General features: G+C 31.8%; 14 protein-coding genes across 30 annotated transcripts in view; 7 read left to right on the top strand and 7 right to left on the bottom strand.

Moving 5' to 3' along the window:
- The first annotated feature begins 15,812 nt into the window (after window positions 1-15,812).
- Window positions 15,813-16,913, top strand: LOC103500941 (RING-H2 finger protein ATL70-like). Its single transcript, XM_008464403.3, has one exon. It carries the CDS (start codon window positions 15,935-15,937, stop codon window positions 16,451-16,453), a length of 519 nt encoding a protein of 172 aa, XP_008462625.1. The 5' UTR covers window positions 15,813-15,934; the 3' UTR covers window positions 16,454-16,913.
- Window positions 16,914-18,859: 1,946 nt separating this feature from the next.
- On the top strand, window positions 18,860-21,652 carry LOC103500942 (uncharacterized). 3 transcript variants are annotated; one of them, XM_008464407.3, is made up of 3 exons: window positions 18,873-19,222; window positions 20,510-20,838; window positions 21,224-21,652. In XM_008464407.3, the coding sequence occupies exons 2-3, from the start codon at window positions 20,595-20,597 to the stop codon at window positions 21,442-21,444; spliced, it is 465 nt and encodes a 154-aa protein (XP_008462629.1). In that variant the 5' UTR covers window positions 18,873-19,222; window positions 20,510-20,594; the 3' UTR covers window positions 21,445-21,652. The 3 variants fall into 3 exon arrangements, with proteins under 3 accessions (XP_008462627.1, XP_008462629.1, XP_008462628.1); XM_008464406.3 differs by having other exon boundaries at window positions 20,506-20,838; XM_008464405.3 differs by having other exon boundaries at window positions 18,860-20,838.
- A 1,439-nt stretch (window positions 21,653-23,091) lies between these two features.
- On the bottom strand, window positions 23,092-26,000 carry LOC103500943 (uncharacterized). Of its 5 annotated transcripts, none has more exons than XM_051089076.1 (8): window positions 25,870-26,000; window positions 25,581-25,730; window positions 25,432-25,492; window positions 25,274-25,312; window positions 24,282-24,394; window positions 23,863-24,088; window positions 23,729-23,775; window positions 23,092-23,648 (listed from the first exon to the last, which is right to left on the bottom strand). In XM_051089076.1, exons 2-8 carry the CDS (start codon window positions 25,686-25,688, stop codon window positions 23,490-23,492), a joined length of 753 nt encoding a protein of 250 aa, XP_050945033.1. In that variant the 5' UTR covers window positions 25,689-25,730; window positions 25,870-26,000; the 3' UTR covers window positions 23,092-23,489. The 5 variants fall into 5 exon arrangements, with proteins under 5 accessions (XP_050945033.1, XP_008462630.1, XP_008462631.1 ...); XM_008464408.3 differs by having other exon boundaries at window positions 25,831-25,978; XM_008464409.3 differs by having other exon boundaries at window positions 25,858-25,952.
- A 3,627-nt stretch (window positions 26,001-29,627) lies between these two features.
- Window positions 29,628-32,498, top strand: LOC103500944 (uncharacterized). The gene is made up of 2 exons (XM_008464411.3): window positions 29,628-29,910; window positions 30,740-32,498. The coding sequence occupies exon 2, from the start codon at window positions 30,876-30,878 to the stop codon at window positions 31,647-31,649; it is 774 nt and encodes a 257-aa protein (XP_008462633.1). The 5' UTR covers window positions 29,628-29,910; window positions 30,740-30,875; the 3' UTR covers window positions 31,650-32,498.
- Window positions 32,499-33,206: 708 nt separating this feature from the next.
- LOC103500945 (uncharacterized) lies at window positions 33,207-36,762 on the bottom strand. Its single transcript, XM_008464412.3, has 4 exons — window positions 36,309-36,762; window positions 34,353-34,511; window positions 33,829-33,910; window positions 33,207-33,697 (listed from the first exon to the last, which is right to left on the bottom strand). Exons 1-4 carry the CDS (start codon window positions 36,648-36,650, stop codon window positions 33,552-33,554), a joined length of 729 nt encoding a protein of 242 aa, XP_008462634.1. The 5' UTR covers window positions 36,651-36,762; the 3' UTR covers window positions 33,207-33,551.
- A 3,456-nt stretch (window positions 36,763-40,218) lies between these two features.
- On the bottom strand, window positions 40,219-46,184 carry LOC103500946 (probable carboxylesterase 15). Its single transcript, XM_008464414.3, has 2 exons — window positions 45,495-46,184; window positions 40,219-40,780 (listed from the first exon to the last, which is right to left on the bottom strand). Exons 1-2 carry the CDS (start codon window positions 46,157-46,159, stop codon window positions 40,474-40,476), a joined length of 972 nt encoding a protein of 323 aa, XP_008462636.1. The 5' UTR covers window positions 46,160-46,184; the 3' UTR covers window positions 40,219-40,473.
- A 4,562-nt stretch (window positions 46,185-50,746) lies between these two features.
- LOC103500947 (DNA polymerase delta catalytic subunit) lies at window positions 50,747-71,768 on the bottom strand. Its single transcript, XM_008464415.3, has 30 exons — window positions 71,383-71,768; window positions 71,167-71,277; window positions 70,234-70,340; window positions 69,989-70,148; window positions 69,340-69,535; window positions 69,085-69,220; window positions 68,763-68,900; window positions 67,945-68,022; window positions 67,683-67,774; window positions 67,319-67,385; window positions 66,150-66,221; window positions 65,147-65,233; window positions 63,953-64,072; window positions 63,770-63,868; window positions 63,026-63,133; window positions 62,818-62,913; window positions 62,612-62,677; window positions 62,428-62,484; window positions 62,152-62,239; window positions 61,981-62,060; window positions 60,592-60,705; window positions 60,146-60,260; window positions 59,887-60,059; window positions 59,683-59,754; window positions 58,603-58,677; window positions 58,443-58,532; window positions 58,194-58,354; window positions 51,330-51,403; window positions 51,152-51,239; window positions 50,747-50,991 (listed from the first exon to the last, which is right to left on the bottom strand). The coding sequence occupies exons 1-30, from the start codon at window positions 71,633-71,635 to the stop codon at window positions 50,904-50,906; spliced, it is 3,261 nt and encodes a 1,086-aa protein (XP_008462637.1). The 5' UTR covers window positions 71,636-71,768; the 3' UTR covers window positions 50,747-50,903.
- A 3,372-nt stretch (window positions 71,769-75,140) lies between these two features.
- On the top strand, window positions 75,141-82,496 carry LOC103500948 (uncharacterized). The gene is made up of 13 exons (XM_008464416.3): window positions 75,141-75,445; window positions 75,647-75,798; window positions 76,269-76,360; window positions 76,744-76,857; window positions 77,207-77,537; window positions 77,915-78,094; window positions 79,028-79,108; window positions 79,356-79,574; window positions 79,732-79,874; window positions 80,656-80,822; window positions 80,994-81,211; window positions 81,319-81,411; window positions 81,854-82,496. Exons 1-13 carry the CDS (start codon window positions 75,250-75,252, stop codon window positions 82,058-82,060), a joined length of 2,193 nt encoding a protein of 730 aa, XP_008462638.1. The 5' UTR covers window positions 75,141-75,249; the 3' UTR covers window positions 82,061-82,496.
- A 1,473-nt stretch (window positions 82,497-83,969) lies between these two features.
- LOC103500949 (protein CHROMATIN REMODELING 24) lies at window positions 83,970-95,687 on the top strand. The gene is made up of 22 exons (XM_008464417.3): window positions 83,970-84,441; window positions 84,530-84,661; window positions 84,771-85,759; window positions 85,846-85,976; window positions 86,072-86,126; window positions 86,766-86,894; window positions 87,485-87,592; window positions 87,748-87,803; window positions 88,862-88,952; window positions 89,595-89,732; window positions 89,816-89,893; window positions 90,463-90,672; window positions 90,753-90,824; window positions 91,751-91,831; window positions 91,908-92,026; window positions 92,767-92,878; window positions 93,208-93,276; window positions 93,353-93,447; window positions 94,160-94,294; window positions 94,419-94,487; window positions 94,559-94,691; window positions 95,422-95,687. The coding sequence occupies exons 1-22, from the start codon at window positions 84,330-84,332 to the stop codon at window positions 95,569-95,571; spliced, it is 3,264 nt and encodes a 1,087-aa protein (XP_008462639.2). The 5' UTR covers window positions 83,970-84,329; the 3' UTR covers window positions 95,572-95,687.
- An 803-nt stretch (window positions 95,688-96,490) lies between these two features.
- Window positions 96,491-99,384, bottom strand: LOC103500950 (uncharacterized). 2 transcript variants are annotated; one of them, XM_051089074.1, is made up of 2 exons: window positions 99,080-99,384; window positions 96,491-98,003 (listed from the first exon to the last, which is right to left on the bottom strand). In XM_051089074.1, exons 1-2 carry the CDS (start codon window positions 99,082-99,084, stop codon window positions 96,611-96,613), a joined length of 1,398 nt encoding a protein of 465 aa, XP_050945031.1. In that variant the 5' UTR covers window positions 99,085-99,384; the 3' UTR covers window positions 96,491-96,610. The 2 variants fall into 2 exon arrangements, with proteins under 2 accessions (XP_050945031.1, XP_008462640.1); XM_008464418.3 differs by having other exon boundaries at window positions 99,187-99,384.
- Window positions 99,385-100,569: 1,185 nt separating this feature from the next.
- Window positions 100,570-108,294, top strand: LOC103500952 (uncharacterized). 4 transcript variants are annotated; one of them, XM_008464419.3, is made up of 16 exons: window positions 100,582-100,790; window positions 100,967-101,057; window positions 102,419-102,593; window positions 102,702-102,807; window positions 102,955-103,037; window positions 103,391-103,417; window positions 103,525-103,694; window positions 103,792-103,908; window positions 104,976-105,056; window positions 105,364-105,452; window positions 105,680-105,736; window positions 106,058-106,129; window positions 106,300-106,545; window positions 107,150-107,265; window positions 107,527-107,640; window positions 107,931-108,294. In XM_008464419.3, the coding sequence occupies exons 1-16, from the start codon at window positions 100,740-100,742 to the stop codon at window positions 108,076-108,078; spliced, it is 1,743 nt and encodes a 580-aa protein (XP_008462641.1). In that variant the 5' UTR covers window positions 100,582-100,739; the 3' UTR covers window positions 108,079-108,294. The 4 variants fall into 4 exon arrangements, with proteins under 4 accessions (XP_050945030.1, XP_008462641.1, XP_050945028.1 ...); XM_051089071.1 differs by having other exon boundaries at window positions 100,583-100,790; window positions 105,391-105,452; XM_051089073.1 differs by lacking the exon at window positions 107,931-108,294 and having other exon boundaries at window positions 100,570-100,790; window positions 107,157-107,265.
- Window positions 108,295-116,538: 8,244 nt separating this feature from the next.
- On the top strand, window positions 116,539-119,268 carry LOC103500953 (gibberellin 20 oxidase 2-like). Its single transcript, XM_008464422.2, has 3 exons — window positions 116,539-117,132; window positions 117,998-118,319; window positions 118,915-119,268. The coding sequence occupies exons 1-3, from the start codon at window positions 116,621-116,623 to the stop codon at window positions 119,194-119,196; spliced, it is 1,116 nt and encodes a 371-aa protein (XP_008462644.1). The 5' UTR covers window positions 116,539-116,620; the 3' UTR covers window positions 119,197-119,268.
- A 1,301-nt stretch (window positions 119,269-120,569) lies between these two features.
- On the bottom strand, window positions 120,570-126,901 carry LOC103500954 (E3 ubiquitin-protein ligase RGLG3). Of its 7 annotated transcripts, none has more exons than XM_051089067.1 (13): window positions 126,659-126,898; window positions 126,038-126,114; window positions 124,338-124,422; window positions 124,114-124,254; window positions 123,907-124,020; window positions 122,863-122,960; window positions 122,687-122,766; window positions 122,506-122,611; window positions 122,014-122,141; window positions 121,524-121,656; window positions 121,236-121,292; window positions 120,965-121,082; window positions 120,570-120,881 (listed from the first exon to the last, which is right to left on the bottom strand). In XM_051089067.1, the coding sequence occupies exons 2-12, from the start codon at window positions 126,104-126,106 to the stop codon at window positions 120,999-121,001; spliced, it is 1,095 nt and encodes a 364-aa protein (XP_050945024.1). In that variant the 5' UTR covers window positions 126,107-126,114; window positions 126,659-126,898; the 3' UTR covers window positions 120,570-120,881; window positions 120,965-120,998. The 7 variants fall into 7 exon arrangements, with proteins under 7 accessions (XP_050945024.1, XP_008462646.2, XP_008462645.2 ...); XM_008464424.3 differs by having other exon boundaries at window positions 120,570-120,863; window positions 126,659-126,897; XM_008464423.3 differs by having other exon boundaries at window positions 120,570-121,082.
- Window positions 126,902-132,893: 5,992 nt separating this feature from the next.
- The window catches only part of LOC103500955 (probable methyltransferase PMT26), a 5,677-nt gene continuing 2,715 nt past the window's right edge, over window positions 132,894-135,855 (bottom strand). Inside the window, exons 4-9 of the mRNA XM_008464427.2 lie at window positions 135,195-135,465; window positions 134,896-135,006; window positions 134,597-134,771; window positions 134,041-134,313; window positions 133,537-133,731; window positions 132,894-133,445 (exon numbers count right to left, since the gene is read on the bottom strand). Of these exons, the coding sequence (XP_008462649.2) occupies window positions 133,217-133,445; window positions 133,537-133,731; window positions 134,041-134,313; window positions 134,597-134,771; window positions 134,896-135,006; window positions 135,195-135,465 (1,254 nt within the window). The 3' untranslated portion in view covers window positions 132,894-133,216. The remainder of the gene's footprint in view (window positions 133,446-133,536; window positions 133,732-134,040; window positions 134,314-134,596; window positions 134,772-134,895; window positions 135,007-135,194; window positions 135,466-135,855) is intronic.

Below are 135,855 nucleotides of genomic sequence, written 5' to 3'. Positions count from 1 at the left end.
AAAAAAAAAAAAGAAAGAAAGAAAATAAAAACAGAGAATACCAAAGGGAAAATTGTCCACATAAAAGAGGGAAAAAAAAAAAAGAAAAAGAAAAAGAAGAAGAAGAAACTCAAAATTTACTTAAATGCAAGCAAGCTAAAAAGATAATATAGTAATAAATAAAAAGGGCATAAAATAAGATAAAGGCTCAGCCAAAAAAGAAAAGAAAAACTATCAAGCATAAGATAAAAGGAAAGACAATATCTGCAACCATTTACCACACCAATATGCAGCATACAAAGTAGGGCATAATCAGAAAAATAGAGGGCAAATCATTATAGCAAAAAACAGAATTCAGTCAATTTTTCTTGTGTCGCCACGTGCTCGAGACGATGCGAGCAGCGGACGTCCTTAAAATAGGTTAAAGGGATTGGTTTTAAAATAAAATAAAAAAGAAGTCATATCACCAATCCTTTTATCGATTTGGATACCGAATATTCTTTAATTTCTTTTAAAACTAATGTCTTATTTTACTTCTCATTACTCTAATATTCGAAGCAATGATCTCATAAAATAAGTGGAGAATATTCCATTAATGAATAGCCTTCTAATAAAGATGTTTTTTAAAAACATTAATTAAAATCATTTTTTTATTGAGATCAAATCTTGGACTTTTAAAGATGTGATCCCTTACCTCAAGAATTCTAAGAAATCGGACTACCAAATTTCCTAGATTCTGTTGGAGTATTTTGTTTAAGGAAAAAGGTACAAATTATTTTAAAAAAAGATTGATTAAGAAATCTTATGAAACCATAGATTAAATTTGGAATGTGAAAAAATATTAAAAAAATTAATAACTTTAAAGAATTTATTTTAAATGATTTTAAAACAAATGTTTTGCCAAAGATTTTTAAAATTTAAATAGAATTTTAAATTAGAAGAATTTTAAAACATTAAAAATTTTAATTAAAGAAGATTTATGAATTTTAAATAGCAAATGTCGGGTAAAATTTTTTGAAAAAACAAAGAAGAAAAAATGTCTAAGAAAAAGTTTTGGAAATAGTTAGTATTTATATGGGGACATTTTGAAATCCAGAAGAAAAAAAACTGGAGTGAAGATTTTTGAAGACACAAAGAAGAAAAAATGTTTTGAAAATTATTTTGGAAAAACAAAATGGAATTAAAAAAAGTTTTGAGAAAACGTTTCGCAAAAAACATTAAAGGAACAATATAATTTTTAAGTAAAAGGAATTTGAAGAAACCTTTCATAATTATTTCAGAAAATATTTTGGAAAAACAAATTTTGAGTGAAGTGTTTTAGAAAACATTTTTAAAAAACAAAGAAGAAAAATATCTGAGAAATATTTTTAGGAAACAAAAATCAAATAAAAAGAGTTCGAAAAAATACAATTTAGAAACATTTCAAATATAGCATAGAATTAGAACCATTTAAAAAATATAGCAAAATCTATCTAATTCTCTCTATAGGCCATTTTAAGTTTTTTTGCTATATTTTGTAAATAGTATCAAATCTTTGCATCTATAAAGTATTTCTCATAAAAGAATTTAAAGTCGACGGTTTAAATTTATTTACAACTTTAAAATGATTTGAGAAAACATTTTTCAAAAAACAAAGAAAAAATATCTAAAAGATATTTTTAAATAAAAAAAATTAAAGTGAAAAGAGTTTGATAAAGTTTTAAAAATGTATTTTCATTCATAAAATAGTTTGAAAAGAATTTATGAAGAAAAAATGTTCCAGAAATTATTTGGAAAAGCAAAATGGAAGCGAAAAGAGATTTTAGAAAATGTTCTGCAAAAACATTGAAGGAAAAATATAATTTAAGTAAAAAGAATTTGAAGAAAAGTTTTAATAAAAAGTAAAAGAAGAACCGAAGAAAGAGAAAAAAGACGGTAGAAAGGAAAAGATAAAAAAAGAAGAAAGAAGATTGAAAGAATTACAAACCTAAAATATTTAATAAAAATTGTCGGCTTTCATGGCCTTTTTGATTTTGGTAGATGAACTGTAATATATTTTAATGTTAATATTTATGAAAATTAATATTTTTTACTGCATTTTGTAAATATTTTTTTTGTCACATTTGAGTAAAAAAATTTAAAATTTTTAAAAATATTTGAGAAAATGATCTGGAAAATTTTACATGTATATTTTTAGAAAGAAATATACATGTCAGTGAGAAAATTAAAAAAGAGAAAAAAACAGAAGAAACTAGTTTTGAGAAAATATAATTTTTGAAAATTGAAGTGCAAAAGAGTTTGGAAAAAAAGTTTTAAAAAAGTTCAAAAATATTTTGGAAAGACAGAAGAAAAGAATTTTTGGAAAATGTTTGAGAAAATATTTTGACAAAAAAAATTGACGTAGAAAGAGTTTTTGAGAGAACGTTTGGGAAAAGAATTTAAAAATTAAAATGAAAATAGAACACACAAAAGAAAGCATATTGAAAGGCATATAAATTGAACCAAATAATATGCAGAATGGAAGTGAAGAGAGCTCGAGCAATGTTTGGTCAAAATTTTTGAAAAAAACAGAGAAGAAAAATGTTTAAATAAAAGTTTTGGAAATAGTTAATTTTTATATAGGGACATTTTCAAATATAACAAAATATTCAAACCATTTAAAAAGTATAACAAAAAAAACTTAAATGGGTCATAGAGAATTTGATAGATTTTGTTATACTTCATAAATAGTTTCAATTTTTTGTTATATTTGAAAATGTCCATTTTGAAAAATGTTTTTGAAAAACAAAATAAAAAATGTTTGATAAAAAAATTGAAGTGAACAGATTAAAAAATGTTTTTAAAATTGTTCTTTTGGAGAAACAAAAAAGACAAATGTTTAAGAAAACATTTCGCAAACAGTTTTTGAAAAAAAATAAAATAAAAGAATTTGAGAAAACGTTTTTTTTTTTTAAAGGAGAGTGGAGATAATGTTTGTAATTTTGAAAAGGCACACTAGAAAAAAGGAGAAACAACGATATTGTTCAAAGTTTGAGAAAATGTTTTGTAAAAAATATTTAGAAAAACTAAGAAGAAAATGTGTTTATAAAAAGTTGAAGAAAGAACTAGAAAAAATGTTTTGTAAAAAGGTTTTGAAGAAAAAAAAACATGTTTTCAAATGTATCAAAAAATTGAAACCATTCACAAAATATAGCAAAAAAAACTTAAATGGGCTATAGAGAATTTGATAGATTTTGCTATATTTTATAAATAGTTTCAAATTTTTTTGCTATATTTAAAAATAATCTTATTGAAAAATGTTTTTGGATAAAAAAAAAAGAAATTGAAGTGAAAACAGTTTTGAGAAAATGTTTGTAAGAATATTTCTATTTGGAGAAACATAGAAGAAAAAACAAAATTTAAGTGAGAAGAGCTTGAGAAAAAGTTTTTGAAAAAAAGGATTAAAAAAATTTGAGAAACTTTTTTGGCAAAATGAAGTTCAAGTTATAAGAGTTAGAGGAAGAATTAGAAAAAGAAAAAGAAAAAGAAAAAAACAGAGAGAATAAAATATTTTGAAAAAACAATTTTGAAGTGCAAAGAGTTCTTTATAAAAAAGAAAAGGAAAGAGAAAAAGTGAAGCAAGTTTTGATGAAATATTTTTAAAAAGGAAAAGAAAACTTTGGAGAAAAAGGAAAAGAAGAGAGAAAAATTATAAGAACACTCTACAAAATAAATGATATATAGAAGGAAAAAAGACAATAATATACCCTGAAATCAGACAATAAAATACAAAAAAATTAAAAGTAGAAAGGCGCTATGTGCATTAAAATTTCAAAGCACATAGCACCCTGCCCTAAACCTCAGGCCCTAAGAGGTTTGTATTCTTAGCTAAGCTCAGCCAAGAGAAACTATCAAGCATATATAAGATAAAAGGAACACAAAATCTAGCATCCATTTACCACACCATTAGAGGGTATAATCACAAAATCTAGCATACAAAGTAGGGTATATAATCAGAATAATAGAAGGAAAAACATTATAGCAAAAAACAGAATTCAATCAATTTTTTTTCCTTGCATGATCTCACATTTCCAATATACCAAATCATAGAGAGTGAAGAAGAGAATTTTCAACAATCTTCAATTAGAAAAAAAATTTACCAAATAAGATAAAGCAACTAAACGGAAGAAAGAAAATGCAAGTACGTAGGAAGAAATTTATATTGACCCAATAAAGAAAGTTAAAGAGATGGTGGAAAGAGTTAGGATGCCATCATAGAGAAAATGCAACTAGATAAAAAGAAACATAAATTCCACAATGTTCAAAGAAAAAGAATATGACAAACTGAGTAGAAAAAACAAGAAAGAAAGAAAAGAAAAGAAAAGAAAAACAGCTTGAGAAAACGTTTTTAAAAATCTTCTTTTGGGGAAAAGAAAAACAGAGAATATCAAAAGCAAAAAGAGCTTGAGAAAACGTTTCTAAAAAATCTTCTTTTGGGGAAACAAAGATGAAAAAAATATTTAAAGAAAACATTTTGGAAATTGATTTTGAGAAAATGTTTTAAAAAGTGTTTGAGAAAATTGTTAGTAAAAAAAAATTAAACAAACAAAAAGAAGAAAATTATCTGGAATGTAATATTTTGAAGAATAAAATGTAGTGAAAAGAGTAAAAGGTTTGAAAGATGTTCGAAAACATTTGGGAGAAACAAAATTGGAGTGAAAAGATTTTTTAAGAAACAAAGAAGAAAAAATGTTTTGGAAAAACAAAAATGGAAGTGAGTTTTTTTGAGAAAACGTTTTGCAAAAACATTGAAGGAAAAATATAATTTAAGTAAAAGGAATTTGAAGAAACGTTTTAAAATTATTTCAGAAAATATTTTGGAAAAAATTTTGAGTGAAGAGTTTTAGAAAACATTTTTGAAAAAACAAAGAAGAAAAATATCTGAGAAATACTTTTAAAAAAGAAAAATACAATTTAGAGATAGCATAGAATTAGAACCATTTAAAAAATATAGCAAAATCCATCCAATTCTCTATAGCCCATTTTAAGTTTTTTTTGCTATATTTTGTAAATAGTATCAAATCTTTGATATCCATAAGTTATTTTTAAAGTAAAAAGAATTTAAAGTCAACTATTCAAAATTATTTAAGAAAATATTTTTGAAAAACCAAAGAAGAAATATCTAAAAAATAATTTAAATAACAAAAATTGAAGTCAAAAGAGTTTGATAAAGTTTTGAAAATGTATTTTCATAAAATAGTTTGAAAATAATTTTTGAAGAAACAAAGAAGAAAATATGTTTCAGAAGTTATTTGAAAAAACAAAATGCAAGTAAAAAGAGATTTTAGAAAACGTTCTGCAAAAACATTGAAGGAAAAATATAATTTAAGTAAAAAGAATTTGAAGAAACGTTTAAAAATATTTGAGAAAATATTTTGGAAAAAACAAATTTCGAGTGAAAAGTTTTGTGAAAACATTTTTGAAAAAAAAAGTTATCTAAAAATTATTTTTAAAAAACAAAAATCTAAGTGAAAAGAGTTTTGAAATTTGTTTGAGAAAATATCGTGAAAATGTACAACTTAGTTTTGAAATGTTGCATAGAATTGACACCATTTAAAAAGTATAGCAAAATCTATCAAATTCTCTATAACCCATTTAAAGTTTTTTTTGCTATACCTTGTAAATAGTTTCAAAACTTTGCTATTTTTGTAAAAAGAATTTGAAGTGAACATTTTAAAATTATTTGGGAAAATAGTTCGGACAAAAAGAATTCGGAGTGAGAAAACATTTTTGAAATAACAAAGAAGAAAAATATCTGAAAAATGGAAGTGAAACGAGTTTGAGAAATCGTTCTTAAAAAACAAGGAAAATATTTGAGAGATTATTTTGGACACATTTTTTAACCATAGCAAATTTTCTTCAATTTAAGTTCTTAAAAAACAAGGAAAATATTTAAGTTCTTTTCAGGACTTTTTTAGAGAATATAGTAAAACATTTACACGGTATAGAACATATTCGAAAATATGAAAAGCTCACAGGCCTACCATGATTCCATACCAAAAATGTTTAAGTCAACATGTGTTCAATTGACCACTTGCGAGCATAATATATTTTCAAGCGCTAAATATATTTCATCGTTTAGATTTGGCTAGATAATCGTTTCAAGATTCTTGGGTACACGATTAGATTTGGCCAATTTTTTTCATGGTTTTTTGGTATGATCGTTTAGATTTCAGCTAAACGATCTTTTTTCAAGATTTTTTGATATACGATCATTTAGATCAGGTTCCATTGTTTTTTAAAGATTTTTTTTGGATTTGATAGCTAGCTCAAATCCAAACGATCTTATTTCAAGATTTTTTGTTACACGATCGTTTAGATTTGACTCATTTTTTTTTAAAAAAAAATTGGTACACAATCGTTTCGATTTGATATTTCAAATTTAAACGATCTTTTTTCAAAAAATTTTGATACACGATCGTTTAAATTTGCGTACCCGATTGTTGGGAACACGATTATTTATATTTGATTGCTCAAATCTAAACAATTTTTTTTTCGAGGTTTTCTTGTACTGTTTTAGATAGTTGTCCATGCCTTTAAGTATGCGGTCGTTTAGATTTGACCAAATTTTTTCTAAGATTTTTTTGGTACAGATTGTTTAGATTGGCTTTCATAGCCAAATCTAAAGTTTTTTTTCAAGAATTTTTGGCGATCGTTTAGATTTAGGGTTTAAGGTTTTATTAAAAAAAAAATTGGTACACGATTGTTTAGGCCTAAACGATCGTGTAACCCTAAACCCTAAATCGTTTAGATATCATATACCCAATATCTCAAGCATTGTTTTACTTGAACCCAATAACACTTTGAAAAATAATAATAGGATAAAAAGTTCAAAGCACATGGAATCACTAAGGCAGGCATGTACTCTTAGCTAGGCTCAGCCAAACAAAAACTATCAAGCATAAGATAAAAGGTATAGCAAAATATTGTTTCAAAATTTGTTTGAGAAAATATTGTGGAAAAGTACAACTTAGTTTTCAAATATTGCATAGAATTGACACCATTTAAAAAGTATAGCAAAATCTACCAAATTCTCTATAACCCATTTTAAGTTTTTTTTGCTATACTTTGTAAATAGGTTCAAAACTTTGCTATTTTCTAAAAAGAATTTGGAAAGTAGTTTGGAAAAAACGAATTTGGAGTGAAGAGTTTGAGAAAACATTTTTGAAATAACACAGAAAAATTGAAGTGAAATGAGATTGAGAAATCGTTCTTAAAAAACAGGGAAAAAACAGGAAAATATTATAGAGATTATTTTGGAATAACAATATGTTTTTTAAAATGTTTTGGAAAAACAAAATGGAAGTGAGTTAAGAAAACGTTTTGCAAGAACATTGAAGGAAAAATATAATTTAAGTAAAAGGAATTTGAAGAAACGTTTTTAAATTATTTCAAGAAAATATTTTGAAAAAACAAACTTTGAATGAAGTGTTTTAAAAAACATTTTTGAAAAAACAAAGAAGAAAAATATCTGAGAAATATTTTTAGAAAACAAAAATGGAATGAAAATAGTTTGTAAAAACGTTTTGATTTTTTTTTTTTTTTGAAAAAACAGTGAAGGAAAATTTTTTGAGAAAATATTATGGAAAAATCCAGGTTGGAGAGATATTGTCAAAATATAATATACAGAATTGAAGCTATTTAACAAAAAAATATAGCAAAATCTATCGAATTCTCTCTATAGCCCATTTTCAGTTTTTTTTGCTATATTTTGTAAATAGTTTCAAATCTTTGCCATCTTTTTAAAAAAAATTGAAGTTAACATTTTAAAATTTTATTTGAGAAAGTAGTTTGGAAAAAAAATTGGAGTTAAAAAGAGTTTTGAAAACATTTTTGAAATAACAAAGAAAAAAATATCCGAAAAATAAATGGAAGGAAATGAGTTTGAGAAATCGTTATTGAAAAACAAGGAAGGAAAATATTTGAGAGATTATTTTGGAATAACAATATGTCCAGATATTTTTTAACCATAGCAAATTTTCTTCCATTTACAAAAATCTATCCAAATTTTTGTAGCCCATTTTCAGTTTTTTTCAGGATTTTCTAGAAAATATAGTAAAACATTTATATGGTATAGAATAAATTCGAAAACATGAAAAGCTCATAGACCCACCATGGTTCTATACCAAAAATACCACTTGCGTGCATAATATATTTTCGAGTGCTAAATATATTTTATCGTTTAAATTTGGCTAGATAATCGTGTACCAATCGTTTCAAGATTCTTGGGTACACGATCAGATTTAACTAATTTTTTTCATTGTTTTTTTGGTATGATCGTTTAGATTTGAGCTAAACGATCTTTTTTCAAGATTTTTTGCTACATGATCGTTTAGATTTGATAATTCAAATTTAAACGATCTTTTATCAAAAAAAATTTGGTACAAGATTGTTGGGAACACGATTATTTAGATTTGGTTATCCAAATCTAAACAAATATTTTTCAAGGTTTTCTTGTATTGGTTTAGGCCCCTGTTTTCTGGGGGTTTTTGCATGAAAAAGGCTTTGGTCCATGCTTTTAAGTATCAATTTTTTTGTAGGGATTGTTTAGATTGGCTTTGATAGCCAAATCTAAAGATTTTTTTTCAAGAATTTTTGGCGATGGTTTAGATTTAGGGTTTAAGGTTTTTTTTTTTAAATTTTTTTAGTACACGATCGTTTTGATCTATCAAAACGATGTGTGACCCTAAACCCTAAATCGTTTAGATTTGGGTCAAATTTAAATGATCATGACTCTTAATCTATCGTATATTTTACGATCTTGAATCAAATATCACTTTGGAAAATAATAATAAGATAAAAAGTTCAAAGCACATGGAATCACTAAGGCAGGCATGTACTCTTAGCTAGGCTCAGCCAAACAAAAACTATCAAGCATAAGATAAAAGGATGACAAAATCTAGCCATCCATTTACCACACAATATCTTCCCTATCAAAATAAAGTAAGAAAAACAGAGGGCAGAACGTTATAGCAAAAAACAGAAATCAATCAATTTTTCTTGCATGATCTCACATTTTCAATATATACCAAATAATAGAGAGTAAAGAGAATTCGAATTCTCAACAATCTGAATTAGAAAAATGTTTAACCAAATAAGATAAAACAACTAAAAGAAAGAAAATGCAAGTACGACGTAGGAAGAAAAATAGTGACCAATAAAGAAAGTTAAAGAGATGGTGGAAAGAATTTGGATGTCATGCAACTAGATAAAAAGAAACATAAATTCCACAATGTTCAAAGAAAAAGAACATCACAAACTGAGTAGAAAAAAGAAGAAAGAAAAGAAAGACAGAGAATATGAAAAGCAAGAGTTTGAAAAAACATTTTTAAAGATCTTTTTTTGGAGAAACAAAGATGAAAAAATGTTTAAAGAAAACATTTTGGAAATAGTTTATGAGACGTATTGAAAGACTTTGAGAAAATGCTTTGTAAAAAAAAACTAAAAAACTAAGAAGAAAAAGTGTTTAAGAATTTGTTTTGTTTTTAGAGCATAAAAATTTGATAAAAGTTCTGAAAAAAGTTTTTAAAAAAGATAATAAAAAAAAATTAGAGAAAACAATTTTGAAATATTTTGTAAAAAACAATTGGTGTGAAAAGATTTTGAGTAAAAGTTCATACAGAATTTTTTAAAGAACAAAGAAAAAATGTTTGAGAAAACGCTTAGGAAATAGTTTGTGGAAAAAAAAATGTCGAGAAAGTATTTTGGAAAAAGTTATTTTAAATTGGAAAGAGCTTGAGAAAGAACGTAAAAAGATATTTTGGAAAAACAAAGAATAAAAAAGGTTTTAAAAAAAGTTCTACAAATAGTTAGTTTTGGGGAAAAAAATGTTTGAGAAAACATTTTGGAAACAGTTTTGAAGAAAACAAAAGAATGTTTGAGAAAATAGTTTGGGAAAAAAATGAAGTTCTGAAAAAATTTTAGAGAAAAAAGAAGAAAAAATGTTTAAGAAAACGTTTTGAAAATATTTTGAAAGTTTAAATTGAACTTAAAAGAGTTTGAGAAAACGCTTTGTAAAGAAATTTTGGAAAAATAAACAAGAAATTAAAAATGTTTGAAGAAAAGTTTTGGAAGTCCTTTGACAAAACAGACCATAAAAATTTTGAGAAAACGTTATGAAAAAAAAAAGTGTTAGAAAATATTCTGAAAAAACAAAATGGAAGTGAAAAGAGCTCAAGCAAATGTTTGGTAAAATTTTTTGAAAAAAGAACGAAGAAAAAATGTCTAAGAAAAAGTTTTCAAAATAGTTAGTTTTCATACGGGACATTTCCAAATATCGCAAAAAAATTGAAACTATTTACGAAATATAGCAAAAAAAAACTTAAATGGGCTATAGAGAATTTGATAGATTTTGTTATATTTCGTAAATTGTTTCAATATTTTTACTATATTTGAAAATGTCCCTTTTTAGAATTTTTTTTAAAAAAAAATAAAAAAAGTTTGATAAAATATATTGAAAAGAATTGAAGTGAAAACAGTCTGAAAAAACGTTTTTAAAATTTTTCTTTTTGGAGAATCAAAAGAGACAAATGTTTAAGAAAACATCTGGGAAACAGTTTTTGAAAAAAAGAAAAAAAAAGAAAACGTTTTGTTGAAAGGACAGTGGAGATAATGTTTGTAATTTTGAAAAAGGAGAGAGAAGAAAATACTTTGAAAAAACAAGTTTGAAGTGAGAAGTGTTTTCGGAAAAAGAAAAGAAAATAGAAAACCAGTGAAGAAAGTTTTGACGAAGTATTTTTAAAAAATAGATTTTTGAATGAAAAGAAAACTTCGAAGCAAATGTAAAAGAACAGAGAAAAATTGTAAGAACACTGTCCAAAATAAATGATAAAGGAAAAAAAAGCAATATAGAAATCACACAACCAAAATACCAGACAATGTTAGGTTACGAATTTTTTTAAAGAACACAAAAGAAAAGTTTGAGAAATTAGTTTTGGAAAAAAAAGGTAAACGTTTTGAAACAAAAACTGGGATAAAATATTTCAGAAAAATAATTGCAGTGTAAAGAGTTTTGAGAAGATGTTTTTAGATATCTTTTTTTTTTTGGAGAAACAACATGAAAAAATGTTCAAAGTTTGAGAAAATGTTTTGTAAAAAAAATTTAGAAAAATTAAGAAGAAAAGGTAACTTGAAATGAGAAGAGCTAGAAAAAAATGTTTTTGTAAAAATATGTTGAAAAAAAAAGAGCAGAAACATTTTCAAATATATAAAAAAAATTGAAACCATTTCCAAAATATAGCAAAAAAAAACTTAAATGGGTCTAGAGAATTCGATAGATTTTCTTATATTTTATAAATAGTTTCAAATTTTTGATATATTTAAAAATGTCCTCTTTTGAGAAATGGTTTTAAAAGACAAAATAAAAAAAAATTGAAGCGAAAACAGTTTGAAAAAAAGTTTTAAAATTTTTCTTTTTGGAGAAAAAAAAAAAGACAAATGTTTAAGAAAACATTTGGGAAACAGTTTTTGAAAAAAAGAAAAAAAAGAACAAAAGAATTTGAGAAAACATTTTTTTGACAGGAGAGTGGAGATAATGTCTGTAATTTAGAAAAGGCACACAATAAAAAAATGTTTTTACGAAAATGTTTACGAAAAATAGATTATAAAATTCTGAGACAACATTTTGGAAAAGAGAAATAAAAATTTAAGAAAACGTTTTTGAAAACATTCTATAAACACAAAATTGTATGTGAAACGAAATTGAGAAAACCTTTTGTAGAGAAATTTTTTAAATAACAAAGAAGAAAAAAGCTTTGAGAACGTTTTGAAAATAGTTTTTGAGAAAATATATTGGAAAGGATTTTTGGAAAAACAAAGAAAAAAATTGTTTGAAAAAATATGTCGGTGAAAAACAATTAATTGGAGTGAAAAGATTTGTTCATGAAATGGTTCGTAAAAGTTTTTTTAAAAAACAAAAAAGAAAAAATGTTTGAGAAATATTTGGAAAAACAAAACTGAAATGAAAGGAGTTCTGAGAAAACGTTTTGAAAAGAATTTGCAGTATACGTTTTAAAATTTTTTGAGAAAAAAATTTGGAAAAAGCAAATTTGGTATAAGCCACACAGAAAATTGACTAATCAAAGAATAATTAAATAAAAGTGTGATTAGTTGAAAATAAATCACAGAAGAGATGAACATGGAGAGGATGAGAGGATATATATGTAATTAATTAAAGAGGGGAGAAGAGTATTAACCTAACCTGAGATGATGAATTCGAGAGAAAGAAAAACTGATCACCTTGTTAATCATAGAAAGAAATAGGGATGGAGATGGAGACGATGAGAGGATGTATGTTAATTATTTAAACAGAGGAGAAGAGTATGAAACGTAATTAACCTGTGATGATGAATTCAAGAGAGAAAAAATAATGAATACCCTAAATAATCACAGAAAGAGATGGAGATGGAGACGATGAGAGGATGCATGTAATTAATTAAACAGAGGAGAAGAGTATTCACCTAATTAACCTGTGATGATAAATTCGAGAGAAAGAAAACATAACGAAAACCCTAATCACCCCTCATGAGGGTTATTTATAAGACCAACCATCCAAATATTACCGTTGCTTATTTCGAATTTCAAATTTCAAATCAAAGAGAGAAGGGAATGACAATTTTGTTTTATTTAATTTTATGTTATATAAATATATTTGGAATAAAAATATATAAATATAAACAAGACACGTGTATATTAACACGTGTTTAATAATAAATCAGACTTAATCAGAAAAGCAATTATAGTAGTTCTAGGGCACAACCAAATCAGACTTGATCAAAATACAATTAGTTCACAGATCGAATTCAAATCAAACAGAGACAACAACAAGTACATTAATCATCGCATTGATGAGATCTACTATACTAAGCTATTTGAAATTCAAAATTTTATTAGCAAGGGAAAATAAAATATTAATAAGAAGAAGAAGAAAGGAAAATCAGTTGAAGAGAGAACTGAAACTGACCTTCCGATAAGTGGTTCCGTCGTGATCTTCAACGTAACAGTCCAACCAGCTTCAGCACGTACAAATGGCTTTAGGAACCACATTATTGTCACAGTGTTTAGCAAATTGAAGTTACCCTGAGCTCTAAGCCAAAAGCGTAAATCAAATCTTACTCAAGAAACTAGGAAGATTATGGGTGTTTTGAGTGCCAAAAGAACATCAGGAATGGGAAGACGAGGAAAAGGAGTCGGTTATGATTTGGCGGCCTGCGTGATTGAAATCTGAGGGCCTCACGTCAGGATCGGACGATGATTATGACTACACGTCACGCCACCACTAGTACGCGTGATCAGTAATTTTTAAGTTTTTAACCCAATTTTATATCTAAAGTTATAATTTTTAAGTAATGTCATAATTTAATAATTGAGTCTATGATAATATCACTATTCATAGTTCTTACCCTAAAAAGGAATTTTATTTACGAATGTTTTATCAAATTGTAGCACCTGTCCTGTATCCTAATTATTAACCATATAGTTAAATTATACTTTTCTTCAAAACAGGTTTCCTAACTTATATACAAATAATAGATCGAACTGGAGTTATATTAATAATTAAAATTTTAAATTAATAATTCTATTGATTTAAATTAAAATTTTCTTAAATCAATCAAATTTGAATTTTTATTAGAACTACCCTCTCGAAAAGGTGTTATAATTAAGTCAATTTTAATTGGATTAAATAATCTCTACACGGCTAAGATTTTGCATTGATGGTTTATAAATTTGTGTTAGTAAGATTGAGAATTTTTTTTAATGTTATATGTCGATAGAAATATTAAAATTTTGATTTTGTGAAAAAGTACTGAGGTCAATGAAAATATTTCAGAAAATTTTATAAAAATTATTGTGATTAGTTAATGAAACTTTGACTATGATTTGATTTGATTAGACTAGAATATACTATTTTTTATCAAATAAGATAATGCTTATATGTATATTGTGAATATCGAAGAAATTTCAAAACAAATGAAAAAATCATTACAAAATCTACAAAGTTTAATATTATTTCGAAGTGAATGATATGAAAACTAAAAGGAGAAAAATTTAAATGAGGTATAAAACGAGTATATGTTTTTTTTCCTTAAAAAAATATATGTTATTTTTTATGGTTTTTTCAAATTCAATTTATTTGAAAATCAAAGTTTTGGATTGAAAATAAAAATTAAGAAAAGTGGACAAGTGCACAAGTAGCATGTTTAGAAGAAAAAAAAACTTATTCTCCATCAAATAAAACATTAACATTCAAGTTTTCCTGATCCAAAAACTTGTAAAGAGCTAACGTGTTATTTCTTAAAGAAATAGAAATTTTTCTCCAAAATTTCAACAATGTTCGAAAACTTGATATTCCATCTAAAAATTTTGAGATTATAAAGTAATAACAATAGATAGAATATCATAGAAAAAAATTATATCTAGAAGATTTTTAAATTTGGACTTTTGATGGTTGAATTGGGCTATGTATATATATTAATAATCTTTGAAGACATCCAACTAGTAAACAAAACATATATTTCAAAATTGAAATATTTGCATGTTAATTATGAACTAAACTTACTTTAGTATCTTGCCTCATCATACTAATATGTTTTTGAGATATTCATTCATCAATCGTGATTTCATAATTCAATATACACATAAAATTTATCCCCACTACAAAAAATTGATATTGTAAATAACATAATTAAAAAGCTAGGAATACAATTTTTATAATTATAATTATTTTATATTTGAAAAAATGTCGATCTCAACACCTCATTTAATGATTAATCATTTCTTATTAATTGACATACTAGAGTTTAAGCATTTCTCATAATATTGAGGACTTAATTTGACACAAACACCTAATTCAGGGACTAGATGTATGATTTATCACATTCTAAAGAACATATTTTTAACCATTTTGAAAATCATTGTAAATGTGTTTTTAATTCTTTAGAACCAATTTTAATGATAAGAGTATAGCATTTAAAAATGTAAAAGTGATAGTTATGTATAATTAAATTTGCATTCAACCACTCTCAAATCTACGCATTCTTGATGATTGTTACTGTATATAATAGTTCATATGATATTTTGTTTTTTTATGACTGATTTTTTACCAATTAAGGTATATGTCTAAATTAATTCAGCTGTGTGTTTTGTTTGATCACTAATCTCATAATGTGATATCATCAATTAACTTATAATATTTTAATGTCATTATTTTTGAAACATTGAATCTATGATTCTAAAATGGAAATTATGTCGTTTCTAGCACTAACTTCGAAACCACATTATAACTTTAAATAAATAACGATTACAAATATACACATTAGCACGTACAATTTTCTTTCAATCCTTATTTGTTAAGAAAAATAATAAAAAAGAGAGAGGGATCGTTGACCTTAAAATGTTGCCTATAAAATATTTAAAATCCTCACCCAAAGGTAATGCATATTTATTCTCCCAATCACATGTATTCTTCTTTGACTTTTTTTTTTAAAAAAGAAAAAACTAAAATTAAATTTCAATTTGGCATGGTTTGTCAAATTTGGTTCTAATTCTTGTAAATAACATTAATTAATTAATCTGTCATGCATCAAATACTTTTATAATGATATATATACTCTATATCATAACCAAATTAAATAAATTTTTAAGAGCTTAAAATGAAATATAAGTAGATTGATTAAATTAAAACATATAGTATAATTTTAACGTATTCTATTCACAATAAGACCTAATTAAAAATAATATTGGTCATACAAATTGATTATTTGGGTTTTGATTTGATCTTGAATCCCATCTTGGCAATTGGCAAATTAGCATTGACTTTGAATTGAGTATAGCCGTAAAATCCCCCAAGTAATCAATGAATCAAAAGACTTACAACAATGGCAACTAACAAATCCAATCTTCTCACCATTTTCCTTCTCCGCCTCTCCCTCCCACCGCAATGAACAACGGCACGGCCGAAACCGGCGGATTTCTCTCCTCATCCAACATCGGTGGTTTCGGCTACGGAATTGGCGTCTCCTTGGGGCTTTTGATTCTCATCACTACAATCCTCTTGGCTTCCTATTACTGTACCAGAAACGGCCTATCCTCCACCTCCGTCATTCAGAGTACTGCCAGTCGCTCGCCGCCGCAAGCGGTGGCGGAATTAGATTCCGTCGTTGTCGAAATCGGACTCGATCAGGAAACGATTACGAGTTATCCGAAATTGCTGTATTCTGAAGCGAAGCTTCAGAAGAACGATTCGACTGCTTCTTGTTGTTCAATCTGTTTGGCTGATTATAAGAACTCGGATGTTCTTCGGCTTTTGCCTGATTGCGGTCATCTCTTTCATCTCAAGTGCGTCGATCCGTGGCTTAGACTTCATCCGACCTGTCCGGTTTGCCGGACGTCGCCGATTCCTACACCGTTGTCGACTCCTCTAGCGGAGCAAGTTCCATTAGCGAGCCGGCGCGATTGAAGAAGAAGAACGTAACACGATCTGGATTTATCGAATCGAGGTCGTTTTCGCCCTTTTTTGTTTTGTTTTGTTTTGTTTTACAGATTGATTTCATTGCAATGGATCTCTATAGTTGGAAGTACTCACAATCAATCTCCTTCAAGGTTAACAAAATTTTTTTAGTTTATTCAATGATATACTCATTTTGGTATACTTTGTTCTGGTAATGTTTTTTTAGTACATTTTGAATCTACACTTCAGATGAATTCTTGTGTATGGTAGTTTTGTTTTATTTGTAAAATATTTAATATAAATTTTATTACTATATGTGAAAATAGTCTTTTTTTTTTCTTAATCATAGCGATTTCTCTTTTTTTCTTTTTTTCTTTTTTTTTTACATTGATGTTGAAGACAATATTTTAAGAGAGAATCATATTTTCTCCCTTAATATTATTAATTGGAACTTTCAATTTTACTTTTACATTCTTGTTCAATTCATTGTGTCAATCCTTTTTTTTTTTTCTTTTCTAAATTTTAGATTGTAATTATGACTCCAATAGAAAAAGAAATTAAAATATAGTTCTATTTTCTACCGAATGATTATAATTTATTGTTATTTTTAAATACTATTTAATTGTAAATTGTAAATTTTATTTTTACATTTTTATATAGTTTAATTTCTTTTGTCAATTCAGGTCAACTCAATAAAAGAAACGTTGAATATAGATTGTAGCAAAAGTAAATGTAAAACGTTAACAAACCTACGTGGTTTTATATACTTATCTGCCACCATTAATGAACTATATGAGCCAATTAATCAAATAATTAAAAAATAATTCAAGAAAGATCACAAGATTGATCAAAATTAAAAGTTTATGAAGTATTTTTAAGTGTAAAAATCTCCTAGTTTAAGAGTAATTTGTGAAAAAATTTCTTATTTTAATGGTCAATGCAATCTAACCTGACAATTAATTCACATCAAAAGTTCTTTTTTTATGTTATATTGCTTTTCTAATAGCGATATTTAATCGAAAACTGTTTTCTTGAATAATTGCACAAATGTTTTTTTAAAAAATAAATACAAATAATTTGAGATTTTTGTATAAATGTCTAAATTTCAGTAGGGTTTGCTTACGTCGTTGTACAGTTGGAAGTGCATTATCTAATTGCATATGTTTCCCCTCTTTGCAAAATAGTCAAAGCCTATGCAATTTTTGTTTTTAGCTAATGTTTAGTTGCTATTGATTTTAAAAAGATATCGATTGTAATGAATATCGCGTTAGCAGTGTTTGCGTTTATAATTAAGGCTTCAAATTATTTTATGATGAATAAGACATCCCTAACGTGTTAATGTAATATAACGTGAACGAGAAGATGTATTATTTAGAATTGGGTTGTCCCTACCCAAAAATTCAAAAAAGTTTACATAGCATCTTTTTTTTTTTTTTGTTTTTTGTATTACCAGATGAACAAAAGAAAGGAGTGAATATTTTAACGGTCATAATTAATGTGCAAAAGCTTAGAAAATTTAATAAGTTGGAAACCAATATTCCATTTTGTAACCAGTTTTTTTTTTAAAAAAAATATCTGTTTTTAATTATTAAAATCAAATCTATAAAATAATAATTTTACATCAAAATTCCTTTAATTTTTAAATTTTTACTTTTTAACTATTGCTAAGTTAAAATTTGGAAACTAAAAGAAGTAGCTTCCTAGAACGTATTTAAACATGTTTAATTTTTATAAAAAAAAAAAACGAAAGAACGAAATTGTAGAAATTATTTTGAAATTTAAAGTGGAAAACAAAACGTAGGCTAAATTCTTAAAGTTGGACGGGGAATAGAAAAGATGCTTAATTACTATTGTCTATTTTGGTAATTTTATCTTAAAGTTTGTTAAATTTTAGACTTTATACTTGCAAATGGTCTAATCGTACAGTCTAGAAGACAAATTTTTTGTTAAACTTTTTCAAAGAATTTTTTATTATGTAGCGTTTTTACCATGGATATATTCACATATATTTTGTATGAAAATCATTATATTACTTTAGTTAACTTTTGTGAAAAATTAAGTTTAAGAATAAGATTTACCGAAGGAGGTATGTAGAAAAATTAAAAGTAGATCCTAAGAAATATGTGAACTCGAAAAGATTCAAAATAATAAGGTATTTGAACATTTGAAGATTTTCGAACACAAATATTCCTACAAAATAAAATGGATTGCGTAATTTCAAACCTCCATAATTAATATTTCGGTAATCAGCGTTTCTGAGAAACAAACAGCCCAAAAATTGATGGACCCTAATGAGATTAAGAATTTTAAATTTGAAAATGTTAGCGGAATCCTCTTATGCAGCCACGTGGCAAACCTTTGCGCGAAGGCTTCGCCACGTTGGTTTTGCCGATTGCTACAATAATAATAAACAAATGAAAATATCCCAAACTCTTTCCCACAAAATTGGTTTCTTATCCCTCCTCTTTCTCTCCGTCTCTCTGTATCAGAGATTTGCGATCACCATACCCAGAGATTCCAATCGATCTGCATAATTTCTCGACCATGGCTTCACAAGTTGTGTACGGACTACTTTTCCTCTCCTTCTCCTTCACTTGCATCATGCTCCTCCACTTGGTTCTCCATCCTGTTTTCTATTTCACTTCCTGAAACCTAGTATCTTTTTGAAGTTTCGACTACACAAGGTCGATCAATTTCAATCAATGGAAGTCGATTTCTAAGTAATAGAAGTTCTGATTCAAGGAAGATGTAGAAATCTGGTGGTTCGAGAAACGTTATGTTCGTTCTCTTCTCTTTCTTCTTCGGATCTTACGAGTGTTGTTGTAGTTGATTGAATATTTTATTGTTTGTTTGCAAAAGATGAAGTAGATTTGAAATATTTACACATTATATATATTCTTGTGGAATTTGATCTCTCTCTCTCTCTGTGGATTTGTTTGCTGAATTTCATTTGTTAATTTGGAATGCACATGGAGCACCTCCACCAATTTAGTTAATTTCATTACAAACCCTTTTTTTTTTTTTGTTAATTACAATTTTAGTATATAAAATTTGAAATTTGTTCACCCTAAATTTTGATGTGCTACTGAATTTAATATGATTAAGTTACTAACTTTGAGTTTAAGAGGCAAATGTATGAGAGGGACTCTATTTTAATGCTCTTTATATATATATATGTCCAATACTAAGCGTAATTCTAATTATATTTCAGCTTTATAATAGATAGCTTTTAACATTACTATACTTGAATCTTCAAGTTCAAAATAATTCTAAAAACTGGATCCGTTATTATAAAATTTAACTCTCTAATTTATATAAAATTTTGCAAAGTATAATTTGACTGAACTTTAACTACTTACGGGTATAATTGCATTTGGTTTTTGCAATTCTGTGTTACTTTATCTGTTATTCCTCTGTCTTTTTCAGTGACTTTCACTTATTCCCATGTCTGTCTTTTCTTTTTCTCTTTTGCATATTCTGCCTTCTCTTTTTATTTTGCTTTCTCTGCCTTCTTCATCGTATTTCCACTTATTCTTCCCTTCTTTTCTTTTTCTTCCACTCTTCTTGTCTCCCTCTCTCTTTTCTTTTTTTCTTTTTTTCGACCTATAAACTCCAATTCTTTTTCCTCATATAACGGGCCAATGCACTACACTAATCTAGTAAGGCATGTTTGGACCCAAACTTAGCCCACTCCATGTCTGAGGCTAATTATGAAAACCTTTCTAGATTTATGTAAGAACCGGTGGATTTATGTAAGGAAGGATGGGTACCTACCCCTCACATTATCAGTTTTATTATTTTAATATTAATTTATTAATTTTAAAATGTTATATTATAATATATATTAAATAATGTTTGATTTTAAACAAAAATGGTTATAGTGTTAGTGGTTGTGTCCCACTCTTATGACACCATATTTTCGTTTTCCTCCCCGAATCCTTGATCCTTGTTATTTTTTTGTTCATGTTTTTTTTGCAAGTAACCAAGCAAATCTCCTCTCCGTTGCCTTAAAAATTGTGTAATTGCAAAATTGTGTTACTTATAATTTTCGTTAAAAATAGTTAGGCTTCTAGAAATCAAAGAAAGAAAGAAAGCTTTGAAACGCCAACCCTGACACCTGAAGAAGGAAGAGACCGCATAGCTCTCACCAATGAACAGTGGGGGTATCGTTGAATTGCGAAGAAACTCCACCAACTGGGCTAAGGTAGTGGAAGACATTGTGAAGCTCGAGAAGAAGATATTCCCTAAACACGAGTCTCTTGCCAGGTCTTTCGACCAAGAACTGAGAAAACAGAATTCTGGATTGCTTTTCCTGGACTTACATGGAGAAGTCGTAGGTTATGTAATGTATTCTTGGCCCTCTTCTCTCTACGCTACTATTGCCAAACTCGCAGGTTCCCCTAAATTCTCTTCATGCCCACTTTTTAAAGATATTGCATATGTTGTGCTGAATGCGAATTTTGCGGATGTTTGAATTATCTACTGCTTCTACTTCACCTTGTAGATGATTTAGTTTAGTTTAGATGAAGTTTAACTATAACCGTGCAATTTGGCTTACTTCTTTATGGGTACCAATTATGTGGATTTTGCCACTTGTTTATACACATAACCTGTTTGATAAATGGGCTGAGAGAAAATATTCCCCTTTTCCCATCTGGGGCTTCAAGGAAAGCTTTTAAGAATGGAAAATTGTACGTTAATTTCAAAATTTTGTTTACCTTTTTGCTAATGAAGAGTTATTCTCTGCTTTACTGGCATGTGGTTTGAAACAAAGTTCAGTGAAGGAGACGTGTAGGGGACAAGGTCATGGAGAAACACTACTGAAGGCAGCCATTGAGAAGTGCAGAACCAGAAACATTCAGCGTATAGGTCTTCATGTTGATCCCTCGAGGACGGCGGCTATGAATCTCTACAAGAAACTTGGGTTCCAAGTTGATAGCTTGATTGAAGGATACTACTCTGCGGATCGAGATGCCTACAGAATGTTCTTGGAATTTTGATACAGCCTAGTCTTTCAACTAGGCTACACATTTTCTGAGTTAAATTTTATATTTCAAAGAAGCGATGAGCATTTTTGTTGTAATTTTATTATGCATGTGAGGAAGTAATTGATGATGATGTTGAGTTTATGGATCATATGCAGGTAGAACAATTGATTACATTAAGAACAATGGATCATTTATGGATCAGATTTGCCCTAATTTATCAGCTTAGGTGGTTGGTATGGTTTTATTTGGTTCATGCCCTTGGAATAGTGTCATTTTCACTTAGTTCATGCCCTTTGCATAATCTCATTTTCACTTAACTATGAATTGATCCAACTGACGACTCTATCCATAACTGCTAGTTTATTGATTTTGAAACTATGAGTTTCTTTATTTTGTTTATGTTTTCAAAATCCAGATTTAAAAAGGAATAGTTTTTAGAACCTTGTTCTTAAAAATTTGGATATAGACTCAAATGTTTCCTCAAGAACTCGTTTGAAAAATTGGACGATTTTCTAGAAACCAAATAGATTATCAAATTGATATCTAGCCAAGTTATTGATTTGATTATTGTAATTTTTCGGTCACAATTCTGTTTTCCATTGATAGTGACTATGGATATAACTCTTCAACTTTTAGAAGCTACTTTGCTATTAAACCATGATTCAATTGGCATGTGTTGATCATGAAGACATAATTTGGTTACCATTAAAAATGTTTGTCTTTATTATTATTGCTTTTATCTCTGAGTTGTCATCTCCTAGATGAGATTCAGAGAGGGATGGGAATCGAGAAAAAATACGAGAAAAGAACACGAACAAGAAATAATAAGTCGAGCGTGGATTCTTTATTCTGTAGGTGGTTGTAGTGGTTTTCTCTATTTTTCCTTGTATTCTAAATTCTTTTTTACAAAGCTTATCTATCTTAATCAATTTATGTTTGGGTAAGTCTGTATTGCAAATGTTTTTTGTATTTTAGGTACCATATATATGTTTGGCAAAAAAGAGTAGTGAAAAACCAAGTTTGAAGCTAAAGTTATTAAGTGAATATAATAATTAACAAGATTCAATAAAATCAATTTAAGAAACATATATATTTCATGTACCATGTATATGTAAAAAAAAAGTAATGAAAACTTATAATAAGATTATAATAGTCCTCATCCTAAACACAGTTTACAAACTATAATAGGTCTGTACCCCAAATGCAAACTATTCAACATTGTACATACTGCTAAGCAACTCCTCGTCCCAAACACCCCATAAAGAGTGTTTCGGGTAAAGAATTATTATCGTAGTCCTAAGTTATTATGATTGAGTTATAATAGTTTGTGTTTGGAACGTAAATTATTTTAGTCTGAGTTGTAATAGCATATGTTTGTGATTGTAATAGCATGTGTATATTATTTTACTTTAAAAAGGAAATAATAGACACTAACAAATAATAAAAAATTGATAGATATCAAATAGTAAAAATGGTAGCAAATGAATGGCTTGAAATAGTATTCACAATAGCCAATTGAAATTATTAAATAGTAGATGGGTTATTATCGTCTTGCACAATCTTCTCCAGGACAACTCCTAAATAGGTGGATTCGTTCCGTCTTGTATGCCCATAACATTTATCAACCCTTGGGACAACTTGATGTTGAAATGTCTATAGTAATGATAATGTATAAGTATTATATTTCAACAATAATATACTCTCGTATTTATTAATTGTCAACCTCAATGGCGCGATAGTCTTAATTACAGGAGATTCTATGGGAGAGAAAAAAAAAAAAGAACTCTCATGAGCTCATTTCGTTTACTACAGGCATGGAAACATTCTCAGAATTTATGCTATTGAGCTTTCTAAAACATACCCATCCTTGGGTACAGTTACTGTTTCCTTTCTCCTTCCGTCTCGTAGCCGTTGCCTGAATTAAATATCTTACTTCTAAGTTCCACATGTTTTTACCAAAGCAAAATCATAAACCAATGCTTAATGCTCTAGGGCACAAAAAAATCTTTCTTCTAAGTACCAGTACTTTACAAACCAAAAAATTCTTCAAGGAATGTTCAATGCCTAAACAAATGCTTGTGAACCTTTGGTACAAGTCGGCATGTCAATGAAACTCGAGTATTTGTTCTCTCGAAAGAACTATGATCACGGTTCACTTTGACGGTTGCATTTTCTGTTTCTAATAGACAGTTTTGAACTTCAGTTTTGTTCACTGCCTGAGAAAGCAAAGTAATGAACAAGGAGAAAGAAACTGCAACGATGAAATGCATATTAAGAACCACAGTAGTCATCATACCTGTCCATAGCATTGGAGACTGTTGTCACTGATACCATGCAAGTAACCTGGCAAGTAAATTAAGGCAACAAAAATACAGTTAACAAACTTCACTGAACTGGGAAGGTTAAGACGAAATCAAGCACAAGATTTACCAGAATAAGCTTCATCCTTAAATATGAGCAAACTACGAGGCATTAAAAGAATAGAGAAAGGGTGGGGTTGGTGAGTCGTTCCATTAGAATCTTTATCGTCGATGTTTTCTGTCAACTCGTCGGCACATGATTTCAACCTTGAATGTGGAGTGAAGTCCATAACAACAGGAGAACCAAGAGATAGAATTGCTACTACAGGAAAGTAAGCAGGGCCATCTTGATGTGGCTGCACAAAACGAGAATGAAAAACTGTTTCTAAGATATTGCTAATTGGTTAACCAATGTATGACAGATATTTTTTTTTAGTCAGAAATCGGATGTCAATGTACATCTAGATCAATTAGATCTATGATGAGGATCACGACACTGAACATAATTATAATACAAATAAGATATGACAAGGACACGTCAGCCCATACCATTATGCCTTGATTGTGGAGGTATTCGTTAATAAGAACATGATTTATGGGTGCAGGGTATAGATTTGTTTCTTGACTGATCTTCTTGGTGATATTTGTCAGCCAAATAGGCACTGCAGAACATCAAAAGAGAAAAATTTGTCAATTCGATCAGTTTAACTAGTTGAGTTTGTACAACTTTTTTCTCTCACCGCTCCTTGGCTGTTCTTTATGTGGTTAATACATGGACCTCTGTTTCTAATAAATAAAGGATCGTTCAACTTTTTCATCTAACATCCAGAGAGGCAAATCTCCATCCTCCCGAATTATACTCCCTTAGATAAAGAAACACATAGGTAAAGCTGTAAATTGATGAATGCCAACCATAGAGGAGAATTAGGCACAGCAGAAAACAGAAACAAAATTATCCACGATAAGGGGATTGATAGAAACAAAATTTGGCAACCTGCTCAGGTATCAAGTGGTCAATGCTAAATGATATGGGTGCTTGTATATCCTACGTACGTAAGTAATTATTGTAGTAAAATATATCTAAGCTTTCATATAACGGGCATTAAAATATGTGCTAGCCAATGTGGATGGGTTAGAAAACCATGCTAATAATACCGAAACTCTAGAACTCAAGGACACTGTTGTACAACCTGTAGGACTTATCCTATTCAAGTTCATCAAACCATACTAATGTCGAACTCCAAGCTTGATGATGGCAATATGAAGTTTTTCAGCCGTTTTCTGTCATTTCCATGAGGAGATTGAATTAAACTAGTCTAGCCATCACACATCACATGGAACAAAATGAACTATGATCTTGAAAATAGCCAGTCTATTATGAATAAAGCAGGTTTAACTTTGTAATCAAGTCAGTAAGAGGTGTATGTCAATGCATTAAGCTAAAACTTGATTAAATTTATTTCCACAAGGCAGCATATAATGCATTAGATAAAATTAACTAAGAACATTACAGTTTAAGCATAGTTTTTCTCCAAACTTACAATCTTGGGGTAGGAGACCTTTTTCATGTACAATACCGCCTGCAAGAAATCAATGGATAAAGAAAGCAGTATGATTAGTAAGACAAAGTGGATAATCTCAATTTGCGTTTCACCCCCCGTAATAAATCTTTCAAGAGTTCAGAGCTTAGCAAAAATACCCCAATTTTGCAGCCTTCTATTCTTCAAGGACTTCCATTTTGACACAGGCGCTTTATAAATCTAGAAATCAAAACTTACCCAGTTTAGTAAACGATTACAAGACAAAAGAAAAGTGGAAAGATGGAAAAGAAATAGGGAAATTTGGTACATTATCCAGAAGAGCGGTCTCATGGTCGTGTGATATGAAGTTGGGAATATAGAAGACTGTTGGAAGATGACCAACTTTGAAACGATTAAGCCCTTCCGATGATTCCATGGCTCTGATTCAAAATCTCAATTTGCAAAAGGATTTAGAACCCTAAATAATGAAAAAGAAAACCCAGATAGATGAATTTAATATTAAACCAGATGAAGGGATTTTGAACAAAGAAGAAGATGAAGACAAAAGAAAACGAAACTGAGATTTCAGTCTAGAGAAGCTTCACATTTGTAATTACCAACAGCAACAGCAGGATCACTGTTTTTTGTGTTAAATTGGGAAACAATACTGAAGCATTGAAATTTAGCTTAATTACACGTTTACCCATCTGATCTTCCATACACAGCTAAGATAGACAGATATATTTTGTTATATTTTTGTATATATTACCATAATTTTAGTTGTTTAAAATAGATTAAATTATACAAATTATATAGTTTGGGTTAAAAATATTCCAAAAGTTTCAAAAATATTTTTTTTAAAGTTTTGTTTAAAAAATAATTTGAAACTATCGAAACCATTAATAAATATCATTGTAAGAATTCCACCTTCATTTTTTAATCCTTTTCACTCTTTTCTCTATCTTTTCGATGAAAGAACTTCATATTAAATTATGAGAAAATGAACCGTAATTTTCATTCCCAATTGAGAAATAACATGAGTTCAGTTTGAACGAAGAAATCTAGTCAGACATTCATTTCCAACTATAACATTCACTCGTTCACATCGAATTTAAATGCATTATCAATAAGAAAACATGTGATTTCACTCATTGTAATCACAATTCATTCTTACGATTCCGGCTAAAAGGTAAGAGTATTTTTTTAATCATTTTTGGAAATATAAAAGCTTTAGATATATTTTTGATGCAAATCATAAAGTTGAGAGACATTTTTTTTATAATTTAACTTTTAAAATATACTCCTTACAATTTAGATTTTTAGAAAAGAAAAAAAAATTGAATCGTTTATGTATTATAAACACAATTGTTGAACAATAATTTGCTTTTCTTTTCTCCTTAGTATTCTTTTCTTTTAAAATTAAGAAACTTCTTTGAAAGTTATTGATGGAAAACTCCTAAAATATTTATAAAATATAGTATAATTTTCAATTCTATAACTAATAAATATTGATAAATAGACAACCATCTATCAATTGTCTATATTTTTTTAAAATTGTCTCGAATTTTTAATTTTTAAAATATCATTTTACCTTATTAAAAAGAGAAATTGTTATGAATAGTAAAAAATTAAAACACATGCATAAAAAACGATAACAAAATATAGGAATCTATGAATGTTTTTGTAACGCCCCAAATTTTCGAGGTAAACTTTTACCGCTTTATTTAATTTTTAGGGGATTTTAAATTTTGAATTAATTTCTGAAATTCTGGAATTTATAGTTGTAAATCTATATAATAATCATATAATAGTAATTATATTATTAATGTTATTATTAATTATTATAAGTTATATATATATAAATTAATATTGATATTATATTTTATTTTATTATTATTAGTATTATTATTATTATTACTTAATTATATAAAAGTTAATATATATATATATATATATATATATATATATATTAATATTTTATATATTATTATTAATAGTAATTAGAATTATTAAAGTTAATATATACACATTTAATAATATTTTCTTTATTATTATTATTATGGTATTTTTATTATATATTATTATTATTATTGATTTTTCTAAACTTATTATTTATATATATATATATATATATATATATATATTTAAAAAAAAAAAAAAGAGAGAAAGAAACCCTACCGCGCGCGAGCCCCCATCCATTTCGTTTTCTTCCTTGCGCCGCCGCCCACCCCCGCGTTTTTCTTCTCCATTTCCGACGGCCATCTCTTCCCCTCATTCTCTTCTCCTTCGTCTCTCTGCCACCATCTCTCTTCCTCTCCGTCTCCGTCCGTGTGGTGGTCGTCCGCCTTCGTCTCCACCTCTGTCCACGAACGTCGAAGCGGATTCTGCCGCGGCCTCCATCTATTTCCGATGCTCTCTCTCTCTCTCCCTCTTCATCTTGTGCACTCGAACAAACCGTCCTTCCATTTTCGTCGTGTTTTTCCCTTCCGGCCGTCGTCGAGTGAGGACAGAGGGAGAACCGCCATCGCCGTGTTGATTTTGTCCGTCGTCGCGCGCAGCCAAGGTGATCGTGAAGCCGTACCCGAGCCGCGAGCCGTACCTGAGCCGAGCCGCGAGTCGAGTCAAGCCGAGGACCTAGCCGAGCCGCCAAGCCGCGCGCCACAAGCCGAGCCGAGACCAAGCCGAGCCGAGCTGAGTTGAGCCGAGGCCAAGCCGAGCCGAGCCGAGCCGAGCCACCTAAGCCTTCCTTCCTCCACTTCGGGTCACGGTGAGTCTTCGGTAAGGATTGTTTTGATGAATTCCCTAATGTTACTACATCCAATTCGAGTTTGAATATTGGAATAAGATATGGCCCTACTTTTCTCCCTTGAAGGTAGTAAGGAGTTGACGCTTAAGTTCTCGGATCCCGCGGCAGGCTTGTTTGGAGATAGCTTTCCTTTCCTTGGGTAAGTCAACGGGTGTCGTTTCGGACCTTTCAAAACGACTTCTACTAGAGTCATCAACTAAAACCTTTGTGTTTTCGTTTAGGTTGATCCGTTGAGCGTGGATTCGATCGAGGAGCATAACCGAGTATCAGGTAAGGGTTTTCCTACTACTGGACCTCGGATCGAGGCTGAAAACGTAGTAATCCACAGGGGATTACACGTTAGTGACTGTACTGAATAACTGTATGTGTGTTGGCTGTTAAGCACTGTTATTATATTTTGTCTGTTGTAAAGGTACTGTGACTGCTAATTGTAGATTGGGATTTTATGTTGATGGACCTTGAAGTTACGGTTCAGTATGTAGTAATCATTGGTCTGGATGTTGATCATGGAGTTTGGACGGGGAAGGACAGTGAGTCCGGTTTTGGTTGGTTAGTTGATTGGGTCTAGGGTTTTCCCTAATGGTGTGCGAATTGGTGATGCGTATAGCAACTGAGGGTGTAGTTGTTTAAACCTATACTATCTGACTGACAAAGCCTATGGCGGAACTGTAATATGAATGCCGTTGGGGTGTGACTGATGTAGACGGTTTAGTATGGACTGAGGGGTAACGGTTAGCTTCATCTATGGGGTAGTGTGCCTTACGGATAGGTGCATCCTTCGGGAGCACTAGACTGATAGGTGCATCCTTCGGGAGCACTAGACTGATACGTGCATCCTTCGGGAGCACTAGACTGATGTGTGCGTCCTTCGGGAGCACTAGACTGATATGTGCATCCTTCGGGAGCACTAGACTGATATGTGCGTTCTACGGAACCACTAGACTGTTATGTAGGGTACCCCCGAATAGGAAGTTAACTGTTATCCCCTAACGGGCCCAATAGTGGGTCCCTTACTGGGTATGTTTATACTCACCCTTTTCTCTTCTTTAACTTTTCAGGTAAGGGCACAGCGAGAGGCAGACCGACGAGAGGCAGGAAGGATGCGTGAAGGCCATATGGACGCGTCTGGTTTTCTTATCGCTTCCGCTATGTATTTTGTCAGAATATTTGACTTGTGATTTTGAACTGATGACTTGAGTTTTTATTTGAGACTTTTTATGATTGATTTAAAATAGGGCCCGAAACTGTCTTTTTGTAAGGTTTCTAATGCTTTAATGAATCGTAACTGGTCCGTTTTAAATTTTATGTTGAATGGTCGAGTTTTGGTATTTGGTAGTGACCTCAGCTTAGTCCGGAAAGTTGGGTCGTTACAGTTTTGTAGGCTGGATTTTCATAGATAAAAAAGCGAGAATTAAATCAGTATAAAATAGTATATTGATTGAGATTAAGAAGTGATTAATAGTATATTTTTGCTCTTCAAACTCTGTATAAAATAGCAAAAATTTGAGCCAATGGAGCATAAGTAATCATTAGAGTATTAAATAGGTTATTCTTTTTTTAAGGATTAAAACTCAATCGGTTGAAACTGAAAAGTTATTTGATAAAAAAGAAATAGAATTCTCTAAAGAACTTTTCTTAAACATATCAATTTATACCAAATTCGTAATTTATTTTTCCAAAAGAATATTTTGTTGAACAATCAACAGAAATCGAGAACCCGAGAAAGTAAAAACCAACGTAGAGAGTACAAGATTTGATTTTTCGGCTTCTTCCATCCGATTTTGATTCGATTCCTATATTTTTTACATCATGGAGTTCGTCTTTGTTTTCACTCGATTAGATCCGATTCATGGTACGTGCTTTCACTATTGTTCTTATATTTTTCTTGTTCTGTGGCTATTATTCGAGTCTGAGATGCTGAAATGAAGTTGAAATTTACGATTTCGAGCTTAAATAGAGCATTTGAACAAGTTCAATTGTCTGTGAACCTTTTGAATCTTCTTCAAGTTCTAAATCAGTTTGACGCAGACAATTTTATAAACTGTATCGTTCAATAGTGATCTTCTCTACAGAAATTAGTTGTTAGGTAAACGCTATTGCTGTGTATATATGGAGTTCGATAGTACTCATGAAACACTTAGTTCTGTATGCTGAATTTGGGTAAGTGTAAAGGTCATTGTTGGCTTGAAAATGCAAATTAGCTTGTGATTTTACAATAATTGTGTGAGCTTGAAGATATCCACTCGTTAAGGGGTTAGAATCTTGGAAGTTCATTGGGATCGCCAAAGTTGTAAAGAGAATGCTATGAGTGGAGAAGCATACAGAATTTTAGTTGGGAATGCTGAAGAGGTGGGGAACTGGGGGATCCCAAGAGGATTTTAAGTTTTATGTGAGGATTATTTCACATCTAAATCAAAACAAAATCAATTGTTTTGCTTGATAGAGATGAACTTTCATTTGATCAAGTTCTTCATACTGGATATGTGTTTGAGTTAAGTTATGTTAGGCTTGTATGTATATACTGAGTAGTTATGCTTTTGCTTGAACTAACATCATGGAAGGTTAAACTTTTGAGCGTGCGGATTTTGGATGTTTGCCTCTACTTTTTAATTGGAAATCTGAGACTGAAACTATAACTTGTTTGTCTATTGATGCAAAAATTTCATTTTCTCTTATTGCAGGACAATATTGTGTGTTGATGATCTGAGAAGTAGCTACACGTGATATATATTCGAGTATTTTTTCTGCATAGTTATACCGTTACTTTGGATCAACAAGTTCAGTTGCTTATTGTCTAAAACAATCAGGTTAAATGTGATGGTGAAAACAAAGCAAAAACAGAATAGTAATCCTAATCATCTTTCTGGCTCTTCAAACTATGTTATTGATTTGGATATGCATGGAGATGATAGTTGGGTGGTGGTAAAGAAGCAGAAAATCACAATCCTAGTGCCTCCTATTTCTGTAGTAACAAAATCCTCAACTCCCGATGCTGGACAAAGTCAGCTGCAACCAATTACCCAAAAGGTATCAAATTGCCAAACAGGAGCTCTTGAAGAGACACGTATTGAAGCGCCTGCTAATGTGCTGCCATCATCTTCTGAAAATGCTAATCAACAAAGTTCAAAATCTGCTGCTGCTCATTGTACTTTGACAAGGAAAGAGCCATTGAAGCAAGCTGTCACACCCCCAAATCCAGACAACGCTTTCAATTCAAGGTCTTATAAGGTTTTAGGATTATCGAACAGCACAAAATCTATGAAGCAGCAGCCTAGACAGCTGCATTGCCCTGGTGGCTTTCTTGCAGGAGGCACATTGTTAAATCAAAGACTCAGGGCGCTTAATCTGGAGAGGAAGCTGCAAAAAGCTGGAGGTTTAAGTAGGTGGTTGGAATCACTAGGACTGGACCAATTTGTAGGTATTTTCAAGAGAAAGAGTATCACTAAATTTCACCTGGTAAATCTAACCATGAAAAAACTGAAAGATATGGGCGCAAATGCGGTGGGGCCTCGTAGAAAACTGATACATGCAATTGAGTGTGTTTGTCAACCCTATAGTTCTGAACCTTTTGATCGGGCTTACAGGATTTAACCGATGATTTTAACTCGTTCTTCAGCTTCCGTGTAATCAGTTCCATCCATCTTGGTGTATCTTGAATTGTTGGTTGTACGAAGAGATGGATATATTGGTTTAGTTCAAAACGTGTCTATTGACTTTTCAAAGGATTGATGGCTAAAAGAGTGTATTTGCTTCTTCAACAATCAGGGACTGAAAAGTAGGCAGAGAACTATGTAAAGCTCCAGCTCTTGGAAGTGAAGATTGAGAGCAAATGTTATCTCAAATCTGCTGGGTTTTATATAGAATAAGATCACCATATTATCAACGGTGTTAGCATGATGATGGAGGGAATTTGGTATGATTATTTCATCTACTCTCAGTTTATTTCCCATTTTGTGAAGTAGGAGATTGTTCGTTGGTCATACACAGCAATGGCTCTAGGAGTTTGAAATAATTCCGAGCTAATTGAGCAATCAGTAGAGATAGGTATACTGGAAATTCTTGTAGAAATTTTGTGATTTCTTTTTCAAATAGAGGAAATATGCGTAAGGAGTCTAATCTAAATATTGGTCTTAATGTTTATGTAGGATCAGTCTTTCAGGTATGAAGAAAGACGTCAGCCTTTCTTTGGTAGTTGAGTTTGATGCTCTAGCATTCTTCAAAGTCTTCAAAATCTTTAACAACGATTGCCTGGATTTATCTTAGATGTCAAATGCTGTTGGAATAGTCTGATCTTGCTCCTCTAGTGATTGTTTTGGGTTTTCTTTTTGTTTACCTCGCCCACTAGGGGAATGGTTTTAGGTTTCTCTTTTATAACAGGGCTTGCTATTGGGTTGCTCAATATATTTAGTTTTTCATAAAAGACTTCAGCCTTTCTTTGCATCTCCTGAGCCAACTTCCTTGCTAACTATTCTTACCCACTTGCCAAGATTTTGGTTGCTTGAGCTCGTAATCGCAAAACTAACACATTTTTATCTCAATTTTACCTTTTGCTTTAAAAGTATTCCTTGAGTTACAATATTTATATTATCATTAACCTTTCATAAACCTACAGTATTTATATTACTATTCATCTTTCATAAACGTTCAAAAACTATTCTGATAGAGATATGTTAATATGGTAGAAAATTATCAAGACCTAAAACAGTGTAACAAAGATCTAGAATGAAAATTAAGACTAGAAAATTATTAAGACCTAAAACAGAATGAAAATTAAGACTCAACATTCTTGTTCATTGTCACATATGTTTCAATATTAATTTCCATTTAAAATTCTAGTTGATTTCTAAATTAAACTCCTAATGTACATTTGTGGATGGTCAAAGGAAGTATTGTTACTTTCGAAATGTTACTTTTGAAATAATGGACAAAATCTAAGTGATTTTTTTGTAATTTAGTCTAAATTGTCGAGTTGAGTTGGTTGTTTACACCTCCATGCCTCATTTAACGTTCTCAAATCAATTCTACCAAAACTTTCTCCTTTTAAGTCCTTTCATAATTTCATTGTTTGTCGACATCGTGAACCAAGGAATCAAACAATAATCAAGAAGAAATGATGTCATGTTTAAAATCACTCTAAAAGACTCTTAATTATCCAAAATTAATTCAATCTTTAACTTTAATTTTACACTTTTTCATTTTGAATGATTAAAAACTTTGTTCCTTAGACGTTTGAATATCAGTCCTCAACAACAAAAATGAACAGTCTATTCCCCAACTAATAGAAATCATGGAGCTTACAAATCTTTCTATTACAAGTGCTAGTGAGCGTTCTCCGTCGGTACTTCAACGTAATCACACTTTACCCATTACCTTTTGGCTTTTGCACCCATTCACTTCTATAAGTTCACAGAGTTCTCACTGAATCCTTCTTCGACTGTAGGCATGAACCATCACCACCACTTGAACGGAATAAAAAATGATGAGATCCAGAATCTATTGCTCCCAACCTCCTAATCTCGTCCCCGGATTATAGTTCGTGAATAGTCGGAACTCGTTTCCGAGCTTGCTAGAGTGGTGTGGCCTAAAACCACATGGATGGAAACCCATTAGCTCAGCTGCTCTTTCTGCTTGCACTTCTCCTGCATTTTAACGATTCAATGTGGAATCATAAGCAAAACAATAGAATAAAATCACAATTATCTCAGATATAAAAACAAATTGCAATGTGAAATATATAATCGCGGCATAAGGGGGTTCATCGTTGCAATACCTGTTAGTAATAGCAGGTAAGATTCACTATGTTGTGCTAGAAAAGAAATTGTATGAGCGACTTTCTCCAAACATTCTTTGCTCTGCCAGAAGGAACATAAACGGAGCACAAATTAATCATAGCTTGGTACAGAAGCATTGTCTCACAGATATATATATAATCCAAAGCACTGTTACAATCAGAATACAGAATCATCAACTGGGAGAGCTGCGTTATATGGTCTTGTAGAAAAACTGTCGTTTGTATGAGTTCAGTCTTTATATGACGTAAACTCATGTATTGTTAGTGTTACGCACAACTAGCATGTTCAAATAGAACATTCAAACTTGGGAGAGTAAAGAAATGGATTTTGCTGTAAAGCATTCTGACAAGGATGTGATAATAATCACACGTGCGCTCACATACACAAAAATCCTGTGAACGAGAAGGATATTTAACCCTGATTCACAAATTAAGCACCCAAAAGTGTTCAAAAAAGAAAAGAAAAACAAAAACTAATCATAGGCAAAGACATTATCTCTCACCAGGTAAGGAGGATCTGCTACTACAATCTGAAAATTGTGCTTCAATTCCATTGGCAATTCTTCTGGTTCATTGTAATCATAAAATGTGAATTCACTACCATGTTGGGAAAAGCGTTTGTCATACTCAAGAAGTTGTGCAGATACATTGGGACCAATTTTCTGACAAATGAAGACCAGACTAAGGAAATATATTAGTCAATAGAGAAACTGGTTAGGTCTGGAAGAAAATGGCTTCAAATCAGAAGAAATTACTTTCGGCGTATAAAAAACAAAAAGGTGAAGAAAATAACAATCTGGTTTGGAAAAGAGGATAGGGTTTTCGATTCAAAAAAAGTGTTCACAACTCATATAGACTAGTGTAATGTCTAAGGCTTAATTATAGGCACCGGTGCACTACACAAGTGCAAAACCTAGCAACCAAAAATTAACTATTATCATAACCGAATCAAAGAAATCAAATTGTGTTAGAGAATATTTATAATTTAAATTTAAAATCTAACATTATGAATCAACTGGAAAAAATAAATGATAAAAAACCTTGTAAATTTGCAGTACAATGAATTCATGGTCAGGTTTCATTTTCTGGTCGAACTACATGACATATTTCTAATCCTAACTCTTTTTTTTTTTCTTTTTTCTTTTTTCTTTTTTTAAGAAAACATCTTAAGAGACTTATATTTCAAATTACAAGGAAACAAAATATAAGACATCAAAGGTACAAGACAATTAATGATCAAAATAGAAAAGATAAAAGCTCCTAAGTTCAAACAAATAATTGAAAAAATCGCAAAAAGCTTAGAAAGAGAACACCAAGTAGAATCATTTAGTCTTGCAACTTCTAAACAGTCAATCCATTGTAGGGTTTTATCATGGAAAACCCTTTGATTCCTTTCAAACCATATTTCAACAAGTAGTGTTTCAACAACATTAACCCAGGTTTGAGGCTATAAGCCTTGACAAATTAATAGTCTCTATATTGTTGAGCATCCTGTTTCTTTGGGCGGTTTGAGACTAAAGAGACTATTAATTTGTCAAGTCTTATAGTCTAAAATGTTGTGGGTTAATGTCTACAAAAATTGCTTAAAATAATTAGGATTTTAGGAGGCCAATAGCAAAAAGCTCAAATCCTTCCAGAAAGTATTAATAGTCTCAAACCTTGAAGAGGTGAATGAAAGAGAACAGAAAAGAACAAGGTTTCTGATCACTATGAATGGACTAAGACAATGTGAGTTGGGAAACAGTAACAAATGAAGTCCTATTTTTCTAAAGATGGTAAACATACATCAATTCAAGCTTCAAGTCACTCAGCAAACGTGAGGTGTTTTTTACAGTCTTCATGGCCATCAGTTGAATTATTTCCTCCTGCAACTGTGAAGTATTTTTACAGTCTTCATGGCACCTTTTCCACTGATGAAAAAGGTGCTGGCCATCTGTTGAATTATTTCCTACTGCAACTGTGAAGTGTTTTTTACAATCTTCATGGCACACCTAAAGCCGAGTTGGAGCCATGTCTTTGGAGCTCATACATCAGAATATTTCAGGGCTATTTAGTGACCCTGAGCTTGTAAATAGGTTTTTTTTTCCTCTTAGATATGTAAATTTCTAAATTTTCCCTTTCAATATCCAATTACTTAGAGAGTCTATCAGCCTCTTAACAGATCCCCCCTCGTCCCTTTTTCCGTGAACGAAATTTTCGTCTCATCAAAAACTAATTTTTAACTACAAAGTGAAACAACAAATCATTCTTTGTGCAACTTATATTTGTTTTAAAATCAAAATGTGAGGTATACCATGAGTTCATAACATGCTACGTTGGTATAAAGCGAATAAAAATCATTCTTATCATCGGTATGCTTCAAGGGATGCACATTTATCTGCTCTCCACTTGAAATTCCAGTCTCAGCCAAGTAAATTCAAGTTCCAAAATGTGATAAACGAAAACGACTATCCAATTACCTTCAGATAAGTGTAGAGAGTGGGGCAAGCAATACAGGCGACCCGAGGAGAATCAAATTTCTGGCATAGCGTAAGAACCTCATCAGCCACTGTCTCCGCCGTGTGGCGGTCGTACCAGAATTGACTCAGCCTCCAATCCTCCGCCACTAAAGCGACTTCCGAATCCTCGGAAACTCCATTTTCCAAGTGAGGCTCAGTGGAGGGCTGGGTTTGTTCGGCAAGGAACTCCTTGAGTGCAGCTAGGGCATGAAAGCTCAGCAACGGCGGATCATCGTCAACATCATCCTCTCCAACAACTCTAGGGTCTCTACAAACGCTCTCCGATTTGGTTGGTGACTCCATTTCTAATGTAATCTTTCAGGCCGTTTTCTCTCGCGCGAAGAAAGGAAGCGGCGGCGATAATAGATAGAGGGAATTAATTCTATAATTTATTGGCAATGATTTTAGGTAAAATATAGTTTTCTTTTATTTATTTGATATATACAATTCCTCATCGTTATTAATTACATCCCTACGCTCAACAAATTAATATTTGCCACTTAAATTTTGTGTTTATGTTTATTTGATTTTTAAAGCCATCAACATTTTTATCTTAATATTTGAATAATGTTTCTACCTACATAAACATATATTAGTAGGTGTAGGCAAGTCAATACTTTCGATCATACACTAATTTTGGCACAAACCAATATTACTGTATCAAGAAAATATCATAATTTATTAATTTTTATACTTAAAACATATGTTTTAAAAGACAAAAAAAAAAAAACTTGGAATTTGTTTTTAAAATTAAGAAGAAAAAGTTAAAAATGAAAAAAATGAAAAAAATGAAAATTTTAAAAATATTTTTTTATTTAAAAAACAGAAAACAAAATCAATTATCAAACATATATTGTTTTTATTTTTAATACACAAAAATTTAAGAACTTGATTCTAAAAACAGAAAAGATAAAAATTGAAATCAAACAATTTTTTTTATTATTTATTTAATTTATAATAGAAAACTAAAGAAACCAAAACAATAAGAATAATGTTGGCGATAAATTCATCTCTATTTGGATTAATAAGAGAAAGAAAATAATTTTCGTAAAATTTTTTTTATTTAAACTTATTTTAAAAAATAATATTTAAAATAAATAAACCTTCAAATATTTCAAAAGGTAATAAAGTTCAAAGGTTTAAAAAGTTGTTTTTATTAGTTATTAAACCATTCATATTTATCACAAATATAATAATTATTCTTTTCAAAAATTAAAATAAATCAAAATTAAATCAACCATAGTAACTCAAATTAGGTTTTAATTTTAACACTACAATTGTTCTTTGCATATCTATATTATATATATCCTTTCTTTTGTAACTATTTTCATTATTAATTTAATAGATTTTAATACTATGTTTTTTTAAAAGTAATATAAAAAATATGATAGAAGACGAACTAATGACAAATATACGACTTTAATGCATGGATCCCACACTTTCTTCTTTTTCAAGTTATTTAATATTTAATATATATATATATACTCAAATATTTGAATTCCAATTTTTAAAAATATATTTCTTATTGAATATTTTTTCAAATTTCAATTTCCAATTTTCAAAATTACCTTTCCTTATTCAATATCTTTCTAAATTTTAAATTTCAATCTCCAATTTTTTTTAAAAAAAATATATATTAAACAAAATATGTTATTAAATATTTAAATCTCAAAATTCCAATTTTCAAAAATATATTTTTTCATTAAATATATTTCCAAATTCCAATTTTTAATTTTTAAAAATATCTTTCCAAATTAGACATCTTATTGAATATGTTATGAAAAAATATAATATCTAATTCCAGAAGAATTCTTCCCATACTTTTTTCATTTTGATTCTAAAGAATATTTAAATCTCCAAATTCCAATTTTCAATTTTAAAAAATATCTTTTCAAATTAAATATGTTATTAAAAACTATAATATCTAATTGTAGAATTATTTTTGATATTTTATGAATATCGGTGGATTGCAAATATTTGTTTAATATATTTTTTAATAACATATTTTATTAATATATATCTTCTCTAAAAGAATTGGAGATTAAAATTTAGAATTTGAAAAAATATTTTTAGATATTGAAATTTGAAATTTGAAAAGATATTTTTGAAAATTGAAATTGAGAGATATAAATATTTAATAACATATTTTGTTAAAAAAATTGGAGACTAGAATTTAAAATTTGGAAAGATATTTAATAAGGAAATGTATTTTTGAAAATTGGAATTTGGAATTTAGAAAAATATTTAATAAGAAAGATATTTTGAAAATTGGAATTTTGAGATTTAGATATTTAATATATATATATATATATATATATATATATATATAAAAATTAAATATAGAAATATTAAATATCTCTAAAAGTCATGTACACCCAAATTACCCTCCTTCTACTCTATTTTTTAGATTACTTTTAAAAACACATTGTTTAAGAAAAAAATTCATAATTTTGTATTTGATAATATTGCTAATTAACTCTTAAAACCTACCTCATACCACTCCTTACGTTTGTTGTAATTCTTTTTAAGTTTTTTCTTTCTTTTATCATTTATTAATTATCATTAATTTGGCTAAAAGATCATTTTTAGTTTTATTAATAAAAATATTTCTAATTATTAATTATCATTAAATCTAATCAAATGGGAAGAATGTAGAATATGAAATGTCTTTTATTTCTAAAAAGAAAACTAGCCTAGAATCTATGACTTTATCTTTAATTATAATTAAGTTGGTTTCAAAACTTATTAAATTTTAGTAGTTTTGCAATATCATTTTGTTACTATAAAAGGAGTCTTTTTCACTGCATTTTCTAAAGTTTGTCTCTCATGGTTTCTTTTGCACACAACTCAATTGCTCTCAAAATTTATTTATCTTTTATTTAAAAATGATAGATAAAGGCTTTTTTGTTCCTTCATCTACATTGTTTCCTTTAGCAAATTCTTTTCTATATGATTGACAAACAAAGACAACTAATTATTAAGGATTTTTGTTGCATTCCAAGAGTTCCTAATAATTATGTAGCTCTTCCCACTTATGCTAGCAAATGTTTGAGGAATGAATTTGGCTAGAAGATCATTTCTTTGAGATCATCAATATGGATGTTTCTTTGTTATGATATTTTTACTATTGATTTGGTTCTTTTTTTGTACTAAAAAAAGACAAGCACATTATGCTATAGGCTTAATATATTACTTTATAATTATAAATGAGTTTTTATGTTTTTCATTTTCTTTCAATTGATATACTTTTCTTCTTGAATAATAATAAATAATGTGAAGTAGTGCTTTATTTTATGATCTATTTTAAAATCAAAATAACCTATTTTAAAGATAATATTTGTTATAATTTAAGAAATTTTGTATTAATTACAACTTCTATTTTTTAAAATATATGTTTTATAGAACTCAATAAAAATCTTAGCTTTTAATTAAATACAAAAATCTTAACATTATAACATTTCTCTTTTTTTCTTTTTAGGTTTTTTTTCTTAATTTCAATGTTTATTAATTCGTAATAAAAAATTTTTTGTTTATAATATGTAGAGTTTAAAAACTAATTAAAATTCTCATTCCTACAATTAATTACTACATATATATCAACAACTATGTTTTGTTTCTTTTTCTTTATTTTGACGTTATGTTTATTTTATTTTCCTCTGTATTTTTTCTTTTATATTCAATGATATAGAAATAAATCTTTAATACTTAATCTACCTTTCTTATATCCATTATATTATTTTAATAATTTTTTTACTTCTTTTATTATATTTACCTAAGTTTTCAAACAGAATCTAAAAAAGAAAAAAATAATAATTAAAAAATAAATGTGACAGATCATGACATAGAAAAAAATGTTTGAAACATCACAGGCTACGTGTTGAATACTGGTATATATTATATTTTCATCTCCTCACAATATCAATTACATAGTTCTAAAACACGTTGTAAACTCAAACTTAAATGAAACAAATACAAAATTAGAAAGAACTCAAGACAACTAATTAACTCCAAACCCTAAAACACACACAACAAACTTTGCAACAAAAAGAAAAAGAAAAAAAAAACAGCCCCTAAAAATATATTATTGTAAGTGTGAGAGATTGAAAATTATTTTGGAATTCATTATTCAAACAGAGTTATGAAGCATAAATTTTTTGATAATGGCAATGACTTGATGACCCAATTGAGGATCTTGAGAATTAGTGAAGAAGCCATGTTGTTTCCCCTCAAATTCCACATACTCTATTCTCTTTCCCAATTGTGAAAGTGTTTTTGCATAGTTTTCCGCTCTATCCTTAAGCATTTCATCTCCACCAACTATCACCAAAATTGGCTCTAATTTCACTTCTTCAAGACTCATGCTTGATGCCCCAAATGGGTTTGCTAATGGATGGTCTCTATCTTCTCCTATTGGTAATGATAGCCTCCAAAACCTGTTTCCACAAAAAACGTTGTCGTTAAATTTACCCTAATCTATCATCTTTTAAGTTTCTAATTTTTGAATTTATCACTATTCACTACAATAAAAATTAAAAAGTCTATTTTCCAATGATTTATTTAGTCTATAACAATATTAAGAGTTCTATTATATTAGTGTTTAGGAGTGTTGGAATCAAATTGTGTAAATAGCTGCTATATCCTTGTCTATATAACAACGCAACTTGATATCGAAGATTATATGTACCATATGCTTGAAAATCTCATGTAATATAATGCCTTGTGTGTTTTGCATGTAGGATTATTATTTTCTAAATTTCAATGATCAAAGGAGAATATCAAAGTATTAGATAAAGGACCAAAGTGAAACTGACCTTTTAATTTTTTTAAAAAAAAAGTATTTTTAAAGGATTGTTTGGATTAGTTTCCTATGTGTTTTTAAAAACTTATCTCAAAGTAAAAAAATTATAGAAAATATACATTGATGCAAGCTTAGTTTAGTATCTCTACTTTTTTACTTCCACAACCCCACACTACAAAGAGCTAAACACTATTCCTCTAAACAAAGAAACTAAAGACTTTATCGTATAAGAGCTAACTCAAGTAACTCGAGCCCTTAAGTCAAACATTTGTGATTGGTAGAAAAACAATAGAATTTTTAAGCACTTAATCAATTTAAACATATCCCTCGTCTAACCTATTCTAAACGTTTGGTTCCAAGAATATTCATCGATGAAACTTTACTTTCAAAATTTTTGTTACCCAACATATTGGTATTGGCATCCACACAGCACAATTACTTCACTTTTGTGTTTGTATTGCTTTTTGACATCACTACAAAGGGAATGGCTTAATTTGTCAGAGAAATCTTTTTTGGATTCATCCATCATTTTCTACCTCTTTTCCAAAAGATTTGGACTTGAAACATGATATTGTGAAGGTTGTGTGTGTGAGATATTGATTGGAGAAAAGGCACTATAAATTTTTTAAGAGATTTTATGTGCTAGATTCTAATAATTAAAAACTTCCTTTAATAACTTTCTTTTATTTCATTGTTGAATTATTGATTAATCCTTGTCTTTTGGATTAATTAGTTTAAAATAATGAAAACCAATTGATTGACCTTCTAATTTCAACTCCACTATGAATAAATAAATAAACAACAAAGTCTTTATTTTTCAGTAATAATTTATTTTTATACAGAAAAGAAAAGTCATATTTGAAAAGTTAAAAAGTAATTGCTTTTTGGAAGTTTTTGTTTGAATGAATTATTTGAGAAGATAAGTTTCACATGTCGTTGTATTATGTCATCTTTTAGAAAAAATTAGTGAACTATGTATGGAAGAAAGGTTAATTAAGTTAATTCCCATTTAATGTAAAATTAATTAATGTTAAAATAGGAGATTCTTACACAAGATAGATAAGGTCAACTAAATTAAATTAATATATTAACTCAATGAACTTATCCACTACAAATTTTATAATATAAAGAAAGAGCCATTTTCCAAAAGGAAAGAGATTTCAATCAAATCTTGCCACACACACACTTGCACATATATTATTATAAATTAAAACTTTTTAATAATTACCATTACCAATTTTGATTTTATGAAAATATATAAATGTTCCCTTTAATCTTTTTCCATAGAAGTTCACTTCACAATTAATGTAACATATAGTGGTCACTAAATAAACATTCAAAATGGCTTGCTTTAGAAAAAAATGGAGGAAAAAACAAGTTGTTTGAAATATTAAAAGTTTTTAGATTTGTTTAATTTGTTACATTATTGATTTTTATAAAATATTAACAATAATTACCTCAAATGTATAAAACAAGTATATATGTGACATGTAATATTATATATATTATAGAAATTAAATTTTAATTTGTAAGAAGACGACAAGAAAATCAAATAGTCTAATAAGATCGAAGTTGAGGAACTTACATTAAAATGCCTTTGTTTAAATTATTGGAGTTAGCAAATACCTTTGTTTAAGTGGTTACTAGCGTTGGATTTCTAAGTTTTGTTACAAAAACGTACAAATTGTTTCGTGTGTTTGTTAGTTTTTGATAAAGCACACAATTATTAATACATGTGTATTTAAATAGGAAAAATCAGTTATTTAAAACTTAGATCATACAAATATGTAATAGTATTATTTTGTTATATTTATTTTCAAACCTTTTTTAATCTTATAGTAATAATAATTTTTGTTTAGCTATGTAATTTATTGCGTTGTAGTTTTGGATTTACCAAAAAAAATCCAGGATATTATATCTATAATAATGAAAAAAATCATCAAAAATAAAAAAATAAATAAAATATTAGAATCTTTTTCTAATATAGAAAATTTTGAGAAGCTATTTACCCAACAAAATCATTAAAAATAAAATTTATTATATTTTATTTTTATAAAAAATGTAAATATTTTGTTAAATTTTATATTTTTTTATAAATTCTCTAAAATATTTATACTTATAACAAACAAAACAAAACAGGTTTAATAAATTTTTGTAAGAACCTCAAACAAATTTTATTAAAAAGAAAAAAGAAAAAAGAAAAAACAGGATCTTGCTTTGAGATACAGTGGGTCAAAATAAATAAATAAAAGATTAAGGCATTGACTAGATCTCTCTTTTTCCATGGTGGAGATTTGAAAAGGACATTTGTGAGAAATTATTTGCTTAATTTATTTTCAATAAAAAAAAAAAAAAAGAAAGAAAGTGGTTGGCAGTGTTTTGTTTTCTAAATAAAAGAAAAACTATTTTCCCCTCCAACAACATCGAACGTTAAAAATAAAACATATGAAAAAAAACCTCCACCAAATTAATAATCTTCCTAACATCATTAAAAATAAAAGTTATTTTAATAAAATATCACAACTTATCTATAGTTATAGATGTGTTATCTGCATTTATCTCTCATAATAAATACATATAATAATTTATGATGGTCTACAACAAACAAATAGATTATAATATTTTACTTTACTTTTAAACAATTTACATATACCGTGAATGTGAAAACGTGTTGCTTCCTTTGATGATTTTTTTATATATAACTTTTTACAAAATTGAAAATTATCGAAATTTTTAAATAAAAATTTTGGGTAAGAAATTAAAGAGGTGGATGAAATAGATAATGAGAATTTATAAAACTGTAGAAACGTTGGTGATGTATGAAAAGAAATAATAGCCACGTAGACTGGTGGTGAGTCTGGTGACGTAAATATAGGATAAAAGTTTCTCTTTTTTTTGGAATGATACTATGAAATAATAATAATAGTGGGTATTTTAAAAAAATAATAATAAGAAGCCTACAAGATTAAATAGTCAAATATTAATTCGAAATATTCTACAATTATTCATGATCCCTTTCTCCACTTCATGTTCTTTTATACCAATTCTATTTATGTACTTATACTATTTACTTTTATTTTTCTTTTTTCTTTTTTGGTCTCGAATTAAAATTAAAAATAACTAATTAAAGAATGTGGATAAGAATTTTGTAGAGTCCAACTCAACTTTTCATAGGTACGGATGAAGGAAAGGCACCATGTGTGTGTCATGTGTTTTTTTCATATTCAAAATATGAAATGAAATTAAGCTTATGTGGGTATCATATCATCTCACCTATTTATGTCTTATTTTCTTTTCATTATTGCCTTATAAATTGACCAAAAACAGGGCCAACGTAAGCAATCGTTATTTCTGGGACAAATAATTTAAATCCTTATCCACCTCTTGTTTATTGTAAATATAAAGAAAAACAAAATCTGAAATTAAAAATTATTATAGATTTATTTTGTCTTTTAGTTTTTATTTTTTTATTTAATTTAATTACTAAGTTTCAAATTATTATAATTTTATCAAATTCTAATTTGTTTTATTGTTTTCAAGATTCATTCTTAATTTTGATTCTTCCTTAAATACTCAATTCGGTTTGTAGTGTTAATAAATATTAATTAATTTTAAATAATTTTTTTTTAAAAAAAAAACTATAACATTACTTTTCATCCCTACTACAAAATTTGAATTTAAAATTTTATTTTTATAGTTGTTTGTAGTTAACAAAATTCAAATTGACTCAAATCTAAGCTAATCAAATGGATTTAGTCTCAACGTTCAAAATCTTTATAAAAGTTAAAAACATAAACTAGAATGATTTTTAAGTCGTATCGATACCCAAAACACGACAAATTTAATTTTTGCCGACACATTTACTACAAACACGTTTTTGGTAATTTAGCCGAAGTTTTTGCTCCCTCGACAAAGAGTAATGAAGGACAAAAAAATATTTTTGTCGTAGAAAACAAATCTAAAAAGGAAGAAGAGAGAGAGATGAAAAATAGTGTGTAGTTTTGTTTCAAACTTTATGTCAAGTCAAGCGCCACCAAATCCAATTTCGGAATCTCTTCATAGTTAGTTATAAGCTTATAATAAGCTAAAATGTGCAATAAAAATATATAGATAGATTGAATACAATTTAATTACTAATCAATCTGATTTTTTTTCGATCTAATCCATCATTTTTACTCTTAAATTTTGAAAAGGACAATTTTAATCTTTAAGATAAAATGGATTAAAGATCATTTTCTTTTTCTTTTTTGTTTTTTTTTTTTTTTTTGTTTTTACTTTAAGAAGCAAAATGAGTATATATATGTGTAAATGAAAATTGGAAGTATAGAATGAATAGAAGAATTACGAACCTGTCAAGCGCTTCCAAATCGAAAAGTTGTTCGGCCGGTCCTTCCTCCGATTTGGTTCTCCGAACTCCGCCGAAGAACGGGGCCATTAAAACAAAACCTCGAACTCCAAATTTCTCATTCTCGATTCCAATTCTCACGGCCAAATGATGAGCAATGTTCCCTCCCGAGGAATCTCCCATCACAAATACCCTTTTCAAATCCCCACTCTCCTCAATCCACTCATCTAATTTCCCCGCCTTTCTCACCCACTCGATGGCTTTTACTCCGTCCTCCACCGCCGCAGGCAGCCGGTGCTCCGGCGCCAGACGGTAGTCCGGTGCGATTACCAGAGCGTCTAGCCCTAGGGCGAGCCGAACGCAGCAATTGTGTGAGTTGGGCCAAGATCGGGAGCCGACGCAGAAGCCGCCGCCGTGAAAGAAGAAGAGAATAGGGAGTTTTTTGTTAGTTGTTGGGGATGATGATGACGACGATGATGATGATGGCGGCTTGTAGAGGCGGAGGTGGAGGGCGTGAGAGGCGTCGTAGAGGACGTCGCGGAAGACGACGGAGGTGTCGAGTGTGATAGGAAAAGGGAAGTGGATGTTGTCAGAGCGGGAGACGGTGCCGTCGCTGTAGAGTTGGAGAACGCCCATGCAGTCTTCGACTATGTGAGGAAGGGAACCCATTTTTCTTTTTCTTTTGGTTATCGGTGAAAATGGAGGGAAAGAGGGAAGGAGTTTTTATAAACCAAATGAGAGGAGGGTAGAGTGGTAATTTACTAACATAGTGGTGGTGGATATGTAAAAATACTTTGTAAATTTTAATTAATTCATTATGACCTTTTGATTATTTTGTTAGAATTAAACTTTTAGAAGATAACCAAATCAACCAAATATATATATATATAAAATTACCATCATTTTAAATAATTTTTTTAACAATCAATTTGAATTTGTTATACTATGTTATATACATTTGTTAAAAGACTAAAATTTTAAAGTCATTAAAAGGTTAATTTATTGTAAAAGAACCAAATATCGAAAATTAAATTTGTTACTTATTAAGACATGAAGAAACAAGAATAGATGGTTGATTATCGCGCCATAATTAACACCAAATTAAGTTACTTTAACTTTTCTTTTATCTCATTCACAAGAAACACACAAGTTTATTGTTTGAAGATTGTTTTACTATTTTGTGTGTACTGTACGGGAAAAACAAGAAGGGATTTGTTAAACACACAGCGTGTGATATTTTGAAAGAGACATTAAAGATTTTTTTAAAAATAAATGAATTTGAAAGGAACACTTGAAATGATCAACTTTTAAAATGATTTTTGAGCTTCTCTAATTTTAATAATATATACGATTATCAAAATATTTTCGTTAGTTATTTACCTTACTTTTTCTCCGTGATTAAATTAAAAGTTAATATTACATTATTAGTTTAATAAAGTTTCATATTCTAGTATATTAAAAACTAAATAAACTTCTATAATTTTTTTTAAAAAAAAAAAGTTCAATAAAAACATATGAATTTTTATTTTAAGTCAATTTCATGAAAAGTGTTATGAATATATATATATATATATATATATATATATATATATATATATGTCTGTTTGTTTAATTGAAGGGTAGAATTAAAATAGGTGTGATGACTCTTGGGATAGATATTTGGGTGTTTAGTGTTGAATGACAAAGCTTTGGTCGGCGACCAACCCCTTTTCTTAGTGGATATTATGCGAAAAAACAAACACTTTTCAAATTCAAAGTTGGATTTACATTAATTTAATCATTATAACTATATAGTGTTGGAAATATTTGTGTATATGTATAGTATTATAGTTATAATATGGATATGGATATAGAAAAACAAAGGTTATTGATTATTATACAAAAGTGTAGTGTATATAATTTGATGATGCCATGTTTTTGTTGAAATAATAAAGTTATAGCAACGGGTCGACGAAGGAAATAAAAGATATGACAAAACTTCTAACACTTTTATAAACACCTTCTTGCCTCTCATTTTAAAAAAGAAAAAGAATATGAGATGCAATGAATCATCCCTTTCCCTTTTTTTTTTTTTTCCTTCCTCTAGGTGAGATTCTCTATATACCCGTAATCTATTGCAATAAATATAAGTGTTACTTTTAGATATAATAAAATTAACCAAAATATTTACAAAATAAACAACTATATTGGTATATATTTTTGTAAAAGTTGTCTTTTGAAATTATTTCCCTTAACGTTTAAGTCATGATTAGAAGTTTAGTCTTATGACTAGAAAGTTAGAATTTAGTTTTTCGTGGTTTGATAAAGTCTCGTAAATAGCCTTACTGTAGAGACTATTTGTAAAGTGTTTATCAACTTGTAAGGGCCGAGTTCTTATTAATAGTTGAAAGTACGTAATATGATTATAAAAAATACAAAAAAAAAAGAATAAAAATTATTGAAAATATTTTCAAATATAACAAAGTTGTCACAATTTATAATTGGATAGACAATGATATTTTGGTTTGTTTTGATATATTTGAAGATAAAAGGAATGTATTATTAGATTGTAGATATTAGAGTCGTACGGGGGCTTATGGGTAAGATGTTTTCTTGATTGGAATTAGTATTTGTATGTATATGTGAATGATACTTTTTTTTTTCTTTCTTTTGGTGGAGGGTAAAGAGCCCCGTTAGTTTGTTTTTTAAGGTTCTTTTGGTTCAAAGATAAAGAAACAAAAAAAGATTCGAAAGAATAAGGTTTCATAAAAAGACAAAAATAACAAACCTTTTTTTTAAGGAGGAAAAAGATAAAAAGAACATGGTCACGTGATAATGGAAGTTGACCACAAGGCTCATGCCTCCGATATGTTTGGCGTTGTGCAATTCTTGTCCCAATTATTGACTACTTCAATCTAATAATAATTAATTTACATGGTTGGCTTTTTCATTGGAAGAGAATAAGAACTTTATCAACCACACATACATTTGTATCAACATTAACTACATCTACTATAAATTCTAAAATTTTATTATATTTTGTAAATATTTTCGATAATTTTATCATTTACGATAGTTTTCTCTTTTTAAAATCGTAAATAAAACTTAACATGCTTAATTTACAAAGTTTACTCATGTTTCTATTGGTTTTCTATACTCTTAGTTATATTCAAATTGACTTATGATTATTTTAAAATGTCTCTAGACTTTCAATTTTGTATCTAATAAGTTTCAAATCTATTTGATATTTTTAAAAATAATCTAATCTATTATATATATTAAAGAGAACAAGATGTTTAGACTATAAATCAAAGACATGTTAATGTAAAATTGAAACTTAAATAGTCTATTAGACACCTTTTAAAATAATCTATTAGATATAAAATTGAAAATCCAAGGACCTATTAGACAAAGTTTAAAGATCAAATAAACATACAATTGAAAGTCCACGAACTAACCTTAGCCTAACCTATAATACCGTATTTTGATGAAAAGTATTAATCTTACCTTAAACTTGGCGATATGAAAGAAAAAGAAAAACTTTAGCCTCAATGTAGACATAATATGAAAAGTGAGCCACAGAATTTTTATCATAATGATTATAAAATATGGAACCCACTTTCAAGTTTGTAATCAAAACCCAAAATTTGATTGAGTAGCAAATGGTGCTCAGTCAAATTTGTTGTTAAAAATGACTAAAAATATTGTTACCATTATCGATACTTTCATTCTATTTACAATGAGAGAATTATAAAAATACCACAATTAACATTACCATTATCTGACCCTAAACAGTAACGATAATGTTAAATGTAAAAAGACATTACATTTGCAAAATATTTAGGTAAACATGAGTAAATGTAATCCAATTATATTTGTGATTCGTCAGTAGAATCTTGTTACATTTATATTACTTGTAAACGTGACCTCAACTAAAAATTTAAAAATAAAATAAAAAGAAGAAAGAGTAATGGAAAAAGAAACATGTATATCTCATTAGAACAAAAAAGATGGAATAAGAAATCGTCGGACCATGCCTAAAAAGTTGCAACGATAATACCTGGATTGATAGGGATGCGTCTTGTTTTGATGTAGAATGAAGCATCAATCTCCACCTCTGTTTCTGACCCTTTCGATTGAATTCAAAGATTTTGGTTGACATTTTGCTTCCCAATTCTGCACTGAAACCTAGTGCGAAGATGATAGCCAATAATTTTCATTAGTGCTCTCTCATTTTTATCATTATTAGTGGAATTTAATTTCATTCTACTTTCCTGTTCACATGTTGACCATTCTTCATCCACATTTTCGTGGCAAGGATCCATTCCGTCACTATCGCTACTCTTCCATCCACAAGGTTGGTATTTTCCACTCAAACGTTGGGAAAATGAAACCTCTTCTACTTTATAACTCAACTGTTCTTCCTCAGTTTACTACTGTATGTGTATATATTTGCCTTTCAACTCGGTACAACAGTTCTAAGTTGAATAAACAGGTATCGACACGGTACAACAAGTTGAACCAACATCTTGAATGACATCAGAATTCCTAACAAAGGACAATAAGCAACCACTTTAAAGGGATGTTTTCTTAGCTCAATCATGCCGATTTAAGATTTTTTGACTCGAACATGACAACACACCGTTGCTTCTCATTAGCTGCCTCAACTAAATCCACACAAAGTAGCATTACCACCAATATCTCGTGGACAATCATCCACTCAATTCAAGACACTTTGCTTAATTTGATTCACATGATAAACTCCCTTGGCTCTTAGCATGACTATCTTTAATAGCATTACTCCTTCAAAAGAGTTTCAACTCCATCACTTTTACAATAATACAGGAGAACACAAACACTTGCTCTATACATGGAAGCTTTCACAATCTTCTGAGGTTAGACTTCTTCACAAGACAGACTGTCACTACCTTTTTGCCACTAACATCTAACTTGGGCGTTCAAAGTATTATGTTATAGTTCAACATTTCAAACAATCTTTAATCTTGTTCTTTGGATGGTTTCATTAAAGAACCAATGAAGCTTAAGATTCATAGCAAAGCCCAAACCTCATTCCTTCAATCGTGATTTTTTATAAATCCAAGGTGGTAAAAAGAAACCTCCCCACTCTCCCAACAATTTGTTCTATTCGGGCTCTCTATGGCACCATTAGATGCGGGTTCACTATTCGAACAGAAGTTACAAACTAACCCAGAGGATGGCCACTATCGTGCGAAAGAACCGCAAACTTTGAAGAAAAATACCCAACAATGCACAACATGACAAGAACCAGAAGTTCATATACAAATTATGTAACAATATTTTGATCAATTAGTGCATAACAATTTACAGGATGGAGGCTTTAGCAACAAGATCAACTCTCTAGTCATCAACTACATGGGAAAAGAAAAAGAAAAAAGAAAACCTTTCAATGATATTAGAAATTCCAACGTTCCAATTGCTGTTTAGCTTCAGCCATGTCTTTTTGTGCCTTCTTTCTTCTATAAAATATAGGACAGTCTCGACTGTAAACCAAAATATAGCACTCGTGAAACTATGAAAGAAATGTATAAAAGCAACATTTGAGTTAAAAAATAAAAAATTTGCATCCACATTAATAATACTACGAAAAAAGTAATTATTGTGAGTCATAAGAATGACGTCGAGAAGATAAAACAATAATACCTCGTACAGAGGACATCTTGGTGAAGAGACCCTTGGCATTCTTGGCACTGTGTCCAAAGCCTCCCAAAAACCATCTCCAGATCAGACACTGGATCGAGGTCAACAATAAATTAAATTTTATCCAGGTGAGAATTCAAAAAACTAGACATTTGGAATAGATTCTTAGAAAGAAGATTACCATTTGCAACCGCTTTGCAGTAAAGTTCAGCTTCTCTTCCTTTGCAGTGTGAGCAGAGAGTTTTGTCTGCCTTGCTGGAGTACAGTCAAGAATAGTACGGAATTTATTGAAAAAACATTGCCAGGCTGACTTTCAAATATTAACATTTCAGGTAATATTCACCAAACTTAAATTGTGTTCCAAGGTAAAACAACGCAACAAAACAGTGTTAGTCTGGAATAATTTGTTTCGTTATTGTGAAACAGAACAGTAAGCAAAATGGAAATAAAAATTACTATCAACTCCAGCTTTATTGCTCCAACCCTTTAGTCATGAGCCAATTCACGTGCTCTCCAGTGGTTAGTTTTTAGAATTTTCTAAAATTGTGGAAAATCCTGTTTCCCACAAACTTACCACTTAGAAACTTCTATTGGTTTCGCGTTGCTGGGACTCTACTATCATCTCATATTTCTGATTTGTGCTGGCTTTTATTTTGCTCTTGTTTTTAGTAGTTTTTTGAAGTTTGGTGTTTGGTCTTTTTGTTCTCTTGTCCATTTTGTTGTTTTGTTTCTATTTCTTTTGGCTTTTGTCCTCTCCTTGTATTTCGAGGATTAATCTCCTCTTTTTCATTCTTTTGCAAACCTAAACGGAGAATTTTGGGCATTTAACTGACCCTGAGAGAGTTTCTTATTTTTCAATATCAGATGTAGAAGCTTTGATAGAAAAACAGCGTAACCCTCTACCATCACTAATAGAAGGCACAAGTCAGCTCGCACATTCTCATGAGGTCTTCTGGTCAGGCATGAAAGTAAGAAACAAAATATCCTTGGAAGATCAAACGCCTAAACCAAACTTAGGTCTATGATTCAAGGGTACCAAAACTTTAGTGCATCAAACTAAAATAGGAGGAATCCAGTCATTTGGCTCTTTTTGAAGATTATTAAAACTAGACCAAAGCTTCAAGCTCCATTGATCAACCGAAATTGGAAATTTAACATCCCTAAGAAGATAAAAGTTTTTCTTTGGAGTCTTGCTCACAAAAGTTTGAACACTCGTGACAGATTGCCAAGGAAAATGCAAAATTGGAATCACCCCTGGCGCTTTTGTGCTTAACAGAAAAGGAGAATCGGGAGCACCTCTTCCTAAGTCTGCTGAGTGAGGTTGGAATCAAATTTTTATGGCTTTTGGTCTTCATTCATGTATGTCATTCGGTGTCGAGGATTGGCTGTTATTGTAGGCCTCTACCCTTAGAGTATTTTTGGAAAGAATAATATGGAAGATTTTATTTCCTAAATCTTTTTTCTTTCTTACTCCTATTGTATTCTATTTATTCTCTTTCTTTGTACCTATCGTATTCATTCATAAGAAAAATAATAAAAACTAAAGTATCTTGGTTTTTCTCCCGGTTCTCGGGTTTCCATGTAAGCCTCGTGTTAGTGTTAATTGCTTTCAATATGGTAGCAGAGCAAAGCAATCACGAAACCCTAGAAACTAATTTAGGAGAAACCCAAATCGAAATTGAACCCGTCGTCGCCGCCGCTGCCGCCATGGAGAAATTGCTCCAAAACCTACAGAAACCGCTGATCTACCCAATGGGAGTAGTCTCGTAGCCATACGTGCTGCCGTCTAACCAAAAAGTGAGTCACTCACCGCTCTTGTTCGATGCGTGAGCCCACGCGCCAAGGCCGTTTCATCTCACCCCCCAGCCCATTCCACTCTACACGTTGTCGGATGTCCAACAATCATACCCTTCCGACCATCTGCATTCCCACGCGCCACCTATGCCCTCTGCAACCCTCAACAGTAAATCTATCAAACCTATACAGTAAGAATATGTTGTAAGTTGACCCTTTACAGCAACCGTTGTTTTCTGGTAACGGGATTGATCAACCCCAGAACAAATCGGACATTAAAGCGGACGAGTCTTCAACGCATTCCAAACCAACCGAGTTGCCAATGTATTCCAAGAACCCGGTAACTTCATTCCCTAATTTACCGTCAAATTATATAACTAGCTCTTTGGGTTCGTCTACAGGGAACTTTTCGGGTGAAAAATTAAATGGGCAAAATTATTTTCTCTTGGTCTCAATCAGTAAAGATGTTCCTCGAAGGTCGCCACTAGTTCGACTTCTTAACTGGAGAGACTGTACGTCCTCCACCCGATGACGCCTTGGAATAACTCTAGAAAGGAGAGGACTCGCTTATTCGGTCCATGCTGATTAATAGTATGGAACCTCAGATCGACAAGCCTCTATTATATTCGACCACAGCAAAAGATATGTGGGATACAACTCAGACCCTTTGCTTGAAACGACAGAATGCCTCTCGGTTGTATATACTGCGAAAACAGGTTCATAATTGCAAACAAGGGACCCTGGACGTGACTACCTATTTTAACAAGTTCTCTCTCCTCTGACAAGAGATGGATTTGTGCAGAGAGACAGTTTGGGACACACCAAATGACGGTACACAATATGCGAAACTTGAAGAGGTTAACCGTATTTATGACTTTCTTGCAAGACTTAATCCCAAATTTGATACTGTTTGTGGTCGTATACTCGGACAAAAACCTCTTTCCTCCTTCATGGAAGTGTGTTTTGAAGTCCGCCTTGAAGAGGATCGCACTAATGCCATGGGCGTACTTACTACCCCTACCATTGACTCTACTGCCTTTAGCGCTCGATCCTCGAATCATGATAATGACAAGAATAATGGAAAACCAATCCCTGTATGTGAGCACTGCAAAAAACAATGGCACACCAAGGATCAGCGTTGGAAACTCTACGGTCATCCCCCAGGAGGTAAGAAACAGTCCTCCAACGAGAAACAGAACTCAGGACGTGCCTACATTAGTGAGACTACCCCTGCCAGCACTTCTCAATCAACTAGTCCTACTGCAAGCCAGACCGAGACTCCTACTCTGGGTATCATTGCTTAGTCAGGTATGTCTCGATCCCTTGGGATTATTAGCGTTGATGGGAAGAATCCCTGGATTTTAGACTCGAGGGCTATAGATCACTTGACAGGTTTCTCGAAACACTTTCTCTTATCGTATGCCGATAATGAAAAAATCAGAATAGTCGACAGCTCTCTAGTCCCGATCGCTGGCAAAGGACAAATAGTTCCCTTTGACGGTTTTGCTCTCCGGAATGTTTTGCATGTCCCTAAACTGTTTTACAATTTGTTATCTATAAGCAATATCACTCGTGAGTTGCATTGTAAAGCTATCTTTTTACTTGAATCTGTTTATTTTCAGGGCATGAGCTCGAGGATGACGATTGGCACTACCCGACATAGCATGGGACTTTACATTCTTGATGATGATACCTCCTGTAGTAGTTTCTCTAGGGCTAGTTTACTGTCTTCCTACTTTAACACTTCTGAACAAGATTGTATGTTGTGGTATTTTCGGCTGGGACACTCAAACTTTACATACATGCAATATTTATTTCCCCATCTTTTTTCTAAACCTGATGTCTCTTCTCTATCTTGTGATGCGTATCCGGACTAAACAACACCGGGTCTCTCTTCCCTCACAACCATATAAACCTACATAACTGTTTACCCTCATCCATAGTGACGTTTGGGGTCCTTCTAAGGTCACCACCTCATCGGAAAAGCGGTGGTTTGTAACTTTCATCGATGACCATACCCGTCTTACCTAGGTCTACCTTATCACAGATAAATATGAGGTTTCATCCATTTTCCAAAACTTCTACCATACTATTGAAAGACAATTCCATACAAAAATTGCAATTCTTCAGAGTGATAATGGTCGAGCATTCCAAAACAATAATCTTAGTGAATTTCTAGCCTCCAAGGAGATTGTTTACCAAACCTCATGCGCCTACACTCCTCAACAAAATAGAGTGGTCGAGTGAAAAAGTCATCACCTTTTAGAAGTAGCCCGTTCCCTTATGCTTTCCACTTCCCTTCCTTCATACCTATAGAGAGATGCTATTCTTACAACAGCTCATTTAATCAATAGAATGTCTTCTCGTATCCTCCACCTTCAAACTCCCTTAGATTGTCTTAAGGAGTCTTACCCCTCTACTCGTCTTGTTTCTGAGGTTCCTCTTCATGTGTTTGGGTGTTACCACTTATGTCCATAATTTTGGCCCTAATTAGACCAAATTTACTCCTCGAGCTCAGGCTTGTGTGTTTGTTGGGTATCCCCTTCACCAGCGCAGTTATAAATGTTTTCACCCGCCGTCCAGGAAATACTTTGTCACTATGGACGTTACTTTCTGTAAGAACCGACCTTACTTTCCCATTAGCCATCTTCAGGGGGAAAGTGTGAGTCAAGAGTCTACCAGCACCTTTGAATTTATCGAACCTACTCCTAGTACCGTGTCTGACATTGATCCTCATCCTAGAATCCTACCCACAAACCAAGTTCCCTGGAAAACGTATTACAGGAGGAATCTCATAAAGGAAGTTGAGTCCCTTACTAGTCAGCTGTCGGCTCCAGTCCAAGACTTCGAACCTCCTCGAAATCAAGGTATGGAAAATCCTACAAAACCTTGTACTAATAATACGATGAGTGAGAATGATAGGTTTGATGTTGCTGTTCTTGAAAATGTGGAAGAAAAGAACCGTGGTGATAAGACTGAGGTCATAACAGAAACCAATAACAATGAAGCTAAATAGGGTCATACAGAGAAACTTGATGAGTATAATCCCTCTCTTGACATTCCCATTGCTCTGAGAAAAGGTACCAGGTCTTGTACTAAACATCTCGTTTGCAACTATGTTACCTGATAATCTATTTCTATAGTTTAGAGCTTTTACAGCCAGCCTTGACTCTACCATAATATCGAAAAATATCTATATTGCTCTAGAGTGTCCTAAATGGAATAATGCTATTATGGAAGAGATGAAAGCTCTTGAAAAAAATAGAACTTGGGAGATATGTGCTCTACCCGAGGGACACAAAACTGTAGGATGCAAATGGGTGTTCTCTCTCAGATACAAAGTAGATGATACTCTTGATAGACATAAGGCAAGGTTAGTTGCAAAGGGATTTACTCAGACCTATGGTATTGACTATTCAGAAATTTTCTCCAGTTGCTAGGTTGAATACTGTTAGTCCTGCTATCTGTTGTTGTGAACAAAGATTGGTCTCTATACCAGTTGGATGTTAAGAATGCTTTTTTGAATGCAAACCTTGTGGAGGAAGTCTACAAGAGCCCCCCGCTAGGATTTGAAGCCCAAGTTGGTCAGCAGGTGTGTAAACTCCAAAAATCCCTATATGGTCTGAAACGTCTCCCAAAGCATGGTTTGACAAATTCACTACCTTTGTCAAGTCCCAAAAGTACAGTCAAGGGCACTCTGACTATACTTTATTTACAAAGGTTTCCAAGACATGGAAGATTGTTGTTCTAATAGTTTATGTGGATGACATTGTTTTGACCGGAGATGATCAAACAGAAATCAATCAACTAAAGCAGAGAATGGGTGATGAATTTGAAATCAATGATTTGGGAAATCTGAAATGTTTCCTTGGAATGGAGGTGGCTAAACCTAAAGAAGGTATCTCCGTGTCTTAAAGAAAATATACCCTTGATTTGCTAACCGAGACAAGTATGTTGGGATGTCGTCCTACTGACACTCCTATTAATTCAACTATAAACTAGGAAACTCTGATGATCAAGTTCCAATTGATAAAGAACAATATCAGCGCCTTGTAGGTAAATTAATTTACTTATCTCACACTCGTCTTAATATTTCCTCTGCTATGAGTGTTGTCAGCCAGTTCATGCAGGCTCCCTATGAGAAACCCTGGAAGCTGTTAACAGAATTCTTAGATACTTGAAAAATACACCTGGTAAAGGGTTGATGTTTAGAAAAACAAATAGAAAGACAATTGAGACATATATTGACTCGGATTGGGCAAGATCTGTTGTTGACAGAAAGTCTACCTCCAGTTATTGTACCTTTGTTTGGGGCAATCTTGTAATTTGGAGAAGTAAGAAGCAAAGTGTCATGACCAGGAGCAACGCTGAGGCCGAATACAGAGCTATGAGATTGGGAATCTGTGAGGAAATCTGGCTCCAGAAAGTCTTGTCAAATCTTCATCAGGAGTGTGAGACACCATTGAAGCTTTAATGTGATAATAAAGCTGGTATTAGTATTGCTAACCTAGTTCAACATGATATAACTAAATATGTTGAGATTGATCGGCATTTTATCAAAGAAAGACTTGACAGTGGAAGCATATGCATTCTATACATTCCTTCGAGCCAACAGGTTGATGTTCTCACCAAGGGGCTTCTCAAATTTGACCTTCGTGTTAGCAAGTTGGGACTACTTGATTTTTACGTCCCAACTTGAAAGGGAGCGTTAGAATTAGTAGGGCTTTGCCTTTAGAGTATTTTTAGAAAGAATAATATGGAAGATTTTATTTCCTAAATCTTTTTTCTTTCTTACTCTTCTTGTATTCATTCATAAGAAAAGTAATAAAAACTAAAGTATTGTGGTTTTTTTTCCAGTTCTCGAGTTTCCACGTAAGCCTCATGTTGGTGTTAATTACTTTCAATAGTTATAAGTAATTTGTTAAGTGCCTGAGGATTGGGGGGAGCCTTAGCGGGAAGCCTAGTGCTTTGTAGAGAACCTTCTGGGAGCTTTGGAAGGAAAGTACAAAAGTACAAGGAGAACCTTCCAAGATAAGTCCTAACTCCTATTCTTTTGATTGAACAAATTACTCCCCCGTTCTGGGGAAAATTCACACCATAGACACAGCGATTATGGTCTACAAATAACATACATACACATAATTCACTTTACCAAAATATTGAACTTGCTACAGCGAACGTTAGAAGAAAAAGAAAATATGCCTTTCAAATTAGCAAAAATCACGAAGGATAGCAAAGCTGTTAAAATTACCCTAGAAGAGCCTTGCAGCCAATGCAGGTAAGCTGTTTTTTAGCAAATTTCATTATACCACCGTTTGATGGAGTAGAAATAAAAATTGATCTCGTGTGACTTCCATGTAGAAGTTCCTTGCTAGCGTTTTTCAAGATGGGCTCAAAAATTCGTAGAAGCGGCTGCAACTTAGACATACTCTTTTGTTAGCTATGTAACTCAAGAAAACAGAACAAAAAAATTACAGTGTAAGCCATAAAGAAATCAAACCTTGCTGATCTGATTCTCAAGATAATACTGAGGGTCTATCGGTATACTATTCTCTAGAACATAAATGGGATCCTCTGACCTCTCATATGCCTGATAGTAATACAATATTAATCTTCATACATGTTGAGCATCAGAGGGGATGAAATATTGAATAGATTACCTTGGCACCTTTTGCTGCTTTAATGATCACATAAGGTACACGATCGCCAACATTTGGAGCAGTGGCAGCATCTCGCTATTAAGGATAAAACTAAGTAAGATAATCTTCTTTTAACTTTTAAGACCAGACACCGATTGCAATAAACGAGGTAATTCTACAACTACAAGAATCACAAATGAATTTTTCCTTCAGACAGCATTCAAGCAATCATGTCATGAAATAAGAAAACATATCACAAAGATCAAGACAAGATGTGTAGAACGGAGAAGTTTTTTTAAACTTGAGACCTTCATGACCTCGGGACCATATCCAAAATACTTTTTTATCCTCAATTTTTGTCCACAGGACTCTCTATCCCAAGGCCGCCAAGACTATGGGATTAAATATAGACTGTTCAACCAAATGCAAACCACTCACCCTTGATCCTTTTCACTAATAGAAGAGCAACCAAACAACAGATACATAGTAGAAAAATAAATATTAGAATAAATAGGAAGGAGGTATGTCTTAAGCCAGAACCTAAGATTGCATCTATTGAACACTACATGAGTGAACGAACCTAAAATATTCCCTTCATTATTACCCATGCCAAGAAAATAATTGAACCAGTTTTTACTGTTAGTTTATTGCCCTTTTTTTACTATTCCTCACTCTTTAAATTAAGGAAGGGTTTGGTGATTATTATAGAGTTTGTGGGTTATTATAGTGTAAACTATTTTAGTCTGGTTATAGTGTTCTGTGTTTAAGGTGCATACTATTTTATTGGTAGTAGAAAATAGTAAACACTATAGCAAAAACAAATTTGAAATGGTAATACTATAGTTAATTGTAGGTTATAATAGATGGAAACACCAACTATTATAATTTGAACCCCAAACATGAAGTGGGCTATGATACCGCACTCCACCAACTTCAAGTTGGTGCCCAAACATCCCCAAGAGTTTTACCTTTGTACAGGAAATAATAAGAAATATACCAATCTTCAAATCCACAATATCTAAAAAACTGAAGTGAAGGAATTTGATACCAAATAAAGAGTCAGGAAACTAGGGAAAATAAACTATAATGAAACACCACAACCTTACGCATGCGCTCAGCAAGTTCAACATGAGCTGCCTTCACTTCATAATCATCTCCAGTTTTTGTTAGTCCCTGTGGATCAAATAATTTAGTGCACTACAAATCCTTCAAATTCATATCCTAGAAGCAAAAAAAAACATGCACAAAGATACTTCTTGACAGCTAGTGGGATTGAAGAAGAAATAGTCAAGATATATCTCCAACCTTAGTGATAACCAAGAGTGATAGATCCACACGGTTCATAAGCAGATCTGAAATTGTGTTCTTCACATATTGGACTGCCCCAGGAACATCTCTATCGATAAGAATTTTGTGCAAGCACTCATTTACAAGGTTTTTCACCAATAAGCAATTGTCTCTTCGAACTGTTTCAATGCCTGCAGATGTCAAATGGAATATTTAACATGGAGGGAAATAAATTTAAATATGGACAAAGAAATTGTTTTAGCTTCTCCATCGTTACCTTTGGTATCCATCTTGTCAAACTTGTTTGGGTTAGTCCAAAATAAACCAGCGTATCTCTTCTTACTAATCAACAGATATGGATAATATACCTTCTCAAACTCTAGCTTGATAGGCTACAATCCACGAACGGACACCAAAAAAAATTGAGAATGCCAAAGAGGAAAACATCAGCTAAGAACACACAGGAAAATTTATAAGAAAAAGTTACAGATCCGATAATTTTAAGCATTGCAACTTACTAGAAAAGTATTAAAAATAAATAGACAACTAGCTACTTATTCGATTCACTGTTGACTTCAGATTTTAAACCACAACTATAACTTATGCATATATAATACCCGAATAAACATATAAAATGAATGGAAAAGCACGTGCAGGGCATTTAGCAGCATATCAACAAGGGAAAAGAAGAAGAAGAAATCATAATAACGCCAATCAACTTACTTTTATGAAAGTACCACTGATATACTCAGCTGCTTCCCTTCCCAAGACCATTGCTGCTTCTACACTGGGCACACCAAATTGTACCATAACGGAATCTGTATCACCATAGATTACCTAAAACCATAAAATACTGAATTCTATAAGATCATCGATGAAATACGGATTGATGCAACCGAAGAATCAAATTATTGACAATCTAACAATTCAAGCCTGTCCCCTTAACCATACGGACACATCTGACATGTTTTTAGGTCAATGATTCAACAATTAGCAAAACGCCAAAGGGACTTCAAAATCTTAGGTTAAGAGATTAAACAGGAAAAAGAGTAGCTAGCTGTAGGCCTGATTCTTTGAGACTGACTAGAACTGCCTGATCTATTAGAATATTTGCGTCCATTGTCAAATGTGTTGTTAGTTCTGCAATTTTCATTTCATTGATAAATGACAAAAAACTATTGCTCAATTTACAAGGATACAAAATGAAGAGCTAGAAAATATAAAAGTAGAATCCCAAGAGAACCATTCACAAGAATAAAGATTTGACAAAAGAATTAAAAGCCTCCAGGTAAACAACAAATTTGACTAGAAAAAACACAAATCTTAAAGAGAGAACAATAAAGGGAACCAATGATCCTTGCAGCTTCAAAACGAACAACTAAAGAACCTCTTTGAATCTTATCGAACCAAACTTCAACAAGGCTTTGATGACATAAATGTTGATGAAAGATTGAAAACAAAATCTTCCAACATGCTTGAAATACAGAAATTAAAAGATACACCACAAAGTCCAAGATGTAATTGTCTAAATCAAAATTGAAAATCATCCCCTTAACTTTTTTCTGTTTTTATTATATCTATCTCTTCATTCTTTGATGTGCTCCTAGGACTTTAATCATATAGATTCCCTTGTTTTACACGACTCATTTAAAGATGTAGCAAATGATCATCAAATTAATAAAAGGCAAGACAGAGTTTCTCTGCAAATTTGAGTATAAATAAGCTAGGAAACAGGAGCTACATAAATTATATTGTTTCCAAAATTACCATTAAAAAAAAAAGTTTAATTTACCTCTTCATATGGAAGAATTTAGTTTCTGCTTTTTTGCCGTTGGTGCAGTAGGAAAGGAATCAAATGATTTTTCATTTTAGGAACCAAGGAAATGGCCTATGTGAACTTCGTTGATAATGTTATTTACCTTTATATATCTTTATGTACATTGGATTGCCTTTTTGCACTTAGTTTTGCCTATCTTTTGTCCAATTGGAGAAGTTTATTGTAACTTCTTTTAGATTGTGATCCTTCTTTTTACCCATTTGTGTTCAAATTGCATACATCAATGAAATTCTTTCTTATTCATAATTTTTTTTTTTAAGAAAAAAAATCCTCACCTCAGCATTGTGCTCATATCCCCCAAGCGTTGTAAATTTATCCTCCACAAGCTTCTTTGTGTGTTCAATCATTTGCCGGCCTTTAAGATAGCCAATTCGATCATATGAACAAGTCGAATATAAAAAATTTAATCAAGAATAAAATAAAATAAGTTATATTTTTAAGTGTACCATAGCTTGTCACACTTGATGATATTTCTAAACAAGGCAACTGACCAACAGTGGCTCCTGTAAACCCATACACAGAATTTGCACTTATCTAAAAAGGTAGCAAGTAACACGTTAGTACAAGAAAAACATACAGACATAGATAGATACATAGATATAGATAGATACACTGATACATACATAGATAGATACATAGATACAGACACAGATAGAGACATAGATATACATATGTACGTACGTAGGTACGTACCTACATAAAAACAAAATTGTAAAGCGTACCTTCAGCGCTAGCTGTCGACCATCCAACACAGCCTTCTCAAAAGGGTCCTTCGCTTCCTAAATAAAGTTAACATGGAAGAAACGTAGTAAATGAGTAAATAAACCAGATGTATAAAATGAAGTTAGCATAGTACACTGATTGTGTGACGCAACAAGGCAATGTTGAAAAGAGCAACATAACAACCTTCAAATCTGCCTTTGCTCTTTTCCGAGCAGTCAATAGTTCTTCCAATATTTCAGGAAGTATCCCCTGAATTATATCAAAGGTATATGGTACATTAGTTAGAAAGACAACATTTGCTGCAGGATGTGTGCTTTAATCAGGTTGATCATAAACATATTAAAGAATCAGTTATCTTTCCCTAGAATTGAAATTATTCACCCACTGACCTTCTGTAAATTTGGCTTGACAAATATCTCACCAGATGGGGTTTTGTTGAAATGTTCAGGGGGCAGGTTTAGCTTGCGAGCGTCTTCTGGAGTCACCTTCAAGAAAAAGTTCAAAGTTAAAAGGCTTCCTCCAAATTTATTGAGAATAATTTCCCAGCATGAAAGGAAAAGCGTATTCTATGAGCCAAAAATATGTAAGAGGTGTCACCAGAGTGCAATAACATAAATTATATGCCATCATGATGGATGGATATAGAGAGGCAAAATCCAGCGTAGCAATGGGCTTTTCATAGAACCCAGCCCTCGCTTCCAAAACCTGCAATTCAGATTAATCAGATAACGTTGTGCATTACAAAAATAATTGTGTAAAGCACTCCACGAAGAAGCTATAAACTGTATATTTTCAATGGAGATATTATGTTATCTGAACAACAACCCAACTGAACCAATATCAATTTACGACTTTAAAAAATCAATGGTTTGAGCTGTTGTACTTGAGCTTTAAAATAGCATTTTTTTTTAATGGTCTTCTTTTGAATTGTCAGAAGATGTATTTCCATTAAAAGTCCGCAATTTCATTGTCCTTTTTTTTTATAGACCAACTTCATTGTCTTTTAATATCATATTGTAACCAAAGGGATGGTATGCATCCACTAACATTTTTCCTTTAGTTGGAAACTGAATATATACTAGGATGCCAATCAAAATTACTCTTAAGAGTTCAATCTCATCGAGGAAAAGGGTTTAAGAGAAGCAAACCAATTGCACCCGTGAACAAAATTAATGAACATTTCAATTCTGAGGCATGTACAGATTGACACTCAGATCAGGACAGTTACTACTGATTTTGTTGATAAAGAGACACTACCACTATCATTTACTACTTAAAAGCATCAATAAGAATAAAATAGCATGATACCAAGAAAATGGTACAAGATGTCCAAGAACTTACAGTAGCACCCTCATAGGTTCCTTGATCAGATCCTGCATGTTTAGCATTTGGAATAACGAGGTTTTTCTGTTTTGCTTTCCTAAGGAGTTGAGAGAGTACCTGAAAAAAATTCCTAAAATTGTCAATAGTTATTTGAATTGGATCAACAGGAGGGAATACAAAATTAAAAGATGGTAGGATTACCTTGATGCTTTGCCCTCTTGAAAGAAGAAAAGAAATAGGGACACCAGTTACTCGAGCCATCTCCACATAATTGTAAATGAACATCAGTTTATCTAAAAGCCGTTGTGGAAGATACGCATCCTGAATCCCCACACCACAGAAATATAAAACCAATAGAATTTTAAGAAAGTTCAACATTGCCAAAGATTATAAAGAGAAGATGGGAAACAACAGCCTCAACGGATTTCCAAAACCAAGAAAATGAAATGCCTAAACAAAATTCATTGCATTTGATGGCTGTAGCCTGTAGGAATATTCATTTCTACATTTCACCATGGGATTCTAAAACCTAGCATGTGAAAATCAACAAACGTGGTTTCTAAAAAAACGACAAAAAGAAAAGGCTGAGGGAAGATACTGCATTTATCATCTAGAAAAAAAGCATGTATATTCATGGAAGGCTTAGACCTACCAGATCAAGGCTTCCATCGGATCAGAACCTACCAGGATTTTCAAAATATAAATGCTTCCAAGGTAGAAGAACCATCACAATAGAACATTCAAGCCTTCCCCAACAGAACATCTTATAAATGAAGTAAAAGAAAAGAGCTAGAAGCAAAAGCATTCCCAATGTTTTTTACTGGGTCTTACCCATACACAATAAATTTCAATCACAAAGCGACTCCAAGAAGGACCACCAAACCACATAACCATAGAGCCTCATTACATAATCTTAAGCCTTTGATCCCTCCTACTCTACTAGCTTAACAAACATCTCCCACCTAACCAAATAGGACCCTCCCTCCCCATCTATCCCTTCCCACAAAAAGTTCTCCGTTCACTCTCTTAATAATCTTACTTACTGAACCGAAATTCTGAAGAGAGATAAAATATAACTAAGAATCCCACTCAACCACTTACCTATTGAGTGAGTCTTCCTCCCATAGAGAAGAAAGCCTTTTTCCAAGTAGGCAACCATTTGTAAGCTAATCCAAGATAAGACTCCAACCTCAAAATGTAAGAGAACAGCTTCCCTCCACACCGAATGAGGTGTACTAAAAGAAACTTTTCATCTATGTTCTCACAATTGTCAATACTAGTTTGCAGGATCGTTCAATTGGAAAATGGATGGCCTCAAAATAATAATAATAGTAAGTAAATGTAGAACAGAATAAGATGGGAAAATCTAAAAGGAAAATGAGTTGAGGTAAGCACCTTTAAACAATAAACAGCAAGACGTCTCCTTGTTTCCGCATTACCATTTTGAAGATCTGATATTATTGAATGGTGGACATCCTCTTTCTGCAGAAACAAGAATAAATCATCAAAACAACAATGAATATGGATATATACAAGCTATTATTGAGAGTATATAAGTAATTTACAGTAAAAAACCAGTGTAGCAAGCAGTCTAGCAAAGAAGAATTTTAGAAGTAATATGGTTTAGCTAGTGTATTACTTCATTATTCCCAATCTTCAACAATGAATCGGAAAGAAGGGGTCTGAAGCCAAGAATTTTCGAAACAGAGCACCACAAAATAAACTTCTTTGAAGCTGATAAATAGGGGGTCTGAAGCCAAGAGTAATATGATCAAGCAGAAGTCACATGATAAGTAATCTATTATTTTGTAGTGCTCAGTATCAGAACCACAAAAGAAAGTTCGTATTCCACATTGCTGATTTCAAAAACGTGATGAAGCTGATAAAAATTCTTCAATGATCGAACGATTAAAAAATGATGGAAGCTAGATAATTCTTTTTTTATATATCCATGAATGTTCGGACTAGCTTACACACACATTGACTAATCTTATAGAGCAGGTTCTGACCCTACAACATTTGAGTGTCAAGAAAACTTGTAGGAAATTAATCTCTACGTAGATGGCCAACATGGATGGAAACCATGACCTTGCCTCTTTTTTACCACTAAGCCAAACCATGATGGTTAGCTAGATAATTCATTATTCCTAACAAATTTAAATATAAATATGTTATGACTATTGAGCTCTTGGTAAACTAAACGTAATCTTTTTTATTAAAAAAAGGGAAATGTTTTTATATATGTAAACTAGTCTCCAAAAGAAAAGAAACAAATTATGTAAACTACAAAAAAAGAAGAAAAAAACAATTATCCCAATCCAGAATTCATACATATTAACTGTCAGGAGAAACAAACTATACTATGTATTCACATCAAGAGAGGAGTCTTGAGCATCACCTGTTCAGAAAGGAAATGTGAAGAGACAGAATTCAACGAGTATGAACTTAATTTATAATCTCGTTGCATAGCCTGGCAAAGAGAACCAAAACTTCAGATAAATTAAGCTGTGATGAACTCAGAACAACTTTTTCTAAACATATTAAAAGGCTGAAATAATTTTATGACCAGTTTATACCCTCCCTAACAAGGTTATTTCAAATGTCCCTTCATAAAATCATATTACCTTCAATAAATGTAAACATTCAAGATGTTAGTTCGATTATCTTTTATAGTTAAAGATTAAAAGAATGTATAGAACTTTTCAGACGTAAAGAAAAATATTTTAGTAACTACTTGGAAAACTGATTCAAACATTCAAATTACATTTTTTTTAAAATAAGAAACAGAAGATGTATTAACAGCAACCTGTTAAAAGGAAATTGGGGATTATTATTAAATTAGATTTATTCCTAATTATTATTTTCCTTTTATTTATTTTTCCTTTACTAGTATTTTGGTCACTATCTATTCACCAATATAAAAGGTTATTATGTACTCTCGAAGCTTGGTTCCTAGAGTTTTCCTCTACCACCTCGATTCGACCTTGACCTCCATCGACCGGCAATCGACGGAGGTAGACCCACATGTATATCCACTGCTCCCACTTCTGGTTAGTCATTTTTTTCGTTTCAGCCTCTGTTTCTGTTTTATATCCCTGATTATTATTTGTCAAAACCTAGAATACTGTTTTTTTAATAAATGACATAGAATAATATATTCAACTAGTTCTCATTCAGTAGGAACATACATTTACAAAATATTAAGCGGTCAGGAAAAATAATCGTTACACTTAATTAATAAATTAAAAAATACCAGCAAAGTATTTCAAATATCCGCTGCTTTTATACAGCAGTTTAGTTATTCACGTTTAAACAAATCTCATTTAAAACTTTTATGTTTTAAAATAAAATAAAAATTTCCGGCATTTTAAAGTCATGGTTTTTCCTTTCTTGTTATAAATTGGAAACATCTTTCGTATACCCCTTCCTATTGGGTCCATTTTGTACATCTTTCGATATTTCATCTGATCAATGAAATTGTTTCTTATAAAAAAGTAAAATGAAATTTACAATTCCGCATGCATGCATTGTCCATGCTAATTATTTAATGTATGTAAAGAATAAAACCTGAAGTAAATCAAATTGAACTCTTCCTTCCACCGTTATTTCTTTACTCTCCCTTGTTCCAAGTTGTCTGGACATTAGTTAACAACAAAATTCATTTCTCATCAAGCAAACGAATGTTGAAATAAATATGAACAGAAAAGAAAAATCATTCCCATCAAGATAACAATTTATAATCACTTGATTTTCAGTAAATTTGAGCTTTAAAAAGGTTATTCCATGGAAAATTTTATTTATGAAGAGTAAAGCTTTTTGTAATTCTGTGGCATAGTTTGCTCCCTTTCCTAATTTCATCTCATCAATAAAATGAAGTACATGTTTCTCATCAGAAAGAAAAATAATGAATAAAGAATTAAAGTATGCATACCTTGAAGAAAAAGTTGTATCTTTGACACGGACTTTGCTATTCCTGATACGACCCAATAATGGAAATTCTGGTATTTTCAGTGCCTCAGCTCTCTGCATCCAGAAAATCAGGAAAGTGAATTAGTATGAATTTAATGAATAGACATAAGCAACAGTAACCAATGACAACTACAACACATAACATTTTCTCAATCACAGTGAACTCTTTATCCCCAAAAGATATTACGAAGAACTTTATAAACCAAATAAATTAGTAAAATCACCTCGATTAGATATGGCAAATCGAATTTGCAGATGTTGTATCCAATTATTATATCAGGGTCAACTTCACGAATTAGATCCTGCAACAAATATATTCCCGTAACAATAAAAATTATTCACATAATTCACATCTACACACTAATCAAAAGACCATTAGTCAATTTGATGTATAACTGCAGCATCATAAGTAGATCATCATAGTAGGAAATAATTGACATATGTCCCCTTTCTTTGATGCTCAGACATTTCTATTAACAAAAACTTTCAGACTGCAGTTTTTAAATTGCAAAGAGATAAAGATATCCATGCATTTTCATGCTCACCAATTGTTACTAAAGCACATGAGCATGTATTCTTTACCTATTGATTATTGTTTTATTTAGAAGTATGGAAACAAATCGTTCATTTGATCCTAAGCTAATAACTTATCTTTTGGCATTAGCCGTAGTTAGGTTACAGTGTCTTGACTACTCATTGATATATTGATTAAAGAGCCAGCAATGAATGTTTCATTGAAAGACTAAGGGCAAGAGTTAGACATTATTGTTATTCCTCCAATAATTAATTCAACAACAAAACTAATTTAAAGATTGAATCTCTCTTTTATAAGAAACTAATTAAATTTACAGACTAAATATACATGTGCTCAAACCTTATGCATAAGTCTAGAAGTTAGAAAGTTATTTAGATTCTTAAGAAATATGATATGTAGTTATTTTGTGACTGCAGGATTCACCTAAGGTTTTTTCAGAAAGTATACTTTTCATTTTAACAACAATGAAATGCAATTATGAAAGATGTGATATAAATATAATCATACCCTCCAAGCCAGCAATACATCACGTTCTGTATCAAATGATAAGACATCAACACCCGCAATAGGAGAGCAAGAGTTAAGGGTCATGACATTCCGAATAAAAGGTTGGTTCTCTCCCTGCAAAGTAACTAGGTTTGCCACCTACATGTCGGTAGATTCATTCAGAAGGAGTAAACAAAATTACTTTTTTTAGCAAGAAACAAGAGCAATCTATTCAGAAAAAACCACAGCCCAAACCATGACAGAGAACAGAACTCATAACTGAAAATCCAATAAAAGGATTTTAGTACACAAAATAACAATAAGATGAAATAAGGAGTTAGACCTGAATCACAGGATCCTGGGTAGGCTCAGGAAAATGGCCTTTACGCCCTGCACACTCAATATCAAAACTCAATATCCGAAATGGAGCCATTTTAGAAAATTCCCCTTCTGGGGCATGGCTGATCAAGTCTGAATATCTATGATGTGTGTTAAGGGATAATTGTTAAGATTATAAGGCCTATCTAAAAGTGGAATTTCAATTAGAAAAGTTAAAGCAACAGATACAGAGACGAAGACCTCTGGAACAAGAGGATACAAGCAATCAAACTCCAATTGGCAATATGATGAACTTCTAACAGTTTTCTTGTACTTTCCAACAGGAACCTCAATCCAGTTTCCACCAACAACATTGCAGTCAATCATAAAACGGAGGGCAAAAAGCACGTTGCTTTCATACGTCATGAAGCTTTTCATACCAAAGCCCTCAATTTGTATGCCTCTATCAAGAATACCTGGAAAAAAAATGTTGATGATGTTGCAAATGAGATAAAGCATGAGTTCATACTTCTCGTATAAACTTTTCTTAAGGGAAAAAAGAAGGAAATAATTTTCATAAGTGAAATAAAAAATTACATCAGAGTAAAATCATACAATAACTTTTTTTGTCGTAAGAAATGACAATATATTAAGAAGAGTAAAAAAGGGCACTTCTCATGTGGATGTTATAAGAAAAAATCATTTGGGGTAATCTGTTAGTAAACATTTTTAAAAGAAAAGAGAGACAGAACGGAAAATGTAATTTATTAGACAGCATACATAAAAAGATAAAATAGTGAATGCTATAGAAAACTTACACCGCATTTCCCATTGAAAAACTACTCGAAAAAGATATATATACTCATATACACATATATATAATTGAAAAAAATGAATGAAAAAATATTTTTAATAAATAAATAAATTACCACGGCAGCTGGTGACCATTGTTGGGAGTGCAACTACAATTTTAAGAAACGATTGAGAAGTCTGCTGCTGGTAGTACATAATACTTCTCCTTTGGACCAACTCAATGCGACGCACGAAGCTAGGTGCTTTACTGTTTCTATTTACCTCCTTCATTCTAGCCTAGCCATCGTCCCAAATTCAACAACAGCATCAGTTAGAACTTTTAACTTTACTAATTTTAACACATTAGTAATAGAAGGCTTACCTCGAGAGTTCGGTGAAAAAGAGAGATATCATCAGGACCCATGCCTGAAGGACAACTGATATAGAAGTATGGTTCAAATCCATGAACATGACAACATACACTATGTCCTGATATATATTGCACACAATAGTATATCAGATGAATATTGGACTTTACATAAACGAGTAAAACTTGCAACAATGAACCTCAGAGAAAACTTCTAATGGAAAGAATCAGATATAGAGCTTCCTTATAAATTATTGTTAGATGGTGCTGCCTTGTAAATCCGTGTAATTATTCTGTTGTTATTTTACCAGAATTCTTTTCCATAAAAAATTATCTGTCTCGTTCTTTCTTTATGACTTTTTCTTGTTGAGATCTATCCCTTTCTGGTGTTGAGTAAACAATTTAAACTTATAGACTTTCTGATGCTTGAGTAGACAATTTAAACTTAATCGTGCATGCACCAAATTACGTGTGGCTTAACATCATGAAGATTGCTCTTGCAGCAAGCTGAGAGATAATGTGGGTGTGCCCTCAATTTTAAATTTTGTTTGAAAAATTTACTTGGAGAGACTCCTTCCAGCCCATCAGAATGCTTGCTACTCTAAACGAGTAGCATCCACTGAAACAAGTATGGAAATTAAAATGGGGAAAAAAAAGAAACTAGGGCAGTCATAAGACAAGGAATGCACCACAAATATTTTCCAGCAGAATTCTCCAAATAAACCTGGTCCGTCAAAATCCAACGACGGTAGCAAAAGTCCTCATAATATTTGGCAATTCTGTTCAAAGTAATGGTACTATTCACGCCAATGATAACAGGAGAGGGATAATGTCAATGGTGACACAAGCTGAACTTCAAGAGATCTAACTAATGATTACCATTTTCTTCGGGACAAAATTGCTCGTTGGAATAGCATATAAATTTTAATTTCTTGGAAGAACACAAACCTTCCCTCGTAACCCCAAAAATTCTAAGAATAGCGGCTGGGCCAGACAAATTCGGCAACAGTTCCTTGTGACTTTCCCCGATCACATAGTCAATTTCCAACTGCTGAAACACTGAAACGCCAAAAAAAAAGAAACAGAACGACACACACGCGGTCAAAATCAAAACCATGGAATGTAGCATCCCTGGCAGAAGTATAACAACAAAATTCGACTCACCGATGCTCTTCGACTGGGACAGGTAATCCTGGGAAAGAGGTGGACGTGCCCATTTCGAAATCCGGGAAGCAAGGGCCTGACGCTCCTCAATGTCGCGGAGGATGAGAGCGTCCTCGTCGAGAAGATTGTCGTCGAGGAAGACATCTTCGTCGACGAAATCTTCCTCTTGAGAAAGTGCCTGGTGCTTTGGCGGTGGAGCCGGCGATGGGTGCTGAGGGGGCGGTCGACTTTTCCGAGCGCTGCCGTTGTTCATTGCTCGGGTTTTTTAGTGAGAGGGTGGGTTCAGCAATGGAAGTAGAAACAAAGAGAGGGAAAGGTGGAAGAAGAGTAGGGTTCCCGCCAGTTTTGAAGACAGCTTTCAGATATTAATTTTCGGATATTATTATTCGTTATGATTTTATAATTCAACGTTGAATCTTTAATTAAAAGTATTCATTTTAGGGGTTTTTTTTAACAAATAACACAAAAATTGTATTGTGCTTCATAATTTAAAATTTTTATTATTATCACACTACCCCATACAATCTTCTCTATTTATCCATCGTCTCCATTTGATGCTTCATCTCCCACTTACTCTTCTTCTTCTTTGTAAATCTCTCTCTCTCGTATTTGTATTCATAATAAAAAATGTTTGTTTTTCTAAAATACTATTTTTAAATTAGTTTTCTATAGGTTCTCTAAAAAATAAAAAATCCTTGACATCTTTATCTCCTTCTTTTCACTATTTTTTATTCAAATTTTCGATCATTTTTTTTTGTTAAATTTAAGTTCTTTCTTCGAACTTCTTTTAAATAGTTGCTTTCTAACACGACAACATTCACACTTTTTAAAATACATTTCATCTTAAATATTTTATTATTCTCAAACTACTGTTCAGTAACTTATTTATTCTCACGTTTCTAATGTCCTGATCATCTCATATCTCTTCTCCCATTTTTTAAGGCGCCAATCGTTATTTTTTCTCCCACTTTGTATCAGTAGTGTATATTGGTGTTGTAATGTACTTATGTTATATGTATTAGTTGATTGATATACTTACTACATGATTTCCATTTTTTTCAAAATTTATGAAATTTAACGTAGTATTATTGAGTATATGAATGATGTAACTTAGTGTAGCAAACATATAGTGTGTATCAAAATGTATTAGTGAAGTATATTAAATGTATCGTCAAAATCTCAAATGTATTTTAATCAATCGAGTGTGTCGGTAGATATATAAAATATACCAACAGTACATCAAGGGTATCAAACATATGAACTGCATCGAGTAATAAATTTGTCGAGTGTATCGGCGAAGATATAAAATGTTTATCAGTAGTGTATTAAGTGTATTAAACCTAATCAAGTATATCGATAATGTAATATATCATGCTTAGTGCATCAAGTGTCCTTAATTTATTAAGTTTATTTCCAAAGCTCAACAAATGTATCAACAACATATCAAATGTATCAAAGCAATAATGTGTAACAAGTGTTATTTAATTCATTTAGCGTATCAACAAAGCATAACAAGTGTATCAACAACACATCAAATAATGCGTGAAAATGTTGATAATTATAATGGGTATATTTGTAATTTTTCATTTTTCAAATGCGGGCTTGACTTCATTTTTGTCATTTTTGCAAAATTAAAAGTAGTGTGATATAGACCTAATTTATCAAACTAATTTTGCTAAATTTGCAAAAGCCCCTAACAAAAAATATCTTTTTAGTTTGTAGGTTTCGATGAGTACATGGCTTTAAGTTTTAAAATATATATTTTTAGTCTTGCATTTATAAAAATAAACTCACTTGTTCTCTAAATTTCCAAAATATAAATTTTTAGTTTGGTGTTTGACCTATGGATTTGGAATTAGCGGTTTTGCTAAACCGTATTTGGACTATTTGAATAAAATTGATAGGATTAAGAAACCAAACTCATAGGTTTGAAATATGTTTTTTTTTTTTAATTGAATGTCATTTTATCAAAAAAAATTACTTCAATCTCTTACTATTGATCATTTATGATCGTTGACAACAAACGTTAACCAACTTGACGATCGACCATGATGACCAATCGACGATTATAATGACTGATCGTCTTAACTATCAACTCCAAATCATCTTGATTATTGTCTTGATTGTCGATTATTGGTTGTCAGTGACCAATCATTTTGATCGTTGGTGACCTATAACTTTATACGTTATTGTCGTCGAATGAATATTTTAATCAACAGCGACCAATTGTTATCGTTAATTATCGATGTCATGTCTACTGTCATGATGACTAATGACTAATAGGCATGACCCTTGGTGACTGACTGTCACGATGATCGACAACCAACACCTAATTGTCTTAGTTAAACATTCACGACCATTGACCATCTTCACCATTGGTCAACAACCGTCAAGGGTTCTTATGCTCTTTCCTGGGTTTGAATATTAAACGCTTTTTAAAAATAGGTTTAAGAGATCACTCCAATTATTTTATACTTTTATTTTAAAATGATTGTACGACAATTTAAACGATAAGAAAAACATCTAAAAATCACATCCTCTATAAAATTATATATTTTTTATTTTAAAAGTCACGTAGTTATTTATAAAAAAAATCAAACATAAAATATTTTAAAGACACTATAAACCTATATTTTAAAATTCGAGACTAAAAAAAATAACATTTTGAAATCTCGATGATCAAACTTCTAAGCTTTATGATCGAGTGAATGAAACTACATTTAAAGAAAAAAAATCAAATGATAGTTCTTTTTAAGTATATATAAATATAACAAAACATCACAATATACTTTTGTGCCTATAGATAGACGGTAATATTTTGGAAATATTTTAATTTATTTTATTGTGTTTGAAAACAAATTTTAGAAAAACACAATTTATCTTACTAAAAAATCAATTAAGCAAATTGATTGATAAAAAAAATTGGGTGTAAACGTGTTGGGTTGGATTAGTGTAGATTTTTTGGACCAACCAAAAGTTTAGAATTTGCCAAATTGACAACCAAAATAACCTAACTCAACCATTAAAGTTCAGGTTGGATAGTTGTTAAATTGTTTAATTATTTTATCATCTTATTTTAAGTATATATTTTATAAATTTAAAATACTACATGTTTCAACAACTAAAATTTTATAAAACTCGAATGTCAAATATAAAAATTTACGTATCTATTACAAATTTCAAACAAACTTTATAATATTAAATATGAATTATAATATTTATAAGTTACAATATATATATTGATAATATTATAAATTAATGTCTAATTGGATTGGTTGGAATTTTTTAAATGTAACCCAAGTCTAGTCAAACTTGAAAAAGACATAAAATTTTCAATCAAATCCAATCTAAAATAAAATCTAACAAAATACAATTTAGATTTGGTAGTCAAGACAGAGCAGACCGACAAAGTCGGTCGGATGGAAAACAAGAGGGGTCGGTTTTAGAAAGTTTCAAATTGAAAAATTTTCGAAAAGTATTTTTTAAGTGTCAAATTGACTCGACCGACCAATCAACATGATAGAAATTGATAAACCCTTTCTCATCGATGTTGATGTCGATTTGATACTATACTAAATGGATGATGGTCGAATCAGGGTTGATTTTGCTAAAAAAAAAAAAAAAAACCAATTTCGACCAATCTTGATCACCCCTAAACCAAAGTGGACATCGTTTTTCATTCTCAGTTGAGCAATTTCCATCTGGTCAAATATCGTCAAATTTTATCCCGCTTGGTCAAATACTTTATGTAACAAAATTAATTTTATGAACCACAAAGTCATCATCTTCCTACCCCAAGCCCCGACCCAATGACATTGCTCGTATCCACGCACTCCGACCGCTAACCATTGACATTTGCTGTAACTTATGGCAGCTTCAGGGTTGCTTACGTTTCACCTCCCTCGCCTCGCCCGCCACTTTCCACTCCCTCGTTCATTTAATCCCTCCCTTTCTTTTCACAGCCTTGTATTTCGCCGGAAACTGCTGCCTCGCCGCCCGGTCGTTCTCTCCCGCAATTGCATACGCAGGAGGTCCTTCGTTGCTGCCAGTTCAAATTCTCAAGGTTTGGTGCATTCCATGCAGTTGTTTTTGTTTGCGTCGGGTGGAATTGGGCGAGGGTCATTGTTAATTATTTAAACAAACGGAAAATGGGTTATTTTCTGTTGTTTTGTGGAGTAATCAAGTGGGGTTTGTCAAGTTGTCGGTAATTTGAACAAACATTTGTGGCCTCTGCTGAAGTTGTTTGTCGTTTGATTTTATGCAGATTGGAGAAATAGTGCTGGGGCCGTCGACGAAAGATTCGATGTTATAGTTGTAGGAGGAGGACATGCGGGCTGTGAAGCTGCACTTGCATCTGCACGTTTAGGGGCTAAAACTCTTCTTCTGACACTCAATATTGATCGAATTGCTTGGCAGGTTGGGATTCAAGCTTTTTATATTGACATTTTCAGTCTTAATGCGATGTCAATTGGGTTGATTCGATGTCGTCACTTCTACGTGCACCAACATTGAGCTAATTGTTACTATATATATAGGCAGCAACCAAAAATACGGAGACTTTAGCTAGTGGGTGCGTACTTGATATAATTGTTTTTTCTCGAATTGGAGGAGTAAATACGTTCTGTTTGTATCATTTAATCATATTAAGGGGAGTGTTTCATTAAATAAAAGTCTAATGCATCACATTGCTTGGTTAGGGTCACAAGAAAATTATTTTTCTTTTCATGGTTTCTTAAGAAACAAGATAACATTACAATAGAGAATGTGGAGTTGCAAAAAACATTTCTAGTAGTCAACAAAATTGTGTACAATCACCAAAATATTTAGATTTCAAGGGCCAAAAGTGATGGCACGAAGACTCTTTTAATCTTTAAGTTTGATTTCAGCCTTGCAATCCAGCAGTAGGCGGGCTTGCAAAATCTCAACTCGTGCATGAAGTAGATGCACTCGGTGGTGAGATCGGCAAAGTTGCTGACAGGTAAATGCCATTTGTAATCTCCCATATTTCCTTGCATGTTATTCTTCACATATTCATGGAGAGCACAGCATCGTTCAGTGTCATGAAATTCGGTATTATTACATACCTATTTGTCAATGGTTGTAGTAAAGTGTATTTTATAGTTAGATTTCATTCCCACCCTTTGCACTAATACGTTCTTGGTTTTGTGAAATCTCTCATCCCTTTCTCTCTAGTCTATTAATACTTACCAAGACACACTACTCACTATAGTCATGCTTCATATCTCATTTCTCATGTGCCTTTGTATTTCTTCCTCATCTTTTTTTTTTTTGAATGTTGATTTTGATCTTATTCTTAGTAAAAGTTATCAGTATTGTACTCATGTCAGTCTTCATCTTCAGATGTTATTTGCAGAAGCGTGTACTCAATGTCTCTAGAGGGCCTGCAGTACGAGCATTGCGTGCTCAAACTGATAAAAGGGAGTATGCACTTCAAATGAAAAGTATTGTGGAAAAGTAAGTATTTTGAGTTTTCCCTCCTTAACATATTCTTCTCTTTTGCAACAACTATCTTATCTTTTAAGCAACTATCATAACTTTCAGAAGAAAAAAATGAAAAAGTAAAGAAATAGTCGGCATTGTTTATTGAACATGACCTATATATCACCTCCCCAAATAACTTTCTTTGTAAAGAGATGTAGTATTAAACAAAGTTTTTCAATAGTGTAGGATCGTTATAGTGTTTGGAGGATCACGTGTATCCAAGTATAGATGTATTTGTTTACCCCCCCACATTTCCGAAAAGGTGGAGATGCTCTCAACAGTATCCGATCCTTACTAACTAATCTAATAATTTTCCTTGCAGCACTCCAAATCTTTCTATTAGAGAGGCAATGGTGACAGATATTTTATTAGGAAAGAATGACAACGTGGAAGGTGTTTGCACCTTTTTTGGAATGAATTTCTATGCATCCGCTGTTATTCTCACTACAGGAACATTCATGAGTGGCAAAATATGGGTCGGTAGAACTTCCATGCCTGCAGGAAGAGCTGGTGAATCAGCTTCACATGGACTCACTGAAAACTTACAAAGTCTTGGATTTGAAATTGATCGGTTGAAAACGGGTACGCCAGCCAGAGTGGACTGTCGAACTGTTGACTTTTCTGCACTGGAACCTCAACATGGTGATGACGAGGTCCTTGCATTTGATCTCATACGTAGGTTCAATAGATTTGAAGTATCTTGCATCCTCATAACATGCTTCCTGTTCTCATTATGGATCAAGTTGTCAACCTGTTTCACTGCATTTTGTATTAGATCATCATCATCCTGACATGTTTTTATTGATTGATTGCTGAATTGGTTTAGCTGGATGGACCTTGTCATGTCTGGGTGTATACCCCGTTGTTTGAATTTGTTGCCATCTTTTGTTTAAAATATAACTTGCTCCTTTGTCCTACCAAATTGAAGGCTGTTAAATGAGCCAATATCTCTTGTTTTCTTTCCTCTTTTTTTGCTATGATCTTGCAGCCCTAAATGGTTGTTTCCTAAGTCTGAGGTGGTTATGAACAGGTCAATTGGTTTAGTTTTGATCCTGATTTTCACATAGAGAGAGAGCAAATGTGCTGTTATCTAACTCGCACTACGAAAAGTACACATGACCTTATCAAGGAGAACCTGCATGAAACTCCCACTTATGGTGGCTGGGTGGAAGCAAAAGGACCTAGATATTGCCCGTCCATTGAAGATAAGGTACAGATTCTAACCTTTTAACACCTAAACTTTGTGGTTAAAGCCTAGTCTTCAGTTAAAGTGTGATTAGAATAATATGAAGAAACGATTTTTTGAAGAATTTAGAATGCAACTGGCACTTTTTAACTCCTTTTAACCATTGGTAAATAAGACATCGCTTGTAGCAAGAGTAAGCCAAAAACCAATTCCCTTTTATGTTTTCAATTTTATTTGTTTAGTTTTTCTAAATGTTTCCTCCTTGTATGCTCTCTTCCATTTTCTGGTACATATCCACTTCCTCTTTTAGGTTGTGGGTTTTAACGTCTTTGGTTACCAAAAAAAGCTCCATAAGGCAACCCGTACCATAAGCGTTCAGAATCAATGGAGAATAGATTATAATTTTTCTTGATTTTATTGCATTTGCACGTATCACCAATCACTCAACCACTTTCTAGCAATTGGTAACATCCTGAAATTAAGTCAATGTCGTCACAACTCTACGTTACATTCAAGACTGTCAGTGTCACATATCAGATCCTACTTAGTTAGCAACTTAGTAGTATAAGGTAATTGTTGTTTCCTCGGGTAGCTTGGCTAATTGAACTTGCAAACTGATAAACTGTTGCAGTATGCCAAAATTATTGGGTCAATACGAAAAGTTCAGTTTGCAAACCGATTTTAGATAAAATGTTTAGTTTGTATGAGCAGGTTTAATAGAACCATTCTCCAAGTTGAACTTAAGGGCTGATACGGAAATAAACTTCTTTATTGGGGTAAAAAGTTTTTTTTTTTGACGGCATCACTACCTTGGGATTGTAATTTGATACTTCTTTAGTTTATTTATTTACTTATTTGTGTTCATCACTATATCAAAAATCTCCTCTAGTAAATTTGTTTGTTTCTTCTTTCTAATGATCTAAAACATATCTAATTTGTTTATCTTTCCTCTTATAGATTGTGAGGTTTCAAGACAAAGAGTCTCATCAGATTTTTCTTGAGCCAGAGGGCCGGAATGTGCCTGAGCTCTATGTGCAGGTGCTCTAAAACTTCATCTTCGGTCATTCATCTTCTTCCTTCTTCCTTCTTTCCATTCTTCTTTTATTTATTTCTAATAAATACCTGAATGAAATAAGTTTCTTTTCTGGAAATTCTTTTAAGGTTGTGGGAAGTGGCTTAGGCTTAGAGAGATTATGTGTTCTTCGGTAGAAGTTGGTCTTCTTTATATATCATCCCATATTGCTTTATTTTGTTTTCTTCCTTGATCTTCTATCATTTTGTGCAGGGATTCTCTACTGGTTTGCCAGAACGACTGCAGTTGCCGCTTTTGAGAACTTTACCAGGCCTTGAGAACTGTTCGATGCTTAGACCTGCATATGCAGTAGAGTATGATTTCTTGCCTGCTCATCAGTGTAGCAGATCTCTTATGACCAAAAAAATTGATGGGCTTTTCTTCTCTGGTCAAATAAATGGAACCACAGGCTATGAAGAAGCAGCTGCACAAGTATGTGTCCTAATGTCTCATGTTGAAGTTATTCACTACCAAATCTTGTATTTTTCATTTATGTCTGGTGTAAAATAAATATATTGTTTGGCTCAATATGATTGAATGATGTATTCTAATGCATAATCATTTAACTCCGGTTTATTGAATCATGCAGGGAATTTTATCTGGTATCAATGCTGCCAGATTTTCAGATGGCAAGTCCCTCATTGTTCTTGAGAGGGAAAGTAGTTACATTGGGACCTTAATCGATGACCTCGTCACCAAGGACCTTCGTGAGCCTTATCGTATGTTGACAAGGTAACTGCTCGATATATTATTTTGCTGATGTACATTTTTTTCCTTTCCTTTCCTTTCCTTAACCTCATCTCTTTATTGGTAGTAGACTAGAGAAACAACTAATACCAATGTTTTTCTTAATACCATAAATGAATTAATAATCTAAATTTTGAATACGGCATAATATCCTCTAGGGCATCATCTTTCAGGATTCGTAAAACTGCTGTTTACCTACAAAATATACAATCTCCTTCTACATTGAGGTTGATTAAAAATATAAAAAATTATCTGGATCTCTTGAGATACATGAAGATTTAGCCTTCATTTTCTATCCAGTGCCTCATTCTTGCAAGCAAGTCCCTTTAGGCAGGACAAAAAGTGAATTATTTTGTAATCATGTGGATATGTCTTTTTATTATAACAAAAAATAATTATGTTGTGCCTTCTATATATTTTGTCAATTTTGGTGTACCTTGTTACTTTACTTTTAGATATTTACTCTGGAAGTTAATTGTTATAAGTTATTGTGCTTTATTGTTCCTTCATTCTAATTTCTAGGGAACAGGATTCAGAAGCATGAACATTTTAATATCAATCAAGAAATGATAGAAGTCCCACTTTTTAAAAATCATTATTATGTGTCTATTATATGTTCTTGTAGTTTCTTTGTAAAGCTACAAAGTACAAACAAAAAATCAGAATGTTACTTGCCATATGATCAATTATGTTTCATGTCTTTTTGTAACCATAAAAGAAATAATGAATAGATAAATTAATTGATTAATTAATTACCTGCTTGTAGCCGTTCAGAACATCGACTACTTCTTCGATCCGACAATGCGGATAGCCGACTCACACCACTGGGCCATGAAATTGGGTTGATAGATGATAGGCGCTGGAAACTGTACCAAGAAAAGCAGGCTAGGATATCAGATGAGAAGAAGAGACTGAAAACTGTCAGGATATCAGGTTTGACGATTGTTTTGTCTCCTTTATTACATCATAAGGCCTCAACAACGTAGTACCAGAAAACAGAAAAGAAAAGGCTCATCGGTTACTTCTTTCTTTTGTAATTTCATCCCTTTACCATAATAAAGATCCAAAATGTGATTGTCTTACGCTGACTTATTTTCATTCCAGGAGGAGAGCTGGCTGCTGACGTTTCTCTCCTGTCTGGTCAGCCTGTGAAGGACTATTCAACGTTGGAGAGTCTTCTTAAGAAACCGCACATAGGATATAACGTTTTTGATAAGCATGGTTTTGGAAATAAACTCTTAACCAAATCAGAAAAGGATTGTGTAGAGATTGATATCAAGTATGAGGGTTTCATTCTACGGCAGCAAACACAACTCCAGCAGGTGCGCTCACATTTTTCTCGTTTCTTTTGAACTGTTGTAGGCTCTCTATTTCCATCAACTCCTCCTTCCGGGTATAATCTTTTTTCACCTCATTGATATGCTTGCAGATGGTTCATCAACAACACAGAGTACTTCCCGAAGGCTTGGATTACTATGCAATGACAACATTGTCTCTTGAAGCCCGGGAAAAATTATCTAAGGTTCGTCTTTTAGCAATTTTCAACTGAATATTCTCAGGGTGGATGTCATTGTTGGATGTTTCTATTTCCAATAATCTCCTTATCGGCATGTTAGTATTAGATGTCTTTATTTCTTGTCTTCCTTTTACTTGACTAGAGCCTCATCCTACGGATGGACTTGGTTTTTTTTACACCCTTGTATTTTTTCGTCCTAAAAGCTCGTTTTTTCTAAACAAAAATGTATAAAAAGATAATTTCTTTATTAGCATACATAAGCACACAAATTCAAGAGAAAATTGTATACGGGAAGTAATTTGGACTCTTGGAGAGATGGTGGTATAACACGCCAGTCCCTCCCAAATAATATATTTTTGCAACTTTCCTTAACCATCCGAGCGCAATAATTCTTCAGCATTTTGCAAAATATACCTGTTCAAATACAATTAGCTTACTATACTTGCAGGTGCGACCACAAACTATCGGTCAAGCAAGTAGAGTTGGTGGAGTAAGCGCTGCTGATATCACAGCTCTACTCATAATCCTTGAATCCAACAGAAGGAAAGCTCAGGAAATGAAGCGGCATCAGATGCTCGGTTCCGTCATCAGAGAATCAACCGACGTGGAAGAACGCCCTTCTGGAGTTCATTTAACTGAGGCAATCAGTTCTTGACATGCCACTGATGGTCTTTTGCTCGAATTCACTGATTCGGCATCAATGTGAAGTCGTGCATTCTTCAGTTTAGTTCATGGCTTTCTAATGATGCACTCCTCAACCAGCCAAATAAGCAGAAGCTATTACTGGAGGTGTGTATCATCCTGGGGTGACAGGCCAAACCATTTCCTTGTGGCAGCTGGAATTGTCAGGGAAACTGATACACACACTCATAGTTCGAGGAATTTTGTCAATCAATTGAAGCGTAGTCGGGGATGTGGTAAAATGCTCTTTCCTTCTTGAACAATTGTTTGTACAAAATGCATTTTCAATGATTTTGTTGTATTAATTTGATTTTTGTGCTCTACGGTATGGGTTGTAATGAACTCTTTATAAGTTATTACCATGTGCAGTGGAGCGTATTTATAAGGCTGATATTTTTCATAGGAAACAACTCGGAAATGTGTTTATTTGTGCATAATTGATTGATACAAGATGCTTTGCATTTAATTTATAGTTTAGGATGAGAAGGAATGATTTTAGATCTTGCAAAAAAGTGTTTTTAACGATTTTAAAATGACTTTCAAACACCTACTCAACGTTCATATCAATCTAGCTATCACAAAATATCTAATTGAATAGTAACATTGCATAAAAAATATTCGGTCAAGTGCTTTTGGGCATAGAGTCGTATTTGGAAAATTACCATGAACAAGTTTTTCAAAGCAAAATTAAAACTGATATACCTAATAAAAATTTTCTTACGTATAATTTGATTTTTTCCAATTCTTTTTAAAGTTTATCCTAGTTTTTCAAGTCAACTCAAAGCTTTTCCTAGTTTTTTAAGTGAACCCAAGATAACGCAAAATGTAGCTAATTTAATTTTAAGACAAGTAAATGAGTTATTCTTTACGGTTTTTGTCTAAAAATATATATCGGAGGATAACATTTTTTAATAAAATATTTGACAAGTTAGCCAACTAGTACAAACATGTTACTTTTAGCTTTTGCAATCCTTATTGCGACTTTGTCACCAATTATTTGGTTAGTGTTTTTGTTCACATTGTGGAAATTGGTAGGGATATTTGTTGGGAGTTTGATCGCCTGACTTTGTTTGTTGGTTTATCGGAGCCATTTTCTTTAAAAATAAAATAAAAGGGACAAATAAAACTATAATTTTGAAAGGTAAATAAAAGGAAAACTACTTTTTTAGTCCATAGTTGAATATGTGCTTTTGTTATGGGTTTTAAAAATAGACATTTGTAGTCTTCGAGTTTATAATAATAGATCAATTTGATCATCGAGTTTTCAAAATATATCTTTTTAGTCATTTCAAAAAATAGCTTTTAGAAAAAGTGATTTTTAGTTATTATTCTAATATAAGATGACACATAGTTGTTTATAAAAAATAAAATATAAAATACTTTTGGTATTTTTAAATTTATTTAAAAAAACTCACTAAACATACATTTTAAAATTTCGAGACAAAATGTGTCTATTCTTATAATTTGGGACTAAAAATATCTATTTATAAAACTTAAAAATGTAGCCATAACTTGATAATAAAGGCATAGAAGAATAACAAAGAGAATCGTAGAAGGAACAGAGGAGAAGAATTGGAGAACGAAGAGAGAAGAGGAAAATCAAGAGAGGAACTAAACAAAAAGAAATGGAGAGCAGAGAAGAAAACCCAAGAATGAACGAGGAGACATATATGGAAAGAGAACAAGGAACGAAACGAGGAGAAACCCTTTTTTTTCGTTGTTCCCACAAGTTGTTTATTGAATCAAAAGCATTTCTAATTGTTTTGAAAACAAGAAACCAAAAACATTATAAACACTTTCGTTTCTTAAACATTTAAAAACTGAATAAGGAAACGAGCACCATCAAATGAGTCAGAGGATAAAACAGAAACATAAAACCAAAAACTTTATCGAACACACATGGATATATAGATCAAAATCTAGGGTGGTTTTAAAAAGTAATTTTCTCTAAAATAAAACTATTGTCGGCGATGCTCAAAAGCAAAGTGTGGAGATTTGTGTAACAAAACAATGGTTAGAGAAACACAACAATCACATTTTGAATTGTTCAAGTATCTATTGTAAAGCGGGAAAGTTGTAGAAACCCATATCATATAGTTCAAAAGCACGACGATCGCACTACAATCTCCAGTCTCTGCACCACCAAAACCAAACCCCATTCCTAAACCCTTCTATCGGATTTGTTCTTCGGCCGTCCACAATCTCTCCGGCAGAAGGAAGGCGGTTCCATTTCCAACTCAGGAATGGCCGATTCCACCACCAGTAGGAAGAAACCACTCAGTTTGAACGATCGTCATTACCGCCTCCTTCAGGATCTTTCTGCTCCTCCAAAACCCTCTTTGGCAACCGCTGCTGGTACAGTACACTCTCTTCTCCCATTTTTACTGGGTCTTCAATTTCGCAGCTTTGTAGTCATTGCTGGTGAGTTTGTGTTTGCGTGCAGATGATAGAGAAGGAGACGAAGATGTAAAACCTTCGAGAATCGGACTTGAGAATCAACATCGCTTCAGTGAAGTATCGTCTAATGTTGACGAATTTAATGATGATAAAGTTCTGCAGTCTTCAGGTGTTAATGGTACGGATTTCGTTTTCTTCTTGGGGTTTCCTAACCATGGAATTGATTGGTAATATCTTCGCATGTTCGTGATGTTATTTCTATTTTTTCTCCACCTCGTCACTTTCAGTCGAAGAAAAGACGATGAAGGTTAAGATCAATGGCCGACGCCGTCTGTGCAAACTCTCGTCTCGAGAAGATGATTGCTTGGACAATCCAGAGGGGTTCCATTTCAATGCACCCAATTTTTCTGGTATTACGGATTTCGATTCCCCTTCTCCGCCACCTCCACTACCCGTTGAAAATAGCGTTAACAAGGGAAGTGAAATCAGGGATATCCTGAATGACTTGAGCACGAGGCTTGAGCTTTTGTCTGTCGAGAAAAGGCGAGAAAAGCCAAAAAAAATTGATTATCTAGAAGACTACTCGGCTTCTTACGGTGGAAAAGGGTACGGGGAAGCAAATAAAGCCGATGATCGTGAGGTTGATAGTCTGAAGTTCTCCACTAAAACATCTAATTCCTTGTTTGGTGAAAGTGGGAAAGTAGAAAAAGTTGTCAAGACTCTGAACGTCGGTGGGAGTGGTGAGTACGGAGAACAAATTCTTCCAAATAAGGTGAGGGTAGATGTGTTTGACGAGGGAATTCATGAAGTTGATACGTGCAGTAAAGATAGTGAACAACTTCTGAATTTAGAGCATGCAAGTAATAAACATGACAAAGGACGAGATAAATTCAGGAGTCAGGATGTCCAAAAAACGTACAATTCCCTAGGAAAAAGTCCTGTGTTGATAGATGAAAGAGAGGTAGAGGATGAGGATGATTGCGTAGTTCTGAATCATGAAACAAGGGATTTTAATGAAGTAAGAAGGCAACATGGCAAATATGAAGAGAAGGATAATGGTTCTGATGGGCTTGACATGTTTGATAAGTCTGGCGAGGATTTTATCTTGGAGGGGAAAAGCTCCACTGGTCACAATTCTACTTTCAAATTGCAAGGTAGAATTGCAACGATGCTGTATCCACATCAACGTGATGGGTTGCAGTGGCTGTGGTCTCTACATTGTCAGGGCAAGGGCGGAATTTTAGGTGATGACATGGGTTTAGGGAAAACAATGCAGGTAATAACAGAAAAAACTGTTCCCTCTCAATTTGTTTATTTGCTTGAATGTGTCTAAATCCATATTTTTCGTCCGTTTCTTCTCAGATTTGTGGCTTTCTAGCTGGTCTTTTTTATTCGCGTTTAATAAAGAGGGTCTTGGTTGTGGCTCCTAAAACGCTCCTGCCCCATTGGATTAAAGAGTTATCTGTTGTGGGTCTTTCTGAGAAGACGAGAGAGTAGTAACCTTTTATTGTCTGGATTGTTTTAAATATTTTTCTTACTTTGTTTATGGAACTGAACGCAACTGCTGAGCTTTCCATTTCCTGTACAGATACTATGGGACGTCAGCTAAACTTCGGCAATATGAGCTTAATTATATTCTCCAGGTTAGATCTAAGTTTTGTTATTAAACTAAGCCCGCAATCATGAATTAGAACAAGCAAAGACAATTCTAAATATTAGATTGCACTATTCGTGTCAGACATTTATTGTACAATGATATTGTTCAAAATTTCAAATTGTGTGTTAGATCTATTAGTTTCAATTATGTGTTGGGTTAAGGGTTGGAATCGATTAGTTTTTTCAGTTATGTGTTGGATCTATTCCTTGTTTTTGATGTGTTTTGGAGGATTAAGATTTCCAAGAAAGTTAAAGTTCTTTATCTGGCAAGTCAATCTTGGTTGGTCGTGTGAACATTTTGAATGAGCTTTTAAGGAAGACTACATTAATGGGTCCTTTCTGTTGTATTCTTTAATCCTTTCTGTTGTATTCTTTAGTTCATGGTGAGGTTTCGTGTTTCTCTTTGGAATTCATACCTGAAGTTAATTTGTAATCATTCTAAAGGCAACATCTTACCTAGTTGGACATTCTTTCTCTAGGGGTCTTTTGTGACCCCCCTTTCTTTTCCTTTGGCATGCTTTTGCGTTCTTTCATTTTTTTCTCAACAAAAGTTGTTTTTATATAAAAACAGCTCCTATATTTAATGGAAAATTCTATTTTGTCTGTATTACTTGTCTCCATTACAGGATAAAGGTGTTCTTCTTACGACTTATGATATTGTGAGGAATAATTCAAAGTCTTTGCAAGGAAACTGCTTCTCTGAAGACGAGGAAACTGAGGATGGAACAACATGGGATTACATGATCCTTGATGAGGTCATTATTAGTTACTTGTGGTTTACTTATCATGAAGTTGTTCGTGTTTTTAATATTTAGCAGATAAGCTTATTTTATTTGTACTAATTGTTCTTTACCATAAAGAAACTATACTGTTTTCTTTTCACATATGAAAGTCTTAGTTCATTAGGTTCAAACTTCCATACTCTGTTATTAGAAGTTGATTCCGAGATTCAAGAACGTATTTTCTTTTTTTATTTTTTCTTAATAGCATGAAGTTCATGCACTCATTTCACCACATATTCAGTAGGTGTGTGTTAAAGTGCTGATATAATTAAATTTACCTCAATCCACCAACTTAAGTTTTTGGGTCATTTGGTGACATAAAATGGTATTAAAACATGAGGTCCTACGTTAAAAAAACATCTACAATGTTATTTTCTCCCAATTTAATATTCAATTTCACCAGTTGGGTCGTCAATTAGTGATTTAACAATGTTTATAAATTTTATCATCTTTTGTTAGTCATTTCTTCCCACAATCATAAATAGCTTGTTTCCCATAAATCGATGTAGACTTTCCATTTGTGATATGTATCGGTGTGATTGATCTATTAATCTATAATCCAGGGTCATCTTATAAAGAATCCTAGCACTCAAAGAGCCAAAAGTTTGCTTGATATACCCAGTGCTCATCGCATAATTATAAGCGGCACACCATTGCAAAACAATCTGAAGGTATCACATTACTAGTTGTACCAGATAATATAATGTCATTTCCCTTTCATCTATTATCGACCTTATTTCGTAAATCACTCCATTGGCGGTGTGTTTTTAGTGTGATCCCATACGGAGTTAACTATCTCCATTCTCTCTCCCTCTCTCTCTACTAGGAACTGTGGGCCCTGTTTAACTTTTGCTGTCCTGACCTATTGGGTGACAAGCACTGGTATGGTTCCTCGTTTTATTATTGGTTGTTCTGTATTGTTAGATATATTTTTGTCTTTTTTTTATTAATAAAAATAATAGCTTTCATTGAGAAAAAAAATAAAAAAAGAATACAAAAAGCATACAAAAAACCAAACCACCAAAATACCCCATCTAAAAGAAGGGGACCAACTAAGTAAAATGTTACATGGAATAGTTACAAGAAGTCTTTGAAATTGAAGTCCAAAAGGAAATGTGAAATCTAATCAAGGACTAAAACTCGTTGTGGTCCCTTTCGGCCATGAAACACTTGGTCATTCCTTTCCCCCTAAATGTCCCAAATAAGAGCTCACACCCCGGTTAGCCTTAAAAAAAAACTCCTTTCTCTCTAAAGGGCGGATGGGGGAGGAACTCCCCAATCATCGCATAAATGCTCGATGGCCGGCATTGCTAACGCCAAACTCTTGCACAAAAAAGCTCCACATGTTTTGAGCATACTGACAATACCAAGAAAGGTGGTCAAGGTCTTCTCGCCTTTCAACAAAGCAAGCAACAAAAAGGGCCAACAAGCGAAGTCTTCCTCTAACAAGCCTATCAACACTGTGTTAACTCGGTCAAGCAAGATTTGCCAGATAAAGATTTTAACTTTCTTTGAAACCTTAGTACTTCGGACCACGTCAAAAATAGACTCTCTAGGTGGGGAAGGATCCAACAACCAACTAAAAAAGGGTTTACACGTATATCCCTGACTTGGGTTAGAACTCCAAACTCGAATATCCCTCATTCCCTCCCTAAATCTACACCCCTCAACTAAAGAAAGAAGAGAGGTGACCTCCGTCATTTTCCTTTTGATCAAATTACGACGAAACCGGAAAGAAAAAGACACAGGATTCTCACACCCAACTAAAAGATCCGATATCATGCAGTTTTTGGAAGAGAGGATAAATGATAAAGATGTGAAAATAAAGAACAAAGGGAACTCTCTCCCACCCAATGATAAAGATGCAGTTTCGTCTATTCATTTTACTTGTTCAAAGTTTTGTTCATGTATTGTTGGAATGAAGTTTGGAATCTGGTCAGGTTTAAAGAACACTACGAGTCAGCAATTCTTCGTGGAAATGACAAAAAGGCTTCTGAAAGAGATAAGCGGATCGGTTCAGTGGTTGCAAAGGTAATGTCTATTGCCTGTTAATCTTTTTGTTGTCACCTTCCAGTTTAGCACAATTTTGAAAACTAAGATTTATTTGTAGTAGTAGTAGTAGAAAGGGAAAAAACATTGGGAATTTTTTTTACTGAACACGTTATGGAAGAAACCAACTGAGTTTTGTGAAAAAGGGAATGTAGGCTTTCTCTCTCTCTTGCTTTTGTTGTTGCTGCATCCTGGACCTGGTGTACAATACAGGATAATTTGGTGAGTTGATAATCACGGTAGATCACGGTTGTTGGGGGTTGGTGCTTTATTTTGGTAATTTTTTAATGAAAATTCTAACTGCAGGTTCAAGAGCTTCGTCTCGTTGGGCAACTTTGACTTACCTTTCTGTGATTTACCCCTTTCTGATTAAGCTAGCTGAATATATTTTCCCTTTTAGAAAGAAAAAAGTCAGACTGTTTGGTTCTGGGAGAGTATCCAATGTTCCCCTTTTTTGTAATGTTTTTCAATGAATGAAGTACTTTCCATTCAACTTTGACACAACTGCCACAACTGCCACAACTTTCCAAATTTAAATTACGTTATTTATGAAAAAACGCTATCTACTAGCTCTATCTGTATTATGTAGCATTGCAAGTATATTAATGGCATTGCATTTTGCAGGGTTTAAGGGAACGCATCCAACCCTACTTTTTGCGTCGTATGAAGAGTGAAGTGTTTAATGAGGATAATGATCAAGCTGCTACCAAACTCTCTAAAAAGAATGACATTATTGTTTGGCTCAGACTGACTAGTTGTCAGGTATGATCAATTATTTATCAATTTCCCTCCTGATCACATCATTCACAGAATAACAACATTGGGCTCCCATTTAATTGATGCAGCGACAACTTTATGAAGCTTTCTTGAAGAGTGATTTGGCACTTTCTGCATTCGATGGCTCAGTATTGGCTGCCATTACGGTACTTTATTTTTATAATTTCAAGGGAACATATTTTTCACTGGTGAATGAAAAACCATGCAACTTCCAGAGGAAAAATGGCCAAATACATTGTACAGCGAGAAAACCAATTCGAAAGCCAAAATGAAACTAAACAATCCATAAAACCCTCGACTTTGTGATACAATTTATCATCATTAAGTTCTAGCTCAAATTGTATGCAATGTGCAAATCATTTACTGCTTCCCCTTTGACGCTTGACAGTGCTGTTTGCTTCATGTGAATTGTCTTAAAGCTTATGAACCATGGTGTGGCTTATCTATTTATTTATTAAAGAACATCCACGTCTTTTATTTTGGTATTTATGCCCTACTATTCATGAATCACAATGCAAGTTGGGTTAAAATTTTCCCAAATTTTCTTCTGAACTAGAAAATTTTAAAAAAAATATCCACCATTTAATAAATTTGAGGTTAAGGGAGATCCCCTGTCCTCATCTATCTTCTAACAACTTTTCTTCCTTGAAATGGTATCATCATCGCCACAAATTGGGGAGTGCCACAAAGTTAAGTATTCATTTGGTATGTGCAGATTCTTAAGAAGATATGCGATCATCCTCTTCTTTTGACCAAAAGAGCTGCTGAAGAGGTATTGGAAGGAATGGAAACAGTGTTAAGCCCAGAAGATGCTGGTGTAGCAGAAAAGCTGGCAAAACAATTAGCAGATGTAGTTGATAGGGACTTTTCTGAAGTGTATGATGACAATGTCTCTTGCAAAATATCCTTCATAATGTCTTTATTGGTTAGTGATGTTTTATTGAATCCGTTGTTGAAGTATAAATGCTAGCGTGTTCAATATAACATCCTTTCTGTTGTTGGCAGGATAATTTGGTTCCGAAGGGGCATAGTGTTCTTATCTTTTCTCAAACTCGCAAGATGCTCAATCTTCTCGAGGTTCAGTTTTGCTTGACTTATTCTGATACTTGATATTCAAACAACACTATTTCATAACAAAATATGGTTATGGGCTCATAGTGTAAATGTCAAGATGATTGTTGATAAATATGCTATCGAACAACTTTAGTATAAACAGTGGCATACAATATATCCATCCATGTATTTGAATGTGTCAAAATAAAGAATACACATAAATCTCATCTATTAATTAATACACCAGTTTATGTAGGCTCTTTATATTATCAGTTGCTATGCCTCAAGTGTCTTGATGATCTGCATGAATAAAAGCTCTGTATTTAGTGGTTATATTCATTTTCATAAAGAAAGAGTTATGTTCATGAATTTTTTGTTGTCCAATTAAGCGATTTAGTGCTATTTTTATCTTATTTTTAGAAGTGTGTTGCTATTGATGTGTCTTGAGTAAAGAGACATCGTTGAAAAGTTTTTCCACTAATGGCACCCCTAGGAATACAGATGCGTAAAAAAAAACATTGATGCATTATCCCAAAATAAAGCATCCTACCAGCCAAAAATGTAAAGGCAGAACCTTTTACTCTTTCAACCCATCTCAAGCGAAACTCTTATTCCAATGAACATCTATTTCAAAGGCAATAGGATGAAACCTTACTGACCTTAGCCTAGCCAACAGTGTATCTACAAATACTTTATCCAATGCATATTTGACAGAAGGCTTGAAACAGTAAAAACTTTTGACAGCAACCACCACAACGTGGTAACACTTCAAAGCTTTTATTGACAAACTCTAAAATTCCTTACAAATAGAGACATTTTTAATATAATGTACTTGTTTGTGGGAGTTTTTACTGTGTGAAATTTAAATATAAATGCACCAGTTCATGTAATGAGTATCACCATTTCTAATGAGGTTGAAGTGATTGACGTGCATACTTTTTTCTCCGTAGAAATCACTGTTATCCAATGACTATGAGTTCTTGCGCATTGATGGTACTACAAAAGCCATGGACCGAGTGAAGATTGTAAATGTAAGTAAAGTACCAAAAGACACTTATATATGTTTATATAACCTTCTTGATATGAAATTCTTTTCTCCCTTCGTAGGATTTTCAAGAAGGTAGAGGAGCTTCTATATTTCTCTTGACATCTCAAGTCGGTGGTCTAGGTCTTACACTTACCCGAGCTGATCGTGTAATTGTAGTAGATCCAGCTTGGAATCCAAGGTTTTTTAGATATATATGTTTAATTCTTTCTCATGTTTGCATCAATCTTGCAGCTTAAATTTGTTGAAGAATACCATGACTACATAGTTTCTTTCAAATAAGGCAGAAAAATTCTCCATCTTTTTAAAAAAATTTTCCCCTTCTCCATTGTTGCTTCATTTTCTTCCATTTCTTATTGGCTATCGAATAGAAAATCATCACTGATTGGTTAAACAGTAACATACATGTTGTAGTTAAAGTTTGTTTCCTACAAAATGACTGAAAATTCAATATGGATACTTAGAATAAGTTCATTTGCCTGTGTATTTGTACATCTTTGATCAATTGAAGAAATCATTTATGCACTTTATGATGATATGACACAAGCTAGTGCATGGCGAGTCTACCATCTTAAGTCATGCCTCACTAACATCCACGTCCATTCTGTAATACTGCATGAGTCTTGAAGTTTCATATTCAAGTCAAAATTAAATTTTGACTTCTTAGTTGTTTAAATGTCATACTTCGATGGTAGAGTAGTTGAAGTGGTTGCTCATAACTCTAACTTTTGCAACACTGAACACTCAATAGAAAATATGCATTTGATCTTACATGCATTTGCATTTCATCTTGTACAAATTAACTCTTTACATGTGAATCTCAATATCTAAGATCATTTTTCATGTTAACATGTATGCATGTATGTACATATATATAATGAATTTGCAGTAATTAACTAAATGTTCCCAATCTGGTTGTAGTACTGATAATCAAAGCGTTGATCGAGCATACAGAATTGGGCAAAAGAAAGATGTTATAGTGTATAGATTAATGACATGTGGGACTGTTGAAGAAAAGATCTACAGAAAACAGGTAATGATTATTCTATAAATGTTTGTCGAATGTACAACTCTTATTAAACTAAGATCTTAAATGTCATGTATGGCACGCATAAACCTGAGAATGTAGAATTGTTTACTAGACCAAATTAGTTAACCTTTTTTCCTACGTATACCCATAAATTCCCCATAGACCTTACTTTGCAGTAATTTTCTTTCTTTCTTTCTTTTCCCGCACCTCCTGGGAGGCTTATATGATTATTTGGTCTATGAGCAAATCACCATTGTACATTTAAAAGGATTGCCATTTTTAATTCGAACGAAATTCTACCACTTGTTTTGATTTATAAAATTTATGTGTAGGTTTATAAAGGGGGATTGTTTAAAACAGCAACAGAGCACAAAGAACAGATACGGTACTTTAGTCAACAGGTAATACATGTAAAATTGTAAGTAATCTTTTTGTTTTGCTTGTTGGATTGTGTGGTTAATAATATAAATGTTCCAGGATCTTCGGGAGCTTTTTAGTCTTCCAGAAGAGGGATTTGATACATCTGTCACACAACAACAAATGCATGAGGAACATGATCAACAACTTACAATGTATGATTTAAATGATAAATTCCATTGAACGCAAATGATAGGCATTCACACGAGTGTTCATATTTAAAACTTGCCTATGGTTTACTCTAAAATGCCGCTGAAATTGTGTATGTTTCTATAGCGCTTCTGGACTCCTAAGTAATTATGTCTTTCTGGGTACTTTGTCAGGTGGTACTTAAGCGTGCCCCTTTATTTGGCAGTAGTGCAGCAATGTGTGCTTGCAGTTGCTACTTTCTTGTCATGTAATTACTGATTGAACGTCATGTAATTGTTTTAAACTGTACTTCAAATTGGTTAGGAAGTATACTTTAATGGGATGCCAATTATGCTCGGAGGGGGGGGGGGGGGGGGGGGGGTGTAGGACAATTCAAGAATCTTAAGTTTTTTATCTTGTCATCTGCCTCCAAGTATCAAGCATTCTGTATCGTTGGGAGATTTGAATTTTAGATGAAAACTTTTTGATCAACTAGGCTGTACTAGTCGATTAGCATCATTAGTGGATTATAATATTAGTATGATGTGTGTATATTGGTAAATATGATTTAAATATTCTATATGTTTACGCTTCTGTTTATTCAAGAAATCGAGATTTTGTTTAAGAAGAGAATCTTAGTCTTTGAAGTCCTTTCGGCTGCCAAACGGGAGACCATAACCGGCATTTTGCAGTACATTTTTCCCTTTTTTCGTATTCACATGTTGTTTGTGGCTACAGGGATGAATCTTTGAGAAGCCACATAAAGTTTCTGGAGACTCAAGGTATTGCAGGAGTTAGTCACCACAATTTGCTGTTTTCTAAGACAGCTCCAGAGCCGGTGTATGCATTGGAGGAAGAAGACACGTCGTTCAGGTAACTTTATTTATCACTGCAAATTCGTTTCACTCCTTTTTCTGGAAAAATAAAAGATCATTATAAGCCTTGCAATGTTCATTACCTTTTGAAACTAACCAGTTCCATTTTAATATGGTTGTAGGAGGAATAGAGAGTTTGGATTCAGAGACAGACCAACATCAAGTTCTTCATCCAATCATGATATAAACGGGTATGAGTTAGTATTACATGGATTATATAAAACATCACATAGCGTAGTAACGTCTTTTACGTTGTTTCCAGAGCAAGGTATGCTTTCAACCCAAAGGATGTGATGTTAAATAGATCTATCACAAATTCAAGCAGTCCAGGCAAACCTACGGCAAAGGAAATCGAATATAGAATCAATCGGCTGTCTCAAACTCTAGAAAATAAGGTACGGTTCCATCAACTTCCCTTTTGAGTGACGGTTCCTAAAAACATAATCTAGCTATAGTCCTCTCCCAGATTTCCTCACTCAAATCGACCCTGTGGCAGGAAATCTGAAAACAAAAATTAAAAACAAGTGATTCAATAAAAATAGAATCACGTGTTTGCTAGAAAGCTTTGAAATTGGAAATTGGATTCTAATGTAAACCATAATTTAAAATTTTTTTGGTACTATATTTTGTAAACCACAAAACTACTTATAGTTACTTGCTAACTAATATTAATTAATTTAAGAACATGTTTCATGCTAAAAAGAATTCTTTTGTTATACTATATAATCTAACACATTAATACATATTTTTAGTTTTTAAATATAATATAATTTTACATTTTAAACTTAAAATTATAGATTTGGACGCACTAACAACATAATTTCAAGATTTATACCGTTTAATTCATGGAATCCTGATGTAGTTTTTTTTCTTAAAAAAAAAGAAAAAGAAAAAAGAAATCTAGATTGTCAGCCGAGACACATATTTGATGTATTTAGTAAATCTAAAAACATTAAACAAAGTCTAAATTGTCTAATCTAACAAAACTCTCAATATAAAGGAATAACAGAAATTGTTATGATTTTAGGATCGTTCTAAGATGACTCGATTTGACGACGGGTTATTTTGGTTTTAATTCAATTTGTCAAAGCAGCTGAAATTTTATTTTGTTGAATAAATGTTCAGGTTCTTATCTCAAGATTACCGGACAGGGGGGAAAGAATTCATAAGCAAATTGATGAATTGAATTTACAACTTTCTGAATTAAGAAGAAAAGAACATGAAAGTGAAGTCATCGACATCACTGACGAGTTTCAGAAGATTTTGAATGTATAGATGGATTATATTTTGATGTGTAGATTGAGATTTCTTTCACGAGCGAAGTTTGGGACTGACCAGCTATTCAAACTTTATATGGTATCTATTTTGAGGCAACGATCCAGTTTTTATTATTTGTTTAATATGTTGTGTAAATTATCATAAGTCAATCCTTTATTACCTACATATTTAGGTTAATTTCACATATTTAGTCCCTTAATTCTTTACACAAGTTTCAAGTTTTAAGAGTTTTATTAGTGACAAAATAATGTTTAGTTTAGAGTTTTATCAGTAAGGACAAAAGGTTAGAAATGACTTTAAAACTTTTGGATCAAATAGTTACATATAATTAATTGAATTTATAATTTAACTGGAGATTTATAATTTAATTAGAGATTCGTGCCGTATTATGATGTTATGGTATAACATAATTTCAGTTTTATTGGAATATTAATGAAAATATCAATATAAAACGTTGATCATTCATCTTTTGTTTATAAAAACGAGTCATAAACACGTTAAACAAAGGTTTAATAGCATATCATAAGCCCAATAAGCATTGTCATAAAAAAAAGTTACACCTAGCATTGACAATAAGGTCATGAGATACCTCTGACGTAAATCCGTAGAAAGACTTTCTCCCAATTCGTGAACCTTTTGTATCAATGATCAAAACAATAATTATATTTAATCTTCATCAACCTAGAATTTTAACCATTGGGACTAAGGAATATCCCAAATAAAACTCATCCAAAATTAATTTATACCAAGTCTTTTAACCACGTGATTCGATTAGATAATATATGAATACATATAATGAGAAAAGAAAACAACCCAAATGCAGAAATAACAAGAAGCCAAAATGTTATACTAGAACTGAAATGAAATGAAAGAATACCATTCTCAAAGAAGGAAAAACGAAAAATGAGAACAGCACTTTGGATCACCTTCAACATATCAAATTTCATTTATTAAATATCATCCCCACAATAAAAGAAAGAAAAAAAAAAGGTCAAGCTCTACCTACTCCTTCATTAACTCCCAGTTCTCTAGCACTTCACTGTGGCACAGTAAGGCTTCTACAAGTTTTTCTATTGTGACCACGACCACCACAGGTCCCACACAATCGCAGAGATGGTTCTTTGTCAGTTAACACAGGTTTTTCCTTCCTCGGTCTCCCACGGGACCGTTTCTCTCGATCCCGGGACCTCTTTAGGCAACGAAGAGCAATTTCTCGTGCCCTCCAAGCTTTATCATAAGATATGGTAACTCCAAGTTGTTTCTCCACATCTTTGATTATGTCATTTGGTCTATAATCAGAAGCACCTTCCTCGAACTTGGACTTGATCAGCTGACCAACAACCCAACTACTGGCTTGATGATGGTTGCGATGGAACTTCTCGGTTAAACAAGTATGGACATTGTGGAATTTTCTTATCAGGAAGCAGTCAGAATCATTCAACTTTGATGCACGAAGTCGCCACTTACAGCTTTTGTCTGTACATATAACGAACAATAATTCTCTTGTCGAACGCCTTACTTTGAATTCAAAATTTTCTTTTATAGCCATAAGACTTAATTTGCTTTGTACATCCTTCTTGCTTGGATAAGTCTGGCCAACTGCTATAGTATCATTAGACATCAACTGCTCAATGGTTAAATTTTTTGGTACACTCATGTTCAACTGCTCAGAATATAAGCATGGTTGAATGCTCGGGTTCAACGGATCAGGTGTTGCAAATTCTTGGATGTCTTTTCTGTCATTTTGGATGGTAAGATTATCATCAAAAGAAATATTATTGGAGTTGTGTGGATGAATCTCATCACTACAACCATAATTATCACTTTGCATATGCCCATTTTCTACCACATTATTAGGCCCTCTATTATCATTGCAGTTATCATGTTGATGTTGATCAGCATTTTGCATCTCATCATCACAATTCATGTCTGCCTGAGGTCCACAACTAATGGCAGTTGTGTTTTGTTCTTCGATTTCAGTAAGAGCAAGAAAAGGAGGAAATTGAGAATTTTGTGCAGTAGGCACAAAGCCAGAAGTTTGATTACTTACACTTCCAGAGTCAAACGGAACTGGATAATGCACCTCCTTCTCTTGATTTAGTGATTCTCTGCGTTTGACGGTGATGCACAATGGTGTTCGCCTGCCATGATCGTCTACAAGATTCTCACCAATAAAAAAATCTACATCTTCATTGTCTAATATCTCTGTTGGTGGGGTTGGGACGTGGGCTTTATATAAACATTTCATTGTGGCCACATATTCAGCTGGATCAACTTTGACAATCTCATAGACTTTGTCCAGAAGATCGCTGTGTGTAATTTTCTCATCAACAATTATTCCTTTTAATTTATCACCATTAAATTCAAAACCATTCTCACTAAAAATCCAATCGCCATTATACATAACCAGAACCCGCACGGGAGACATCCTGAAAATATGATATGTTACATTAGAAACTATGAAATAACCAGTATAGTTTATAGGAATGAATACGTTGGTTTTATAGCCTCCAACCATGGCTCCCTTGGACTCTTCACACATAACCCAACATTTTCTTTTATCAAAAAATGTAAAAATTTCATTGGTAAGATGAAATTACAAAGCGGATGACCTATGAATAGGATTACAAAAATGCTCTTTCATTGAGCGATGAGAGAAACTAAATCATGATTATAAAAAGGGAAAACCAATTTACACCAGGTGAGGGCCGTATATGCAACCAAAGAAATATAGTCAAAACTATGAATGGTGCCATTAAAAATATGAGAGTTCCTGCCACACATATAACCCAAAATGATTTTGACATATCCTAATTCTGATTTTGTCCAAATGCATACTAATTATTACTCTTCTTCTTTGAGGACAAAACAAAATTTAGAGATGGGGGATCAAAACCTCTAAGTCCCAGCCAACTTGCATCACCTAAACTTATCTCACGGGATAGACCACCTAATTCTACAACATTTAAGTCCAAATATACTCGTAGGATATTAAATCTTAGGTAGATGACTGCTATAAATTGACTCATTCTCTTCAATATTATAAACGCCTTAAAGAAGGAGAGGTTTATTAGGGAGGACACCTTGAAAAATATTTCAATCCATAAGTTTCTACGACCTTCAAGGATGAACTAGACTTCGTTACCCTTGATTTAGAATTCCAGAAATCACTCTTCACAAAAAAAAAAAAAGGGATTTAACTTGTTCTTGACCTTCCTCAACTGAACCAGCTGCAACATTATCTTGTAGCTTGCAAGGACTACACTTGGTTAAACAACAGAACAAACATTTTAAGTACATGAATAAAAATTGCTAACTTCATAACGACCAAACAATAGAGAAATTAAATGCCATCAACACAAAAACTAATTTCAGAAAATAACTCATATGAACACCGACAAACCCAAATAACCAAAATTTCAAAAAAAAAAAAAAAAAGTCTCGAGTATTAACAAAACCCTAGATAACAAAACCGAAACAAAATAGGCTAAAGAAAAAAACGAACCCCATTAACGTCAAATATTTGATATCGATTTTTAGGGGTTACAGAACCAAATGGGCATTGTGAACTGCGAGAATTAGAGTAATTTCGAGTGGAACCGAGAAACTTACAGAAGGGGAGAGAAAAAGAGGAAAACAAGAACTGTTGTTTGAGGGATGAAGAAGCCTGCCGGAGCGGCGTGACGGTGGTGGCTGATTTTCGCGCTACGGCAGAGAGGTAGTTTATTTTTTTCGCGTGGCTATGAGATGGGTTTTTCCTGGGTCCCAAATGTCGTCTTTTTTCTTTCACCGTCACCCCTTTTTTCATCTCTCTGACGACCCTATAGGTTAATATCAAATTTAGGTTAAATTTAAATTTTCATTCTAGTCCTCTATTTTCCTACTATTTCATTGTTAGACCCTCTAATTTTATATTTTTAGTATATCCTAAATCTTATGGAAAAATATTTATTATAAATCAAAATACTATAAAAAAAGTTCTCTTAATTTATTAATGATGGAAGTTGTTAACTTTTTATTTAGCTTTTAACATTAAAATTTATTTTATAAATACTTTGGTTATATCTAGAAAAAACTTTCAATCATTATTAATAATTTATTTATTATCTCTCTTTTTGTTATAGATTTTGAAAATATATTTACTTACGTTAAAATGATTATTAATCAATTTTGATTAAGATTAAAATTAAATTTTGAGTAGAAAACTTTGATAGATTAAATTAAAGATTAATAAATATATAAATATTTAAAATTGAAAGTATGGGAAAACTATAGAGGTAATTATTCGATTGTTGTTTTTTTTTCTTTTGAATGTATATGAAAGACTAAGTAATTTTTTATCCTTAACTAAAAAAAATTTAATGTGAATCAAGTTTTTTTTTTGTACAAATATTGTTTTAACTTATAAATAAATTTTGAGAATTTCTTATTCTTATAAAAGTAGGATAATTGTTTTAAAAGATGGTTTCTGAAAAATAGAGAAAAAAAAAAACAAACTATTTACACATTCGAAAAACCATAAAATTTATTATACTTCATTTTTTATTTTTATGTAAAATGTAAATATTTTTTATTAATTTTTATATTTTTCTTTTTGATATTTCCTCATTTTAAAACTTCCGATGCCTCAACATTGCATCCACGACCTATAACATGATCAAAATTTCCTTTTTAAGTCTACAAATTCTTTTCATCTTTATTCAAAATTTTACGATTTTTCTATAGTAAATTTGGAACTTTCGTAAAAGCCAAAACAATATAATTTTTATAAGAATGAAAAAAATGAACATTTAATATGTACACAGAAACATATTTAAATAAAAAAATTAAAAATATATCGTAATTTAATGATATTTTGATATATTTATAGATATTTTGGTTAATTTTATTATATTTAAAAACAATCAATTTTACGAACGAATGTCATTAAATAGTGTTTAAAAAGAGCAAACAGCAAAACTCACGCATACATACACATACCTCAATATATTCCTTTCAAGTTTACAAAACCGTAAAATCTTGGGATATAAAGAATGAATTCTATATACATAAATATGTATATTTTTTCCCTTCGGAAAAGAGTGTCCCTTTGGTCATTTTCCGCAATCGCCACAATTGTATGTAATTGTGCCTAAAACGCAACAGTAAACGTCAGTCAGCAGAAGATGGCGAACTCCGACGAAGCAAATCTTGAACTTTTTCTCCAATGGCTACAGGTAACAGTGTTAAACTTGCGTTGAGTTTCCTGAACATGAACCAAAAGAAAACTATGTCAGAAACTTACGCAGCAGCTTAGTGGGTTTCAGCTTCCATGATTCCGGAAACTTTTTCTTCTGCTAAAAGTTGCAACTTTTTCAATATTTTTTTTTTCATTAATTGGGGTTCAATTCAGGTTAATGGAGCAGACCTTCGAGGTTGCACGATCAAGTACAGTGATTTGAGCAAAGGGTGTGGACTTTTTTCTGCAAACGATGCCTCTGATGGTATTCTAAATTTCGATTTTTCGTTTTTCCACAATAAATTTTATTCTTGCGGCAGTATTTGATTCTGTAGCCAAATTGTTTCGCAGTTTCTCTAGTTTTTGCTGTTTTTTAATTACTTGAGAAACAACTATCAGGCTAAAAGCTCATGAACTTCTATGTGGGGAGTGATCATTTTAAAATTTATTTATTTTTGTTTACTCACGTCCCATTTTGAAAATGATTTTTAATTTCCTAGATGTGCCATTCATGTAATAGGAATAAGGTAGTTATTTTATATAAAAATGAATTCTACCCAGTTCATGTCGGTGGTAAGATTTTCATTAACATTAAGTCTGGTTTTAACACTGGAGGTTGGTGAATGAGATACTGCAGAGTACCTCTAGTGACTTAAGTCAATGGAATTGGCTTAATACTTTCTAAGAAATTTACTGGACGACAGATTTAATTTGAAGGTAGGAAGAAATAGTAATCTTCCTTTTGGGTGTTGAACTAGCTGTTCTATAGCCAATTTCCCAGACTCTTTTTTCTCTGTGATGATGATGATATATAGTACATCGGTCGCTGATTAGGAGATGAGAAGGATGTGTCCTTAACATGCTAGAATTTCCCCAAGTGGATAGGCTTCCTGGCCTTGCTATGAAACTGCGACCCTTCCAACAGCCAATACGAGAGAGTTGACTGGTAAGAGCTCAAGTGTTTTCTCTTGCAAGTCTGTTTTCTTGAATTTTGCAGTGGGTAGAAATACGAAGCCTTGAAAAGTTCAAATTTTTCTTTGAACTTAACACTTGTAGGTATTAGGATTTAACATACGAGATAATTTCCAAAACCAAACACTATCGAGTGTCCCTCTCCTGTTGCAACTTATGCAAGGAACATTGGAAAACCTCAGACAAGTCTGTTGTTTCCTTCCTGTTTTTGCGTCACATTCTCTTGAAAGGACTTTAGAAGTTTTTTGATCATCAATCTTTCTAGCCATGGGTTCAAAGGCAAGGGAGCGTCCTTGGAACATCATGATCAAGCCTTTTTTTGGTAAGTTTAGAAGGAAAGCAATGTAGGAAATGTAACAAAACTTAGAAAAGAAGGCATCTGCTTGTGAAAATTTGGTTCTGACTCTAGCTTGTTGGTTGAGATTTTCTTTGTACTTGCAACTTAATGTGTATATGCAACATCTGAAAATTATTTTCTTAATTTCCTTGCACTTTCCCAGCTGTTTCCTTTAATCAATATTTGCATGGAAGTTTAGTTAAAAAAAGAAACTAACAAACTTGCTTTTGGAATCATGTTGGATAGTAGTAGCAGGGTAACTTTTGTCATAACTTCTCAGTTTCTCAGGGGAATAGTTCATTTTCTTACTTGTGCAGGGGTTCTATTAGTTGTTCCCCTAGATCTAGCAATCACTCCAATGAGAGTTTTGCAAGATCCTCTTTATGGACCAGAGTGTAGAGCAATGTATGAAGAAGGTGAAGTAGATGATAGATTTTTGATGATTTTGTTCCTCATGGTTGAGCGGCTGCGTGAAAATTCTTCATGGAAACCGTATGTAACTTTAACATTCTTAAGTTATGTTTATGATAAACATTCTTTCTAAATGATCATTTATTTGTCTGTCTTATAGTTGGTGAGATCTCAGTGATTTATTATTAGGTACCTTGATGTGCTTCCTACAAGATTTGGGAATCCACTTTGGTTTACTGATAACGAGCTCTTGGAACTGAAGGGTACCACACTTTATCGAGCAACTGAATTACAGGTGCAGAGCTCACTTTGGTATATTTTATATAAAACCTTATTTTCAGTTCATTACAGAATAGTTGCTACTCTGTCATCACCTGAAGAATCTCACTGTACATGCTTATATGAATTATCTTGTTCCATTATAATTTTTTCTTTTTTGCAGAAAAATTCACTGCAGTCATTGTATGAAAATAAAGTGAAGAAATTGGTTAGTAGATTGTTGACTCTTGAAGGGTTTTCAGGAAGGTCTGTCTAACTTGGATTCCATTTTCTCCTTTTATTTCAAACTGATCCTTTGGAAACAGTTCTATTTTTATTTTTTACTATATGTCCTTAGAAAATTTTCCTACTTTGATATAAGATCGTGTCTTCTTTATTCTTTAAGTTCCTTTTTCTTTTGAGGAACCATAGAACCTTTGAAGGGGTTGAGAGGTCCTTGGATGTGTAGTTCCTGGTTAGGTCCATTCCATCAGTGGTCTTCAGTGTTTAAAGCATTCTGTAATTATCCCTTAGGTGTATCGAATCCTGTATCATTATCTTATTCATTGTTGCAGTGTCAAGTCATTTTATTTGCTGTATTTTGTTTTTATTTTTTTCAGGGAGGTGAGCTTTGAAGATTTCCTATGGTATGCAAATTAGCAGGATTTTTCATTAATCTTAATCTTGTTTACTGTTCGTCTGCTTAACTATCTATTCATTTTCCATTCAAGATTGAACATGATTGCTTTTGTAGGGCAAATTCCATTTTCTGGGCACGTGCCTTGAACATTCCAATGCCGCATGATTATGTATTTCCTAAAATTCAAGAAGAGGTTGGAAGTGACTCCTTGATAGAAGAAACTGCTGAGGTTTCAACTTCTGCTGTCTGTGATGTGCAGTTGGCTTGCACTAAGAATGAAGATGGTGGTCACTCTTGTACTTAAGTTATTTGAAGCTTGTTTTTTGTGACGTCATGAGGATAAATTATTTTACATGAACTTACAAACTAGGTCAATCTCAGGGTGCGAAGATCTTCGGATGATTGATAGCGCAGCTACTGGAGAAACATTTGGGTCTTTAAAACAAGAAACTGTCTGGGTGGAGGGTCTTGTTCCTGGTGTTGACTTTTGCAATCATGGTGTGTAGAAATTTATCAGATTTTACTAGTACTGTCGTTTTTTTTATCCCTTTGTTCACTTTTGTGCTTATTTCACATTATTTGCAACAGATTCTGTATAGATGATGTTTCATTGCAACCAATAATGTATTATTATTATTATTTTTCCTTTTTCTTTCATCAATAGAATCATGCTATGTAAATAGACTACCAATCAGGTCAAAGATAAGTCCAGGTGTACGAGTTATAATTAAGGAAAAATGGAAATAAGAAAGGAGTATGTAATGTAGGATCCCGTAGACCTATGAGTTCTAGCAGGAAGGAGGCGCATCCATAACCGTTTGGTTGGGCAGCCCTTCCCCTATTGAGTGATAGCTTCGATAAAAAGGCGAGGGGGGCAGCCCGCATCAGAGCGTCTAACAAGCACCCCCCCCCCCCCCCCCCCCAATACGGACTCTCGGTTTGGTTCAGAGCCTGGTATTTTAAGTATGCAATGTAGGACTAGTAATTAGATCTTTATATTCATTATTATCAAATGTTTTATGAGAAAACATGAAAATTAAATAGAGCAATCTTTTGTAATTATTTATTTTGAGTTGAACTCCCAAAGTCTTTTAGGGGATAAATCAAATAAATACCGAAAGATTGGAATAATCTGAATTGGTTTGACTCAAAAAACAGCCTAGTAAAAGTTCGTTTTTAATTTTTATATATTAAATAAGATTTTTTTTTATCAAAGCATTTATTGTCTTCTCAAAGATGCATCATGTGTGGTAAAAAGAGTGAAGATATCAAGGTCAATGCCTCTCGTTTTTGGATCTTTTCTTGCTGAGTTAATTGTTTTCGGATTTTTGACTTGGAGATGCCTGTTTAAACTTTGTTTTCATGTTAGCATGGACGAGGTAAATTGAAGAATAATAGGGAAACATTGTTCTTAAATGTGCTGTCTGGAAATTATTTGAAGCTGTTGGATGGAGTGATTTTTTATTTGATGATTTTTCACTTGTCAAAGCATTGTCTGATACTGGACATGGTTTTGAAATTCTTGTGATCATCTGTCACTCTCTGACTAAGCCTTGTACTTTTAGATCTGAAAGCAACAGCAACATGGGAAGTTGATGGAATAGGGTCCACTACTGGAGTTCCTTTCTCAATGTACCTCCTCTCTGGTATTGCGATCTTTCTTATAATGCCTTTTTCTCTTCAATGTGTATGTTGGAATTCCATACCTTTCTCCACCTATTTATTCAATCTTTCTGTTTCATATGGTTTAGAGTGCTCTCTTAGTCCCTTTCAAATTTCTTTGAGCTTCGGTGCTTAGAAGATTAAATCCTCAACTTTGATGGAAAAGAGAAGACCTCTTTATTTTCCTTCGTCAAAATTCATTTTTCCTCCCGAAGCCCATAAAACCATCTATTCCTCGTAGTCATCACTCTTCATTTCTCTTCAGTATAATGGTGGCGAATTTTCTAACAGCTTTAATCCTTGATATATCTGGAAAAGCTGTTTCAAGGTCATCCGGAGTGGAGGAGGTTTCGATCAGCTACGGTAACAAGGGGAATGAGGTATCAATTATCATTTTCAAGAACTTGTCCCTGAACCGTGAATATTACTTTCCTCTTGTTGTTTCTAATCATGTAATGATAGAAGGAAACATCTTTAGCTTACTCTAGATTAAATTGTTGCATCTGCAGTTTTCTTCTGCGTTGCAATTCCTTTACACATTGAACTTTTTATTTGTTATTTCTATTCTTTCATTCTGATAAGCTTAGATTTTTCCCATCTGTGGCAGGAGCTCCTTTATCTTTACGGATTTGTCATGGAAGATAATCCAGATGATTATCTCATGGTAATGCTATCTAACACTAGGACTACTTGACAATGTACCCTTCCTTTTTGTAGACGGGTATGTAAGTGGGTTGGTTTGACCCCAAGCCTACTGTCGGTTTAGGAGGTTGAAGAGAAGTCATATTACCTTTTTCTTTGAAATGAAAAAACTCAAAAACCAAACTGATTTAAAGTAGGCAAATCAGTTTGATTATTTTTGGTTTTACAATTATACAGAGTCAAACCAATTCAGATCAGTTGGCTTTTCAAATTTTGTACCGTCCACTAATAGACATTTGTTTCCGTGAATACAAAAATCGGTTGTTTGATGGATGGTATGCAGGTACACTATCCTTTAGAAGCAATCCAGAATGCTTCCTTTTCCGATTCGAAGTTACAGCTGCTTGAATTACAGGTTAACTATTTTAAAATTTACATTACATAGTTTAGATTATGTTCAATGAATATTATATTTAACCGACCGTAGGTCTGACTAGTTTAAATGTTTTATAGATTAATTGTCTGGACAAACATGTTCAATCTAACGAGTTTGAATTTGTCTTTATAACTCCTACCCATTAACAGAAGGCTGAAATGCGGTGTCTTTTACCAAGAAGGTTGCTGGATCATGGATTTCACCCACCAAAAACCTCAAATATCAAAGAAAATGTTGACTGCAGCAACAGAGCTTGCAATTACAGCTGGAGTGGTCAGCGCAAGCTACCTTCTTACTTGGACAAGCTGATATTCCCTGAGAAATTTTTAACTGCATTGAGAACTATATCAATGGAGGAGGACGAGCTTATGCAGGTTTCCTCTTTACTGGCAGAGGTAGGGCTAGAAATTTTGGGCCCATTTAAACAAATATGCTTAAGCTCCTTGTTGCTTGGCTAATACATGATGCAACGCTCGATAAATTATCGGGGAAGTAGATGTAACTAGGTCTTGGATACGAGAATCCCTATGTTTTAGGACTCCCCTTTTGTTTCACAGAAATAGGATCGTTCAACTCTTTGTATGAGGATGAGAGACCTCAGGAAACCAGACTTTCATAAAGTTAAATCAGGATGCACATTTTTCATGGACAATTGACTTCTTGGTCTCACCCAATTTTAAATAAAGACTGCGGACAAAATAGACAAGGAGAGCATAGAATAATCTTCCAATGACAATCAATAATGTGATCTTTTGCTTTCTATTATGATATTCCAGTAAGTTAAACATATTAATAATTGATAACATCTATTTTCATAGTACTCTTTAGATGTTTCCTTACCGGATGTTATACAAAAATTTTCTTGAATGAGAATTTGTGGTGAGAAAGCAAGAGCATGCTGTTGATAATTCTTAATGTAGATGGAATTTCCGATATTCTGAAGTAATATTATGTGACCTTTGATTTTTTTTTTTAATTGTATTTATTTTTCTTCTTAAGATTGTAGGACCTGAAGAGGATAGGCAGCCCACTGACACTGACGTCCAAGCTGCAGTCTGGGAGGCTTGTGGTGACTCTGGAGCTTTGCAATTGCTTGTTGATCTTCTTCAAAAGAAGTAATTGCACGATTGTATTTTAGTGATGTTTGTTCTCTTTCTATACTCAAAGTGCAATATTACTCAAAACTCGTTGGTGGATTTTTGGAGTCTAGAGAAAACAAAATAGGATATTTGAATGTAGTTTCTTTTACACCCTGAACATAAGGATTAAGAACAATAATGTGAAGACTATCCTAGTGAAACTCTACTATCAAGAAAGCATTTTTGTGAGGCATCCCTAACGAGTTTTGAGGTAATGACTAACCGTCCATGTTTTAGGATGATGGATCTTGAAGAAGGCACCGGAACTCTGGACAGTGACACTAAGCTGCTAAAAGAGGCCCAAGTGACTGAAAGCGTGAACGCAAATGGCTTGTGTCAGGATTCTGCTAGGTATCATCCTTTATTGGTTATTAAGTTTAACCTTAAAACAAAAACTCTGTTTGTAATTTTCTAGATGAGTTTGTGAGATGAGGTCTATCAATACCAAAATGAGTTCTGTAAAACTTTAAACCAAGAATGTTAACCCTTTGATATATGCATGACACCAGTAGCTTCAAATTCTTCTGTTTTAGCTTGAGCTGAAAAGAAACTCAAACTCTTCCCATCTTTGATAGTTATTATACCTTAAAAGAAGTTCATCAGTTCTTATTAACATTTCTCTTTCTCCTCGGCTGCAACAGATTATTAGACGACAAGAAGCCGCAAAACTTGATGAGCAGGAACCAATGGTGTAGCATTGTTTATCGCCATGGTCAGAAGGAACTAACCAGTCTTTTTCTGAAGGAGGCAGAACATGCTTTGCATTTGTCATTAAGTGAGGAAAACTGAACACCACTTTAACAACTCTCTCTAGCACAGTTTTGCATGTAGTTATAGGTTTCATCTGTTTCTTTGTAATTTAAATGCATGGGATTTTTTTCCCTTGATCATCTTTAGTAATTTTATGCTTGTGAAATTTACTTTCATGCATTTCAAAATAAAAAATCTCCTCCAAAATTACTGGCCATATTTATAATGTCAAGGTTTAGTTTGTGTCCCCATTGATTTCTGTGTCTCACATATGAAACCCTTCTTTCTATGCATGTGTGGTGTTCTGATAACTAGATCTCTTAGCAAGGCAAGAACCAACCAGAGTACTGTATTAGAGTATTAAAATGGTGGATTTACGACCTGTTTGGAATGTATTTTTCATTTTTCTAAGCACTTGAAATATCGTTTCAAATAGACCATTACACCCCGTAGTATATTGTTCTATCTTCTCCATGAGCACGGGCATACTTACCCTTGAGATATCTCTACACGGCATATTAGAGAAATATAAGTTCTATTTTCAAAACCAATTGACAATAAATTTCAATATCTTATATATGTTTTAAAGATTGTGAGGTCTACGCATCTGAAGAATTTCTTTAGATTTACTATTTTTGTGTCGATCTTTTCTCCTTAATTGAGTACTTGTGTGGGATTTATGATTGTTTTAGAGAAAGATATGTTTCATATCAAAATCAATTGTTGTACTATAAATTTAAGATCTTTCATCTTTTAGGTTTGGAATTTTCAACAAGGTATATACTTAGAAATAGAAGCAAAGATGCTGTCCAACAAGATGTGTAATTGACATCATCAAATGTTCTAGGTTTCAGTCTTCCCACTAGTCATTTTTGTAAGATTTTGATTGCACATAAGTGAAAGGGCTTACACTTAAGATTTTGTAAGATTTTGATTTAGGTAAGCCCATAGTTTAAACCCATCTTGGGCTAATTGGTTATGGACCTTTCTTCATGGGGAATTGTGAAGAATGCCTACCAAAAAGGCCTTACACTTGAGAATACATAGCTTTAAATCGTTGCAAATAAAGTAGACTTTTAGAGATGAGGGTGAAGATATCTAATTATTTACGGCTCGCCCCAAATTGGGTTAAGTTGGACGGGTAAAAAAAATTAGGTTCACAGATGATCAAACATGTTTATTATTTTGTTATTCATATTAACTAATATTTCTTAACTCTTCCAATTATTTTTTTCTATAATAATTTTATCTCGACACTACTCAAACACTCATCTACAATCAAACATCTCAATATACATGCACACGAAAAGATATCGATTGTGTTTGTCGTGGAGGTATGAAATTATTACGTTCATTTATACCTTGGTAAATTCTTATATTTACTGCCAAACACTCGATTGGTTATTTTTTAACTTCTTATCTTTACTTTTTAGTTGTATGTTTATTTTACTTTTGATAATTTAGGTAATAGTTTTAAATAGTAAAATTGTTGAAAATATTTACAAGTATAGTAATTTTTTTAAAAATTTATCAATGACAGATGATGATAGGCATCGATAGATATTTATCGATGCCTATCTATGATAGATGATAGTAGTTTATCCGTATCTTTCATTGACGGTAGATTTCTATATTTGTAAATATTTTGATTCATTTTTGCTATATTTAAAAACAACCCATAGTTGAATTTAAATTTCTCCTACATTTAACTTAACAGAATTTCCTACTTTATAATAAAATATATTATCATATTAATAATTCGTCTAGTATGATCAATATGATTAATTTATATTTGTTTAGATTATGTTTAGTAGCTACTTTTAAAGGGGTGTTTGATTTCTTGAAAAAAGAAATGTATTTTTTGTCACAAGGAATCTGACAAATTGTCCAAAAACATAGCTTTAGGATTTTTTGCAATTATACATTGTTTTAGGTATTTTTGAAACACAAGTTTTTTTTTTTTTTTGGTTTGTAACAAAGCAATTAAAAGTACTTTTCCTATATAAAATAAACCAAAGCTAATTGATTGTAATTAATATAAAATACTTTCTCAATGGCTAAAGAGAAACCCTCAACCATTCAATTTAATAAAATATCTTAGAATCTAATTTGATTTACTTTGGATTGAGTAGAGGAAAATATATTTTATTTCAGAATTTTTTTTTTGAACTCTTCTATTAAAAATTGTTTAAAATAAAATTAAATTCTTCTTTGGTGTTTGCCTAACATTTTGATTTTTCCTAAAATAACTTACTTTCAAAATTAATTACTTAAAAAGTTGAACCAAACACAGTGTTATAATTTAGATTACTCTTAGAAAAATGTTCTAGACAAGTGAAATAATTCTATTCCAAAAATATTTATTAAAAGAAATTAAGCTTATGTCAGTCACCTTAGAGATTTAGAACCTTCAACCTTAATGTAAATAATATATTGGCAAGTTAAATTATGAATCTAGAATGAAAAGTTGAGAATTTCAGGCTTATTTGAAATGTAGTTTTGAAACTCCTCCACCTTTACTTGACTGATCATGATATTATATTCCAAAATCTTACCAATAAAGCAGTCAATGGAAGGAATACTTTTGACATATAACATATAAAGTATAATGAAAAGAATATTTTTGATGTATAAAGTGCATATATGCCTCATATTTCTATTTTTTTAAATACTAGAATATCGTATAAAAATAGATACAAATTAAACCTAAACATTTTTCTAGTCAATCAAGGATATAAAGATTTGGATTTTCAAACTTTAAAACTAAAATCTAAAAAGAATATACATATATAAATATTACAGTAACAACAAAACTTAAATAAATTATAGAAAACTTAATAACAACAAAACATATTTTAACTTTAAATTCTTGTTGTTGAACTATATATTCGAGAGAAGACTCTTCTTATTAATATCGTATTATATCATAGCTTTAAAACCTCTCTCGTTCGAATACACGATCTCAACTCATTCACGTATCAATCTTTAAACTCGAAGATTATTATTATTTTATTGATGTGTTTGAATACAGCTTTGATATTTCATTAAATACCGGGGTTGAAATAATGTTTCCCTTCTTCCATTTCAAAAAGCCCCACACAAAAGCTATTAAATTGTTGAAAAAGACACTTAATTGTATCCTTTTATAACATCTCAATATATACATACATACATACATATTATATATGTATTATATATAAAATAGAAATTTTGTTATCTTTTCCAAAAGAATATAAATTTATTTTAATAGTTGGGATCTAAATTAGTCCATATAAAGGTAAGTGGAGGGAGAAGTTGTGTAATTATAACACACACCAAACATTTTATAAGGTGACGACTTAGCTTCACGTGGACATAATGAAACACCTTTGGAGCACCTGGGTAGATCCATTTCTGACATTATTTAATCTTCTTGTCTTCTTCATCATTTCAACATCATCAGATTTAATTTATTATATATACCATTTTTCTTTTATTTCTTCCTTTCCTTTTTCTTTACTATTTACTTTTTGTTGGTTTACCTAAAATATTTTGATCTAATAATTCTAAAATTTTCATTTATATCTCTCATGGTGTTAATTCCACGCATTATATATTTAATAAGTTCATAAATTATTTAATAACGTATCAAATAATTTGTGAAAGCAGTAGATAATATTTTTATCTATATTATTAATTCTTTGAATATAGCAATAGGTAGAGACCTAGAAAATTGAATCTCTAGTCTCTATTGTTTTGATCGGATTTTCGTGTTTGGTTGTTGGTATATTTCTAACTTCCAACGGTTGGATTTAAAAAGTAATGTATATATATAAGATTGTTTTTATACTAATCTCACTCCAATTTTACTTTGTAACTATTTTGAATTAATAAATTTGGGATATGGGACCTAAAAGTCTCATATCTCGTAAATTTCTCATTAAAACAAAAGATTGATTTTAAAATATAATAAAATAAATCAAAAACAAAATTTCACTATTTATCGTTAATAAAATTTATTTGTTTTTATCGTCCATTATGCGATAGATACCGGAAGATGTCTATTAGTGTCTATCAATATATAGACTAATAAATAGTGACATTTTAGTCTTTTATGTTAATTGTGATAGTATGTTTGACATGTGAGTTATTTAAGTTCAATCTTATAATAATTCTTGCACCAACCAACCAAAAACGAAATGATTCAGATTGATTTAATGTTTGTGGTGTTGATAGCTTTTTTGGATTTTGTTAATCATTTCATTATATGTTATTGGTCGTTTTAAAATTAATTTATTATCTTTTGAAATACTATACGCTAGGAAATAAGGATTCTCTAAAATTCTATAAAAGGAAATAAATAGATTTTTTTGCCCTAAAGAATCTAATGCCTAATCCCTAAATGTACCATTCTTCCATCCTCGTTGATTCCATTAGATTACAATGACAAAAAGAAATTGAAATTCTTTATAGATTCAATAATTGAAAATAATGTATTATTCTCTAACCTCTTTATTGATGTCTATGTAAAAGATAAATATTTTACCTACCATAACTATTCCAAAAAGATAATATAAGAATCCTAGATAACGTATACAAATTTTCAAACAAGGAGGCTAATTCATTAGCTAAATTAATATTCCAAATTTTAATATTTCATTAAATAAGAAAAGAAATTCATTAAAACAAGTGGTACAAATTGAGGGAAAGACAAAAAAAAAAAAAAAAAAAAAAATCTTCTCTTTTCTCTCTCTCTCTCTCTTTTTTTTTTTTTTTTTTTTAAATTATTTTTAAGAAGCAAAAGATTTAACAATAATAAAACCAACGAACTAGTGTCTAACCAAATTGATTAGAATACAAATTATATATATATATATATATATATATATATTAAATGTAAAAGAAGATAGCATTTAATTTAGGGTATGAATATGAAGTTTGAAATATCGTATTCAAAATGTCATATGGTTTCATTTCGCTCATGAAATTCTTCTTTTCACAAAAAGAAAAAGAAAAAGAAAAAGAAAAAGAAAAAGAAAAAACGGAAAAAGGAAGAGGTGGACCCACAGAACTAGAGCCATATGGATTCACGTGAGAGGCACGTGCAGAGCCATTTGGGTGGGGACGGAAATGGTTTGTAGACGAAGTGCATGAGAATAAAACCCACGTGAACCTCTTCGGTCTGCTTCCTGTCTCGCCCTCCCTCCCCCTCTCCCTCTCCCTCTCCCTCTCCCTCTCCCTCTCCCTCTCCCTCTCCCTCTCCCTTTGGCCATTTTGTACCATCAATTTAGCAAAAGACAACCACTCTACTTTTCTTTTTCTTTCTTTTCATTTGTCGGGGTGTGTCCACATACGCCTTGGTTTGATGTTAAGTCTCCATGCCAAAGCTATTCTACTTCTTGTCGTTCCTTTTTCTTTCATTCTTTGTAGCTATAGATGAAAATTAATATATATTACACTTCCCTTGAAAACAATACACTTATCATATCTGACATTTATTTAGGGTGGAGAAATAATCGACCTCAAAACCTACTTGCTTCTCGTAAGCTTATTCTAAAGACTATTATCTCTACTTTGCACAAGTTGCAAGTACATATATATTATATTGATGCACGGGTATCATCGTAATAACATAATATTCATTTATCACATATCCTCGACATGTACAAGTATAAACACTTGAGTACGAAATGTAGCTGTCTATAATTAGTCACATCAATTTTTTTTTTTTTTTTTTATAGCAACCATATATTACTGTCATGGTCAAATATGTACATATGGACAAAATTAATTTACAAATAAATATATTATCTTTCAACTATATATTCTGGAAACATATATCTTTTAACAGGTTCAAAGTCTAATCCTTCATGACTTGATTTTCTTTTCAGTATGATTAGATATGTATCTAACTTTGCGCATATTGAAATATTGAAATAATTGAGTTTGGGTTCATGAGTTTTGAAGTATATTATTCATAGAAAAACAGTGAATGTCAATCATGGTGAAATGCTGTGTCTTTTCTCAAGTAATAATAATGGGAGTGTACTTTATTGGTCTTTAGCCACTTCTTGACATAAACAACAAAAAGACATGATAATCTAGTCACTTGCTTTGTTGTTTTTTGTTATACTTTTATAAACAAAAAAAAAAAATTATTGTTTTGTAAAAAAAAATCGACATTCGAAGTTCACATGTGTTACGTAGCTATCCTTACCTAGAATGCACTCAACAAGACAAAAATGTTAAAAGATGTTTTGAAATTTGAAAAACGATTCAACTCATTCATTTTGACCGAGTCGAAGATATCGTTTCGTATAATAATTTTTTATTTAGAAATTTGAAATAATTATAATGATAAAAAGTAAAATATAAAATAAAATAAAATACAATTTTTTTTTTATTATTATTATTATTTTTAACTAGGCTACATAACTTTAGTATTCTCCATAAATTCCATCCTACATATGAAAAGGACAATGAAAAAAGACAAATTTAAAATTCTGTAAAAATATGTCACAATTTTTTAAAGTTAATTCTTTGTTTATTTCTATGCTCGGTAGTTGGCGCACACTCTAATAATTGAGATACTTCAAATGTGTTGGTTGAAGAAGAAAAATTGTGCAAATCTCTACCAATTTTAATTCCATATTTGTTAAGGTACATAAATTTCCACCATAATTTCAAAGATTATTGCTAATCACATATATTTTAGTTTGGTGAAAAAAATGGGTTTGTTTTATTATAATTATTTGTTTAATATAAGGGTAAAAAAGTTACCCTATAGTTTTTGAAATGATTGAAGTGATAATCATAGGGTGAGGAAGAAACCTAAAAAGGTGAAAAGAAAGTTGATGGGGTTTGAGATGTATATATATTGTGTGTGTGAAGTGAAGAGACCACGAACACAAAGTACATTGACACTGCTGCGATTGCAACCAGCAGCTGGAATCAAATAAACAAACCATATTGTACCATTTTGCCCTTCTATTCTTTTTCTTTATTGTTGTTGTTCCTCCTCTTCCTCCTCTCTAGTCTCTACTTAGTTCTTCCTAACTATTATATATGCTTACTCCACAAAAGGAAAAAAAAAAAAAAAAAAAAACCTACCAAATGTAGTTTATCATTAATTTAAATTAGGTACTTAATTATTCCAATATTTAGGTTTGTAATAAATATGAGCATAGTGTAGAGGTATAGCTAATAAAATGTATGATGTTTGTATTCAAGTATTACAAAAAAAGAGTAATAGGTGACTAATTCAATATTCACTTTTAATTTTGAAATTGATAGTATATATGATATCAATTAAAAGTATTTTTATCTAGCAACTTTAGTTTTGAGTTTTGTATTTCTAAAGTTTATAATCGTTACTTACGTACCAAGCTCTACGAGCTAACTCCTTTTCTTGAAATTTTGTTTTTGATATCATCCCAAAAAGTTTCGTATCAATAGAGATAGTTGTCTTCATTTATATATCTAATATCATCCCCTTACTTAATCAATGTGAGACTATGGTTGGATCTACATATATAATATTTTCAAGAACCAAAATCACTTTTAAGAAAATTGTTTTTGAAAATGTACATGGAATTCAATTTTTTTTAAAGAAATGTAGAAAACTCTTTTTTTTTTCTTGTTTTTTAAAATAGATAGTAACTTTTAAAATGTATGTAAGAAATATACAAGAATTACTAAAAACGTGGGATTTTTTTTTCTCCAAAACAAGCACCATCTTAAAACTTAGGTAGAAAGGATTTCATTAATTTGAGTTCAAACACTATAAGAAAATTGAAAGTAATCACCAATTACATAAAAGTTTCAAATTCATTTTGAATGGACAACGTAACAAAACTATTGAAAAATATATTTTGAAACATAGCTAAATTTTGCTTTATATATATGATAAACTAGGATAAATCCAAATAGTTAGATATTTAAATATTTTACGTTGAATTTTTCAATTTTCAAAAACCCATTTTAGTTTTTAATATTTACATTTTGTTTAACATCTTTTTAAACATATAATATGTGGATTGTGGAATTCAACCTCAGACTCATTCTGGATGTTATTTACTTCTTAATCCACACGTATGCATAAATTAGGCTGAAATAAATATAAGCTAAGCAAATATGAAGTGACAATAATATAACAATGGTAAAACTTATGTAACTTTTTTTAAAAATAAAATTTAAAAACTACGATAAAATTATAAATTATTTAAAAAAAAATATTTGAAGTTTTAATATGCAAAGAGAATGAGAAAAGAAAGAATACATATTATCAAATTTTTTACTTGGCCAGACGTATAAGGAAATTAAAAAAACTACAATATAAAAGGTTAACAACCATAACATCTTATTCACTTGACCATAAAGTGTTAAGATATTTTACGTGGAAAGAAAAGGCAAAATAATTTTTTTTTTTAAAAAAAAGACACCAATAACCCATTTATTATAATAGCGACGGGAGATATATATATATATATATATATATAGTTCCATCCAATTCCATATTTCATATTGTAGTTGTATATATATATTTAAAACAAAATCATCCTCATCCGAATAAGAAAAAAAGGAAATAAAAATTAAAAAAAAAATGGAATCGACGACGACGGTGGGGAGGGTGGCCGGAATAATACTGCCGACGATGGTAGACAAGAAGAAGAAACTACCAAGGGAATTCGTGTGGCCGCGTGGGGAGTTAGCGGGGGAGGAAAGAGAGGAGTTGAAAGAGCCGTTGATAGACTTGGGAGGATTCAGGAGAGGGGAGGAAGAGGCGACGGCGGAGGCGGCGGCGATGGTGAGGGTGGCATGTATGAAACATGGGGTGTTTCAGGTGACGAATCACGGAGTGGAAGAGGAGCTGATAAAGGCGGCGTATGAAGAAGGGGAGGGGATATTTAAGATGCCATTAGTGAAGAAGATAAGCGTGGGGAAAAAACCGGGGAGAGTGTCGGGATATTCAGGTGCTCATGCAGATAGATTCTCTTCAAAACTTCCATGGAAAGAGACCTTCTCTTTTGAGTATTCTAATGACGATTCTGATCAACCTCTACATGTTCTTCATTACTTTAAATCCTTGTTCGGTTGCGACTTCGAGAATACTGGGTCAGTCTTCTTTAACTCTCCCCCTTCAAAAGTACTACTAAGATCAAACATATGGTTGGGGTAATTTGTCCAAAAATAGTTTGTGATTTTATTTTTTCGGTTTTATTAATATATATGATATGTTTATGTTGTTTTGGCTTAGATTTTAAAACATTTGTTTAACTTTAAAGAAAACATTATTAAATGAGATTTTAAAGATTGTGGTCTATGGAAAATAATAGTAAAAGAAAAAAAATAAACAATTTACTCTTGACCAAAAATTACTAAAATAAAAGAATCTACTGTACCTAATTTTTGTATAAAATTAATATTTATAAAAATTTCTCAAAAAAGATCCATTAAAAAGTACTTTTCGAAAGTACGTAATGAGTTAATTAAAAAAAAAAAAAAAAGAAATTCTTTAGCGTGGGCCATGAACTCAATGTAACAAAAAAATGAGTGAAATTTACAACTCTATTTCTTCCAACAAAACACCTCCATGAGAGTGTTATTGCCACCCAGCCGGGCTATTACCATTTTTAACCACAACCAAAAAATATTAAAACAACTTAGAGGAAGGAAAAATAAGAATACGTTTGTTATAATTGTGCTAGACGCTAATATTAATTATAAGAAAAGAAAATTATTTTAGATGATAAAAACTTTGAAAAATATAGCAAAATATTACAATCTACATGTAGTAGGTCATAATAGTCCAAGATAAACTTATATGTATTTATCATAATCATATACATATATAGACAAAGATATAGTTTACAAATATTTTGGTTGATTTTAATTACCATATTTGAGAATATGCGTAAAATAATTTGAAGTATATAACTTAGTTATGGAATATGTTTTGTTTTGATGGCTATATATGAAGATGGGTATACCAAAGATACTGTGAAGAAATGACAAGAATAGCACTAATGATAATGGAGCTTCTAGCAATAAGTTTGGGAGTAGAGAGGTATCATTACAGGAAGTTCTTTGAAGATGGAAAGTCAATAATGAGATGCAATTACTATCCACCATGTGAAAATGCAAGCCTGACTTTAGGAACAGGCCCTCATTGTGACCCAACTTCACTCACAATTCTCCATCAAGATCAAGTCGGTGGCCTTGAAGTTTTTGCTAACAACACTTGGCTCTCTGTCAAACCTAGACCTGATGCTTTGGTTATTAACATTGGTGACACTTTTATGGTACCCATTTTCTTCCTCTTAGACTTTCTTTTTTTCTTTTTCTATATATATACACATATAACTTTCGAAACAACACGGCGGGATGTCACGAACTAGTTTCTTGTTGGTATTAAAAGTCCATTTGAAATGACTTTCTTCGTAAGGGTCAATTTACAAAATCCACTATAAAACATGGTAGTGTAGTAATTGTGTTGTAATTAGATCTTCAAACTTTCAATTACAAGAACCAGTAAGTGCTGAACTCTTAAACTTATAATCATCATAGAAATTGAACCTAAAAACTGAACCGTTTAATTTTATACAATCGTTAATTTTTTTACAACAATGTAAGTTCGAGTGTGTCCAATTTCAACATCAATATAAGTTTAAGAGCTCAACTTTTACGATCAAAAGTATAATTGTAACTGCTATCATACTATAGATGTGGTTTTTGCAATTTGTCCTTTCTTCTTAAGGGCTTAAAGAGACTTAGAACATCTAATCTCTTGGTCGAAGTGAAATTATATTAAAAAAGTATTTGAAAAAATGATTTCAACTATGTTCAAGTGTTTATATAAAAAAGTTGTACGTATTGTGATAGTCTAAAAAAATGCAGGCACTGTCGAATGGAGCGTACAAGAGCTGTCTGCATAGGGCAGTGGTGAACAGGAAGAGAGAGAGAAGGTCATTGGTGTTCTTTGTGTGCCCAAAAGATGATAAAGTGGTGAGACCCCCACAAGATTTGGTGGGCAGAGAAGGGCCAAGACAGTACCCTGATTTCACATGGTCAGAGCTTTTGGAGTTTACACAAAAACATTACAGAGCTGATGTTGCTACACTCCAAAGCTTTGTCCATTGGCTTCAAGCTAAACCTCACCCTCCAAAAATTCCATTTTAAATTTATTTATATATATGTGTGTTCTACATATATATATATATATATAGAATTTCCCCTTTGTCTTTTCTCTTAGTTTGTTCTTATTCTTCTTATTCTCTCCTCTTATTGTCTGTCCAATGCTTTGTCTTTCTCTTTGTTTCTATCTCTATTTTGTTTACAAGCTCTCTTGCCTAAATGCTAATCATGCTGCTGCCTTTTTGGCACTTTTATGCCTCCCTTTCTCTCTGTTTTTCCAATTCTTTTGCTGCTATATATTTATAATATGCGTTTTTAACTCTTCAACACCCTCATCTTTTATATATATATATATATATATACATATATATATATATATATATATACATATATATATATATATATATATATACATATATATATATATATTGGTTAATATTTCTGCACTAACCATTTTCTATGTACCTTCTTTAAACTTATACTTCTTTCAAGTAAAAATGTGAGAACATTAATGTTGATGAAATGAGGGAGGGTGTTAATGCCCCCTCGGTTAGGTATGTTATTGGTATGGTGAATTTATACTACAAGTTTGTGACATTGATTGGAATTCGTAATGAAACTTTTAAAAAACTAGATAAAATGATCAACTAGCCAAGTTATCAATTGTTGTTTCTATATTATAAATATTAAAATCTTCAACTGGACACAAAATGCACCAATGTTTATTGATAATTCATTTAATTGGAATATTGATTAATCCTACAAAAAAAAAAGAATTTATTAATTATTATTACAATTTATTTTATTTATATTCTTACTTAAACATCATTTTTAGTTTTTTTTTTTTATAATTTGTATAGAGGAAATTTGTTATTCTTTAAAAATATATACTTTGAAATCCTTGTTGTAGTATTTCTTTTAACCTAAATATGATTTTTTTTATTTTAGAAAATGTACATTAAGATTTTCACCACTTGAATAAGATTTAGGGGCCTACCCAAACGTCAAGTTGGACCACATCCATTCAAAATATTTCTAACAACTAGGTAGCCTAAATAGCCTAAAGTTTAATTTATATCTGAACTTGAACATAGCTCAAATGAAAACGGTTGAGCAAAAGAAAAAGAAACATGCTCAAGATTTGTATTCAGGAACTTGGCAATAGTCAACTTGAGATGTCTTTAACTCTAACATAGTAGACTTACTTGTACAGTTTGAACTGTATGAATCCCGCATTATGTCAAAACAGATGGCACAAGCAAAAGCAAATAGAGATGGTTATAAATGCTTCTAGCAAAGACAATGATTTCACATGCCAAAAACAAAAGGCCATAAAACTTAACATGCACAAAGAAGGTAAAGAGAATTGTACGTTCTAACTCATTTGAAAAGCTGAAGTAATATAAGACTGTTACAAGTAGATGAACAAGTTTTTATAAATTAAATTTGACAAGGAAAATAATCTCGAATATGTTTCGTTTTTACAACTCTCTGGTATTGCATAAACACAACTGCAGATCCCTCCATTTGAGACAGTATCCTATCCTCGGCCACATACTCGGTGTTGAACATTAATTTACAATGCAACTCCTTATACAAGAGAAAATTTACAACATGCCTCTTTCAACGAAACACCCATTTGATGTGAAAGAGAAAGAGAGATGGTATCTTAACCCATATTTGTTGGTTCACCTTCCTCGGCAGTTATCAAACTGTACAGTACAAGTATACTTTACAGATTTTGGAAGCTATTTTATGACGGGGGTACTGTATTCATATAGCCGTTAATTAACTAACTTCAATGATAAGATACCTTAAGGGGCGATGAGGAAGTTGTTTCTATTAACTTAGGCATATAGTCTCAAGCGCATCTTTATAGGTTCTCGACACAATGGGCACGTTGAGATAGTTACACCACAATCCTTGCAGGTCTGGTAAGAAAACAACAAAAGAATAGTAGGCAAATATTAATGAGTGTCTTGGCTAGGTTATACGAATATGAAACCACTTGAACATTCTTTATTCCATTAGAAAATATTTTCAAACATTAGCAGTGCTAAAAAATTCAAAGGTAAAGAACTTACTGTATGACCACATGCAAAAGCCATGTCCTTTGGGTTTGTCAGGCATATGGGGCAGACCTTGAACAAGAGACAATTAATTTAAATAATTTATATTAATTAATGAAGTCATGAAACAAAAGAGAAATTCTTTTGTTTCAGTATACAAGGGCATACTCTCACAACTTGATGCCTTAATCAATCTTAAACCCCAAAGTACAACAAAATTTCCCTAGAGTTAATTGTAAAGCCACACATGCTTGGTTCTCCCATTCTTAGAAAACTCCATAAATAAAATGAAAACGAAGTTACCGATTCAGATGAGGAACTATGTTTTTCAGCTTTTGCATGCTCCAAATTTTGGATTGCAACTGCATTGTCATGATTGATGACTTCAGAAGGAGGAGGAAGTGGCCCCGCACTTTTTCCATATATAGATTCTCTCCTGCATAATAGTGGGTGTTATTTTCCCAAATCCAAAACAGAAATTATTACGAAATCAACAAATAAAGAAAGCGAGAAAGTGTAAACAGTAAAGATCGACATAGCTACATCCATGGGCAGAGGAAGAGAGTAGTTTTATTAAGCTATTAACAGAGAAAATATCAGATAATACAAATTACATATACATCAATAGGGTTAGAGAATTAATATATGACAACTCTTTGAACCTTAGGCCTAAAATCTTAAGTAACACATAATACGAATACAATGTAGGCTAATTCACTTGGTTAATCAGAGTGCCAAATAACAAATACACGACATTTCAACCGTTCAGTTGAAGTTGAAAATCCTGGCTTACTTTGAATTTGGCAAGGAGAGGGTGGCTCTGTATTGGAATGGAATTTCCATGAGTGCGGCCAAGGCAAATGCTGCTTCCTTCTTTGACGCATCTGCGCTCTCAGACATGATCTTTGTGAAGTTTACAAACTGAACCAATAGAGAGAAGTCATGAAGTTACACACTGAACCAAAAACAATTGACCACCGATTTTTTCTTTTTGACAACCAGGAGATGGAGCTTTGCTCTAAGTGGTTTATGGATAACCCGCAACATTAAATGAAGTAAATAGAATATAGAAAAGATACTGCCGTAAGATTGAATATTCAAGACCATTTCATACCTTTCCTCTTAACGAAAACAACTTCTTATTGAACAAAAAAAAATGAAATAATACATGGACATACAAAAAACAAGCCCACAAAAAAAGAGCTCCACCTGTGCAAAATAGTCCGCAAGACCATTCCATACAATTAAAAACACAACCACACAAGTAGATTCAATAATCAAGTACCTGGAAATTATCAAATGCACGCTGAGGCATGTTATCATCAAATTTATGCATAGCATCCCAAGGTCCATCCCCCACCCCAATTAGAATTATCGACAGAGGATAATAGCTGGAGATTCAAATGTTATGAGACTTCAAGCACAGAAGATACTGAACTTAATAAAGGTTATTGTTTTACTTTCACCTTGCAGCAACAATGGAGTTTATGGTTGCCTGCTCTTGAGAACTTAATTTACCAGGTGGTGTTTTAGGATTTCTAGTAACCTGTTCAATATTATAGAATTTTAAGCCTTAAGAGAATGAAGCATAAATGAGATAGGGAGAGATAAAAGATAATACAAACAGAGCACATCCAACAACCTGTCCATCTGCAATAATAACAAGGACATGATACTGCCAATTGCTTTTCTCAACAATGCCAATTGCAGCATCTATAACAGGAGCAAACGAGGTTGGACCTACATAAATAAGGTTGAGTAAATTTTTAAGACCGTTATAACTTTGGAAGAAGAAAATTGCATTAACCGGCAAAGCACCTTGAAAAGTATCCATAGATAGCGACCCTTAAACAGCTGGTAAATATAGAGCTGGAAAGCTCCTCAAATAAATAAATCAACATAGAATTAATGATTACTAAAATAAGCCTAACTAAGCTAAGATTTAATATCCTACGAGCGTCCTTCTCAACGGTCATTTTCCACTCATTAGAGCTGCTAACATGCCACCACCAATTACCAAAACTAGTTCACTTTGCAAACAGAGAAGCTCACCATATTGTTCTTTCATCTTAACAAATGCCTCAACTGGATAAAACTTCTTGAACAATTTCCTTGCAATACCTCTAAAGGTATCTAAACTTACTATTCAAGGGATGCCTCATCTTAAATTATAAGACTTAGCTATTCAAGGGAATACATTTTGTCAATCTCAATGAACAGAATCAACTCAAGGAAATATCTAAACTTACTTATCATACGATTAAGAAAATGAATATGACGTTGCAAATCAAAATCAAATGTCTTACTATCTTCAATGTCCTCACTCATCCATATACACAATAGAAAAGGAAAATAAAGAACTGAAGGAAGAAGAGAATAACCACAGAAAATATTACATTTTTGTCCCAATCAGAAGAGGCAGCTTATCTACATTCAAAAACCATAGGCCAAATGCCGTTTTTGTTGTATGGATGACACATATGGTCAACATCTGGAACTAATATTATTGAAGTTATCAATTGGAAGGATTGATAATATCAACACAAGTCCCCCATTGACATAATAGTTGCATGATAAAGTTGACAAATGTATACAAAAAATTAGCTCTGCATCATGATTGACATTGCAATACATGGTGATAAATAGAAAAACAAATTCTGTATTTAACTCAAAAGTTCAAATGAACCTGATAAATTCAGGTACGGCAGAATTTCTCTATATCGAAAAAGTGCTTCCTTGAAACCTTTACATGGCCTATGATCTGGATAAAAGCTGAATACATGCTGATCACATGTTGACGCTTCAGAAAAGGAAATTGAAAATAAGGTAATTAGGCAAGAGAAAAAGTTGGTTACTAACACTTCAATAAAGGATCCAAATAACTAATACTAACCATCACCAAAACCGAAACAAGGTATCAAGCCATCATCATCAAATGGAGACAATGTGTGACCAATAATAGAAATTGCTTGCTCATATGGATTTGGTATACTGCTAACTGAATGCAGACTTTTTCTTCTGAAAGAATACCTGCCTGCCGTCGGACAAATGTAACTTCTAGTAATCTGTGGAAGCACTCATAACCTTCATACAATTGTAAAGTAAATAAAGATTCACCTGTCCACTCATTACTCTTTGTAAAGTCGATACCAAGAATTAAATTTGATGATTCAAGACCTTCATGTCTCAATGCAGATATAACCTGAACGAAGTGTCATGTATTTCCAGTATGCAAGTATTTGTGTGAATGTCTGCTTGAGGGGTACGGTGACATTGATATTGATAATAAACAAAAGAGAAAATATAAAGCCTGACTTTCAAATATATAGGCAGAATTAACATACAGAAATTTACTGTTAATATAACAGTTCAATGTTTAAAAGAACTCCAAATAGGAAAATATTGAATTGAGCCAAGTTAGAAAAACTTCTAAACTAAAGAAATTTTCGGAAACTGTTATGTCCACATATTTTAAGAATATTGAGATCTCTCCCTCGTGTAAAAGTTGGTTAGAAGATCTCAAAAGCACACAACTTCTTATCTCACAAACTTCATTGGGGAACCTTCTAGTAAGGAGGTCTTAAAATTAAAGCTGTTTAAAACACTTAAATAGATAAAATCCCATTCTCTCTATCTCATTTCTTCTAACAATGCCCCTAAGCTACTTTATGGGAGGAGTCCTCTGTAAATCCAGTTTCACCCTCCACAGTCTATATATTACCAGTATAGGACGAATCTTGCTTCTACTTCATCCATCTTTCTTCCTTTTAGCATACCCTAACTTGTCGTCTCTAATACCAAGATTTACACGATGCTTGGATGATGAGAGGAATATATAAAAGTTGTTACCAATTACAATTACTAACTCCATCACTTTATGAAAGGTCTAGAACTCTTCTTAAATTTCACTAATTACCTGACCAGCAAGACTATCTCTGGAGGCCAGCTTGAGAGAATCCTGACTAAGCGATTTGATAAATGTATGACATTATTTTGATTTTGTGTGAGAGTGTCGCATTTACTCAACTAAATATTAAGCCTATTCTACTAAATGCATTATGTTCAATATATATCCAAAAGTTCTTTCTTAGAGATCCTCTTTCAATGTCTAAACAACCGAGACGCTAAGTTATTCTAACCAAGTGATGGCAAACAGTTAATATGTAACTGGAAAGTTTCCATCAGTGATTTCATGCATGCCAACAATTATTTTTACACATAGGAAACAGGACACATCAATGATCCAAAGCCAAAACAAAATCGACAGTGTATAGGCCATATCCCTATGGATGAGGATTTGTAAGCCTAAACAGAGGAATCAAACAAAGAGCCTCTAATCTAAGTTGATCAGAAATTTGGGAGTATTTCAGAAAGCCTAAATGGAGGTTACACATGCTCCCAAGTAATTGGTGCTATGCTGATAATAGCCTAAAAGAGCTGGGTTAGTACTGAATTGTCCACAAAAAGCATAGAACATACAGAAGGAGAGAAATAAATGTAAAAGAAGTTGCGTTGTATTTGGCATAAAAGTAATGGTCAAATCAAAACCACAATGGAATGAAGTAATCTGATCCACGTATCAATAGTCAGAACAATCAATCAAGTCACACAAAAAATTTAAGTGGAATTAAATTTAACTAGAATTTAGAAAGAAAACAATTTTTTGTTCTTGAACATAATTTTCATGGGAAAGGCTATTACTAATCTTAATCTCAATAAAAGTCCAAAACCGAAAAGGTAAATGAAGTATAAATAATATAGATTTTGTTCAGCATACTTTCAAACATGAATTAATCAGCTAGAATAAAAGAGAGAACCTGATCCAATGAGCTGAAATTATCGGCAATATACCGGTAGTCTATTTTCCGATGACGATCTGAATCCATCTAACTCTCTGCATACAAAAAGGTTTAAGCAAGTTCTCATTTAAGTTATTATAATACAGTAACTCCAGATTCCCCAATCTCAAATGTGCTCTTCAAGAACGCTAAATGTACATTTAAGGAGCAACTGGAGACATAAGAATCAATTAGCTAGGATGCCTTTTTCTCTAAACTTGAATCCTAGAAAACAATATGAAAATATCCACATGTTTTGAATCCCAATATTTTGCAATTTGAATGTTCAAATACCATATTAGAATTAATTAAAGTCAAATCATTCTAACTTGCTAGATCAAACATTGAAAATCTATGATCATCCCATAAACAAAGACCCCAAGCTCGATTCATAACTTCTAAAAGGGAAAAGGGTCGCATGATTGAAGCAGATAACACAAAATCAGTAATTAAATATGGCGAAAATGCAATTGGATACTATAAGTAAGGGAGTGAATTGAGCAGACCCAGAGGACAAAATCAAGTCATGGAGAAAGATGATTTGAATTCAGTTCAAAGAATAACTAAATGGGTTAAATGTAAGAAAAAGTAGCAACTTACAGAGAGCAGAAGGGAGAAAGGGGAGGTTTTGTTTCGATGGCCTGCAATGGGAAGAGATACAAAGAGAGAAGAAGGTCAAAAGGGAAGTTGCAATGGTTTTGAATATGGGATATTAATGGATATTTTGAAGAGGATTCCTTATCGTGTTTGTCATCTCAGACTTTAAGGAAAAGGCTCGTTGTTAATGCGTGCACCCAACCATGTTCAAATGGGTGTAAAACCACAAGCTTTCCACTTTTTTTAATGGAAGAACTGCAACATGTCTATGAATATATATATATATATATATATATATATATATATATATATATATATATATATATATATATTTGGACGATATATGGCGGTGGGAAAATTCAACCTCTTATTTGAGAGTTGACAAGCTACGATTACTTTAGAGCTGTATCGCCCCAAAAATTTAGATAATTTATTGGGCTTATTTTGAATCCATTTAACGAGAATTATTTGATTTATGTGGGAATTGAAATTAATTAAATATTTGTTGGATGAATATTTAATTAATTAGAGGTTTTGACATGTGTTGTTTGTTGAGATTTTGATTAGATGGTAAGTTAAGAGAATTAAGTAAAGTTGTGGATTTTTAGTGTTGTTGAAGTTGAATTTAATTAAATAATTATGGATGTTATTTAATTAAATTGTGGGGTGTAAAGTTTGTTGGAGATTTAATAATTATATGTATATGTGTAAATATATATATAATTATTACATTAAAGGAAAAGATAATTATTTTTGGAGAAAAATAAATAATAATTAATTATTGTGGAAGATAATTAATTATTTTTGGAGAAAGATAAATAATAATTAATTATTTTGGAAGAAAGGTAAATAATAATTAATTATTGTGGATGATAACTAATTATTCCGTTGAAAGATAAATTTTGATTCTAGAGTGAAATTGTTATGGTTGGGTTAAGATAATTTATGTTGGAAGTTATAAGTGATTTATTGGAAAAGATTTGATTGATTAAAAGAATTGAGGATTTAAGTTAATTTAAGATTCTGGAGGGAAAAGTTAATTTTGGTGGAATTGTAATTAATTGAGTATATATATGTGGATATATATATTTAATTAATAATATGGAAAAGTGAAGTTAATTATATGTTGGAATATAATTATATTTGTTTGGAAAAGAAGATAATCCATAAGGAGAGAGATGGTGGATTTGATTGGACGAAAAAGATATATATTTATTTATAAGAGAGAATAATGGTTTAAATAAATATATATGTTTATTGTAGATTTTGGTGAGAAAAAAATAATAATAATAAAGAATCATCATTATTATTATTAATGGTTATAAAAGCCTAAGATTAAGGCATTTATTTAGGAAAGATAATGAGAATAAAGATATATGTATATTTTTTTGGTATTATATATATATATATATCCTAAAAGAAAAAGGAAAAGGAAATAATAATAATAAATATTATTGTTACTATTTGGGTCTATAAATAGCATTGGAATGCTTAAGATGGAAATAAAGGAAAAAGAAAAAAAGTTCATCATCTTCAAGATCTTTCCGCCGTAGGCTTTGGCTTTCTTCTCTAAGATAACCCTCTGCTGTCAGTTAAGATTGGTCTCTTTGTGGAAGCTTGAGAATTTAAAGTGATAGAATTTTTCATCAAGGATAAGAGGATTTTCCAACCTCCATTTGAGTAACCTTGGTAAGCAAATGAAATTAAATTAATATTTTATTAATTTAATTTTGGATCTATTTGAGGTTTCTTTAAAGGTTCAATTGGCTAAACTTTTTAAGATTTAAATCTTGGATTTTTCCCAATCAAGGTTGAATTGGTTTCAACCTCTTTTTTTAGAAAGTTAATTAATTTGGGAGAATTTTTGGATGTTAGCCAATTGCTAATTTCATTAATTAAGATACTAAGTGTTCCTTTTATGATTAGGATCAAGTTAATTGGAGAATTTTACTGTCAACTAGGGAGTACCTTTGTTTGGCTAAAATCTCCAGGTAAGAGATTCTCCTACTAGACCTTCGAACTGAATTTAAGAGACCGCATGTAATTATGATTATGCATTGATGGTAGCTAAAATGCATAACTTGATGCTACTGATAATGGCTGTCATTGTATTGATGTTGATGATGATGACTGAGATTATTATGTTGATGATTGATGATGATGACTGATGTTATGTTAATGACCGGTAGTATGTTGTTGATGACTGTTGATGATTGTTAATGTATGATATATTAATCACATGATTAAGGACGTTAAGATTAATACTCATGTCATGTTATGATGTTATGTTATGCTACATGCTATGGATAGGGTGTTCTGTTAACTTTGTCTATTAGAGTCGTACCTGCATGGGTGTCCTTCGGGATCACCACCTATTTAGGACTGTGTGGTTCGACGGGACGCCAGTCTAGCATGGATATAGATATGATTCGAGTGATTCGACGGGGTCCTCGCATCCCGATTGTCTTAGTGTTACCCCCGGGTTCACTACAGACCAGCATGTCCTAGGTGCTCCTTCGGGACACCGAAGACCAGATTTTCGTTCCTACGGGAGCGCATGTTGCACGTGTTTGGGAACGTGCCAGAGATTGGGTACCATTTTCAGGACTCTAATGGGAAGTTAACAGACACCTAGCGGGACTAGTACCTAGCGGGACTAGTAGTAGGTCCCTTACTGAGTATATGTTTATACTCACTCTTTCTATGTTTAACATTTCAGGCGAAAGTAAAGGTAGAGGAAAGCTGGCGAGCGACAAAGAAGGATCCGTGACATGCCATATGAGGACTCAGTTTTGCTTCCGCGTCTATGTTTCAGTGTTTTAATATTCCGTTTTTAATGAAAATTTATTCTTCCCTCGTTTCAAAAAGTGTCTCTTGTCATTGTTTTCTTTTAATAACAACCTCAACTTAGTATAAAAAAGTTGGGTCGTTACAAGAGGTTAAAGAAATAATGATCTAAAACTTCAATAACCTACTCCTTCCTATAATATTATTTCTCTGCTCTCTAATTAATTATTTCACAACTATCATTTACTACAACTTTTACTTTTATATTATTTATTACTATTTTGTTAAGTGATTTAAACTCCTATTAAATGCATGTTATTAGAACATGAATTAAGATAATTTATTCTTCGAAACACAAATTACTACAACTCAACTAAACTAATTAACTTCAAACTACTATAACTCAAATAAACTAATTAACTTCTTGTCCCCAGACGCTTCCAGATAGAACTAAAATAGGTTTAATTAGATATAAATAATATATTTTATATTGTCTACAAAGTATCTTCCGTTAATTTAAAATAGAAAAATTACAAAAAAAAGTATAACATTTTGAAAAATATTTACATTTCATAGAAAGTTAATACAATGAATTTTATCTTTTTTGTGGTTTTGTTCTATGAAGTATAAATAAAATGTACTTTTTCTATTTTTGAATTTTTTTAAAAAATAATTACTTTTTACCGTTAAACTTGAATTTAAAATTCTAGTTTATGATTATTATAAATTAATTAATTAATTAACAGATATCAAATGTGATTATATGTGTAAATTTTGAAATTTGAACGAGAATAAAATTGTGTTGAAAATATTTACAGATATAGTAAAATTTTACTTTCTATTAATGAGATAGATCGTGATAGACCCAAACAGACATTTATCAATATCTATAATTTTTATTTGAGTCTATCGTGATCTATAAAGTAAAGTTTTTCTATATTTATAAACAAGTTAGTATATTATTGCGATATTCAAAAACATTATTGGAAACAAAATTCAAATATTAATTAAAATCAAATAAAATTAATATAAAAGTTGGGGATTCTATTCCTCTACTAAATGTGCTTTCTAACTTTTTAGATGTAGGATTAAACATATTAAAGTCTAATTATATCGTCATTGTTATTAAAGTTAGATTTTAATCACTATCTATATTTAGTTAAAAGGCAGTACATAACTACATACATACACATAAAAGACATCATTTTTATTTGAAATTTTTATTATAATTTATGATAATAAAAAAACGAAATAAATAAATTTGTAGTAAACAAATATGGCTTTTAAATTTAAGATCACAAAGTTTATTCTTAAATAATTGGTTTTTTCTTAATTGTTTTTATTTCAATATGACATAAGACGATGAAATATTTGAACACCTAACCTCAATACTCTTATTAAATAGTGTTGAATTAGCACGGTAAGATTAGGTTAAGTTTAACTAACCCTAATTATTAAGAAAGAAACTTTAATATGTCAAATTGGAATTATTATTTTTAAAAAAGTGACCAATTTTATTTGTCGATAACTATAATTTTAAATTAAATACGTTAGAAATGTAATCAAAGTTTCACACTGCCTCAATAAGACGGTTATGAGTTTATAAGAAATGAATACTATATCTAGCAATATGAGGAATTTTTTTGGTTAAAACTAAAAGTAAAATCATAAAATTTTATGGTCGAAATAGACAATGTTATAATGTAACAAAAAGGGGCATTGAAAGTATATCTAAAACAACAAAGATTTACGTAAAATATTTTAAGGAAAAAACAAAAACACATCTTCATCGGTTGAAATGTTCTTTGAAGGAAAATATATTAAAAACGAAGCAAATAGCTATCTACCACACCAACAAACAAAAACCGTCACTCACTTGCAAGAATAAAGAAATAATATTATTTGAAAAGTCATCTTTCTAATTTCTAGAATCCAGGAGATCCTGTAGAGTATGTGCCAAAGATGTTAAATTATGAGCAATTTTGTTATTCTCTCTGATAATTTTGAAAGAACGAAATATATTTACAAATGCAACAAAAGTCATTTCAATTGTTAAATCAACCAAAAACACCCAAATCATCACATTCTTGTAACATTCCAAACAACCTTTGGCTTTTAGATTTAAAAACTTAAAGATGCTTTCTTGCCCTACAAACTAGTAAAAAAGACGACTAACCTAAAATATGATTTGTTTTTAGTTTAAAAAAATCCATTTAGTGTAACACTTTTTTAAATTCTGTAATTATTTACAACTTGCTTTAGATTTAAGGTAGTTGGCAGGACTTGATTTTCACAACTTGCTTTAAAAGTTAACAACTAGAGTAGTTGATAATACTTTATATAGGTTTTATAAATGTTCTCTTCGAGATGGTTGGGATATATTTTATCAGATGAATTCAACTTGGTTGGATTCAATTGTAAGCTTATAGATTTTATTTTTGATATGTTAATTAATAATTTGAATGAAAACAAACAAACTAAAAATAATTGAAATTAGTTCCTACGTTGTCTTTAAATTAATTTGAATGGGGAAACAAACAAAAGGAGAAAAAAACTATATTGTTGTTATTTAAAGAAACTATATTGTGGTTAAAACTCACAGGAACAAATTTTTATTGAAATAAGAAAGTCGCTTTTTAATTTTAGATGTGTCATTTTCTCATTTTTCTTTATAAGATTTTGATTTTTGTTGAAGATAATATTTGAATTCTTACTAAAAAAATTTTAACACTCTTTTCCATGAATAGGGGGCTATTTTCAAAGAGAGAGTGCGTAAAATATTTGTATTTATGATAAAAGTCAAGTGTAGTGAGTTATTGGTTTTTTTTTCAATAAAAGGTTAATAATTTGTTTTTTATTATGAAAGATAAAACAAAATATTTATAAAGATTATAATAAAATATCACAATTCATCTATTATGATATATGATAAAGATGAACATAAATAATAGATATAATATTTTAACTATACTTTATATTAGAAAGTTTTCATTATTTAGAATAATTTTCCATTTATAAATTTGCATTTTCTTTTGCAACGAAGTTAAGCAATTCATTTAAGGAAGATGAAAATGAGAGAAAACAAACCCAAATTTTAGAATTCAAAATCCTAAAGTGGAAGCAGCTTGAGATTTTCAATTTCATGCGAAAGCATCTAAAGACAAAACACCGGCAAGATCACATATTTCACCTAAAACATTAATAAATATTGCAATTACTCCGATACATCTTCTTTATTATATTTAAAAGTCATGTGCATTTAGTTAATACAAACACAAGTATGTGACACTGTAATAGAAGGAGGCAGACCAACCTTTCATAAACTTCATTAAATTCGTGAAATTAATATATTTAGTTTGAAAAGTACTTTTAATCATTACGAAGAGAATTAAAAGCAAAATAAAAAGAAATTAGCAACCGTACTTAATTGATTTGAATGTAGATAAATACATGCAAGAATGTATACGATTTTTCATTAATAACTATTTGAGTATCATAGAGTACAAGGAAAATTGAACAAAAGCCTTTGAAGAAGGAATAGGTTGCAAAGGTGGAGTGAGTGAGTAGAAGAAAAATGAATTACTCTCAAAGGCCTCTCGATGAGATGAGATGAATTACACTGCCTAATTAGGAAGTAACCATTGCCATAATATAATCGAAACTTTGAATAACAAAAAAGAATTTGACCTAACCTTTTCCCTTCTTTGCTGCCAACCAGTAAAGTGGGAACTGGAAGAAGATGGTGATAATGAAGACACACACCCATGGCCTCCTCTAAGCAATTGCATATTGGAGTGTTTCCGATTCATTTGGTCGCCACATTGATTTCTGAACACACAGCAATGCTTCATTGTCTTTGAAGTAAGTAAACCGAACCTCCCATTTCATTGACTTGAACATGCTTTCGAGCTCGTTTACTGTTTCCGAATTGTCCCGAACTATGAGTTTCCCTTCTGGTCGGAGGATTCGGTCGGTCTCTGCAACTAAAGCGGCTATATTGCACCTGTGTGTCGATTGAGTTAAGCACTTAGTTTAGATTGGAGCCCAGGAAAGGAGTGATGAATGATGGTGTTAATGTAGTATGCTAAACTCACCTTGTTTTGACCTTGGAGAAAAGATGATCTGCATGAAGAAGGTCGTATGACCTTGGGTAGGTGTTGAAGGATTCGCACCAGTCGTGATATATGCCGAATAAACCTCGTTCGAAGATAATTGGGAGAGTATCAGCAGAGTCTATTGAGACAACGTTCATAACCCATACTTTCAAATTTTTCAATGCAGCAGCAAATCTGTGAGGAAGTGAAGAACCATTCATATATACAAAGAAAAATGAAGAATGTTGTATTTGAGTGATCGAACCTAGCAAATGTGTGTCGATTTCTTTACACTGTATGTTTTCTATTTTTTATCGTTTGTCGATTTACCACTAGAACAATTCATCCTTTCTATACCCCTGAGGATTCTAATATTAAACAACTCAACCTAAAGAAGACGAAGTAAAAGATATAAATTAAATGAAAAAGTTAATTGGCAATGACAAATATGATGATAGCTATAACTTGAAGTATATTTCCTGTGAGGGGGAAGGAGAATCTTACCCTCCATAGACAGCTCTCATGTCCATGACATTTCGCACAGTTGACCAGTCGATTCCCATGCCAGATAGATACGACTTTGTCACGACCCGATTCCAGTGTTTATGATCTGCAGTGAAATCCTCTGGAGCAGCTCTTCCATAAACTCCAACCTGAGAATCCAACAACCAGTATGGTGGTTTCTCCAACCTTGATGGCCATTGCTCTGGCCATTTAGAACCACGCTCTGATTCATTCGTCGATATTTTGTGCATGCATGCCTGGAGTGGCACGTTCCTGCAGAAGGTTTGAACAAATTCAGTGGCAGCCACAAAGCTATAAAACTTGCTTTTTAAATAAGTATTTGCATTTGGGGAAAGAAAATCTGTCTTGGTTTACATTCTAAATTTGTCCAAGCTGAACTTAGAAATAAGAGAATGAAGAAGGCATATATGAAGGGGAATGATAGTGGACCGAGGCTCATTATCTATTTAATCCTTATTCCTAGAAATTGGATCTTGGATAGTTGAAAGTAAACATTTTCTTAACTGGGGAAACTAAAATCATAAAAGATAAGTACCATGCTGCATTTGAATCATCCGAATCAGGGCAGAGAGGCGGCTCTTTTTCAGATCTCTGCTCATAGCAATCATTATTAGTAGGTTTCCTATATATGGCTGCACTAACGCCATTCACTGTATCCTTGTTAATTGATACAAGTTCCCAGCACATTGCTTTCGTCAGTTCTTTCATGGCTGCAAAATGGTTCCACCAGATACAAAGCTATTAGAACTCTAATTTTTTGAAGCTCTCTAGTTTAAAATGTAAATTTCTAGCTTAAATTTTCAAAGGACGATAGGGGTTTAGAAAATTGCCAACCATTCCATATTCCAGCATCTTCTGCATTCTTCTGATAGACTGGTGTAGCAGACCACACGAAGAAGCCACCAGGCCGCAACAAACGATTTAGCTCTAACAGAAGTTTGCCACCTGCACAGTTTCTTCAGAAGTGAGCATTCAAACTCGAGCTATTCACAAAATGTTTAACTTCAGTCACTGATAAGATGAAGTACCATATGATATATCAAAGTGATCATGGTTCCAAACAATAGAAATTTAGCCAAAATCGCAAGAATTGAGAGTAAGTATTAACTCAGACATACTAATCATCACATTACCTTCTATGTGCCACGGTACCCTGCAACGAGCACAATGGACAATATCGTAAACTCTTCCTGGGTAGGGAAGTCTTTTTGTACCCATAACGGCAGATATAGCGGGAATTCCCCTCTCAAGTGCAAACTGGACTTGTGCTTCATGTTCATCTTTTGGGGCCAATGACATGGTTAGTACATCTCTTTCGAAAAGAAATCCTCCAAAGCTGGCCACCCCACATCCAACATCCAGAATTACACGTGATCGTTTTCCCCAAGCGAGGTCATTGACAGACTGCATCAGTAAGAAAAATTGTGCATTTGCAAAAGGTTGTTAAGCATAAATCACAAAATGTTGTTCTTCAGTTCAATAAGTCTATAAGACTACAGTCGTCTTCGTCTATTATTGGATTGCATGAAATTGTATACATTAACAAAATCACTCAAAAATATTTTCCAAAGAAGTAGCCGGAAATAAAAAAATCAGAATGATCATACAAAAATATATACACCATTAGCATCGTTGATCAATTATCAATATCATACAACAAGACTTCCTCCAATCCAAAGCATCAATAACAAAGACTTCACAAAATAAGAACTTTTTTTCCTAAGAATAGAAAAAAAAAATCGTGAGCTTTCCAAATGTTACTGAGAACTTTTTTTGTGTTTGGTAATGTTATAC

This window comes from Cucumis melo, chromosome 8 (genome assembly GCF_025177605.1).
Source record: "Cucumis melo cultivar AY chromosome 8, USDA_Cmelo_AY_1.0, whole genome shotgun sequence".
Classification (NCBI taxonomy): Eukaryota; Viridiplantae; Streptophyta; class Magnoliopsida; order Cucurbitales; family Cucurbitaceae; genus Cucumis; species Cucumis melo.
This window is presented reverse-complemented; position numbering and strand designations above follow the sequence as displayed.

What these genes read in the sequence shown, in the direction of transcription:
- LOC103500945 (XM_008464412.3), bottom strand. Translation starts at nt 36,650, where the DNA reads ATGGAGTCACCAACCAAATCGGAGAGCGTTTGTAGAGACCCTAGAGTT. An exon ending in CTCTCTACACTTATCTGAAG is followed by an intron (nt 34,512 to 36,308) that starts GTAATTGGATAG and finishes TTCATTTGTCAG; the next exon opens with AAAATTGGTCCCAATGTATC. An exon ending in TAGCAGATCCTCCTTACCTG is followed by an intron (nt 33,911 to 34,352) that starts GTGAGAGATAAT and finishes TCCTTCTGGCAG; the next exon opens with AGCAAAGAATGTTTGGAGAA.
- LOC103500942 (XM_008464405.3), top strand. Translation starts at nt 20,595, where the DNA reads ATGAACAGTGGGGGTATCGTTGAATTGCGAAGAAACTCCACCAACTGG. An exon ending in TACTATTGCCAAACTCGCAG is followed by an intron (nt 20,839 to 21,223) that starts GTTCCCCTAAAT and finishes AACAAAGTTCAG; the next exon opens with TGAAGGAGACGTGTAGGGGA.
- LOC103500943 (XM_051089076.1), bottom strand. Translation starts at nt 25,688, where the DNA reads ATGGAATCATCGGAAGGGCTTAATCGTTTCAAAGTTGGTCATCTTCCA. An exon ending in TAGAAGGCTGCAAAATTGGG is followed by an intron (nt 25,313 to 25,431) that starts GTATTTTTGCTA and finishes GATTTCTTGCAG; the next exon opens with GCGGTATTGTACATGAAAAA. An exon ending in GTCTCCAATGCTATGGACAG is followed by an intron (nt 23,649 to 23,728) that starts GTATGATGACTA and finishes TTGCTTTCTCAG; the next exon opens with GCAGTGAACAAAACTGAAGT.
- LOC103500949 (XM_008464417.3), top strand. Translation starts at nt 84,330, where the DNA reads ATGGCCGATTCCACCACCAGTAGGAAGAAACCACTCAGTTTGAACGAT. An exon ending in CTATTGGGTGACAAGCACTG is followed by an intron (nt 87,804 to 88,861) that starts GTATGGTTCCTC and finishes GAATCTGGTCAG; the next exon opens with GTTTAAAGAACACTACGAGT. An exon ending in TCCAATCATGATATAAACGG is followed by an intron (nt 94,488 to 94,558) that starts GTATGAGTTAGT and finishes CGTTGTTTCCAG; the next exon opens with AGCAAGGTATGCTTTCAACC.
- LOC103500953 (XM_008464422.2), top strand. Translation starts at nt 116,621, where the DNA reads ATGGAATCGACGACGACGGTGGGGAGGGTGGCCGGAATAATACTGCCG. An exon ending in TGCGACTTCGAGAATACTGG is followed by an intron (nt 117,133 to 117,997) that starts GTCAGTCTTCTT and finishes CTATATATGAAG; the next exon opens with ATGGGTATACCAAAGATACT. An exon ending in ACATTGGTGACACTTTTATG is followed by an intron (nt 118,320 to 118,914) that starts GTACCCATTTTC and finishes AAAAAAATGCAG; the next exon opens with GCACTGTCGAATGGAGCGTA.
- LOC103500947 (XM_008464415.3), bottom strand. Translation starts at nt 71,635, where the DNA reads ATGAACAACGGCAGCGCTCGGAAAAGTCGACCGCCCCCTCAGCACCCA. An exon ending in ATGTATTGCTGGCTTGGAGG is followed by an intron (nt 68,023 to 68,762) that starts GTATGATTATAT and finishes TATTTGTTGCAG; the next exon opens with GATCTAATTCGTGAAGTTGA. An exon ending in TTCAATTTGATTTACTTCAG is followed by an intron (nt 66,222 to 67,318) that starts GTTTTATTCTTT and finishes TCTCTTTGCCAG; the next exon opens with GCTATGCAACGAGATTATAA.
- LOC103500944 (XM_008464411.3), top strand. Translation starts at nt 30,876, where the DNA reads ATGGTGAAAACAAAGCAAAAACAGAATAGTAATCCTAATCATCTTTCT.
- LOC103500954 (XM_008464423.3), bottom strand. Translation starts at nt 126,106, where the DNA reads ATGGATTCAGATCGTCATCGGAAAATAGACTACCGGTATATTGCCGAT. An exon ending in GCCGTACCTGAATTTATCAG is followed by an intron (nt 122,961 to 123,906) that starts GTTCATTTGAAC and finishes TTATTTATGTAG; the next exon opens with GTCCAACCTCGTTTGCTCCT. An exon ending in AACTCCATTGTTGCTGCAAG is followed by an intron (nt 122,612 to 122,686) that starts GTGAAAGTAAAA and finishes TTGAATCTCCAG; the next exon opens with CTATTATCCTCTGTCGATAA.
- LOC103500948 (XM_008464416.3), top strand. Translation starts at nt 75,250, where the DNA reads ATGGCAGCTTCAGGGTTGCTTACGTTTCACCTCCCTCGCCTCGCCCGC. An exon ending in GCCCGTCCATTGAAGATAAG is followed by an intron (nt 78,095 to 79,027) that starts GTACAGATTCTA and finishes TTCCTCTTATAG; the next exon opens with ATTGTGAGGTTTCAAGACAA. An exon ending in CCCGGGAAAAATTATCTAAG is followed by an intron (nt 81,412 to 81,853) that starts GTTCGTCTTTTA and finishes CTATACTTGCAG; the next exon opens with GTGCGACCACAAACTATCGG.
- LOC103500946 (XM_008464414.3), bottom strand. Translation starts at nt 46,159, where the DNA reads ATGGGTTCCCTTCCTCACATAGTCGAAGACTGCATGGGCGTTCTCCAA. An exon ending in GATTTGGAAGCGCTTGACAG is followed by an intron (nt 40,781 to 45,494) that starts GTTCGTAATTCT and finishes TTGTGGAAACAG; the next exon opens with GTTTTGGAGGCTATCATTAC.
- LOC103500941 (XM_008464403.3), top strand. Translation starts at nt 15,935, where the DNA reads ATGAACAACGGCACGGCCGAAACCGGCGGATTTCTCTCCTCATCCAAC.
- LOC103500952 (XM_008464419.3), top strand. Translation starts at nt 100,740, where the DNA reads ATGGCGAACTCCGACGAAGCAAATCTTGAACTTTTTCTCCAATGGCTA. An exon ending in TTTTTCTCCAATGGCTACAG is followed by an intron (nt 100,791 to 100,966) that starts GTAACAGTGTTA and finishes GGTTCAATTCAG; the next exon opens with GTTAATGGAGCAGACCTTCG. An exon ending in GTTGATCTTCTTCAAAAGAA is followed by an intron (nt 107,266 to 107,526) that starts GTAATTGCACGA and finishes TCCATGTTTTAG; the next exon opens with GATGATGGATCTTGAAGAAG.